Source organism: Miniopterus natalensis, chromosome 2 (assembly GCF_054644295.1).
Source record: "Miniopterus natalensis isolate mMinNat1 chromosome 2, mMinNat1.hap1, whole genome shotgun sequence".
Lineage (NCBI taxonomy): Eukaryota > Metazoa > Chordata > Mammalia > Chiroptera > Miniopteridae > Miniopterus > Miniopterus natalensis.
This window is the reverse complement of record NC_142082.1, coordinates 161,765,127-161,909,305: the sequence shown is the minus strand read 5'-3', so window position 1 is coordinate 161,909,305 and position 144,179 is coordinate 161,765,127. Positions and strand designations below refer to the sequence as shown.

General features: G+C 38.1%; 1 protein-coding gene across 1 annotated transcript; it reads right to left on the bottom strand.

Moving 5' to 3' along the window:
• Positions 1–44,154: 44,154 nt before the first annotated feature.
• On the bottom strand, positions 44,155–118,145 carry SLC15A5 (solute carrier family 15 member 5). The gene is made up of 9 exons (XM_016197496.2): positions 117,785–118,145; positions 113,453–113,675; positions 102,095–102,264; positions 95,907–96,127; positions 88,140–88,326; positions 76,948–77,136; positions 67,604–67,735; positions 49,441–49,549; positions 44,155–44,302 (listed from the first exon to the last, which is right to left on the bottom strand). The coding sequence occupies exons 1-9, from the start codon at positions 118,143–118,145 to the stop codon at positions 44,155–44,157; spliced, it is 1,740 nt and encodes a 579-aa protein (XP_016052982.2).
• Positions 118,146–144,179: the final 26,034 nt, after the last annotated feature.

Here is a 144,179-nt window from a genome sequence, read left to right as displayed (position 1 = left end):
CATGTAGAATCATAAAATATTAGAGGAAATGAGAAGGAATTTAACAAAGCCAAAATTCACTTTTTTATTTATTCATTTATTTATCATTCAACAAGTATTTATTGGGCACACATCACATGACAGGCACTATGCTGCAACTTCAGGAGGCATAAGCAGGAATTAGTCATCAATTAATCATCCTTTTAGAGAAAGTTCAGTCACAGGAATAACACATTTTCCCATGCCTTACAATTTCTTCAAAAATCCCACGATTTTTAATGGTTACATTTTGTATGAATATATCATGATCTGTTCAATTATTCTCTTATCATTGGGCTTTTAAATTCATTATTATAAATAGTAATGCAAGGAACATCTTTACATATAAGGCGATTAATAAATTGTTATTTCTAGTGTAAGTTTCTAGAAATGGAATTACTAGCTCTAAAGTATGGATTCTTTAAAACGGCTTGACTTTAATATTCTTTTTATATTGCTCTCCAGCAAATTTTTATCAATTTGTACACCTAGTAGTTAAGCGTGAATGTGTCTATCTCACGAGACCCCCACTGGCATTGAGTGTTATTGTTGTGGAAATCTTAGTTAATTTAATACAAAAGAGAAAAAAATGTTACTTCAAGCCTAAACTGAGTGCAGCAGTTTCTGCTTTTTAAAGGAGGTGGTATAATTCAAAATAACAAGAAAATAAATATCTAAACCACTCCATTCTTTTCAGAGAAGCTTGTGGGGCCGACAGAAGGGAAAGGCCGGACATCTCCAAGTCTTTGCTAGTTTGGTTTTTCTGTGCTGAAGGTGGGACAGAAAAAAAAAAAAATTTAAGCACAAAATATACATGACTCACAATGCCCAGAGCCAAGGAGGGGGTGAAAACTTCAGGAAAAAGAGAGAGAAGTTGGGTTTTGATGTAGATAGGAGACCCAGAGCAAAGGTGGGGAAGGCTAATGGTGAAGGAGTCGGGGGGGGGGGAGGTTGAGTCCTAGGGTAGGGATTCTGAAAATAGAGGGGGGCAAAGGGACAATCTTTAGAGTAGGGCTTAGAAAAATATTGACTCACAACCTCTCTGTCATCACAAATCTTTGGTAAATTTGTTATTTATACAAAAATTAAGAGAAGGGGCTATGATCCATGTCTCTGGCACATTGTTTGCAAAATGGACAGCTTAATGAAAGGACGAGATGTTGCATCCATGCATTGAACTCATGAGTGAAAGTGGAATAATGTTTAGAAAGAATTGTAAGTAATTCCGAAGAATTCCATGATATTAGGAAGGGTTTAGGCTTTTCCCTGTGAAGAATAAATTGGGTTTTATATCATTGATATTTAAAATTGGATTGTCCAAATTAGTTATGAGGCTGAAAATTTTTTCATATGGTTTTAAATTTTGTTGTTCAATTTTTCATCTGTGAATTGTCTACTCAGATCCTATGCCCTAGGCATTCATGACTTATATGAAAATATTGTCACTGGATCTATAGGAAAAGACAAAGCACACTTCTTGTGTCAAGACCCGATAGGTTTCATAAGTGATAAATAATATTCAGTGAATAATACCACTCTCAATGTTCTGTCTTGAAGGTGAGGCTAGTGGATGCCTGTCCCATTGTGGGTTTCCCAGTTATTTCTCCAATGTGGAAGAAGACTACTTTGATTCTGGGCATGCCTCTTGCTAGGGGAAGGCTAGCAACATCCCACTCATATTCCAGCAGCAACAGTGACACCACTCCCCCGGAAGCATTATCTCTTAATTACAAATTGGTCATGAGGATTCAAAGATAATACGTTTTCTCAGCTGGCTGAGCTGTCACATGCATTGTTCTAGAAAGCAGCAGTGGAGGAAGCACTGCCGGGACACTGAGACCATGCTTGGGTCCTGTGTCTAAAGACACACTGAAGCTGGGCAATCAATAGTAGGGAGACTCCCACCCTCTACCCAGCAACACCCAGTTTTTCAGCGAAATGCCTGACTACCTTGTTGGCCTCTTCTCTCCCCATTAATGAGGTGTTCAGTTTTCAGTGAAGCGCATTTCACAAAAGAGGAAATCCAAAGGTGACTTTGTTTTGCTTCTGATTTGAACACTATCAGAATATCCATGAAAATAAAAAGTCGATCTCAAAAGGGCTTATCATCATAATAGCAATATTTTAAAAGTGATAAACTTCAAAGGCAGGACGGGCTTTTGTTTGTTTTCCTGCTGGGATAGATACTGTCCCACAGGACCTTCCTTTGGGAATCCCTGTCAGAGGATGCAAAGATCAAGGCTCATGTAGGCAGTGCCAGCTCCTATTTCCTTCAAAAATGCAAAAACAAGCAAACAAAAAGTCACCTCTGCCTGTAGTTTGCCATGTGAATATAGTAAAGTCAGTTTACCTGCTCTTCATTGATCTGTGTAAAAAGATAAGAGATTTATTTTAAAAGCCTATTTAATCAGCACACTTAGTTAAGATTCTGCCTAAATGGGAGGAAGTCTGAAGGAGCATAATATTGAGATCAAAATCCCTTTGGCTCCTGATCATTGACAAATTGATTATGACACTAATCAAAGCCCCAAGCTGGAGAGCAGGAAACCTGGGTTTAAGACAAGTTTATTAGGTTTACATAAATAATCCTAGGTCTTGGAATTGTAGTGGCACTGCTCATAACTGTAACTTATTCTATTTATTATTATTATTTTTTTCATCCTTACCCAAAGATATTTTTTCCATTGCTTTTTCAGAGAGTGGAAGGGAGAGAGAGAGAGAGAAACATCGATGTGAGAGAGACACATTGATTGGTTGCCTCCCACAAGTGCCCTGACCTGGGCCAGGACTGAGCCTGCAAACGAGGTACGTGCCCTGGACCAGAATCAAACCCGGGACCCTTCAGTCCGAGGGCTGAAGCTCTAACCACTGTGCAACATGGGCTAGGGCTATAATTTATTCTAAGGAGCAGAACAGAGCTAGACAATCTGATTCAAATTGTTTTACAGTTTCTAAGGAGACCCTGATCTTATAATCCCTGGAATTGTGAGAGCTGGACAAATCTTGCCTTTACTAGGTGGGGGCAGATATAAAAGTGCCAGTTGCATCTGAAAACAATAAAATGAACTTCCTCCATCAATTTGATCCTAAAGAAACTAAGAGCCAGATTTAGAGTTCATGGGTATCCCTCATACAGATGAGGCTGTGGGAATGATGCATGAGTTTTGTCTCTCCACAGATGATTTGCAGATTGTTGTCTGGAATTTTCTTCCTATGTGTAGCATAACTCCAACCGTCTTCTCTGTATTAGATTCTTTGATTTACACGTGACAGAAAACCTGATTCAAATTTGCTTAAGCAGAAAAAAAAAAAAAAGAATGTATTGGCTTGGGAACTGCAAAATGTCAGGCTAGAAGTAACTTTAGATATGACTTGATCCAGGGACTAAAATGATACAGTCGCGACCAGTTCTACTATCGTCTCTTCATTCTGCCTTCTTTATTGGCTTCATTCACAGTTCTGTTTGGAAGCAAGTGGGAAACTTGCAGCTCCAACCCTACACCCTCCCAGGTTCATGTCTCATGGCGAAGTAGAACTCCCTTCACTAAATATGCTAGACACGTCTTGGGACTATATTTAATCAGCCCAGCTATGGTCCTAGGCTCAACCCCAAATAAATCACTGTGGCCAAGAGGATAGAATTGTCTTCTTGTGCATTCTGAGCTACGTGCTCATATCCAGCGCTGCGGGGTGATATCAACTGCACCAGAATTCCATACTGGAAGAACGGGAAGGGAGGCTAAGCAACGGAAATAGGAAAGAGACAGGTACCCCAAGGCGGCAGCGAATGCTGCAGGGCCGAAGAACACGGCGTCCAGGACAGGATTCCGCGTGCTTCCTGAGGAGACACAGAGCCCAGCTCCCTCAAAAGACTAAGGACAGAGATTGAATGGGAATAAGAAATTGCAGACTAAGTTTTTCATTGAAAGACATCATGCCCCGTGCCTCCATGGAAGCAGCAGGAAGACAATCACCTTTCTTTCCAGCCCTTCAGAAAATAGCTCATCTCTGGGAAATGGACTGTTGACCTCAAACATAGTGCAGGTATAAAACGCTAACATTTCATGTGACATGCTTTTCTTTTTTGCTTCTCACCAGCATGAAAACTGAGGGCCTAGTATCAGCTTACTGGGGTGTTGTCCAATGTAGGGCATTATCTAGGTTTTAGAGGCAGAGTTAGATTTAAAATGTGATACCACAATGAAGATATTTTTCACTCACCATTAATCTCGCACCAGTATCAGTAAATAGTTAGAATTTCTTAAGGCATTTTCTTGGACTTCTTTGTGTGGTGCACTTTCTCTGGGGGAGGTCATCCCCTTTCAAGACTTCAAGTAGTTATATGCAGATAGATGCTACTCATATCTTTCTCCAGATGAGATTCATATCCTAGGCCCAATCCTCCTGGCATCTCAAACCAATTATCCTTGATATTGAACCCCTTGTCTCTAGTCCTGTTTCACTTACTGTGTTCTCTATCTTGGTTTACCATATCATCATCATCAATCCAGTCATCTCCCTCCCACTATTGCACAACTGTTTCCCAAGACCCTGGAATGCACTGCGGGACCCAGTGGGACCTAAGAAATGTTGGCAGAAAGTTCTAGGCATGAGCAAACCTGATCTTATTATGCCACTTTTCAAATTCATCGTAAAGCTCTACTAGATCGATCCTGTTGAAGAAAGTAAGGGGATTAACTAATTCCCACTAAGGTACTTCCATTTACTGTAAGGACCAGGGAGAAAGCAAATTTCCACCTAAACTATTTTTACTCAATGTTGCAAAACTCAGGCATCTTTCAGTGCGCTCCTACTTTATTTTCTAAGCTACGAAAGTAAAAACCAAGAGATTTAGTACCAGTAATCACAGAACCAAATGGTGAAGTATTAGATATGTTTTCTAAACATCATGAAAATTCTCATATTCCCCTTCTCCTTGCCTCCGCCTTTCTCTCCCTCCTCCCACCCTCTTGAGAATCATTGACCTAAACATACAAACGTCTGACAGGGGAATTTCACCTAAACTATCTGTCTGCTAGAGGCCGCCCAGGAAGAAGTCTCGGTAGTGAAGCATTTTATCCCACTAAAATCATACTTGCAACTGACAGCCAACTCTGCCTGCCAGTAATTACAGCCTGTCAGAGTTCACAGGCACTTGCATTTCACAAGGATGTGTGAATTGCACGCATCTTACATTTCTTCGTAGAGGCCTGCCCCAGGGCAATATTTTTACAAAATGACACTTTTCAGGAAGGTATAGGATCTTATTTAAGTGAAAAAAATAATAATAACAAATAGTTATTCACCATGGGACTCTAAACGAGGCGGTACTTAATGAATTTGCAGTCAGGATCACAGCTGTGGGCACTAGCTCAAGTTTGGTTTGGAGCTGTTCATTTACATGTTTTTAGGAGACCCCAGACTCATTGATAGGAAGTGTCTTACTTTCTTTATCACCTTTTATTAACCTACTCATCAGATCTCTTAAGGATAAGCTGCTTCTTTTTAACTTACTTATGCAATATAAAATGAAGAGCCAATTATACCCCTGGCAAATACAGGAGGGCTTTTTAAGGAAAACTGGAGAGTGATATACAAGGTGTCCTAATGGCTACACCTAATTGCAAAGAGGAGTAAAGAATTTTTCAAGAGTATCCGAACTATCATTATGTACAATAATCAACAATAAACTTTCCATTATTTTAATGTGTTCTCTGAGGCAACCATACTGTTCCCAGGAGGAAATAGCTTACTGTGTGGTAAATCAAATGTGTACATATAAAAAAAGATCATATAACAAAGTAAGAAGTAAGAAAGATAAGACTCCAAAAAAGTAGCTATAAGAACTCCTGAGCCTGGAAGAGGTAGAGGAACTTTTATAGGCTAAATGGAGCAGAATTAAATGAAAGAAAAACCCACATAAACATGAAACAGGGCTAGGCTGAGAAGCAGAACTAAAAAGGAGGTACAAGGATCGTATCTCTAACCTGCTAGGGGAAGTCCAATGAAAAACAATTGGCTTTCTAGTTTGATATTTGTATACACTTTAGAGGGCTCACCACTAAAAATCTACTTTCCATCCATCCGTACAATTGACCCCCTGTCTTCCCCTCCTCTCACCCCCTACCTCTCTGGTAACCACCAAGCTTTTGTCACACCTATAAGTTTGTTTTTGTTTTGTTTGTTCATTTTTAAAATTCCACATGAGTGGAGTCATATGGTATTTATCTTTGACTTATTTCACTTAGCATAATGCCCTCAAGGTCCATCCATGTACAAATGTCAAGATTTAATCTTTTATATGGCTAAGTAATATTCCGCTGTGTGTATGTATGTATTACATCTTATTTATCCATTCACTATTGATGGACACTTAGGTTGTTTCCAAATCTTGGCTGTTGTAAGTAATGCTGCAATGGTGGTGAGCATATTGTAGTGTATTCAGATGTCAGATGATAATGCTGTACACCTGAAGCTTACATAATATTATCAACCAATGTTACTTCAATTTTTAAAAAAAGACAAAAAATCTATGTAGGCTATTTAAAAAAAGAAGTAATTTCCAACCTGGACTTGATTAGAAAATTCCTTACTTGATGGGGACAAATTCCAATTCCAGTTCTTTTCTGCTCAGCCTCTGACTCCTAGATGAGCAAGGTACATTCAGAGCAGGGTCCTCGCTGCGGTGAGAGCAAAGATTCTACGAGGAAGCCCTTTCATTGGGGGTGAATGTGGAAAATAGAAAAATATTTTTGCCCTACTAAGGTCAGAGGGTTCATTCATTTTTCTTTGATTTCTCACTTCTTTGGCATTTCGCGGGTTCTAGGCAAAAACACCTTTTCACAATTGTGAGTCAGTCCAAGATGTTTCTGGCTTTCGAGGGCCTTACTTTTTGACTAGGGAGAAAGGCAATAAACACACGGGTAATCAAGACAGTATCAGGTAATAACATCTGCTATGAAGAAATTAAAGCAGAATGGTGGAACAGAGGATACATTTTCTTATGTAGAATGAATTATTAGATGCTTGCTGTCCCTTTCTTCCCTCTTGCTGTCCTTTTCTTCCCCCAACCATTCTTTTTTCACACTATTGAGTCCATGTGATGTGTCAGGCATACCTAGTTTATAGGCTCCCCAACCTCTGTCCAAGATTAAAAAGTAGAGTGTTTTGCACCTAATGGACACTTAGTAAGTTGTCTGAAAGATTCAGTTTTCACAAACTTAGATTCTATTAAGTGAAGAACATATATCAAAAGAGAAAAAAGACAAAAATTAAGCATAAGCAACACAGAAACAGGTTAAAATTAGCTGACAGTGAGCCTTATTGGCTCACATAATGACTATATCAATATGGCATTTGAAATAGCAAGACGATATCATTTATCTCACTCTTGTGTCTCATCTGTCTTATGAATTTGGAAAAAGCAAGGCATTTTGCCAAATTTAGAAGCAATTAAAATTTTACGTATTAAGAGTTCTGACTGAAACTTGTGTATGTCTGTATTTGAGCCCCGATTGCTGGCAAGATAAAACTTCCTAGTTAAAAGAAAATCAGTCCTTAAAACTCCGAAAGAGGGAGGGAATGGGAGAAAAGAGAGAGAGAGAAAGAGAGAGAGAAGCCCAGTATACAGAATCAATTGTAAAGAATCAGAAACAGAGAGACTGACATCTTCTTAAGAAGTGGAAGGGAAAAGAGTGATTCGCAGAATGCAATTTGGAGGTGGTTGGCTTTGCCCACAGAGCCTTAGTATGTTGGGTGACTAACAAGCTTAGGCCTATTTCCCCTGGTAAAGAAGCTTTGGATGACATAAGCCAAACATTTTCCCTCTTAATTCTCTTGGTAATAGCAATTTATCATTTTCAAGCAGTGGCGGAAATGGAGGGATGCGCGTGAATGCAGATGCCAGACCTCTCTGCCTACCTCATATGCAAATGCTGTAATAGGATTTACCTGACTTAGCAATAGAGTGTAGTGGAGGCACCCAGAATTCATTTTGGTCCCTACCCTTACTCGCAAAGGTTTCTGGGAAAGATCAACATTAAGCAGAAAAATGCCATATTCACCCTTTTGGAAAGTGTGGGTTTACCATAAAATACAAACCAACCCAAAATCCTAGTAAAGTTATGGGTGTCTTAGGATGGCAATGGCTGATCCACAATTGACTTAGGCAGACGTTGCAACTGGCATTATCTTGCATTTCAGCATTCATGAATAAATTCCCTCAACCTAAGGCATATAAACACACATCCATGAAAGAACCCACACAGCTCTTTATTTTTAGGCAATTACATAAAATATTTATGTCCCACTGTCCTCCTAACCAATTACTTTCACTAAGAATAAAAATAATACATATGAAATGTGATTAAAAATTTACCTTGTAACAAATAACTGGCAATTAACTCATTCATTTCCACATTTCTTCGTTCTCAGTTACAGCTGGCATGTACTGTAAAATAACTATCACTTTTGAACCTTTTAAACTGGAAATACACCATATCAATGGTGGCAGGCAAGTCAAAACACAATGTAGATTTCCTATCAATCAGAATGTCAAATGATCTCATTAGAGTTTTAGGTCTATATGTGGGTGCATTTCAACTACTCTGCTTTTCCTGCATAAAAGTTTAGCAAAGATTAAGTCATTTACCAGCGACAGTTGGCTGAGACAGTGAGTGGAAGCTTTGATGGAATGTGTCAGTCAGTAACTCTGCCTTCGACAGTAGACTATTGGAGTAACCGCTGTCACTGAGCTATTGCCAATATGACTGGAAATCTTTTGACAGAATATTCCTTCTCCAAATTTCCTCTTTAGCCTGTTTGCCAGTCTCTTGCTGCTATTGCATTTGCCATGGAAATGAACTTTCTGAACATCATAGCCTGGGGTTGTTTTTTGGAAATAATTTTGGGGAATAATGAATTGAAAGGATGGGCACTAGAATTTGTATAAAGAATAGTATGTCTGTAGTACATAATTAAATAATGAACGCCACATACTATCCTGTTTATATAATATTTTGTTCCAAGCTGTACTTAAAATCAACTACCTACTCTTGTTTAGTTTAATTGTGAGAGTCATGGGAGGCAAATATTGTTTCTGGTCTTGTCCCTCTCGTAAGCCTGAAGCATATTCAAATGTTCGGTGGTGCTGGTACACAGCATAAACTCTAAACATCTGCTTGTGGCATATTTATGTAGAGCAGAAAAATCTTGGCCTTCCAAGGGTCTCAGTAACGGATCACTCCAAGAACTATTTCAACTACCTCAGATGCTGAGCTTCCAAAATGCTGCTAGTGCTTCTCTTTCTCTGAGAGATTGGTAGTGATCAGATTTGAATAAAATGATAAGTAAATGTAACACATTAGAAAATGAATTTGGAGCAATGACCCTCTGTTATTAAAACAGTGATTTTACCTAATCTTTAAATATTTTCCTTAAATGAAAAGAAGCTACTTTAAATTTGTCTTATATGAAAAAATCAGAACAAGGCCCATGACTTCTGTTCGAAAATGCCTCATTTTCATGCAGTTCTCAAACAAAACACTGTTTTTTAGCTAATAATTTGGTAATAACTGAGTAGACTGACTTTTTATAATGAAATGCATTAACCTGGGCACCATTGCCATCAACTGGAAGCAGATGACCTTCTACTTCAAAACCATCTTCTCCAATAAGCTTATGTGTGTCTCAGAAACTGAATATTCATTTTAGGATTTTACGTATTGATTTAAAGCTTTAATGAAAGTTATATATGTATTAAGGAAACTGAACTAAACAGTGGAAGTGCCGAATATTTTCTAAATATAAAGAAACTTTATTTTGGGTTAATTTTTTCAGGAGAAAATTTTACTTAAGAAATTATGAGTTGTGTTTTGAAATCTTGAAAACTTTTGATAGGTGAAGGATTAAGGGGCATTGCTTTGTGGGGGAAAATGACATGTCAACAGATAATTCAATAAAATGTGATGAGCGTATTATAAGGATTTGTGCCAAGTTCTCTGAGAAAGCTCCTCCCCTTCCATATGGGAATTTTGGCAATGGCAGAATCAGGGTGTGGGTGAATTTGCTGAAGTGATTGCAATCAGGTCAGAGAATTAAAGAACTCTTGAAGAAGGAACTTAAAAAACAGTCATCCTACTGATGGTATGTTGAATATGAAGAAAATAATGTTAAATAGGATAAAAAAAGACATTATTAAGACTGTCTAAGAACTCACTCTGAATTTTAATTTCATTCTAACTGAAATTAAAATTCCACCTAAAATTGAATACAGTTATAATGCTTAAAATTTACATAGCACTTTGTGCTTTCTCAGAGTAATTGCTCATTGTTAGCATTTGCCTTAAAAAGTAATTTAATTTTTAATGTATTCATTCATATACCATTCATTAATTAATTCATTCGGTAAATACGCTCTGTGTCAGATACTGTGTTAGGTGTTGATAATTCCAAGCTAAATAAGACACCGCTCCTGTGTTTACAGGATTGTATTCTTGCTGGAATGTCAATATCTTTGAGGACAAAGGTATTTGTGCGTAAAGTTACTCACTAAATGTTTTTGGAATAAATAAATAAATGCATGTTTTGATCAAGTTGGCAAATAGGGATTATTTGACCAAGTAGAAGTTTAGGAATGATAAACTAGCCAGGGCTAGTATCCCATTTTTTCTTGCTTGTTTCTCCATTCTTCAAACTTAGTATTTCAAAACTAAATGTTCAACTCATTAAAGGAAGGGAAGATATAATAGATGGAAGTAGAATAGATGAAGAAAAACAAATTAAACAAATGTTGGACTTTAAAACATCACTTGCATTCAAAATTAATTTGTGTGTCTCATCTTTGATGACTACACCATAAGCTTATTCATAGAATGGAAGCTTAGGCGCAACCAGAATGTGAGAGCAAAATCCATTTTTCATGTTTATAAAACTGCATCTGGTAACGTAGGACCTGCCTGGCTCTTGGTGTCATGCCAAGCTTGCTCTTTCTGTCCTGGCCTGATCTTTTTAGAAACCAGGTAGCAAGGGCTTCAAATGATGGCTGGCTAAAATTGACCATGCTGAGACTGATGACTGCAAAATAGCCTTACTCAGTAGTTCCCAACCAGCAGCCTGTAACAGAAACACCTTGGGAGCTTTCCAAGCTATCCAGGCCCACTAATCCTCTCTTTAATGAGATATCAGCATGTCTAGGGAGGTGCCATGTAAGATTTGAAAAAGCTTACTAGTAGGTTCAACTCCTTCTATCTTTTTTTTTAACTTTTTTTTTTTTTTAATATGTCTTTATTGATTCAGGGAGAGGAAGGGAGAGGGAGAGAAAGAGAAACATCAATGATGAGAGAATTGTCATTGATGGGCTGCCTCCTGCACGCCCCTGACTGGGGATCGAGCCTGCAACCTGGGCATGTGCCCTGACTGGGAATTGAACCATGATCCCCAGGATCATAGGTTGATGCTCAACTGCTGAGCCATGCCGGCTGGGCCCTCAGTCTATCTTTGTTCTGACAATTGCTGGCTTAGTGGTTAAGAACATGGTTTTTGGATAGTCACTTCTGGATTCAAATCTTGATTCAGCTACTTTCTTGCCCTGTGACCCTTGATGAACTACATAATCTTTCTAATCATCTTGTTCCCTCATTTAAAAAAATCTAGTTAATAATTCTTGAAATACTTAGACAAAATTTGCTGAAATATGTGTAAGACCTGTACAGTGAGAAACAAAAGAACACTAAGAGAAATTAAAGAAGACCTAAGTACAGGGAAGGATATATAATATTCATAGATTAGAAGATTTAATATAGTTAAGAGTAATTCTTCACAAACTGATATATAGACTCAATCTAATGCCAATAAAAAAATCTTGGTGTGAATGTGATTTTTATAGAAAATGATGAGTTGATTTTAAAATTATAAGGAGAGGCAAAGATCTGGAATAGACAAAACAATTTTGAAAAAGAGAAATGAAGACAAAGAACTTATGCCATCTGATTTCAAGACTTACTATAAAACTATTGTAATCTGTGCCGTGTAAAACTGGCATAATGATAGACATATAGATTAATGGAACAGAATAGATTGACATATATTGTCAATTGACTTTCAACAAAGGTGCTAGGGTAATTCAGTGGGGGAAAGGATAGTCTTTTTAATGAATTTTAATAAAAAGGCTAACTGTATGGAAGAAAAATGGCTCTTTATCCCTACTTTACAAAATATACTAAAATAACCTGGAGATGGATCATAGACCTAAACATATGATAAAATTCTAAAACATCTAGAAGGAAACATAGAAAAAAATTTTTTTAACATTGAAATAGACAAAGATTTCTTAAACCATAAAAGAAATATTGGTGTAAGAAATATTGTTTCTTGAAGCAATTTATCAAGAAAATAGTTGATAAATTGGATTATATCAAAATGAAAAGCTTCTGTTCTTCAAGACACCATTGAGTAAGTGAAAAGGAAAGCAACAAACTGAGAAAAAATATTGGCAGTCTCTAACAAAGAAATAGAATTCAGAATAAATAGAAGAATTTTACAACTTTCTAAGAGACAAACCACCCTCCAAAGTGAGCAAAAGATTTGAACAGAAGATGTGTCGTGGTCAGTAAATACAAGAAAAGATGCTGAATATCATTAGTTATTAGGGAAATTCAAATAGGAAACAAAATGAATATGACTTCACACCCACTAGAATAATTAAAATGAAAGAGACTGATAATACCTAGTGTTGGTGAGGATGTGGAACAGTGGGGGGAAAAGGAAATTATTTTATTATGCTGGTGAGAATATAAAAGTAGTGTGATCTCTTTGGAAAACAGTTTGACAGTTTCTTAAACAGTTAAGTATACATCTACCATATGCCCAATGGTTCTTCTCCTAGGTAGATATACAAGAGAAATAAAAACATATGTCCACGAAAAGATATATACAAAAATGCTCATAACAGCCTTTTCTTGTAAAGGCCTCAAACAACTCAAACATCTATCCACAGGTGAATGGAAACAACTCAAACATCTATCCACAGGTGAATGGAAACAACTCAAACATCTATCCACAGGTGAATGGATAAACAAATTGTGTTATAGCCACACAATGGGATAGTATTCAGCAATAAGAAGGGGTGAATTACTGATACAGCAATATTGATTAATTTTAAAATATATTACTGAGAAAAAGAAACTGGATACAAGAGCATATATACTGTATAATTTTATTTAAGTGAAATTCTAGAACAGGGAAAAGCAATACATGTCGCAGAAATTAGATCAGTGGTTGCCTGGATGGGGAAAGTGGGTAGGGTTGACTTAAAAGTGGTCCAAAGGAATATTTTGATATGTCCTGCATTTGTATTTAGATGGTGGTTACATGATGTATTCATTTATCAAAGCTCATCAAACTCTATACTTAAAATGAATGGATACTATTGTTTAGAATTATAGCTCAATATAGTTGACATAAAATATCCTGCCTCCTGCAATTGCTGTGAGAAAAAAATTTATACAGTTATAAAATTTAGATAGTTACTAATAGTTAGCTACTAATTATATATAAATATCACATTATGTGGCAAGTATCTTGCACATACTAACAAAATAAAAATAAATAAATAAAATGTATATAGTCGACCCTGGGACAACTCAGATGTTAGGGGTTCTGACCTCTATGCAGTTGAAAATCTGCATAAAACTTCTGACTTCCCCAAAACTTAACTACAGTTGCCCCTCAGTATTCTGGGGGATTGGTTCCAGGACCTCCCTCACTGCCCCCCCGCCCTGTACCAAAATCTAGTGCACACAGTAGACTCTTTGCCTTCAAGGACTCCCAACCATAGATGTACAATACTCTTCCATTCACAGTTGGTTGAATTTGCAGATATGAAACCCAGGTATACGAGGATCGACTATATATTTATTGGAAAAAATCTGCATATAATCAGACAAGCACAGCTCAAACCCATGTTGTTCAAGAGCCAAGTATATTTAATCTGCTTTTACTGTTGTCATCAGGATTCTTGAATGAAATACAGAAATATAAGCTATGATCTTTATAGAGTAACAGCAGCTTATTGACAAAGACTTTGGTTAAACAAACAAAACCCCACACAATTGAAGAAGCAGATGTTCTGTTAGCATAACAATCATTTAAGCTCTTCAATGAGAGGCAGTTAATATTAGCAAGAGAAAAGTCTGTTGGTCTTCTAGATGCTTCATTTTGAGGAACCTGGAAGACATCCTTCACTGTGCATGGGCGTTGGTACCTTGTCCATACTTGAGAATGGGTATCATGACTTCAGGTACAGATGTATCAGCAAAGCGCAGGTAGAAACTTGGGAGTGGGCCAGCAGTGAGAAGTGAAGCTGGACGCCTCTCTGAGGCAGACTCTGAATAAATTAAAAGGCCACTCATCCAGAAAAATGAAGTAATGAACTTACATCGTCTTCTAGGTTGTGTATGTTTATGATCAACTAACAATTAAATTGTCTTGAATCTGGTAATGGACTTGACTCATGTGCCCTTCCAAGCTCTAACAGGGACCTTACACTTAGGTAAAGAACAAAACTATACAACATTTATAGAATGGCTTGGAAAATGTTTGTAGTTTTAGTAATTTAATATTTGATCTAAGTTTTCAGAGTCAAATTTTCTACTTAAAATGATCTAACCATTTAGCCATACGCCCACAAACCACAACATAAAGGCCAGTTGCTGTATTAGGCTGTAGTGATGCCTCATGTCTGTGCTGAAATAGTGAGGTAGGGAGTGGGAGGGCTGTAAAGATTTCATTAGGAGGCTGCGCAGGTTAGTGAAGAATCTGAAAACTATGTTGGATAAAGATGAGTAATAAGAGAGGGATCAAATATTTGAAAGTCTATCATGTAGAAGAGATTTTTCTCTTCTGCTGCTCTTAAGGCTGGAAACAGAACCAATGGGTAGAAATTACAATGTGGAAGATTTGTGCATGAACCATTGTGTTCTGTGGGTTTTCAGATGTTTTGCCTCTGTTGGAGCATTTCTGGGGGAAGGGAATAACTCACCTCACCACAAGGTAGCTCAGTCTTCTACCAGTGGATCTAGTTGTTAACAATAAAGAACCATGCCCGGCCGGCGTGGCTCAGTGGTTGAGCATTGACCTAGAATCCAGGAGATCATGGGTTGATTCCCAGTCAGGGCATGTACCCGGGTTGTGGGCTCGATCCCCAGTGGGGGGGGGGTGCAGGAGGAAGCCAATCAATGACGACTCTCTCATCACTGATGCTTCTATCTCTCCCTTTCCCTTCCTCTCTCTGAAATCAATAAAGATATATTTTAAAAAACAAAACAAAAACAAAAAAAACAATGAAGAACCATTTCATAGCTAAGAGAGTAGACTCTAGGGTTCGAACCCCATCTCTGCCATGTACTAGCTACATGACTTTGGACACATTGCTTAACCTTTGTGAGCTTATTTTCCCCAACTTTAGAATGGCACGTACAACATTTTTGTGAGGAACTAATAGACAGATGGTACTTAGAACAGGATTAAGTGCTTAATAAGTGCACATTAAATGTTAGCTACTAATGACAATTACTAGCTTTCTGGGAAACTGAGGTAGAGGTTTCTATGTGAAGAGGGAGGCCGGGCAAGGCAATCTCTAAAATTTCTTCCAATTCTGTTTCAGTAAGTTCAGCGTATTGGGAAACACGCTTCTTTTTGGAGGTTTGCAGATCACTGGGAAGTGATATCCATGCTCAAATGTGGAATTATCCTCCATAAAGGTTTTAAAACATCATCAAGGTATGATATCACACGAATTTTCAGGCCAGCTACAGCACTTGCAGGAGAGTCTGGCTTTTCTGTCCAACAAATCCTTTATCCATGTTTTTGAGTCATTTTTTGTGTGCAATAATCTCAGGGAGGAAAAGAGTGGCACACAATGCTTCTTTCTACCCACCCCCCAAGTATTTTACAAAAGTATGAAGGGTATAGTTATATGCTATGAGATTTTATTAGAATATATTGAGCAACAGTCTAAAAGAGATAAATATCCATTCAACTATAAATCAATAATATTTATAGAACATATACTATGACATGAGTATTGCGGTAAATATCAGAACTCTTACTCATCATTTAAAGTCCAAATTAAATATTACCTAAAACATCTGATCTGGGCGCATATTATTGTTACCTATTGCTGTATAACCAAGAACCTCCCAAGTCAATGAATTTTTGTCTTGGACTCAGCGAGGCAGTTCTCTAGTCTTGGTTGTGGTCAGCTTCATTTTGGTTAGGTGTTTCTGCATCTGGGGGTAGGATAGATGTTGGCAATACTTACGCGGTGACTGGGCCAGATACCTCTTCTTTTCCCTCAGGCTAGCCTGGGTTTGTTCTCCTTGCAGAATCAGGGGTTAAAGAGAAAGAGCTGAATGTACAGGGGCCCCAGAGCCTAGACTAAGATCTGGCATATCATTTTTTTCACCAAACCCTATTGACCAAAGCAAATCACAAGCCTAGCTCAAATTTAAGAGATGGGAAATAGATTCTACCTCTTCATGGGAAGATCTGCCAATTTACATTGCAATGAGCACAGATACAGGGAGGCCAATAATTGGGGCCATCAGTGCAATCAATCTACCGTAAGATGTAGTCATTAAATAGATGAGAAATGCTAATATAACCCTGTTATAGAGGGAGACCCTCTGCAAGACATTGTAAGCGATTAACTACATTCATTGTACAGAGTTTCTTGGAAGTAATGGAAAGGTGAGGCCCACTGGGGCTCTGCTAGTCTGACTTTATTTTTACTTAGTGTTCCCAACAGATGTCCAGCTAGCTGATATATAAAAATTTTAAAACAGCAGATGATATCAATTATAAAATTATAGTGTCCAGAGTAATTTCACCAAAGGTATCAGAGTAAATAGCCAGCAATGTGAGTGTTCTAGAGGAATGAAGATTAATTACATAGTGTGAGAACCAGGGACTATTTACAGACAAGGAGCTACATTCTCACAGCAGCTCCAGAGAAGACTTTTGAATTAATGGCTAATTTCAAACAAAGCATTTAATGTCACCACTTGAAATGTTTCAGCAATAATTCAATTGGTTTAATTCTAAGCCACTTATGATTAAATTTCAAATATGCTAAGGTATTAATAGACATTTATGGGAAAAGTCATTTCCCCCCCTGAAAATTAAATGTTCTTCTTTGACAACAATTCAAGTTATGGTGGGGGTTCTTGTTTCCTTTTAATTACAGCCCAAACACTTATATGGATAAAGCGGCAATATGATCACTATTTCATTTTAAAGCCATTATTACGGAAATGCAAAATATCTCAATCTCTAGCCCCCTCCCCCTCCCCCTCGGTTTTCTTTTTAATCCCATAAAAGCATCTGTCTTTGATTTCAAGTGGAGTACCTGCTGTGCAGGATGCAATGCAAATCCGATTTGTGTGTAACAAAACCAAATGGGCTGAAATGAACTCTGCATTTTAAAGATGTTTTTGTTTAATCATCGCCATCACTCGTCTTTAATGAATGCATAATCAAATTAAACTTCAGGCAAGAAATGGAATGGCTCTTCTTCAGGCAGAGAAAGCAAATTCCTGTGATGTCCCTTATTGCTGATCTGCCTCCTACTCCTCTGTTGGCGGGATAGAAATGAGAGAGATCTTCGAGTGCACTTTATGGCAAACTGCTGGGACCATGGCGAGAGCAGGGGCATTGCTCAGTTTTTCCTGCTTTTTGTTTTGTTTTGTTTTTTTCAGAAATCATTATGATCATTGTTTAGAGCAGGGGTGAGCGGACAGGGTACCTGGGTTCTCATTTCATCTTCCCTTTTTCTGCACCTCACAGAAGATAGGAGGTCTAATAAGGTGCTTGGGGAGTTTAGAGGAGGTCACGCTACAAGGCGTTTCTATCATCTAGCTTAATGTTGGTATATAATTTCCTAAGTACAGAGGTTCTTTCTGTTCATGAAACTTCGGTGGTTCTTTCTTTTAGAAGGCGAGAATCTTCTACAAAGACCTCAAGGTATCATCTGATTTTTGTACAGTCGTAATACTAGACAAATAGGTAAATCACAAATAAGGAAATGGGATTGGAGAATGTTTTCTAATGGCAGACCCTTAGAGGTTATCTGATTTACTTATTTTACAGAGGAGAGCACTGAGTTGAAATGTGTGCTGACTAATGCGGAATTGGGTGGTTAATGAGTGGGAGAGTCAGAGCAGGAACCCTGGTCTCTTGATCCTTGGTCTTTCCAAAGCAATCCTCAAATGAAGCATTGTGTTCCCACAAAACAGAGATGGCAGACTCTGTTTTATATTCTAGAAGAATCCATTAAATGAACTGTCTACATGAGCTTTGTATTCAAGGTGGTCTTTCTTCTCTGAAAGATTTGAATTCCCAAATTGCACTATCTGGTCAATGAGACCTCTTGACCCCTCAAACTTTTCCATTTTCCTCTGTTCTGTCAAAAAGAAGACTTCTTTTAATATTGGTTGTACCCTGCACACCCTGAGGCCAGAAGGTCATGCATATAAACAGACTGAGCCAAACAGTTTATTCAGTTTTTTAAAAAAGAAGTTAATGTCATCATGTACTTTGGTTTAATGTGGTAGATCATTTTGAGCAGTGGACCATGACCCAGTTATTCAAAAATGTGATTTTTGAGGGGAAATATACTTGCCAATTGAACTCTAAATACAATTATGTAGCTACCAAAGGATCCTATTTATAAAAATTTTTAAATGATCAAAACAAAAAGTGTTTCAAGACCCTTTGCGGCACAAGAGTTTATATCAAATCATCACATACCATTGTGGTGATATTTCAGTTGTTATCAACCTTCATGGCCACTGGATGTCCCCACTCTTCCTCAAATGCAGCCGAGGCCTCACTTAACTGGCAGTTATAAAAACAATGCATTTTGCAGGGGACCTTTAGAAAGATTCTGTGAGTCCTGGTGTGCTTAGCAGCGCTGCCTGCGCCTGGCGACTGCAGGGTGGACCAGAATGGGTGGCTTAGAGACTGAGTGCAGGGGAAGAAATTCTCCGGGTCGTGCCACTCTGTGTCATTGCTTAGTTCGTTCCATAATGCTCTCCAATTACTAGTTTTTCTGAAAAGCTCTAAAAAGGAAGGGATTCTGAGGATATGGCTGTTTTAATTCCTGCAGGCGAAACATTCGGAAGAATGAGAACATGGGAGCACGCTAACCTTGCAAAATACATGAAAAACTGCTACATGAGAGGGAGGGTATAAAGTATATGGGATTCTTCAGCATGGTAGATGCTCTGAATTTTGATCACTTAGCTATTCTCAGGGGTGGGTAAAAAAACCCACTATGTCCCATTTCAGGTAATAACTATAGGACAGTTGACTGAATATTGAACTTAGAGTTAGAAGGCCACGATTTGAATTTTATTCTCTTACTTAGTTGTTCTGTGACATGGGACAAGCCTGTTTTGCTTTCCAGAACCTCAGGCCCTTGTTTGTAAAAGAGAGATAATAGTGCTGTCCCCAGACTTGTCAGGAAGCTTATGTGATATTTCATATATACGAAAGAGCCTAAGACATGGTGGTTACAGAATATGTGTCAAGTATATTAGGAATTTGGGAGGCAATTAAAAGTTAAAAAGAGATTTTAAACCTTCAAAAATCTTTGGAATAGTTCGAATGGAAAGTAGAAAGATTTAGTTTTACTCATAATATATTTTATTTTATTATCTACCCAGAGTTAATGAAAATTATTTAACTACATCAGCTCTTCCTTTTGTTGGAAGGGAGGGAGGTTTTCTGGGAGGGAGAATTATGCACAGTTACTGAATGCTTCACCTAAACAAGAAAAAAGCCTTGGAAAATGGAACCCTCTTAAAAGTAAAGTGTTACACTTAGTTACTCCTTAGGATTGTGTAGCGAGGGAAGGAGAGTGCAAATGAAATAAGTTTCTTCACTGATGAGAAGCCGAAGCACAGAACATTGTGCAAAGTTGAGATGTGACTTGCACCATCAGTCACAGGGCCGTGCAGAAGTCAAGCTGAGAGGACAACGTGCGGTGCCATTCATGTCATTAGTTCTGGAACCGTGGTCTGAAACAGAGAATATGGGAAACTGAGAAAATTTCCTCCCACAGTTTCGATCAGGCTCCCAAATGAAGTCTTGTTTCTCCAATTCCATTCTACCACCAGACTATTTTATTTTCATTTAGGGAAAACAATAAAACTTGCCTGTAACTAAGGAGCAGTCCCAGCACACGGTTCCTGCTGGGAAAACAGCACTGGAGCCCATCTACTGCGGGGGGCTCTTGCTCACTTCCAAGCACTGACTACCAGGCTACTAATTAGAAGGCCTCAGAGGAGGAAGCTGGCTCTTTTTGTGTGTTATGTATTCTCTATAATAGCACCAATATTTCTATATAGGTTAGCAAAAAAATAAAACAAAATAACAAAATAAAATAGATAGTACTCCTGGCATTGGCAGCTTAAATAAAAGTTAATTCAGATTCAGAGATGCCGTCTGATCTGACTAAGGCCCAAAGACTTTTGTTAGCTTTGGCTTGGTTGAAAATCAATCTAAGCTGTTAAGAGGTTTGGAAGTTCAGGAATTGGGTGGATGAAGAAATCATACTAATCAGGGTCCATGGCTGAAATGATACTAATCAGGGTCCACAACTCTTGCAAATTGGCTTTGGCTAGCCCATGGAGACCTTTTGTTGACCATGTTTTGGAAAAAGACTCCACCCACAATGTAACCATGCAAGACGCTGTGTGCGGTCAATTACGGGCTTTGCTGCCTTTAAGATCTTTGGGTCTAAGACACAGATATAAGTTAACTAAGAACTGGGGCATATTTCACTGATGGTTTCCTTTTTCTGGAAACTAATACTATGTCTTGATTATAAATTATGTATGTTTACTCATTCAAGAATTGGCAATGGAAAACATATTGCCCATTGTGAATAAAAATAATACACTAGAAATTAGTTTTCCAGTTTGGGTAGTAAGCTTGACTTTATCTATGCATATTGTTTCTCCACTTCCCCATGCTGCCTAGCTGCTTGCGGGTTGAGACCAATAAATAATAAATAAGGAAAGGGCAGGACTAGAGCTGCCAAGTAATGGTGACCCTTCTTCTGAGAACTGAACTATAACCTAATTAGCTCTAACTAGCTGAGCTAACCAATCACGAATTGAGCTCAAAGTTTTGTGTGAGTCATGATCACTTGTGGGCTTGTTTAGAGCACAGTCTTGGGCATCACCCTCAGAGGTTTTAACTCAGTGAACTTATGGTGGATCCCAAGAATCCGCATTTTTAATAAGTACTATTGGTGATGCATTCTCAGATGGTTTTTGGCCTGAACTTTGAGAAACAATGGCAAAATGATACCTGAATTATTTGAATTCAATGGAGACTAATGAGGATGCTATGAGGAAACAAAGATTTACCTTGTTCCTGTGGGAAGAGAAGCAATAGGGACAGGGAAACTGAGGGAGGAAAGGGGACACGGAGGAAATGAAGTTGGCTAAACGTCTGTGGACCTGGCTGCTATAACGAGGCGTCCTGGGAAATGTCTGAGAACTTTCTCTCAGTGTGAGAAAATGTTATCCATTGTCTGCTTAGGATTGTGGACCTCACGTAGCCTGGAGGGCAGAGGGGCCAAGAACATGGACTCTGTGACCAGACTGTCTAGGTTTGACTCTTGGTTCTGCCGCTTATTAGCTGTGTGGCTTTGGGAAAGTTACTTAATCTCTAAGTGCCTCTGTTTCCTATCTATAAAATGGAAATAATAGCAGCACTTATCCCATAGAGTAAAAGTGCTCAGAACAGTGTCTGGCCCTCAGTAAGTGCTAGATAAAAGTTGGTTATTACTGCTTTTCCAATTCAATGCTTTTCTGGGAAGGAAAGGGGCTGCAGGTAGAGTTGGAAAATGAAGCAATGGAATGAAGTCAGTCAGAACAACGGTAATGAAAGTAGAGCTTGTGAGCCCTTAAACTGTGCCGAGCCATTCTGTGATTAGACTTCAGTTATTTTAAGATGTCTCTGTCTTGTAAACTTGTCTGTATTTGAAGTTCTACATTTTCAGTATTTGTTTTTGTTTTTTTGTTGTTGTTTTTTTGCTTTGCTTCTTGAGGAAGTCCTGTATGAAAAATGACCACTTTGACATAAAGGAATGAATGCCCTAATTAATTAATTCTTGGGCTTGAGGGGGTCTCTGAAGTAAAATTTTGCTTGAATGTACATAAGTATATTTATATATACCAGGTAAAAAAATTTCCCAGACAAATTCTGTGAGAATACTGAGCCACCATAAAGGTTAACAGTCATCGTCTGAGAGCCAGCTTACCTATGGCCTCTTTCTGACCTCAGTTTCTATGATGTAGATGAGTGGTTCTCAACCAAGGGCAGTTTTGCCCCCTCCTTCACTGGGAGCATTTGGCAATATCTTGAAATGATTTGGTTGTCACAACTAGTGGATGCTATTGGAACTTAGGGGATAGAGGCCAGGGGTGGTGCAAAAAACCTACAATGCACAGGACAGCCACTTAAAACAAAGAATTATCCAGTCTAAAATATCAACAGTGTTGAGGTTGAGAAACCCAGCCTTAGAGGAATGTCAGTAGAAGGCCAGCTGGAGACTAGAGACAGATCTGGTGAAGCTCGCACTTAGTGAGAAGTGGCAGAGCTGGGGACAAGGGAGACACCACTTCTTTCCTTCTGGGCTGTTCCTTTAACCATAGCCTGGGCTTCCTGTGCTGTAGTGCTATGCCAGATGCCAATGGCAGCTAATCTTCCTTTATGCACAGAGATACTCCCACCAACACTCTCTTTGGCTCCTCATGAGTTGGCACTATGGGAGCACACTTCTGTCATGTTGAGTCTTAACATTTACCCTACTCATAGGTCAGACATTAGGCTCACTTACAATTTGGATGTTTGATTCATAAGCACAGGCAAATTTAAATTTCTTTTTCTATAGCACAGACTTTATCAGGGGAGACATTTCCTCACTTGGGTAATGGAGTCCCTATAATAATTAGCACTAATTGAGATCCAAGTAGGCTGTTTTAGTAGAAAGGCTGACAACTAAATCATTCATGGTGGTGACCTAAGGGACTAGTCTTGGGGGTCCTAGAATGAAGAAGAGGGAGGCAGAATTGAATGAGATTATTGAGTTAGTTTTCAGGAAGCATTAGATTTGTTTTAAATAGCAAACTGTTTATTTGGGCTAAATGCTATGATCCAAATACTGGCTCACGCCTGCTCAAGCACACACGTACACAAACACATGCACACCTCTCAGAAAGAACTTGATCTCTACCTAATTATAGACAGAGAGCAGAAGATCAGCAAGATTATTCTTTAAATAATATATAGGTTCTGTTTAGTAGCCTAGGGATAAGATCACGTGTGTCTCAGTCATATCCCTAGGGTGTCTTTGTGTGACTCCTACTTAACTTTGCTTCAGTTTCTCCATTATGAAAATGACTTAAACCTTTACTGTTTTCTGTTCTGTGAAAACTCTTCCATACCTCTGGAGAGCTACATTTGGAGTTGAGGTCAACATCAGAGAGAGCTGTGAAATTTAAAGAGATGTGAGTTCATTAGCTTTCTAGAGTTATATCTTAGTTTTCAGGAAATAGAGTAAGTGTGAGAGAGAAAGTTATTTAGATGAGAACATTTCTTTTAGATGGATCACAGATGAGAAAAAAATTTAATAAAAAAACTGGATTAGCCAGGGTACTTGCTATGGAAAATAAGATGTAAAACTTTGGCTTTGTTATATCAACCTAGGGAGTAGATGCCAATCAAACTTTGCAGGATTTTGACAGTTTCTCTCTAATATTTCTCATGAGAGTACAGAATAAGAAGTGATCTGGATTGTGTGAGGGCAAGTTTTCCATACTCCAGGACAAATATGGCTAATGCCAAAGCTCTGAGAGTATCAGTAATCTCTGCCCTGTTCTTGTGATTTTTCCATGAAGAGAAAAATGAAAGAATAATCTGGATTCTAGTTCCAGGTTTGCCACTCACTAACTGAAAAAATGTTTTTTCTTCATATGCCAAGAAGAAGGGATTATACTAGGCGATGTCTAAGTTCTCATTCAGAGCTAAGTTTCTATAAAACTCGACTTCAGAACTTTTTATGACAGAAGTTTCAATGAGAAATAGAGCAGCATTTCTGTAATTTATATCCCTGTAACTCCCTGTTTGGAACAAGATCTCAAACTCAGACCTTTTCCACCCAAATTCATCACTAGAATTAAATTACTGCTAGTGAGTTCCAACCTTGAATCTAAGCTGTTGTCACTTGAGACAGTTGGACACATCTCCTTTTGGCAAAACCAAGCCAGTGAGATCACTCATCAGGAGCCTATTTGCACAATAGACTTGTCAACTCTATGCATTCTCTGTCCAGGGAAGAAATTCTTGGAGAAAAGAGTTCTAGGCACCCAGGCTTTCTCTAACTACTGGCCTTGGTAGTTGATAGGGTTTTGAATGCGTGATAGTGTCTAGTCTTCTACTTGCCTGTTTCCACTAACATTACCAAAAGACCCACAAGTGCCTGGCTACTCTGCTTTGGTATTTGAGTGGCAAAGAGGAGTGCAAAATGGGCAAACTCTTTGGCAGGGCACAAAAGTGCGGCTTTAGCAATTGAAAGCTTCAGAATAATTCTAACAGAGTAATTATGTCAGGAGCTGTCAAGATACCTAGGCTCCAACAAGGGTGTCTGGTAGTGGTGGTACCTGGGTGGGGTGGTCTTGGGCACATTAGGAAGCAGGACCTTTACAGTTGGTGGCCTCCCTGTGGGTACATACTGCAACTGTGCCAGCGAGATACTCTTGAGTGGCTTAAAAGTATGTGTGGGGAATATGTGTGTGTGTGGGGGAGAGGTGGAACACAATAATTGGTACTTCACATAGGATGGAGAAAGCTCTTCCATAAGAACTTGAGAGGCACCCCGAAGGTAAGACTTTGAGTAGGCCTGTGCTCCAACAATTGCAGGTCCAGGGGTGAGTTGGATAAACATGATATAAACGGGAAATGTGACCTCATTTCACTCTCCCTTCTCTACCTCTAACATCTCAGCCTCCTCTTTCTGGCCACCCCTTTTCTCCAGCTGAAAAAGCACTTGGTGAGAAATGAAATATCATGGGAAGTTTGAACAGAACAAAGCTAAGACAGTTGCAGTGCTGGGTACTGCAATGTTTGAAAGCAATTCTTTCATAAAAGCTAGAAATAAACATGATATTTTGGGGTCCAGGATACTTTGGTGATAAATTTGTGATGATAATGGTAAGAATGCAGGAAAAATGCTAAAAGAATTATTGGACTGGACTATCCTGGGACTTGGAGGTAAGTAGAGACAGAGAACGGGAAAAGAGACATTGAGTTCTGATGCTATGGTGAGCTCTCCATAACGTCATATCAAGGGACCAGGACTTGCTTCATGGATGTAAATCTGTGCACCTCCTCTGCTCAGAAGGACCCTGTATTTGGTTTAATGATCAGCTGTTGCAATCTTAAAAATCTTAATACATTTTATTTTTGAACTTGCATTTTGTAAGTGAAGTTCAAGGGGACAATAGAGCGTGTGCGTGAAGAGAAGTGCATGTAATATGTGTCTGCCATTCCTTTGCCCCCCCATTTGCATATAGCATTTACGATGAACCAGAAGCACAGAATTCTAGTGAGCCCCACGATGTGTAGAGATTCACTGAGACTCTGCACAAGTACAAGGCAAGCTTGTCATGTCTATGACTGAGTAAGCAGGCTGCTGACATTCCTGAGAGGACATGCTTTCCCTCTGAATTGGAATTTACTTTGAATGCAGGAGGAAGGCAGTGGCATTCTAAGAAACACAACCGACCAAAGCACCCTGTCAGATCATCTCTTACCTGTGTGGAACTTCCCTGTATTAGTCAATCACTTACATTGAAAATTATGACATAGAAGAAAAGGGAAAAAAAGGACAACTTTTAGTTCCTTTTCCTTTCAGTTCTTCCATAGTCATTGGTAAATCTAGGGTAGCAAGTGTTGGTGGAATGTGTGTGTATCAAGAAGTGAAATAAAAACAGTTGAGTTAGTTTCTGCAGCGTTTCCATTGTTCTGGTCAGAATGGTGTACATATGCATGTACAGGCTACCGAACACCAATTGTGCAATTTTGGTGATCCTGCATGTGAGTTAAATGTTCTTACATTTGCATTTAAAACTGACATTGCACAATATAGAAATGAATGGTAATATTCAGGCTAATAATTTAACATTTTAATTTTTCTTTTCTTAGAATCACTTAAATAGCAAAAATAAAGCAAAAACACTAAAAAAATCCCCCCTAACAACAAAACTACCATGACAAGTTAGAAGAAGGCTAGAGAAGAAGGGAATAAAAGCCTAATATTTCAATGTCTTTAATGGCAATTTTTTTCCTGCTTCTTGAATCAAGGGCACCACATTTTCATTTTTCACTGGGTTCTGCAAATAATATATTCAGCCCTGCAAGGGACTTGTATTACTTTGCTAGGGCTGCTATAACAAAACACCAGACTGTATGACTTAAGCAACAGAAATTTATTTTCTGGATGCTAAAAGTCCAAGATCAAGGTGCTTTCAGAAAATGTTGGTTTCCTCTGAGGCCTCTCTCCTTGGCTTGCAGATGGTTGCCCCTTGCTGCTCCTTCACATGCTCATCCCTCTGTGGGTGTGCACCCCTGGCGTCTCTTTGTGTTCCAATTTCCTTTTCATATAAGGACACCAGTTAGATTAGGGCATACCCATATGACCTATTTAACCTTAAACATCCCCTTCTCCACAAGCAGTCACATCCTGAGATACTGGGGGTTAAGGCTTGAACACAGGAATTTTGAGGCTCTACAATTCACTTCATAACTAGACTTTTCAATGGCATGAGCCAAGACATCCTCTTTTTTTATTTTGTCAAGTTTATTGGAAGGCCTGTAGCTGGTGTATTAAATTAAGAATATGCAGATTATGAGGAATCACAAGCTGCCCACCCACACGTGGTTGGCAGCAGCTCCTTAGCACCAAAACTCCTGTTTGGGGGAAGTGAAAACCCCTGGGTCACTTTGATTAAAGGTGCAGTTTCAATACACTTTCTCAAAGGAAGGAAAATCATGAGATTTATTAGAGATCTGAGAAATGGCAGAGGGTGGGGTTGGTGGCCCCACCAACTGCCAGGGAAGGGCAGTCCTTTGTCCCAGGTCATGAATGAGTAGGAGATAGCAGGGTAGCAAGAACCTATTACTTATAAGGTGGTTGGAGCAGAAGTCACTAACTTTTATTGGGTCCATTGTAAGTGGTCATTATTATTATTATTATTTTTATCTTTATTGTTGAAAGTATTACAGGTGTCCCATTTTTCCCCCCAATTGACCCCCTCCACCTCGCTCCCACCCCCTCCCTAGGCCTTCAGCCTGTTACTGTGTGTGCCCATGGGTTATGCATATATGCATATAACTTCTTTGCTTAATCTCTTCCCACCCTCCACCCCCTTCCCTCTTCCCTCTGAAATATGATCATCTGTTGCATGCATCAATGTCTCGATCTATTTAGTTCATCAGATTCTTTTGTTCATTAGCTTCTTCTTAAAGAAGACCCTTCAGCATTTCATGTAGTACTGGTCTGGTGGTGATGAACTCCTTTAGCTTATCCTTGTGTGAAAAGCTCTTTATCTGACCTTCAGTTCTAAATAGTAGCTTTGCTGGGTAGCGTAATCTTGGTTGTAGGTTCTTGCTTTTTCATCACTTTGAATATTTCTTGCCACTCCCTTCTGGCCTGCAAGGTTTCTGTTGAGGGATCAGCTGACAGTTGTATGGGTGCTCCCTTGTAGGTAACTAACTGCTTTTCTCTTGCTGCTTTTAAGATTTTCTCTTTGTCTTTAACCTTTGGCATTTTCATTATGATGTGTCTTGGTGTGGGCCTCTTTGGGTTCCTCTTGTTTGGGACTCTCTGTGCTTCCTGGACTTGTAAGTCTATTTCTTTCACCAGGTAGGGGAAGTTTTCTGCCATTATTTTCTCAAATAGGTTTTCAATTTCTTGGTCTCCTTCTTCTGTCGCCCCAATAATATGAATGTTGGGCCTCTTGAAGTTGTCCCAGAGGCTCCTTATACTATCTTCATATTTCTGGATTTTCTTTTTTCTTTTTGCTCTTCTGGTTGGGTGTTCTTTGTTTCCTCATGTTCCAAGCTGTTGATTTGATTCTCAGTGTCCTCTACTGTTGATTCCCTGTAAATTATTCATTTCAGTTCATGTAGCCTTCATTTCTGATTGGTACTTTATTATGTCACTGATGATCTCACTAGTTTCCTTAATAGTCTTACTAAGATCCTTGAGCATCCTTATAACCATTATTCTAAACTCTGTATCTAGTAGCTTGCTTGGCTCTATTTCATTTAGTTCCTTTTCTGGATATTTCTTCTGTTTTTTCCTTTGTGACATGTTTCTTTGCCTCCACATTTTGGCTGCTTTTAGGTGTTTGTATCTATGTATTAGGTAGAGCTGCTATGTCTCCTGGAATTTGTAGAGTGGCTTTGTGTAGTAGGTGTGCTGCAGCGTCCAGTGGCTCAGCCTCCCCAGTCACCTGAGCTGGGCCTTCCAGGTGCTCCCCTGTGTGGGCTGTGTGCACTGTCCTGTTGTAGTTGAGCCTTGGTTGCTGTTGGCGTCACTGGAAGGAATTGGCCTCCAGGCCAACTGGCTGTGAGGACCAGATGCAACTACAGCCAAAGAGCTGCTGTGCTGGAGACACTCCTATGGAGCAGGATTTACCCCAGTGGAGCTTTGGTGTTCACCAAGTGCGCCCCTTGAGTGTGTCACTCGTGGATGTGGTAGGGTTGTAATCCAATGTGGTCGAGTCTGACCACCAGGTGCACTGTCTCTGGGGCCTCCCTGGAGGTGCAAAGTCAGCCTGTGCTAGTGCCTTGCCCAGGGCCGCCCAGCATGAGCTACACAGCAAACTGTAGTTGGCTGCTGCTTGTGCTGGGCTTGGAGGTGCCCAGGAGAGGCCAAGCTATGAACCAATGCAGCTGCCGCTAGTGCCAGGCCTGGGGCCGCTTATCAAGCCGTATGGGGCCTGCTGCTTGTTTGAGAGATTTTAGGAAAGTCCTAAGCATGAGGCTCGAGAGGCCACTTGCACAGAAAAGCCCCTGGAAATGGCCTGGATGAGCTGCAGGTGGGGAGGGGCGGGGCCTCCGGGAATCACGGGGCGGGGCCAAAGGTGAGAGTCAGGTGCTGGCGATTCAAACATGGCGCCTGCCCGCCAGCTGTGTGCGGGGAGGACTCGCCAAAGGAGCCATGGCTTCTGCCAGCTCCTCTGCCTGGGAGGAAGCCACCCCCCCAGCTCTCGCCCGGATCTCAGGCAGGTTAGTTCCTCCCCAGTGTCCCAGGTCCCTTCAGGCTGCTGCCCGGCGCTGGGCTCAGAGGGAGCGTCCGAGCGAGTCCGTGCCGGGCCCTTTGAGAGGAGCCGCTGGGGCTCCCGCAGCCTCCGAGACCCTCAGGGACAGTCCCCGCTGGTTTCAGAGCCTGAAGTTGTGAGGACGTCTCTTCCCAGCCCTGGAGCCCTGGGCTGGGGGCCTGCTGTGGGGCTGGGACCCTTCCCTCCTCCGGGAAACCTCCGCCACCGAGATTCCCTCCTGGGTTTAACCAGGGGCACTGGGTGTGGGCCGGCGGCCGGGTCTCTACGATTCAGCCCCGATCTGCCCGCGTCTCCGCCCCTCCTCCCGGTCTCGATGCTCCTTCAGCTCCCTGGTTGCGGGGCTTCTGTGCAGCCAGATCGCAGGAGGCTCTGAGTGACGGTGGTTCTGATTTTAGTTGTGATGTCGATGTGGTTGCGGGAGGCTGAGGGTGCGGCTGTGACCTACGCGCCATCTTGTTCAAGCTCTCGTAAATGGTTATTTTAAAAGGATAGGAGAGCTGTGGTACATATACAGAACAGAATACTACTTGGCCATAAAAAAGAATGAAATCTTACCTTTTGCAACACCATCACTAGATCTAGAGGGTATTATGCTAAGTGAAATAAATCAGACAGAGAAAGACAAATAGCATATGATTTTATTTATATGTGGAATCTAAAAAACCAAACAAATGAAAAAATAAAATAGAAACAGACTCATAGATAAAGAGAACAGACTGACAGTTGGAAAAGGGGAGGGACGTTGGGGGGTGGTTGCAAACCATGAAGGGATTTGTACTTGATTTAGAAGTACAAATTGGTAGTTGCAAACTACTCACAGAGATGTGGGTTGCAGCTGCAGCATGGGGAATGTGGTCAATTGTGGTGCCTCCATGAGGGGTCAGATAGGTGCTTGAGGTGTCAGCGGGGAAGGGCGGGGACCACACTGTGGAATGCGGGGTTCTCTGGCCGCTCTGCTGTGCATCTGAACCTGATGCAGAATGGTATTGCAAGTGAACTGTAATTGGAAAATTTAAAAATAAAAAAGAACATGAAAATGGAATAACAACAAACAGGTGCCTTGGGAAGACCAAAGCAGGAACTTGTGGTGGAATCATAAACTGAGGTTCTTAAGTAAATGTCCAGACTGTGCTGTGAGCGGTGTTGCCGTGCTGTCAGGTGCCCAGGCAACAACTGAAAATAGCTGTTTTCTCATCACGCCAAGTTAGGTTGTTTGTTTACTTGTTGTTTTTCTTTTGCGGGGTGGGGAGGGTTGTCACTTAGAACTTGAGTCTGATTGGGACTGCTGCCCAAGTGCAGCCTCTCAGTTCCATCCTTAGTACTCTGCTCTCCATGACAAAATATTTTTAATTCTCTTAAGAGACATGGAGCTGGGGGACAGATAAAGTTGCCACGAAGTGTAACACGGTGCTTATGAAAATACACCTTCACAACTTGTGCATGAAGCTTTGAAAATATCAGTGGTGGCGGAGACCAGGTATCAGCCCCCTCATTTTTACAGACGACACAGTGGTATGGTGACTGCCAGAGGGCAGGGTGGGTGTGGGAGGCAGAAGAGGGCAAAGGGCTGATAAATGGTGATGGCAGAAGACTTGACTTGGGGTGGTAAACACACAATACAATTTATAGATTTTTGTATTGTAGAATTATATTCCTGAAACCTATATAATTTTCTTAACCAATTTCACCCCAATATAAATAAATAATAAATAAATAAATAAGAAAGAAAGCTTGGGGTAATAAAATTAAATCCAGATATCTTAGGAAGCAAATACTAGAACCCACATTTCCTGATGCCTAGGATTCTTTCCTTACTACTCTATGGTATTTACCTTAATTATCCATAGTACAGAAATGAAGGGTATAATTTTGATCTCTGAATTAACCTACCTGTTTGATAAAAAACTCACCTCTCAGGTGGTCTTTGATTATGATTATGAATTGTTTTTTAAAAAGGATCATTGGAATGAAATATGCACTGATATACCAAGATTCCTAGCTAAATTCAAACTAGCAAAATGTGTGCTATGGGAAAGTGTTTCCTGATTTATAAACAACTTTTTTTTATATAGAAGTAATGCAAATAAGTGCATTTCTCATTCAGGAAAAATCACAAATGCTACAATCTAAACTGAGATCTTTGTAGATGCGACTTCAATTACAGTATGTGCAGGGTAATCAATAATTATAGACGGCAACTTCTCTAAGGCAATCTTGGACTTCAGAACCAGGATTGAGATTTGAAATTTAGAACACCCTCTACCCATCCCTGGAGTCGATTCCACATGCACGGCATAGACTTTGGTCTCAAGAACGAACAGGGAGCAGAAAAACACTATTTTACTTGCATAATTTTCTAAAGAGGAATCACGTACAGGGTGGATGGATATTTTTTATTTATTGAATGTTCTCAGCATTTCTCATTGGTGTCTCTAAGCAGCAGAACTAAGATCAATAGGAAGGCATAAAGTTGCAAGATGGGAATGAAAAATGAGATTAAGAGTAATGCTTGTAAAAGTGCAAAGATACCTGTATGAGGCTATGTGACCCAGCTTTTCTCAGGCTATCCTCTCTTCTTGCATGACAACTCTTATGCTGTGGCTTCATTGAAAAAGCTCTTTCCAAAGTGTGGAGAAATATAAGGTTTTCTGGAGATCGAGGCAGTGACATGTAATGTCAAGGGAAATAGCCATTAGTCAAAGCTGAGGTGTTTGTCACTGCCCTGAATATCCATGACTATAAAGTAATGTGGCCATTTGTTGGATTGTTTTTCACAAAGATACTAAATGAATGTTTTTGTTCAAAATAGTCACCTTGACAATATATGTATTACAAAACAGTAGTTATTGCTTACAACAACTATAGGATTGCTTTTATTCTTTGAGTATTACCAGAGCTAATAAACATGACATATTTGTTGAACTTTGGAAATGACCTGGGTCACATTTGGTGAATAAATCCGTGATTTAAACAAATCATTTTCTCTCTCTCTCGTGCTCTTTTTTTTTTTTTTTACTTTTTACTTTCTTTATTTTACAATTGGTAATCAAACATGGAGAATCAATAAAAGCTAATGGAATTGATTTTCCTGTGTGGGTTATAAAATGATGCTGAATGCTTAAGAAAGAGTTGAATGATGACAACATCATATAGAACCTCCCAAGGTGGCTATTCTGAAGTGTCCAATCCGATATTCAGGTGCTTTTAATTATGTTTGTAAATACACACGCACACACACACGCACACACACACATACGCAGCTTGTATACAGACTGCAGTATTTTCAAGTGTCCTGGTTGTATAAAAAAGAACTTTATATAATTCAACTAAGTATACGTTCAAAGACACCGTTACTCCCTGCTTATAATCAACAGAATCTAAGTCAATTCTGAGTTGTCTTTATTTGTGGTTTAAACTTCATCAAGTCATAATTTCTCGTTTTGTTCCTGGCACTAATCTAAGTTGTAATGTTTTCAGTCTCCCAGCAACAGTGAAGAGACAGTGTGTACTCCTTGGTCCTTGCGTGGCCTATGCCGGTTCTCCTGAGATATGCAAGTCGCCCATTTGGCCTTCCTTGCTGCTTCCTGCTCCCGCGCCCCTCGTCATGACTGTGGGGCCCACTGGAGCACTTGTTTTCTCTCTCTTACTCCCACTCCTCTCTCTCTTTCAGAGGTAACTTCTGTAATCTGAATAGGTGGGAATGAGGGGAAAGGTCAGTGTCCTCCCACATTGTTTGGAGTGCTCGAGACTTGGAGAAATCTTTGGACCTCTGCCCCAGAAATCCCGTGAAGCTATTTGGCTCCACTGGCTGCCTTGCTCTAGTCCATGAAACAAAAGCCCTATGAAGATATGCCTGGCACACAAGGTCCTTGTGAATATTGTTGATTGCTGACTGCATGGATGCAAATGCTGTCTCCCAGAGTTCCAGAAGGGACACAGGGAGTCTGTTGTCACTTCTTTTGCATTCCCCAAGTTATCCAAGGATTCTATTCTTTTCTCCACTCTCTTTAAAACCAATCCTGGAATGAGAATGTAGAGAAGATAAGGCCCCTTCTAAGAGACCTTGCAAGAATAATTTTAGATCTCCAAGGACTTCCTCCAGCAATGTATTCACCTGAGGAGGCCACCAAATGGCCCACCTTGTTTGGTTAAATTATACCGTTCCTTTAGGATTTAGATGAGGCCTACCCCTTGATTTTTTTCTGGACTGTGTGCCCCATGAGGAGTCTTTTCTCTTTTCATTGCCTTTGTATTATTAGGTATTGACCTTGGTTTATCAGCAGTCAGTATATATCTTTGAAATAATTAATGTGAATGTGAATAATTGAACTATTTGAATCAGGCTATTTCAACATTTCAGGGGGTTACTGGTGTTTTCTAGATTTTTGCCAATTCAGTTATCTCGGAAGATAGGAAGTATTGTTTTAGTCCTGTTTACATCTTTGCAAAGCTGAAGATAGTGGCTTAAGAGGGAAAGATTACTATCCTCTATCCTCCTGTAAATGTCCCTTTTACAGGCCAAACATAGGGAGATGATCTGGTTTTAGGATGTTATTTATTTAACTTTTTAGATACTTGGTCAAAATATTTTTTTTTGCACACACTTAAGGTCCTATTATAGTATTTTGGGACAACCTGAGATCTGAGAAAGTCTGTAATCATGTGTAAGTTTTCAGTTATATAACCAACAATCCATTTCTTAGAATTCAGATTCCTCAGTGACCATAAATGACTTTGAAAGGAAAAGTAATCCTCACCAACTAGTACAGGGAAATCTCCAAAGGACACTTTGCACAGTGAAGATTAGGAATGGCTGGTAAATCTTTAATGGGCAATTGGCTCCACTCTTCATGGGTTTATGAGAACATCTGCACCAAACTTACTAAATTGAAATGTTCTGCATTCTACTCAGGAGGGTCAGCTTTTCCTTCTTTCTTCTTTTCCCCCTTTTCTCTTATTTTCCCTCCCTCCCTTCCCCCTCCCTCCCTTCTTTACTTTCTTTATTTTTATTTTCTCTATTAAATTCCTAGCCCCCATGTCTTTAACCTACTTAACTAGATTTGCACATTTAAAGTAATTCTACTTGTGATTGCATGTGGGGGTAAGAAGAATACTTATTTCCATTTGTTAAACTTCATCCATATCCAAGTCAGCTGTACATAGGATCTAAATCTTTTTAGGGGTGAAGAATAAAATCCAAGGAATATACCAGTTGACTGGAATTTCCTCTGGGCATATGCCTGCCTTTTATCAGATACCAAAGACAGAGAGTTATTACATATCCTCAGAGTCAAGATAAAAATTCCTCATGTGCACTGCAATATATGTCCTTTATTAACTTGGGTTCATCACAACAAGGCAGCACAGCCAATAGGAAGGATGGGAATTTGAAGATGTTAGTCTTTTATTTTAGATTGGGGGCAGATTATTTAACTATAGTTTTGAAATCTGGAACTTCTTTCACTGGGGAAAACAAATACATTTAATATGGTTTTTGTTTCCTATTTCCTTTCCCTTAGTTTTTTGTTTTTAACAATTTTTTTTTCTTTATTGTGGAAAGTATTACAGATGTACCCCTTTCCCCCCATTGAAACACTCCACCAGGCATCCACCCTCGCACCCCCAACCCAGGTCTTCTCCACACTGTTGTCTGTATCTGTAGGTCATGTATATATGCATCTAAGTTCTTTGATTAATTTCCCCTCCACTCCCCAGTGGATCTTCCAAACATTAGATTAAAATAAAAAAACAAACAAAAAAAGCTGGATTACTGATAGCCTTTATAACAAGCACACTTTAAACAAAAGTTTTTGGTATAGGATATTCCAAACATACACAAAAATAGTGAGGAGGGATCAACAAACTTCTGTGCACCTAATCCCAATGTCAGTATTTAGCTACTCATAGCTAAATTTGATTGATCTAAACTCTCACCACTTTCCCTCAACCTAAATTATTTTGAAACAAATACTAGACATTATGGCATACATCAGTATTTCTATGTGAATACCCAAAAGGTAAGAATTATTTATTTATTTATTTATTTAAACATGTCTTTATTGCTTTCAGAGAGAGGAAAGGAGGGGGAGAGAGAGAGTAGAAACATCAATGATGAAAGAGTCATTGATTGGCTGCCTAGCCTGCAACCCGGGCATGTGCCCTGACCGGGAGCCGAACCCTGATCTCCTGGATCCTAGGTCGATGCTCAACCGCTGAGCCACGCCCGGCTGGGCAAGAATTCTTTTAAAACAACATAACTACTATGCCATTATTATATCTCAAAGTTAACAATATCTTAATATTATCAAATAATGTCAGTGTTCAAATTTACTCCAGTGTTTTATAGTTTTAAGTATACAAGTCTTTCATCTCCTTAGTCAAGTTGATTTTTATTTTATTCTTTTTGTGGCTATTGTAAATGGGATTATTTATCTAATTTCATTTTCAGAAAGCTCATTTTTAGTATATAGAAATGCAACTAATTTTTACTTGTTAGTTTTGTAACCTGCAAATTTACTAAATTTGTTTTTAGTTATAATAGTTTTTTATAGCGTTTTTGGGATTTTCCATATATAAAATCTTATCATCTGCAAACAAGGACAGTTTTATCTCCTCCTTTCTCATTTGGATGCCTTTTATTTCTTTATCTTGTTTACGGGTTGTGGGTAGGATTTCCAAGACTGTATTGACTAGAAGTGGCAAAGTGGCAAAAGTGACGTCCTTGCCTTGTTCTTGATCTTAGAGGAAAAGCTTTCAGCTTTCCACCACCGAGTTAATGTTAACTCTGGGCCTCTCATACATTGTCTTTATTGTGTTGAGGTTATTTCTTTATATTCCTAATTTGTTGAGAATTTTATTATAAAAGGATGTTAAGTTTTGTCAAATGCCTTTTCTGCACTGTTGAGATAATCATGTGACTTTTATCCTTTATTCTGTTATGTGGTATATCAAATTAATTCATTTTTGTATGTTGGGCTATCCTTGCATTCCAGGGATAAATCCCACTTGGTTTTAGTGATTCTTTTAATGTGCTGTTGGATTCGGTTTGCTAGCACTTTATTGAGGATTTTTGCATCTATATTCATGTGGCCATACAATCCTACCAACATTTCCAATGTATACAAAGAAGACCAATGATAAGAAGTGTTCTCTGAGTAAAGGATTGTATGGCCACATGAATTTAGAAAACTATGAATAGCAAATACATTTTTCAGTGATTCTCAAAGTATGTAATAAAGTTTCTGAGGAGTCCTGAACTAATCATACTAAATTATTTGTTAAATCCAGCATTTGACTGTGGACACTTTTCTTCTTCCCTGATAATTCTTTGGAGAATTCACACTCTACTAAGCTAAACACAGAATCAGAAGTACTGGAAGCTTCACCAGTTAAATTGGTGTTTATCTACGGACAAGTTGCCTCACCTCTGCAGGCCTAGATTTCCTCATTTATAAAATAAAAATTTGGCTAGATGTTCCTTAACACCTGTTTTAAGTATAAATGCTTTATGACTCTGAAGATAATAATAATTCTAAGATCATAGAGTTAGTGAAAATTGTATGAGATGATAAAATGTACAGTGGAAATTCAATAAATGGTTTCTTGCTATTATCCTGCCTTTGAATCTCTTATGTTCTTCCCTTTCTCCCCATCCATAGTCCTATCATCCTCACCTCAGTCTTCATGACCTCCTACCAATATTCACTTCCAGATTGTCACCAACCTGGGACAACTCTTACCTAGCCCCTACCAATTTATCCTCTACTTTCTAGAGTGAGTATTGTGTTTGAAACACAAATCTGTCATATTATTCTGCCCTTGAATTATGTGCTCCAGTCAAACAACTGCTCCCGTCAGAGGTCCAAATGACTTGCAGTTCTCAGAATAAGCTGTGCTGTCTCACACTTTGCTTTACTTATGTTACCATGAGGCACTTGAAGTGCTCTTGCCACTGCTGTCTGTCTAACATATATCTGTTCCTCTTTAAACTTAAAATGCCACAGCAACATTTCTGGCCTCAGCTGAATCTCTAGCATCTTGCGCCTTCTCATGAAGAGATGGAGTGTATTTCCCCTCTCTTTAAATATAGATAGGACTTTCTGATTGCCTCAACAAATAGAATGCAGAAGTGATGCGGTGCAGCCCGAGGCTAGGTTAATAAAGGCAATAGGGTTTCTGCCTGGATTTATTTCGTTTTTGGAGGAGACTTGCCCTGGGATACCAGCCACCAAGCTCCAAAGAAGCCCAAAGTAGCCCATGTAGAGAGTCGGCATGAAGAAGTCCATATGGAGAGGCACAGAGGTTCTTAGCCAGTAGCCAGCATCAACAATTGTCTGGAATTCTCTCTCGCACCATATATGTATATATATATGTACATGTATATGTATATGTATAATGTATGTATGTGGAGACATACAGATCCACAAAAATCACTGCCTTTGTGGACCACAAATCCTCTATAACCCTGTGGTCACGTGTAGGAAATAAGGGTGTTGTAGTAAAAGAGATGTCTGCAATGAGGCAAGAAGAGAGGAAAGTATTCTTTTAGCTTGACTTACTCATTAATGTGAAAAATCATTTATAATTTAGCATAAATTAGAAGAGATAGCTGGAAAGAGAGAAGCCCTTGGATTTTTCCCACCTGCTCATCTAGCCGGTGAACTTCATGGACAGTTGTGCATTCTAGCTTCTTTGTAATGTGAGCTCTCTCTCTGTGCTGCGTATGGCAGTCCAAGCTGGTCGTCTGGGAAGTGACTCCTGCTTCAAGAGTAATGATAAAGTTTCTAGCACTCACTGTGGTTGTGGGAAGCAGGCTGTTGTTGAAGTGTTATTATTAATGAGAATTACTGCTGGACAGCTTGAACTAGAGGATAATTTATTCTCTGTGAACTTCTAATTGAAATAAAATGGTTCATTCACCGCCACACTTGTCCATCTTGTTTGTTCCCGTCGTTCAGGCATGGTTGGCTGCAATGAAATAAGGCAGAGCTGCAGAAGCTGCGCAAAAAACAGAAGTCTATGTTTCTGGAGACACCGTGGAAACTGGTCAGAAAGGTTTAACTCATGAGAGAGAGGCTTAGGGAAATGGGAAAAAGCATTATGGCATGCACAAGGGGTCATAATCAATTCATATGAATTGAGGCACCTACTGTGTGCAATGCATTACCTCAAAATGGGAAGTCAGCATTTCCAGATGGCCTCTCAAGGCTCTTGCTTTTAGAGTGCACACTTTCTCTCCAGCATTTCTGATAGAGAGCTCTTTCTCTTATTTTTAAAATTTAGCATATCTTCTCCACTCTTATCATTTTGCTTCAAGAGGTTGCTTTGGGAAAATGAAAATTATCTATGATGATAGCATGTATGTTTTCTTAGCAATATCTTTGATATTATAGTGTCTTCCCCCCAATTTTTGCCAAATTTCATCCTCACATTGATTCCATTTTCCTCCATCTTTTATGCTTGGCAGAGTTGTTCCTTGCCGTTTGCATAAATGTCATTAAAAGTGCTCCTGACTTGCTGCTACCATGGTAATAGACACTTGTCATAGGCTATTGACTCATTACTGTATTTATATGAGATTTGGTCACTTGTGGTTTAGCAGGCTTAAGAAACAACCTGATTCCCAGCCAGTAAATGGATTCGAACCTGTCTAAGATGGATGATAGATTAGGATTTGGGTGTTTTCATTATTTAATAGTTAGTATGGTCTCTGAGTGGACTAGTGACAGTGCATCACCTTGGGATGTGATCTTGGCTGTCAAATAGTATCCAATTCTAGACATCCTTAGTGGGACACACAGCCAGAAAGAGAGAGGGACAATGAGAGAGAGAGAGAGAGATAGAGACAGAGACAGAGACAGAGAGAGACAGAGAGACTGAATCTTGTCATTACTCTCCTTTACTATCTTTGATAATTTTGCACTCACTGGAGAACAGGTTTGGAGGAATTCCAGGGGACGTCTCTGTAGATGCTAAGGAAGGGGAAAGCCTAGATGATCAAGGTTCCCATCTTGATCCAATGGTGACTGTTTTGAGGAAAAGATGGCTTACATTATGACTGAAAGAGCACTGGTACAGTACCCACACAACAATTCTTAGATAGATGTACTCACTCCCATAGAACCTGAAATTCTGCTTTTAGAGTCATACCTTTGAGTTTTAGCAGAAAACAGTAATTATTCATGAAAGGGGAGGGAGGGGGCACAACCTAAGTGTGTTAAAATTCCCTATTGTTTCAACCCAGCAATTACTGCATGGAAGGAGTCGTATTCTTGTTTATTCGGACAGAAAAAGCCCGAAATCTATTGGGCTAAGGCATTGTCTTCCTTGGAATCCCTCTGAGAATATGTACAAACCTGTTGTAGACAATAGCTGTAGTAGAGGCAGTTATATAGAAAGGGCTAGCACCCAGACTTGGTAGCCAGACTCTCTGGGTCCAAATTTTTACTTTGTTCATAGTGCCTGTATAACCTTTGGAAAGTTATTAACTCCTCTCTGCTTCATGTTTCTTATCTGCAAAATGGGGTTAACAAATGTACTTAGCTCATAGGGTTATTATGATGATTAAATGAGCTAATATACTAAACACACTTAGAACAGTGCCTTGCTTTTAGCAAGTGCTACAGGAGTCTTCACAATTATTAATAATATTTTTGGGGGGAAATTTGTTTTTCTCAAATTGTTCTTTTTAAAGGCACTTGGGAATTAACTGTAGCACATCCAGGGCAAATTTTGCTGAAAAGGATCTATTTGAACCCAAGGTGTCTTCCCTACCCTCTGAATGTGGTCAGCATGAGTGCGTCTTTTCAGTAGGGTGCTCTGACAGCCTAAGGTCCACCTGAGGACAGTGCATAGCCTCTCAGAGGAAGCTGAGTGAGGGGGAAGAGATATTAGAAAGACCCTTGTTTTTATTAACAATTTTGTCAGGGTCTCTAACCCCTAGTGGTCGTTCCTCTTATTATTGTTCCTTTGTGGGTGATGTAGACAGTGTTTTACCTAAGTGGTTGGGGATGATCCAGTGTTGGTGACATTTTGATTGCTGTTTGTAGGAGCTGGAACTTTAGAGAAAGCCCAAGGTTCAAGTCCCATCTGTGACATCTATCTCTGTGCCTCTTTATGACTATTATTATTTTTTATTTATTTATTTATTGAAAATTTATCTTTATTATTGAAAGGATTACAGAGGTCCCCCCTTTGATCCCCTCTATTATTATTATTATTATTATTATTATTTTTATTTTTTTCACCTGCGTACTATCAAAGATTTATTTGAATATGTTCCAGATAGTTAATGTATGAATAAGTTTATGACATAATATGAATTCAATACATTTGTACAGGCTCATAGCAAAGACTGTGTAGAAGAGTGTAGTTTTAGTGTTTCAATTTGCCTTGAATTGTTTAAAACTGGAGTGAAGTTTCTGAACACACCTAGGAAGATGGACACAATACAGAGGTCAAACTCTGTTTTTAGCACAACTATGGTTAATACTTTTTAAAAACAAACTTTTATCGATTTTAGAGAGAGAGGAAAGGAGAGGGAGAAAAAGAAACATCAGTTGGCTGCCTCCCCTAGGCACCCCGACTGGGGATCGAACCCATAACCTGTGTATGTGCCCTGACCAGGAACTGAACCCCCAACCTTTTGGTGCATGGGACGACACTCAACCAACTGAGCGACACGTGCCAGGGCATACCTTTGCGACTCTTGATAAATCATATAATGTCTTGGAGCTACAATTTTTTGCTTACAAAATGGGCCTATCTCCCAGAGAGTGGTGTTAATCAAATGTGATGATGTGTGTGATAGCATCCTGTAAGCTGTAACGGGGGGGTAGATCTGAGCGGTTATTATTAGCGGTCCCTTTCATTTCCCTGTTCTCAACAAGCGACCGGAATTTTAGCAGCACCTGTGTGCTGTCATCACCTGGCCGTTGTTGCTCTTCAGAGGCTTTACCCAGAAGCCCGTGACGGGCCACTGTGCTCCAGCTTCTCTCGCGGTGGAGATGGTGTACGCACATCGCAGGACGGGGCCAGGGGACTAACGCTGAAGCTCGGTTCTCATAAAACAAGGAAACTTCACAGTGCTCAGAAGGAGTGTCTCTCCCTCCTTCAGTTTGTAAATCACACAATATTAACAGGAAACTTTTGGGAATCATGAGCTTTTTTTGGTGTACCATTAATCTGATAGTCAATAAAAACACTTTCAGAAACGGAGAGAATTAGAGGTTGGTCAGGGCGGAATGAATGCTATAAATCAAGATTACCTGAAGGGGATATGAGAGATAAGGGATTAAGCCAAGTGAAGAGATAACAAGGGGAAATATCCAAGAGCCTGGACAAATTTACCAACAGCTAGGAGCGGATTTCTGAATGCTATTTAAAAAATCACTCTGATGGAAACATTTTCATATAATAATCATGAAATTTTGCATACAGGCACACTGTAGTGACTTTTGGTTTCATTGGATTCCAGTGTTGCAAGAAAAAAAAAGGAAAGAGTTGTCCCTGTCAGTTGTGGACAGAATAAGATGGGGTCAGACCTGTGCTCTCTGGGTCACAGAAAACAATCGCAAATCCCTTGCCTTTCAGGTCTCCATCATGGACAGAAATAGAGCACAGAAGGTGCTTATTAGGAAAGGCTTCATTTTCCCAATCTTTCACAACTGAAAAATGGAGCAAATGAGTGGCTGAGTACAGACCCTTGGCACCAAGTGACTGGGGTAAATGGAACACAGCAGGGACACAGAACCTTGCCCACCACTGAGCATATTCCCTGGTAAATACAGTAGAGACTCAGCAGGCTTCTGCAAACAACGCATCCCTTTAAGTTAATTGGTGTTATATAGAAGCTGAAATGCTCCGCTTATTTACAAAGCTACAGATTTATGTAAAGCAAAACCAATTACACTTAATGCCTAAACTATTCCAGGTGCTCAATGATAATGTTGCTAGGCACTAGAGGAGAAACTGCTGTGTGAATGCATCCCGTTCGGAGCGGAAGCATGTCTAGTTACTGCAATTTAGCTAATCACGAGTGTCAAGCCCAACGCGAGAATGCTAAGCTCTTTCAGTGTTTGCTTTGGGTCCACTTTATAATTCTGTAGATCTCTTTTTATCTCTAAAGACGAGTGAAAGCATAATGAGCACCTTTTTCTATTATGATGTAGAAACTAAGAGAGGAAGGCACATTTTTTTGGAGGGAAAAACAACACAATAAGACAGATCCTTTTTCTAATGGTGGGAGAGACTGTTAGAGCTTCTCCCTTGTCCTGAAGTGAGGTGTTTAAAGTTTTCTTGATCTTTCGGGTGTTCGTTAAACTCAAATTGCAAACTTGGCATTTAACCTTTTGCAGCAAAGAAAGCGTCTAAGGCATATCAGGGGTTTCCCTCACTGTTTTGTCAGAGAACAAATGCTACAAAGAGAAGGATTCGAAGAAGTTACAGGGCAAGAACTGATGTCTGTAAGAGCTAATTTTTTTTTTTTTTTCACTTGTCCTCAAAAAAAGCCAATGAACAAATTAGAGTTTGAGTAAGAGAAACACCTGGTGCTTTACAGCTGCTCTTTTGCAATTAAAAATGCATATCATACCTAATCAAGATGAATAAATCTCTTATACTACAGATCTAAAATAATTTAGGCATACACAAGGGAGGGTGTTTAATTGCAGAATCATTTGCAATCAGCTGACAAACCCACCTATCCTATCTAACATGAACTGTCCTGGAAAGCAGTGGTGCTCAAACTTTAGGGAGCTTACGAATAATTTGGGTGTGTTTGTTCAAACTACTGACTCCTGGAAAAAGATTGGGGTTAAGGCAATCTGTGGTAGGGGCCAAAATGTTCACCTGAAGCAGGTGGCCTTCCATCAAACTTTGACAAAGATATGGCATGTTAGTTTTACTTACTTTTTTAGAAAATAACTTTCCACATTTTTTGCTCATACAGGAAAAATCTTGTTTGGAAGACAGTTTTCTGAATGTGTTTGAATTGGTAACAGTGGTGACCCAAAGATGTCATTTGGGTTAGGGGATCACTTAAGCATCTCTATTTCATTTGACTACTCTGCTCTCATTTAACCTTCTTTAATTCCCTTCTTTCCTTTAGTATCAGTAATTCCATCATTTACACTTATTTTACAACTTCTTCAGCATGTGGATATTTGCTCTTCGTTAAGGTCCTCTATTTTAGTAACATTGCTTTTCAATTCTGAGAAAATTTCCTTAGTTCATTTCTTGATAGTGTAACATCAAGATCAAATATAGTAAAATCATAAAAAGATTTACTATTTGTTCAGACATTGATAAGATCACAATGCCCAGCATATAATAAGTGCTCAATAAATATATTAAAAGGAAGGCTATAACATACTGTTATTTTGATTCTAATGGCACATTAAAACTCCAAAAAATACCACATGTTGCTTTTAATGGCCTAACCATTGTAAACAGTTGTAAAATATTGTGATGTATAGAAAACTGTCATTTTGTTGTAATCACCTAGATTTTGAAATTACTTTATTAATTCTAATGCATAGCATATAAGTGCAAAAGCATACTAGTTTATTAGTGTCATAATTAGTTTTTGTAAATATAGCACACAAATAGTATTCATAAAGCCACTCCCATACACATCAGTGCAAACTAAAATGCATAAAGCGTTCAGATGAAGAAAACAATGAATACTTTGCTCATAAGACGGGTGAAGTCAAATATAGTTTCATAGGGCTGTCTCCCAAAGATCAATACTTGAAGAAAATTCCTGCGTACTGCCATAAAATTTCAGAGACTTTTCATGGAGGAGAAGTGTTTCTTCAAGATGACTTCCACTGATGTTCTGGACATTAAAATGATTTAGATTACAATATCTGAAAAAGAAAGAAAGCAAGCCTCTTTTAGGACCAGATGTAGATGACTTGATAAATCATTTGCTTTCCTCCTGCGCTTGTCTACCTTTTATTACGGGCCCATAGATACTGGCACAACAGTGATGATTATTTAAGAGCCCTGCTCACCCAAACACCAGGAGGTTTAGTGCATATGAAGGTGTCTCATGAGTACCTTTAGATGGTGCTGTTTCACAGCATGCAGTGAGAAAGTGAAGTCTCAAATTCTGTCAACTTCACAGATTTCATGGTGGCCAGGACTCAGGAAAGGTGCACCAGACGCAGTGGGGATTTGTAAAGTTGGTGCTGAGACTATGTGGAGAACATCATTGTCGAAGAAGAAATCCATGAATATATTTCTAGAATGTGTACCCTCTACCTTGACCCAAGAAAAACCTGGTTTTCCTGAGTGTCTTCTAAGTGCCAAGTATCATGCTAGGGCACTATGTACTACACCCACCCCGACTTATTGAATTCTACAGCCCTGGAAAGATGGAATCATCCCATTTCACAGGTAGGGAAACTGAAGTTCTATGAGGTGAGATAACTTGCTTAAGGTTCATGTGAATAGTAGTTGGCAGAAGATGGGTTTGGAATCAGAGCTCACTTACTACTTGGAATCCTGGCCTTTTCCCTCTATGGAATGCTGCCTCTAAAGACAAACTATTTTCTTAAACACTTTTGAGTAAGCCTCAGGACAATAGGAATCTCAGACTGCTTTAGTCACTGCTTATTCCTAGTGCCTTGGCCAGTTCCTGGTACACAGTAGATATCCAATATACATTTGTCGAATGAACAAATAAATATGGCTTTTAAGTTCAATTTTATCAAGAACATATTAGTTTCTGGGCTCAGGCATCTATTTTTGACCTGTGGAGGTTTCCAAACCTCCTTTTCCTTCTCAATATATTGCTAAAAATAACTGTAAAAGAAGAACATGCATGAATAACTGGTCATTTGTATCTGACTTGTGTCGCTTTCAATTACTGTTACAGGTTATGCACAAAAGAGTACTGGGATCATTGACAAAATAAGTGCAATGATAGATATCAACTTGATAAGATGTGTTTTACAACATTGAAGAGCAAGAAGGATTGTTATAAAGCTAACACCCTTTTGCCACCTCCCCCCAGAAACATCCACAATTTTTATTTATTTATTTATTTATTTATTTATTTATTTATTTATTTATTTATTTATTTATTTATTTATTTATTTATTTGTTTATTTATAAGTATGTTTTTATTGATTTCAGAGAGAGGAAGGGAGAGGGAGAGAAAGAGAGAAACATCAGTGATGAGAGAGGGTCATTGATTGGCTGCCTCCTGCACACTCCCTACTGGGGATCGAGCTCACAACCTGGGCATGTGCCCTGACCAGGAATCAAACTGTGATCTTGTGGAAGCTTAGCAGGGAGCCACGCAGGCCGGGCTATAATACCTTTTAATATTGGCATCCAGTGAGGGATATGTATTTATATTAAGTACTAGGGAGATGGTTATCTAATACTTTTTGTCAAGAAAAATACATTTTTTTCCTGCCTATTTATTTTACTTACAACCTGGAGAGCCTTAGGTATGACATGTCACTATTGCCCTATTTCAGATTTGATTGAGGAGGACTCTATACAAAGTCAGGGAGCTCTTGTGTTTTTGTTTGTTGTTTTTTTGTACAAATAAAAAGTAAGCCTGGCCTGACATTCATGGCTAATTCCTAATTGTACTCAGGTGATCTGTCACTCCCTGACAAGATTAGGATGGTTTTAGAATTTATGCCAGGATTGCATCACACTAATATAAACTTGGTGGGGGTTGGGGGTGCCTTCTAGTGCTAACACAGACCTAATGACACCTGTATATTGAGGAGGATGCTATTTCATAATTAATCCACTATCATCAAGATCCTGGGGACAAGAATAGCTTGGGACTGTCCTGTTCTTGATAGATGTGCCACTGTTATCTGGCTCTGAACACCTTTGGGTTTGGTAAAAATTGGATTGTGATTGGATGTGTACTTTGAACAAACACTATCTGACTCATAAATAATATGTTTCAATAATGCTGTCCCTGTGACACCTGTGTTCTCTCCTGTTTCTTTGTATACTTGCTGTTTGTTAGTATTTGACAATAACAATCAGTATAGAAATAAATCAGAATCATGCACTCCTCCCTGAGGTCACTGATTTTCCCACCTTAAATTCCATACGGTTTCTTGTCTAACTCTTCTGAGTTAGCCCATTTGATCCCAATGGGCAAGAGATTCCCAAGGCAATGTGTGCCTTTGCTCTAGTAGTTGGTTCTAGCTACTTAATCTCTGTAGGCAAATTTTCCAGACTCTCCTTTCTACTATATGAGAAGAAATTCTTTTCCTGGGGAGTGGCTGATTAGCATATGATGGTGGTTGTAGTTACTTTAACTGAAGGGACTGGTTTCTGGTTTCTTGCCTACCTAACATGGTTAAGGAGTTGTGTATGTGTGTGTGTGTGTGTGTGTGAGAGAGAGAGAGAGAGAGAGAGAGAGAGAGAGAGAGAGAGAGAGAGCAGGTAGAGGGCTCTTCTATGGAATTTAGAAGCAGCTGAATATAGGAGAAAGTGTATGGGCTTTAGAGACAAACTTGGGTCTAAACTTACTCAATTTACTTATCTAATTCTTACTTTAGCTTTAAAAAATTATTGATTTTAGAGAGAGAGAGAGACAGAGACATTGATTTGTTGTTCCACTATTTATGCATTCATTTTTTGACTCTTGTGTGTGCCCCAACCAGAGATCAACCCTTAAACCTTGGTGTATCAAGACAGTGCTCTAGCCAGCTGAGCTACGGGGCCAGGGCTCTGACTTTGGTTTGTTAAATACAGTGGAGCAGGAAGGTGGTAAAGATTACACGAGGCTACTTGTGTGTACCTAGCGTGCTAAGACACAGCAGTGCTCAGCATATGTAAAATGAATTTTTTCCCTTCTTGCTTGTCTTATCCCCTATTTTCCCCCTTCCCCTAAAAAGCAGGCAGAAAAAGAGAAAAGAGAGTATACAGGAGATAAATAAGATTTAGTAAGAATCAGATTCATTTCTAAATAAACACTGTATTATCACTTAGTCCCTTCTCATCTTTGGTTTCTCCAATTCTGGTGCTTTGTGCATTTTTATTCTTGCCTCCTCTACATCCCACTCCACCATCTCTCACTTCTTTATACTAACAACTCATCTGCTTGACAACCACAGAGGAAGAGTCACACATATTTTAATTTGAGCACTAGATGTTAGCTTCATGCAGACTAGTGTTTTTCTTTTATCAATTCTTTTTTTCTAGTTCCTCGGACAAGGCTTAGTATGTTGGTTGAATGAATAAATGACTGAGTAAGTCCCTGAGCTAATAGCTTCTGCTTTTTCTGGTTGCAGTGCTAGTTCTACCTGAACTCAGCTCCTAACCATGGTCGTCTTGGTAACACCTCAGCACAAGTCTAGAAGAATAAAAAGTAGGAAGGAGGGAGCATAAGGCAAAGTGTGAGGCCATTATTATTAATACTGCCAGCTCTCTGAGTACTTACTCATGCTCACAACTTTATGCCACAATTGCTATTCTTATTGTTTCCATTTTACGAATGAAAAAACTGAGGGTTAGCAGGGCCGAACAGCTGGCTGAACTTAGTACAGCTAAGTGGTGGGACTGAATTCAGCTGGGCTGGCTCTAGAGATTGCCTTTTAAACTACTGCAAAAAAAGACAAGGGTCAAATCTTACAGTGGGAGAAAAAGCGAAAATTGAGAAATAGTACAGGCTTGTGAGAACTGGCAGATGGGCATCAGCTCTGTGTTTGGAGGCAATGGATGGAGGGGAAAGAGCCCGTGCTTCAGCTTCAGTTTTTGTTGCTGACTCTATTTTTACTACAAAGCTGAGGACATTCTTGCTGGATCCTTCTGCAAGACTCTGATTTTCTAATTTTATTTTCAACCTAAGAATGAAATAGACATTTTAGGGAAATTATACATTGTGGAGGGTCAATTTGATAACATACATTTTGGATGGTAAGAAGCGATAAAACTCACGTAGCCATTAAGACTTTTTTCATTTGATTTCTGCCTCTTTATTTATTTTAATTAAATTTATTGCGGTTTCATTTATTGGAGTTAATAAAATTACATATGTCCAAATGTAAAATTCTGTGGTACATCCTCTGTATGATTTTGTCATTCATCTTGCCTCTCTCGTATGCTGGAACATAAGCGTAGGTAGCACTCTGCATTACTGACTTACTGACATTTTATCCTTTTAGTTGACTATAGTACCTATCACATGACTGATGTTCCAAAAGAAACTTATTAGGTGAGTAAAAGAATGATGTAGGCAAGGGAGAAGTGGCAATGGATGGGATAAACACAACTAAAGAGGAAGCGAATGGAGGGAACTGAGAAAAATGAAGATCTGTTTTGTTCCCACTATGTGGCAGATATTATGCTTGACCCTTTATTAAAATTTATCTCCCCAAAGCCCATAAGCGGTTGGTATTATTGTCTTTATTTTACATGTGTGAAAACAGAGGCTCAGAGAGGTTAGGCAGGTTGCTCAAAAGCACACAGCCATCCAAGAATATGTCAGAGAGAAAGAGAGACAGAGAGACAGAGAGACAGAGAGAGGGGAAGAGGTGCACTGGCAATGGCTGGATGGTAGACAAAACATATTAAGCCATTAAATGGTCTCAGGTGACTGGCTAAATGATTTTGCCCAGTTTGTTATTGACCTTGAAATGGTCACTGCTGATTTAAAGGCCAGAATGGAATAGAAATCTTAAGCATCATTAGATTTCTAGCTATTTATTTAATGATATTTGCTTTTAATGATAATGATTCATTCATTTTATTACCAATATGGTTATTTCTAATTCTAAACTGGTACTACGTAACGGAGAAAAAAAGCTTGCTTTAGAAGCAAGTAAAGCACTGTTTTTACTATAAGGATCGGTGAAAAAAGTGAAGTCTAAATGGAAATTTCTGGCTCTGAATAATCTGTTAAATTTCTCTAATATGCTAACTTGTCATGGCATGCAGGGTTCCTGTTGGCTCAGTGATGGTTCCCAGGTCAATATTTCATGAACTCAGAAATTGTTCATCTTACCACACACACACTTGCCTTTGTGAAATACTCCAGAATCCCAGGGCGTTCAACAACGTTAATGATGCCAAGAAGAAGAAGAAGCTCTCTAAATCGCCTTTGTTTAATGTGTTTGGAAACCAATTGCCTGTTTGGAATAAGTGTAATTGTTATTCAACAGCAGAATTGTACGTTTCTGTGAATATTTTATCATTCCCCGATTCATAGAGCTTGGCTTGCTTCAATAATATCTACAAAGCAAAAAAGCCTCATCTGAAACTCATTGTCAAAATTTATTTAATTCTGTAAATAACAGTAAAATGACAAGCAGGGCACCCAAGGTCAGAAAAACTTAATTTGCATAACACAGTGTAGGTGTCAGAAGAACTGGGCTGTAAGAGTAACCCTGATTACCCTATTAATTTGCAGGAACCGTGTTTGTCTTATTAATTTCTAGTATGTAGAACAGTGGCCGGCTCATAGGGATTGTTTAGTAAATACACATTAAATGAATGACAAATATTTGCCTTGACCAGGTAGTCTGTGTTGCATATGCTCATTGTGAGCTTAGTGAGCTAATACGTATAGATGCCAGATGTTACATTATTTTGACAACTTAGATAAATCTAACATTACCTTAATTATAATATTTGTCAAATTACTTGCAGTCTGGTTGACAGGAAGATGTTTTGTTGAACTGATGAGTAATTCCTTCCATTTAATACTTCTAAATACTTCCTTCTGGTGTTGAACAGGCATATATGAAACTATTATATAAGTATAGATGAAAGTATTTAGGATTCAAGGTAACTATTTTTACTTTGCTCCTAAATTTTGACTTTTGCTTTGGATCTTTGCTATAACTCTCTCTCTCATTCTATGTCCAAATCTCTATCTCTATCCCTGTATCTCTACCTATCTACCTATCTCTGTCATCTCTCTCTCTAGCTATACTCATATCTGTATCGTTTATTTATATCTCTATGTCTATCATTATCTATATCTGTGTATCATCTCTATCTCTAGCTATACCCATATCTGTATCATCTATTTATATCTATCTCTATCATTATCTATATCTGTATATCATCTCTCTCTAGCTATACCCATATCTGTATCATCTATTTGTATCTATCTCTATCATTATCTATATCTGTATATCATCTCTGTCTCTGAACACACTCAATTTCTCTTCAGTGAGTTTTGAGATATTATTCAACACCTCATCAACACATTAATTAACAATGTATTATATTATATATTCAACAGTTATTTTTATGTGATGCTTTTAAAACAGCAATGGGATCTTAGTATTAACAAATATATTACAAATGTGTAGTATTTCAGAATGTTTAAAAGGGTGTTTAAAAGGCAAAATCTCTCTTCAGAGAGAGAACTTCAATTGAGTTCTGCACGTGCAGAGTATTTCCAAATAATGTTATGCATTATGAGAACAGAAATAGATCATCTTTGAAAAGTCAGATGCCGAGATTTCTGGCTTTTTTTTTTTTTTTTTTTAATAGGAGCAGCTCCTGCAATGGGTTGTGAAGAGGGTGTAGGATCAGAGCAATCAGTCTATATGCCAATAGACTTGATTTTCAGTGCCATCTTTGGCACATGGACTGTGGGTTGCTTCCTGAACTAGAAAATGGTTCTTGGCCTCTCCCTTGACAGTGCATACTTTTAAATGGGATTTGAATTAAATGCTCTGTTCAAGGTTGATAGTCAGCAAGTGCATAAGTATGACAGTTGTGATTAATTGTGCCACTTCCCATTTAAAGCTGTTTCTCCTCTGTCATTTAACTTCTCAATGACTATTATTATGGATCAACCATGAACGTTAGCTTTTGTCCATTATAATCTTGGACCTATAAATGAAATGCGGTATTGAGTTTAAAGCTATTTTGTAAGTCCTACTTTCCCATTTTATTAATTTGTGTTCCATTACAATAAAAATTTATGGTTTTATTGCTATATTGACATGATGCCTTCATCTGATATTCAGGAGCAGTTTCAATGAATGTTTCCCTCTGTGTCTGGCTATTGAATATTTTGTAGCCCTCTAAATGTGTGTGTGTGTGTGTGTGTGTGTGTGTGTGTGTGCGTGTGTCTCTGTGTGTGTAGAAACTAAACATTTTATTGCACTTAAATGGGGAGAGTTGGGGGTGGAAGTCAAGATAAGCTGAGATAACACCACACATATTTTCAGAAAGAACTAATCCATCCTGCTAAGCCCATTTAAACAGTCCTATTTTCTTATTTCTCTTGAATTAATATCCCAATCATATTTCTGCCCTTCCCATTTCACATCAGCACTTTGCATGTCATATGATTATATCATTTTATCACTGTGTTTCTCTGGCTAGAGTAAGAGGAGTTTTCACAGAGTATGCGATGCCTCAGAATTAACATGACATTAATTCTTCCTGGAGCATGAATTTTGGTCTATGGTAAGTAATTGAAAAGACTGTCTTTATAACAAAGTAAGATGAGAGAAAAGAATATAAATTCTGTAAGATCTTTAAAGGTAAAACGTAATATTTCTAAGAAATTGTGCAATTACAGCAAATACTAGCCTATTGGGAGGCAGCACCAGATTTCCCTGGGCATGCCAGTGTGCTTGTGTCTGTCATTGGGGGTACTGTGGTGGGCACAGACGAGAAGCACTGTGACTTGGTATTATGGGCATGTGGGGTGACAGAAGGATGACTAATTAGAAAGGTTAGAGAAAAGACAATGGAAATTTGTGAGTAACGCAAAATATTCTATGAATGGAGTTATTTAAAAATAAGAAGAAAGATTGCCATATCACCTATTCAAATGCCTGAAAACACTCTTATATTCCTCCTTAAGTATCATTTTTAGAGTTTAGCTTTCTTCCTAATGCTAATCTTCATGCTAGCACTATATTTTTTGCCTTATTTAGCTATAATTTAACAGTCTCTGTGTAGCTAATTTACATGGTAAGCTTCATGGTAAAGAGCACCCTCACCTGAATTGATAGTGAGGAACAAACATTAGCATCAAGTTGGAAAGAAAGATTCTTTATAAAACCTAAAATTTGCTCTATTTATATAGAGATCTAGCTACACAAAGCGATAGCATTGGGTATAAAAAGCTATAGAAAGAGCATGGGCTTTGGCGTCAGAGAGACTTTTGATGTCAAACATTGTCTCTATTATGTAACAATTTTGTTGTTGGGCATTTGTCTAACTCTACCACGTTAGCCTCGATTTCTGTTCTCTAAAATGACAGCAATAGCCCTCTCACCAGCTGGTATGAGAAGTAAAAGAGATAATAGATGTCAACAGTTGGACACAGAAGAAACACTCCATAAACATTACATTACCTCCTCCCCATCCTGACTTTTAAGGTAGCTCATCCAAAGTCATGTAGCCTGAGCTTGATCTTGGCCCATTTCCTGTCAGATATTTCTTCATGTTCTGTGTGCTACTTTTTTTCTTTTTATCATTATCCCAGGACGGGTTGTAAAATGTTCCATTTAACATTGTCAGTTGACTCAGCTCTTAGGTACTATAATTTTATTTTAGTAGCTTATAAACTTTTATTGTCATAATTCACATTTGTGCCATTTTTCACCTGACATTTCTAGTAGCTGATTGAAATCATGAGTATCCTTGCAAAGGAGATAGAGAGAACACTTTAGGTCTAGAATGGAACTAACTAAACTTCTCCAAATCTTAGGTTGGGTGGATAGGAAGGTTAACAACATGAGAAAGAATGTGCCACATAAAGAGTCTGGGGAACAGTAAGTGACATTTGTTAATACTCACAATGAACCCTAAACACTTTAATGCTATAACCAGCTAGTTAATAATGAGTTTAGATCATTGAGGTAATGTAACACACAAAATATTTGAACTTATTCAGAAGTTCCCCAAATATTTCTTGTTCAGCTAGAGTTATTTGTTCATTTTAAAAGAAACCCAAAACTAATTCAAAAGAATATATACACCCTGTGTTCACTGCAGTGTTATTTACAATAGCCAAGATTTGGAAGCAGCCCAAGTGCCCATCAGTAGATGAGTGGATAAAAAATTGTGGTACATTTATACATATAACTTTTATGACTTCCCCCAAATTTAACTACAGTTGGCCCTTGGAATCCATAGTGACTGCTTCATGACCCCTGCAGACACCAAAATCAGTGGATGCTCAAATCCTTTATATAAAATGACATACAATTACACATACAGTAAGCCCACTGCATTCTTGGATTCCTAACTGTGGGTCAAAAGTACTATTTTTAATCCACAGTTAGTAGAATCTGCTGATGCAAAACCAACAAATAGAAAGGGCCAACTGTGTTTATTGAAAAAAATCATGTATTAGTGGACCAGTGCAGTTCACACCTGTGACTTTCAAGGATCAACTGTAGTTGGTCAAAGCGGAAATAAAACCCACAATTACACAGTATTTAGAAAATGAGGAAATTGCATTTACAAATTGAGGAGTACAGATATAAATTCTATTCAGAGGCACATATGTTTGTAATTTTAAAGTATGGATTTAAACACACACACACACACACACACACACACACACACACACACACACACACACACCCCCCCAAGAGTCCGAAAATGGAGTCACTTGCCTCAGGACAGCAAACCAAGACCTAATTGTGGTTTTAAACTCTCCTAGGAATTTGACCTTTAACCAGTCCATCAGCAGTTTCCTGACCAGCACTAGGTAATCTGCATGGTACATTCCTGCTCTTCCCCCAAAGGAAGGTGACTTTGTCTGAAATAATCCTTTCTTTTCTTTTGCTAATAACTTGCTTGTCACACCCTTTTCTGCCTGTGAAAGTCTTCTGTTTTGAACACCTCCTCAGAGTTCCTTTTTTCCCCTGCTAGATGGGATGCTGCTTGATTCATGAATCATTGAGTAAAGCCAATTAGATCTTCAAATTTACTCAGTTGAGGTTTGTTTTTTAACAGATTGAAAATAAATGAACTAGATATTAAACATTAAAAAAAGTAGAAAACAAAACAAGTCTAAGGGAAGTAAAATGAAAGGAAATAAAGAGTAGAGAATACACATATTAAAGTATATTAGATTTAATAGTGTTATCTGTGGAAGTGGGGGATCTCCTTCCCCTCTGGGTGCTGGGGGTCGGGTTCTTACAATATCTTGAGGAAAAGAACTTCTTAAGACTCACACGGGAGAATGAGTGATTTTTATTTGCGTGGAGTTACATCCCTGGGTTTCAAAAGTCCCATTTCCCTAAACTAGTCCTGGAAAAGGTGCTGCTGGGGATTCGGCAGAGTTAAAAGCAAAGCCAGTGGCCAGAGTTTCTATTCCGTGGTGGAGTTAAGTCTGGCATACCATCGGGCAAGTCACAGTCCATTAGTTCCTTGTGTGAGGGGTCCCCATGGCGGTGAAGCCAGGGGAGCACACGCCTGCCACAGGAGAGCCAGGAGCACAAGCAAGCAAGAGAGCAAGCAGGAGCTAGAGCGCCTTTGTTCGGGAGCTTAAACATCAAATCTTCCCACCCCTGCAGTGGCCACGCCCATTCTGGCCAGTGACCTGCTCCCAGGCGTGACTGACAGATGCTCGCCTTTCCTGCCTCATCCAGACCTCCCTGGGCACGGGCCTGTTCTTTCTTTGCCCAGTCCCTTCCCCCAGGATCTGCAGGGAACAGACCTTTCTAGCACAAATGGCATGCCTATATCATCCAGCCTTCCCTTTGCTCTTTTCCTGTTAATTAGTTAATAACTGGGTTCATTACGATGGCATCATTAGTTTTAAGAGCCAATTCATTACAGGAAAAAATACAACAAAAAACCTTGACAGTCTGGTCAGAGTACATAAAAAAATCAGAGAAGATAACCATGTTTAGTTATGAATATTCTATATTAGTGCAAAAAATCTTATATAGAAATGGGATAATTACCAAGGCAAAGATTAATTGCCAAAATTGAACTAAGAAGAAATGAAAAATCTTAATGGCAAGAAATAGTGGGGGAAAATTACAAAGAATTATCTTCAAAATAGACATTAAGTCCTAAATGCATCTTTCAGTTTTCATGGAAGAAATGCAGCTTTCCAGAGTGTAGTATTGATGCTATCAAGTATTATTTATTTCTTGTAATTTAATAATTAAAAATCTATTAATTAAATATACTATATAATGTCAGGAGCAGTAAGAAAATCAAAAGGTTATCTCAAGAGCTGTTTAATAAACATTCAATAAAATTTAACCTGATTTGTTTAAATCTCAGAAAACAAGAAATATAAATTTTCTTATGCTAAAGAACATCCTTTAAAATTATCTTTCTAAATCTACAAATATGCTTAATAGAAAAATAAGAGAGATTCATATTAAGATCATGAGCAAGATAACATGTGCTTGTCTTCTGGTGTTAACATAGCTCTGGAAGTCCTGTGTCCTGATAGATACAAAACATAGGAGTTAATATTGGAAATATGGATAAAAAAATTACATTAAAGCTCTGGCTGGGTGGGTCATTTGGTTAGAGCATTGTCCTGATACACTAAGGTTGTGGATCAATCCCCAGTCAGGGCACTTACAAGAATCAACTAATGAATGCCTAAATAAGTGGAAAAACAAATACATGTTTCCCTCTCTCTCTTTCTCTCAAGACAATCAATTAATAAAAATTTTAGAAGATTAGATAATTTTGCCATAAACATAAAAGATCAACTAAAATACTCTCATAAATTTGCAAAGGAAGTTAAAGAAGTTCAATGCAAGCTGAAGATAATCATTAATAATCTTCTTATATAATAGTGGTTATCTCAGAGAGTTGTAATGAAGAGAAATAATTCAGTTCATAACAACAAAAAGAAAATGAGCATAAAATTCCTGTAATAACTCTGACAAGAAATTTTCAGGATACATATAAAGAGAAGAAAATCTTACTAAACTGAATTTTTAAACATTGAGTAAATAAAAAGTTATGTTGTAGATGAAACACTAAATATTATAAAAGCTTTATTATTTTCTAAAATTAACAAGTTTCCCTTATTAAAAATAGGATTTGGAGAAAACTGATAAAATGGTTCTAAAATTCATTTGTAACTTGGAAGTTATATGCTATTTATGAAGCTGTCCGAAGACATTATTTCGGAAATCCTATTACCCTAAGTAACAATAACAGTTGAATGTGAATCCTAAGAGTCACTCACTCCAGTAAACTCAGTATGCTCACCTCAGGCAGAGGTGGTGTTATTTTCAGTGCTCCAGCATATTGCTTTTGATTCAAGGCAGATTTCTGCCATCAATTTTCAGAGGAAAAAACAATTTTCCTCTTTTTTACTAATTACTGTCTTATTTTGAATGTAAAGGAAGTCTGAAGATCTGAAAATGTGCCTTTTGGAATCTTTTAAATAACAGTTGGGTACAGCAAGCAATTATTTCCCTCAGACTTTGCTGGTTTTCTTTTTTTAAAGTTACTTTTTGTAATGCTGATATCTATCAATAATCCAAAATTGTTGAGACAAGACTGAAATAGATTTTATACCTTACTTTATTTTAGACACATCTGTGCTTTTTGCTTGGGACTGAAAAACTATGCAATTAAAAAGATGTATCAGTTCTTCTCCGGGGTGGATGTGCTGTGTGCCGTGGGAAATAAACCCTGTGCAGCAGAAAGAGCTCCGGTACCAGGAGTCCACCACTGCGCTGTGATTTAGGCAACTTATATAACTCTCTGAGCTCATTTTCCTCTTATATATGATGGGGCTACAAATATCCACCTCCAAAGAATTGTAAAGATTTAATGAAATAATATCTTTGTGAAATGCATATAGCAAGGTCTGCATGTAACTGACACTTAATAAATGTTAATTTCTTTCCTTCCTCCTTTCAGTAACCTGATTTAAATGCTTCATTTGAGATTCATAGCTCTCCTACCTGAGTTAATTTTTAAAACACATTAATTTTCATGATACCTGAAGGAAATAATACCTAACAACTATATTCTACTTTGGCTTTTCTATCATTTTTCCATATTCATCTAATAAGTACTCAGGTGATCACCTTCATTTTACAGACGAGGAAACAGAGGCACAGAGAGGAGGAGCTGTCTTTCGAAAGTCCTGTAAAGGACATAGAAGAAATGTGTTGAATAAAATGGGTGCGCCGAGATTGGGTCCCAAAGCTGCAGGAGCTCAATACCTTGCTCTCATAACATTGTCTGCATGGACACTTTAATTTGCATTCCCACTTCTTGGGAATTGTGGATTAAAATGAAGTCAAGTTGCTGTTTCCGAGAAGGGACACCGTGTCTTTCAAAATTGTAGAGAAACAGCAGTGCATTGTTCACCTGAACTGCACAGAGAACGGGCATGGGTGATATTTGGGATAACAAGCTTTCTTTTACAGTACTGTGAGTTTCTCCTCTTGAAGAGCACTGGGAGGTAAAAACCCATCAAGATAGTGTGTTCTCATGATGATTTCAATGAATTATCATGGAAATGAGTTTTAGAAGAGAGGTAATGCTCTGAGATAATAGCCCGATAATGTCATTAGCCATGAACTGTAATTGTAATAGCATTAGTCAAATGAATATATCTGATATTAATTTGAGTGTCAACTATTTCTATAAGGTTCTTCTTGTTAATTAAATATCAGACTTGGTATTATTAATTCAGTACTTACACATAGTAGGAACCCAGTATGTATTTGTGGACTGAATTAATAAGTCAGTCTCTAAGTGGAGCTACTTAAAATAGTAAAATATTTAATTTAAATCATATTATGGATATAGCAGGAACTGATTTTGCCTGATATCTCTTGTTTGTACAGTCTGTTCTCTTATTTGCAACTCCATTTAGCTAATGGTGTAGACTTATTCATTTCAGAATATGAGAAGAAAACTTTTCTCTCTTTTTTTTTAATATTTGGAAAAAAGTAGCCTATAAGATTTACTCCAAATTACTTTAATTCAAGAGTAGAGTTAGTGCCTTTATTCCTGTGTTTTGTAGTCTTTAGACCATTTAAAAATCTACCAGGCAACTTCATACCTGCTTTGAGCACCTGAATGTCATTGGGCAAAATCATGCTTCAGGTAGTTTGATATCACTCTTCATGATCACCAGTGTTAACTGGGCCTTCAACACTGCCAATACTACCATTGTGATTAACCTAGTTATTAATGATGGGATGGGATGGGAGCAAAGGGAAGGCCAGATATTATAGGTATGTCACTTGGACAGCTTAACTTTACACTCCCCAGGGGTCCAGCAAAAGGAAGATAGATTCAAGCCCAGTAAAGTTGGGGGGACTAGTAAAGGTGCTTACTGTCAGTCACCCCTGGGAATAGAGATGGTTGGCCAGAATGGGTGTGGCCACTGCAAGCACCTGGAAATTTGGGATATTTAATCCCCTGCTCTTGTATTTTCGGGACCCTTGGAACTCTTGCTGCTTGGGGCATGTTCTCCTGCACTCACCCAGGTGGCCACAGCCATGTGGACCCGCCCCACACAATGAACGAATGGACCGCAACTAGCCCAAAGCTGAACTAGACCCAGCTCCAACATGCAAAGGAAACGCAGGACACTCGCTTTGCTTCTAGCTTTGCTGAAACTCCAGCTACACTTCTTCTATGACTGGACTAAGAGAGATGGGACTTTGGAAACCCAGGGATGTAATTCCATGCAAATAAAAACCACTCGTTCTCCCAGGCGGGTAGCAGAAAATTATTTTTCTTGAGATATTGTAAAGACTCCACCCCCAGCACCCACGGGGAAAAGGGCCACTCGTTTCGTCTGATATCACAAGCAGTCTTAACACTTCTAAATCAGTTTGCTTGCTCCTGCAATGAGTTCATATTCCCTGTTCTTCCTATTCTCATCCTGCTCCCCCTTTGCCCTCATTATTGACCTGCTGCTTTATAAAGGAAATTGGGAGCCTTGAAAGAAAGGCTCCAGCACCTTTCCAAAACCAGAACTACACATCTGCTTGCACCAGCACCATCCTCTCCTTTCCCTCAGTTTCAGTGCAGGGAGGAAGTATCCATTCTTTGATAAGCCAGTCTCCCTTCTTTCACTTGCATTTTTAACTTCTCCAGATATTTTTATCTGTTACATATGCTCAAGGTTTCTCAAATAAGAAAGTATCTTGAGCCCACATCGAACCTTCTCAGATAAAATACAGAACTCACAGTTAAATTTGAATTTTAGAACAACAATAAATTATTTTATAGGATAAGCATGCCCTGAATATTGCACAAATAATTTTTTGTTTGTAGTGTGCCCACAATGCTTCATGGGACATACTAAAAAAATTATTCGCTGTGTACCTGAAATTCAATGTGACTGGGTCTCCTGTATTTTTACTTGCTAAATCTGGCAAATCCTTTTATATTCTCATCCAGCCACCATTTAAATCTTTATTTAAATCTTCATTGCCAAGTTCTTCAAAAGAGATGTTTAAATGCAATACCTTTATTTCTTTCCTTACTAGGTATTTCTTCGCCCTACTCCAATCTGGTTTTCATTCCCCTCTCACCACTGAAGTGACTCTTACTGAAGTTATTAGTGATTGTAATGTTGCTAAATCTATGAATACTTTAAAAAAAATGTCTTTATTGATTTCAGAGAGAGGACGGGAGAGGGAGAGAGAGAGACAGAAACATCAATGATGAGAGAGAGTCATTGATCCGCTGCCTCCTGCAAGCCCCACACTGGGGATCAAGCCTGAAACCCAGGCATGTGCCCCGACTGGGAATCGAACCTCGATCTCCTGGATCCTAGGTGGATGCTCAACCCCTGTGCCACACCGGCCGGCTATAAATGCTTTTTATTCTTCATTCTACTTGATCTTACAGCAGCATTTAACACAATTTACCAATCCCTTCTTGAAATAACCCTCTCTCTTATTGGCAGTGAAATATACATGTTGCATACACACATATGTATGTATATGAATATACACTCACAAACGTGTATAGTTGTACCCCCCTCCCTCCCCCCCCAAATCTCTGGCTGCTAATTTTCTTTCTCCAGCGGGCTGGGCCATTTCTCCTCTGTGTAACCTCTAATACTGAGGCTTTTCAGGTCTAGGTCCCAGGCTCCTTTTTCTCCTCATTTTTCTCCTAATATTCACACTAGGTAATTTCATTCACTTCTATGGGTTCAAATGCTATTTTTGTGCCATAGATTCTCATATTTATATATCTGACCCAGATCTTTTTTCTGAGCTCCAGATATTTCTATATGGATGTCAAACAAGTATGTCAAACTTAATATGTTAAAAAATGAATGGGTGACAAGTTTTTAAACCCACTCGTCTTCGGGTGTTCTCCACTTAGAAAATGGAGAACATTTTCTTTGCCCACCCAGTTGCTCTTGGCAGAATCTGGGATGCCTTCTTGACACCTCTCCTTTTTCTTGTACCCTGCTTCCCCTGACTATCAAAACCATAGCAGAGGACTATCGATTCCATCTTTCAAATGCAGCTTATATCCATGCATTTGTCTCCATCTGCTTCTTTTCTTCCTTGTTAATCACTATCCAGACTTGCCTGGCTGACTTCAGCTGTACCCTTCTTGGTTTTCCCCAACCATTTTCTCCCCCTTCCAAATTATACTGCATCCACATGATCTTAAAACCAAATAGATTGTGTCACTTGCCTGATGCCTTAAAGATTTCTTATTACCTTCAAATTAGATAAATCCCTGTAAACCAAGGGTCCTGCATGATTTTGCTTCTAACTCCTCAACCTGATTTCATGCAATTCTCCCCTCATATTCTCTCTTCAGAAAATATTTACTGAATATTTTTAGGTCACTGATCTTCTTTGAGTTCCCCTGATATACCTCGTGATTCTCTACTCCCAAGCTTTGGTATATATACTCTCTCTCAGAAATACTTGACTCCTATGCTCACCACGCCAAGTACAACCCATCCTTCTAGTGTCAACTTCAAATGCATTTCCAGGTACTCTTACTGTGGACATGGGTGTGATTCTAACTATCTAGACTTCTAAGTTTGCCGTGCAAAGGAAGCTCCATTAATGACAGGGGTCCACGAGACCAAGAAGAATCTAAGAGCACTGCTTTATTTCATCTCGTCCCAATCTAGACTTGGAATTGAAGTTGAATGGGACAACTGAGCTCTGTATTTATGGAGCACACTCTTTTCTGCAGAATTATTAAATTATTATGCCAGAATATCATATGCATGATAATCCTAGCTCACTTGGAAAATGTTGAGGTCTCACTCAAATTACAACAACAACAACAAAAGTATATATACATTTTTGCTTTTATTTATCTGGTGCTTTATATTTATTTCCTCTTGTCCTCATAGAATTCTTGGAAGTTGCTAGTGACACCATTTTAGAGAAGGAGAAACTGAGACTCAGAAAAGTTAACATGCTCAAGATCTCATAGCTCTTTAAGAGCTGAGTTGAGCTTAAACTCAAGTTTATCTGACTCAAAGCTGTCCCTTTCTACCTCTTGTGAGCCAATAGCAATGGACGGTTGCTTTCCATAGTCTAAAGGGTAGTTTGGGCCCTGCTTTGATACTGTTAAGAACCCTAAGGCCTGTGAGCAGCTCAAGGGTTTCTGTGGAGCCAAAGGTTGTAGAATAAATTGTTTCTGAAATACATAACCCCGCTGTACAGGAGGTCTCTGCATCTAATTCTGACTGAGGACCATAAGCAGGATTTGCCTATGGGAGCTGTTGGGGGCCTGCCTAGTTAGCCACAGAAACTCTGGCATTAAGCCAGCTGACAGACAGTAAAGCATGGCTAACTAAAGACAGATTATGGGGTAGCAGGCCACTTCTTTTCCCCTTTGGATTAAAAAATTGGTCATCTCAAAATGCATGTGAAGTTGGACCCGAGGCTTTGATTTGAATTTGAAGAAACACATCTCTTGAAAAATAAGAACGGGCTTGTGAAACCAGATGAACACCTTTCCAGATGCATAAATATTTTCTTCTCTCAAGTTGACTGCAACTGCAGACTCCTGCTTCAAGAGCGACTAGGTGATTCATGCTGACATGGCTGTCAGTGGCTTCAATAATCATAGATATTTAAATGAGGATTTTAAAAGATCACATTTTTTAATTCCAAATGATCTTGATAGGAATTAAACAGCTAAATTCTTTGTTCCTTTCATGAACTCTGAGAAGGAAGGACTAGCGGGGACAAAAACATGTATACCTTGACCTCTTGATTCTGTCCAATTATCCTTTGTCTCTCAGGCATTTTGCTTTGGATCTTTCGATCACTTGCACGTCCATAACGAAGATGTCATTTTTCACTGAATGCTATTTTGTTATTTTTGTCAAAAGGTAAGCTTGAACTCATGTGTGAGAAAATTGATCTGGTTGCTAATGGGATAGAGTTGAAATAAGCAGTTTGACTGACTTCTTCACTCCTTTATATTAGCATTGCTACTTTTAGATAAACTATTCCTGAAATGATTAGCGTAGGAGGATGGGTTTAGTCTTGTATCTTCTCCTTTAAAGCACTCGGAGTTAGAGATCCCAGAAGGATCAGTTTTCTCACTTGTACTGAAAATGTCACTCCAGCAGCTCTCTGTCTGCACAGTCAAGTTTTAAGAAATCTTTTGCATTTCCACATTCACACCATTCTCCACCACGGTGCTAAAAATGACTAATGCAGCTTGGAGACGGGGGGGCCTGTGAGAGCTGATTACCCTTTCCAATCATGCACTAACACTCACACTCTCGTATACACACACGCTCAGCTGACATGAATGCGTAAGGTTTAAAATATCCTATGTGCTAAATGGGATGTGGAGGCATGTGGGGTGTCTGAGCACATAGCAGTAGTCTTGGTTTCATTATGGTCAGCTCTGTCAAAAAATTGATCTGGTGGTTTGACTAATGAACTGATTTTGTTTTAACCAAAGGGGCCACTATAATATATGACTTAATTTTATATTTAAAATAATCTCTGACATTAAATTTTAAAATGCCTTATTTAATTTGATCTTAACATCTCTGAGAAAAGCAAAGCAAAGCATTTCCTTTTTTAAATAAAAGGAAGCAGTCTTAGAGAGATGATGATTTAACCCAAAGTCAGGCATAGGGTAAAAGGATCCCTCTCTTTTAAGGGCTCTAGTTAGTCACTACACATCAGTGTAAGGTCACTAGAACCAAATCATGTAAAGGAACTTCATTTCCTTTCTTGATAAGTGCAATTCTGATGGCTAAAGGGACTGTCGTAAACAAAGCCATATCCTATTCTGAGAGAAATATGTAACAATGAGTCCTGTGATGTCACTCAGGGAAGATGGAGAAGTGCGTGGGCTGAATATAGTAATTAAGTGAAGTGGGAGCTGATTAAATCCCAAAGGGAAGGATTAGTTGATTGTCATTAACTTGCAGTGAGGTGTTTAGGAATTTTCCATAGGCTCTATTTTTGGTTCTGTCCAATTCAACATTTTATCAATTACCTGGAAGAAGTCTAGTTACTTGCTTACTACATTGGCAGATGACACAAAGCTAGTAAAGAAGTGAAGATTAGTAATTTAATGGATGACAGAATCAAGTTTTTAAAATGTGTTATTTAGGATGATGGGCTGACATTTATTAAGGATAAAGATAAATTCTTGCATTTAATTAGAAAAAAAAATTGTGATAAGATGAGTGGAACTGAATGGAGAAAGGCTGCTAAAAATAAAAAAAAACCTTCGGGTTTTAATTGACCATAAGCATGATGCAGCTACTGAAAAAGTCAACATAATCCCTGTTGGCATTCAGAGAGAGAGAGAGAGAATGTTAATCAAAGTGACATATCAATCATCTTGAGCATTGTGTTTGATTCTGGAAACCGTATTTTAAGAAAGATACTGACAAATTGTTGCTTGTTTAATGATGGAGGGGTTTTTATAGTGAAAAATCAGGTAATCATGCAATGGGAGAAAACTGGGGTGGTTTGTATATAAAATAGAAGACTAACATAATAGCTATCTTATCACATGTATTAATTCCTTAATCCTCAGAACAACATGATGAATTATTTATTGTTATTGTTGGCATGGAAACTGAGGACACATAGATAGACTACCTGGATTCAACTCCAGAACCTACATTTTTAACCCTGTGCCACATTCTTTCTTTGAATATTTGTCAAATGTCTGAAGAGTTGCTATGTGGATAGAACATTAGACTTATTCTGTGGAACATAGTTCTCAACAGATGGGCAGACTCAGGTTGTATCTCAAAGTAGAGAATTTTCCGAGGTACTAGCAGATGCTAGTATATCTAATAGTTTTTGGTACAGTGTTAGACTAGATGACCTTTAAGGTAATATCCAATTGTAGCATTCTAACTTACTGGGATATGATTTGATATAACAGTATTATCAGGAACAGGAAAACTCTTAAAATAAGAAGTAAAATTAATTAGTGGTAATTTATATGGTATTCTGAATACAGGTTTAGAGTGCCCCACTGCACATCTTATTTTGCTAAGATGTCTTCACCATATGTCCTTAGCAAACCTTTCATGGGCACCAAACTCTGCCAGAATTATATAAACTTTTGTTTATCTACCTTTTACTTTATCTAGAATATTATCAATAACATCTTATATGTAGACCCTCATCCAAGGTGGTTGTATTAGGGTGACTCCTAATAGATCTTTGGTGTGTTGTAATCAATATTGACATTGGTTTCAGAACCCTGAGAGGCTCAGATCTCTGTCAGGTAATAGTTGTGATGACTGGAGTACTTCACTGTCTTTTTTCTGCTTAAATTGTTACATTTTAAAACATAGGTTGTAATACCACCTTTATAAGATTGTTGTAATAAATGCAGTAATGTTTCCTGTGCTACCATGCTATGTAAATTCGCAATAGATATTTAGGTTTTGAGTGAAATAGTGGAGTGTAGAATTTGCTTGGTCTTGCCCCTGATCCCTAGAAGGTAAATTCGAAACCCTTTGAATTTCCTGAGTGATTGGAGTATCTTTGTTATTCGTGGTGAGCCCTCAAACCCCACCCGATGGCTTGTGCTAACAGATGACTCAAATGGGGGCTGGCCAGCCAGGAAGACCAGCCATGTGATTAGAGGACTGGGGCTTTGGGTCACATATCAGCTCAACCTCTGGGGTTGGAAAAGATGCTGGAAATTAAGTTCAACTACATAGCCAGTGATTCAACCAATCGTGACCACATAATAAAACCTCAGTAAAAACTCTGAAGCTCAAGTAAGTTTCCCTGGTTGGTAATACTGCATCCCTGAGGATAAGGGAAGTTTTACTTTTGGAACTTTCCCAGACTTTGTTCTAGGTGTCTCTTCCTTTGGCTCAATCTGAATTGTATTATTTTGCTTTCATAAAGATGTAATCTAAGTGCTGTGCTTTCCTGAGTTCTGCAAGTCATTCTGGCAAATTATAAAACCCGAGGAAGTCTGTGGGGACCTCCAAATTTATAGCCAGCTTATCAGAAGTGATGGCAGTTCTGGGGACCCCTCAACTTGTGGCTCATGTCTGAAGTGAGGACAGTTTAGTGGGGAACTTAACCAGTGAGGTTTGGCCTAACTCTGGGTAAGTTGCTCAAGAACGCATATGAAAAATTTAGATTTATGTAAGAGATTAACTGGTAGTAATATTTGACTTTGTAGTACTTCTAGAGTATATGAAATGTGATTTGATAATAGAAATTTACACGTTTAGCAAATTTTCAGAAACATCTTCATTGCGTAATGTGAAGGAAAGAACCATATGTTCAACGCCTAAGATGTTTTAGGTGGCGATATAGGTAAGCCTTTCCAGGCTGTCATAAATTCTAATACCAATGCTTAATTACCTGTTTACATATAAAGAATCTAATCACCAGAGAAGTCAACAACCTGCCACAGTTTACACAGTTAGTTATGACAGTTTGGGTTTGAGCTCTTTGAGAATTGGAACTACATCTCACATAATTGAATGTAGTTCAGGGCCTGGTACATAGTAAGTATTCAATACATGTTTTTACTTAGTTAACTAAAACAAGGGCAGGGTTTAATCTTGTTCATCAATCATGGATTGTACATTTGTTCCCTAAAACTCTGCTACACTTACCATTGAATTTATCACTCTTAATTTTATTGTTTCCCTATGACCCTGGAAATTTTATGAGGGTTTGGAAATGTTTATTTTGTTTGTCATGGTATTGTCAGTGCCCAGTATTGTGCCTGAAACAAAGGAGGTCCTTGATAAATAGAGGGTATCCCCCCAAAATCTATATACTTTAACAGCTGATTCTATTACATTTTAAAGATGAAATATATTTTAATAAACACTGCCTTTATAATTATTCAGTGTGTATACTGTTTTTGGGACACCCTCTATTTTTTGAATAGAGACTTAGTGTTAAAAGGGGTTTCTCATTCATAGCAGTTATTTTTTCTGTAGTTTGAAAGTAAGTAAATTAAGTGTGTTGGCTACAAGAGCACACAAACCAACACTTTTTTTACAGTATTTTAAGTGCACAACTTAAGTATTTTTGAAAGTAGAAAAGAATAAAACTTGTAGTATTTTCTATATAATAAGCAAAAGTAAATAAAAAAATTAAACTATATTAATATCTTAGAACAAATCAAGGGAAAAGTCTGTAGATTTAAAATACAGCCAAAGACATTCACTGTGACCGCTAATCATTATTGTCATCATGTCTGATTTTTTTACCAGGACATGTAAGAGTAGTACTTCTTATGGTTGCACATGAACTTTTCAGTTTGGTTGCTTCTTCTGACCAAAGTCTCTATGGGGAAAATTTTTCCAAGATCACTTGTTATTCAATGCACAATTTCTCTTTGGTTGCATAGACAAGATTTCTAGTGAATTATAAGGAAAAAAGATCATCCAGATACCCCTATTTACACAGGACTTACCTTTTCTGAGGATTACCTATGCCAACTATGAGGCATTATTAAATATGGCCTCACTGAAAGACCTGATAAGGATATAATGACCAGTTTGTTTTAAAATACACTAAGGAAAGACAGTGGATGGGGTCTTATGAGAAGTTACATTCTATAATTACCTCTTCCTATCAAAAGAAAAACAGTTCTCAGAAACTAATGAATACAGCAAGAGTCTTTTTTCTATTTTAATTCTATTTTAATTGCAAAAGTGGAGCAATTAAAAAAAAGAATACACTGGCAAAACCCCTCTTCTTAAGGTTTTGTCTCCCAATTGTCTAGTCATCAAATCAATATATATAAACATACCATAAACCTATTTTTACCTTGTGAGATGAGATATACCAACTCCACCAGCAGTGCCCCCGTGAAACAAGCCAATCCATTGAACAGGGTCAAAAAATTCGTCAGGGTTCCTCTGATGGTACTTGGAACAAATCTGTATGATATTATAAAGACTGAGAAAAAAGGAGGTCAGAATTTAGAACATTCTCTGTAATATACTTTCATAGATGCTGTTCAAATTAGTGCTGATTATATTTCAAAGAAAGTTTACTGATAGAATTAAAATTTGAGTTGGAGTTTGTTAAAACTACTACAGTAAGATATACTATGATCTTAAAATTTATAAGTGTCTACAAGGAATCAAATATGACAAAATATATCCTTGTACAGCTACAGGAATCAGTGGTTGGATGTCCCAATATACTACTCAGCCATAAAAAAGAACGAAAATTTGCCATGTGTTACAACCTGCATGACCTTGAGGGTATTACACTAAGTGAAATAAGTGAGATGGAGAAAGGCAAATACCCTATGAGTTCACTTATATATGAACAAACATTTAAAACAAAACTCATAGATACAGAGAACAGGATGGTGGTTGCCAGAGGAGAGGGGTGTCAGGGGGTAGGTAGAATTGGTGAAGGATATCAAGAGGCACAAACTTTTGTTTATAAAATAAATTACTAATGTGGATGTAATGTACAGCACAATGACTATAGTCAGTAATTTTGTAGTGCATGTTTGAAAGTTGCCAAGAGAGCAAATCTTTTAAGTTCTCATCACACACGTGCATACACACACGCACACACACACACACACACACACACACACACACACACACACACACACACACACAGAAACCCCACCAAAATTCATAATTTTTTATGGTGACCTATGGTAACTAGATTTGTGGTGATCATTTTGCAGTGTACACAAATATATAATCATTAGGTCATACATCTGAAACTATGAAACTAATATAATGTTATATGTCAATTATACCTCCATCAAAAAGAAAAATTTAATTAAAAATAATTTTGATATCAGAAATAGATGAAAATAAGTATGTATAATTTTGTACATACCATATTAACATAACTATTAAGTATGCATGGCAATCTTAGGCATATATGTTCAACTATTTACTATATATTATAATATGGTATCTGGGATGTGCTTCAACATTATACAAGGAGGAACTGAGAATGCAAATGAGGGTAGATATAAAACAAGTTCGGCTGTGAGTTGAAAATTGTTGAGGCTGGAACATGGGTACACAGGAATTTATTACACTAATCTCTCTCTTTGTATATGTGTAACAAACAATTATAAGAAAAAATGTTGAATAACGGGAACATTTTTAGCTTTAAATGGTTGAATTATTGGGTTTTTAATTTTTCTTCTCCTTGCTCTTTTGTACTTGGCAAGTTTTTCTACAATGACAGATCATAAACAAACATTAAAGCCCATTCTAAAAAGAAAAGTGGTGATAGAAAATCAATATATCGTGAACATGAAACCTTCAGTTTCCTTCTCTGTAAGAAGAAAGAGAACTTATCTCCTCCCTTCCCTCTCTGGCAGATTTCACCCCTGGTTTACCAGCTGTACTTTACCCCAGTAAATGTACTCGCGACGCACTTTTAAACCAACTTACTAATACATAATGTAAATGTACGAATGTTCCCTCCTGCCTTCATTTAATGTTTCTGTTTTGCCCTCTGAGTGTCCTCCCATGTTTTTATTTAACGTCCCATAAACACTGAAAGGCGTCCCTGCCTGTGCCCTAGGAAATGTGCCGAGTGCTGGCGCCCAGGGTGCGAAAGGCCTGGGTGCGCCTTTCCTGGGCTTTCAACTCTGGGAGGGTGGAGAGCGAAGGTACCAAGGGCAGTGCGAAACAGGCACTCGATACCACAAATACTTCTTGGAGATGAAGGTAATGATGGTGATCGATAGAAAACTGGAGAGGGCTTCAAATACTGGCGGCAAGGGGCCCGGGGCGCCCCAGCTTTCGGGCGCAGTGCAAATCACCAGCAGGAGCCTGAGGCCAGGCCGCAAGTTTTTTCAGGAAGATCCAAAGGAGATAACAAGAGAAATGTTGAAGAGGCTTTGGGAAGAAATTATTCACAGTTACAAGAAGGATTTGGCTCATGAACTTTCCTCTCTATAAATATGAGGAGACAAACAATGGGCAGAAAGACTAAGCCGATTTTCTTTCACGGAGAAAACACAGAACGTACAAGCCCATTATTGCTCGGCTAGTTAATTATTAATCCTATGTTTTTCTCTTGCTAGAACTTCTGGTGCGGTATATAATTCATGAGCACACTTTGCCAGCCTCTGCCTGCTGGTTAATCTCTCTTTGGTGTCATTTTCATCGTTTTGAAAGCCTTAAATTCCCTTTTATGGGACTTAGCTTTTCAAGTCCTCGGATCTCTAGATTCAGGCATCTTCTTGCTTGTTCTGATCTTTTTCGACTTTAGTAATCATCAACTTGATTTTTTGGGCTCCACGACACTTCTTGTAAGCACACTATGCTGTAGATATTATCAACAGGTCTGCCACTACTCTCAAATTCTCATTTTACTATGAAGACCCAGTAAAAACTATTCAAAATGTATGTAAAAGCTGGTCTTCTTGCCAGGGAGAGCTGAAATGTGCCTCCAGGTGGAGGCTGGTTAATGTTTGCAAAGATGTCCCATCACAGCGTATACAGAATCTACAAATTATGGAGCGATAACCTCCTTCTTGAGGCACCTGGTACTGGGGACTCCTTGTTAGAAATTACTTTTACTCCTATTGTTTTTAAATAGTGAAATGTGTTTATTGTGTTTGGTAAGAAGTTATTTTGACCAAGTGGAGAAGTACTGCAGTCCAGAAAATGGAACTTTATCCAGTTACCACTTTCCTTTCTCATGTCTAAAAAGCTTAAGATTTGATTCTCATATAATCTGATTATATGACCTAATACTTCTCTTTCATGCTGTCATCTGCCAACTTTTAGACCATTTTTCTCTATTTCTCAGTTATCAGCTCCTTTCTCATCATCAGTCCCTCCAGTACAGCTCCTGTCTTAATTCTTGGCAGTTTTACTATACATACAGGTCATCCTTCCAGCCTTCCCTTCTGCCAAATCTTGGTTTCTCATTCCTTGACCTCTTTCCTCTTAACTGTCCTTGTCCCCTACTCTATCCATTCATAACCATGGTCACACTCTGAATCTTGTTCCCCAGACCAGGGGTTGGTGAACTATAGTCACATAAGGTCCAGCTTGACACCTATTTATAAATAACATTTTATAGGAACACAGCCACATCCATTCTACGACTGCTTGTGTATGACTGAATTGAGCAGTTGTGACAGACTGGTGTGAAAAACCTGACTATTTACTATCTGACACTTTTCAGTAAAAGTTTGAGAACCCATCTTATTCCAATAACTGTAACCACTCCGTAATCTCAACTTTGGCACTCCCCTTTGACTGTCGCCTTCTACCCTCCCAGCTCGTTGTCTACCGCTCAACCATACAAATGGTTGTACTCCTCCAGGACCTCTGCTGCATTGCTCCTTTTATTATTGTCACTTCCTTCATGCCCTCAAGTCCTCACTAATCTTCTTACGCACGTTAAGTTTCATGGTCAATCGTTATAATCATATTCCTTCTCAGACTCTCATTCCCTTGCCTGTCTCTTGCTTTCTAGAACCTGATTGGCAAAAGAATTCACTGTCTGCCATCTCTGATCCTATATCCATGCAGCCTAATGTGGCAGAAGAAAAATCCATAACCATGTTGTCCAACTCATTTTAAATTCCTGCCCATAAACCTCAAGCAGCCTACTAATGCTTCCTGACAACATTCTGTATCCTCTAGTTCGTTCACTCTCCCATTGTCCTGGACAACAATTTCATTCTTCTGCATCCTACTTCACTGAAAAAATGGAATCAGCCAGAAGAGGATGTCCACAGAATCTTCACACCATACTTACACACCCATGAGCTTCTGCACCTACACACTCTGTCTTCCAAACTGTTACCATTGATGAAATAGCCTTGCTACTCTCTAAAACCAAATTCTCCACTTGTAAATTAGATCTCGGCCTCTCTCCCTTCAGTATTTTCCCTCTCCCTGACGCCATAAATTCACCTCCCTATTGAATTATTCCCACCAACGTACTGTGTGATGCCATTATTTTTCCTTCCTTGAAAACAAAAATAAACAACCCTTTCCTTAGCCTCCTTTGTCAGCTGCTGTTCCATTTCTTTGTTCTCCTTTGTAGCAAAATCCTTTGAATGAATTGTCTCCAGTTCTTCTCAAATTTATTCCAATTATGCTTAGGTGCATCCACATAGCCCACTTAAACAGGCTCTTGCCAGAATCACCAATAACCCACAGATCACTTAATGGTCAATTCTCAGTTCTCATCTTGTTAGATCTAACCACAGTGCTTGACACAGCTGATCCCTCCCTCCTCCTTAACACCTTTTCTTCATTTGACTTCTAAGAGGTTACTCTCTTGGTTTTCTTCTTTTCTCACCCGTCACTTCTCCCTGGCACCCCCAGCTGATAGCATTTTTTATTGTTCTCTCAGAAGAACACATTTCAAATATTATTTATTGTGAAGTTGTGATGTACAAAACTGTTTCGTAGCTATGGTTTGACTTGGGAAAATTGCTCAGCCTCCCTGAGATAAAGATTCTTTAAAAAAACCCAACTTTTTAAGTTTATTGAGGTGACATTGGTTAATAAAATTATATAGGTTTCAAGCAGAGAATTTTATAAGACATCATCTGTTTATTGCATTGTGTGTTTACCACCCAAAGTCAAATCTCCTTCCGCCACCATATATTTGACTCCTTTTACCCTTTGCTACCTCCCTCCCAGCACTCTTTCCTTCTGGTAACCACCACACTGTGTCTGTGTCTATGAGTTTTGATCTGAGACAAGTGGATAATTTGTCTTGTTTGTTCATTTGTTGCTTTCAGTTTTATATCCTACATATGAGTGAAATCATATGCTTCTTGACTTTTTAAACCTGATTTATTTCACTTAACATGATATTCTCAAGACCATGTTGCAAATGGCATTGTTTCATCTTTTCTTATGGCTGAGTAGTATTCCATTGTATATATGTACCACATCTTCTTTAAGTCACTTCTTTCCTATCTCCTTTGCAAATTTCTCATCTTTTCTAGAATGTCTTAATGATGGAATGCCTCAGGGCTCAGTTCTTTAATTTGCATCTCTGGCTCCTCAGACTTTCTATGTACCCTAACTCCCTTGATAATCTCAACTAGTCTTGTTACTTTAAATACTACCAATATGCTTATCACTCTCAAATTTGCATCTATCCCTTATCTCAGTACCAAATTAAAGACCTGGATATCCAATCCCTATTTGACATCTTGTTCTCAAAATGTCCAAAACTAAACTCATGACCTTCTCCCCAAAGCTTGTCCTACCTGTAGCCTTTTATGGCTCTGTAGATGGCAACTCCATCCTTCTGGTTGCTCAGGTCATAAGCTGTGATGTCATTATTAAATCCTCTCTTTCTCATACCCTATTGGTTTTGTCTTCAAAATATAAATAAATTGACGATAGCTCACCACCTATCCCGCTATTTCTCTGGCCTAGACACTTGTTTGTCTTATCTAGACTACAGTCTCAGTTTTATTCTTTCCCTCCCTGTAGTGTATTCTCCACACACAGAGAGGTATTCTTTAAAAGTGTAATTAATATCATGTCACTCCTTTTCCCATTTCACTCAGGGCCCAACTCAGTCTTTACAATGGTTACTCTAACTCTTATCTTACCAGTTTCTTTCTTTCTCACTTTCCTCCAACTGCACCAAACTCCTTGCACTTTCTTGCCAGACACACTCCTCTCTTTGCATTTACTGACTACTCTGCCAGCAATGATGTTCTTTACAGATGTCTGTGTGGCTGACTTCCTCAACTCTCTCAAGTCTCAGCTCAAATATTACCTTTCATTGAGGTTTATCCTGATCATCAATTAATGCTACAACTTGCTCCCTTTTATGCATGACATTCCTAATCTCCCTTATCCTGCCCTACATTTTCTCTATCTATAGTACTCATCACCTTCTAACATGTTGTATAATTTATGTTTTACATTTATTGTTTATTATCTTTTGCCCTTTGGTAGAATGTAAGTTCACAATGGCAGATTTTTTAAAAATTGGTGTGTCTTAAGCATCTAGAGCAGTGTCAGGCATATTGTAGATACCCACGCAGTATTTTTTGGAATAAATAAATGAACACAGGTTATGAGATAATTGGGGTATGGGCTGCTATAATGAAGACATAATCTGAAAAGTTTTCTGTTTTGTTCCCCCCCCCCCCCTCGTAGATCATATCCAATATATAGCATGGCTTAGTAGAGAAGGAAATAGCCACTGAAATTTGGGGAATGATCCATTGTGCTTTCTGCTTCATGCTATCAATGTAGGATATTGTCAGTGATTTGAATAATGTATTTCTATTATAGTCAAATAGAGATAGCTATAGATATTATTCACTCATTTGTTTATTCAGCTAAGTATATTTATTGGTCACCTACCTTGTATGTGCACTTTTTAGGAAGGAAGAACACAAAAGAGTAAAAGGATGAACAGAAGGATAAGACTCTTGACTCCAAGACTATACATTCTCCTGGTGAGAGGCAGGCAACATAACACACATATAAGTAAGACAACTTCAGATTCTGACAAGCACTCTAAAAATATGGGCTGGAAAGTGACAGGATGACCAGGGGAGCCTGTTTGAAGAGATGATCTTTGAGAAAACTCGATTAGCAGAAGCCAACCATTTGAACATAGAGGAAAGGGGATTCTAGGTAGAGAGAAGAGCAGAAACAAAGGCCTTGGAACAAAAATAAGTTTGACATCTTAGAAACATAGAATAAAGATCATCACATTTCTAGTAAAGTGGGCAAGGGGAGGAATGATATAAAATGTAGTTGGAGTAGTACAGAGGCTAAATCATGTGAAGCCTTATTCACCAATTAAGAAATTTATCTCTGTAGTCTTAGAAACTTTTAAGCAGGAAAATGATAGGACTTATGTATTAGAAAGAACGTGATAGCTCTCTTGAAGAGAATGGACTCATGGAGCAGGAGAAGGCACAGGAGGACAAGTTAGGAGGCTCTGATAGAATTGAGGCTAGAGCTAGGCAGATAGCAAAAGGGACAGTGAGACATAGTCAAATTTGGAGTATATTTTAGAGTAAAGACTAAGACTTGCTGTTGGATTAGAGGTAGAAATAAGAGGAAAAAAAGAATCTAGAATGACTAATTTGAGAAAGACACAATTCTGCTCACCTTACTGGGTCTCCTGATGTTTGAGTTGTAATAATGTGGTAGAAAGAGCTATGAGCTGTGCTTGATCCTTGAGTCTGAGTCTCGCACTATTAACTTATGTGAAATATAATGATAAAAATAACAATAATAACAGCACACATTATAGCTGCTAATTATTGAATGCCATCTATAAACCAGGTACACCGCTTTTTCCTTTACATAAAATATTTCACCTGGTCCTTACAACAACCTTCCACATTTTACAGATGATGAAAAAGGCTCAGAAATGCAGAACAATTTTTCCAAGGTCACACAACTCGGCAGTGGCAGAGCTGGGGTTTAATTCAGATCTGTCTTACTTTAAGATCATAGATATTAACCATTATGTTGTACTGCAAGAGTAATTCTTGATTTTACAGTTCAAAATACCTTTTCACATTTTATGTCATCTAATTCTCAAGGAGTAGTCCACATTCCCATTGATTCTTACACTGATACTGTGATATAAAGAAGAATTGTAATTATTTCCCTTTTAAAGATCAGAAAGGTGAAACTTAAAGGTTAAATTAATTCTCAAGGTCACACTTGTAGTAAGTGCAAAGCTAAAAATCCAAACAAAGTCTTATGGTCCCTACCCATGACCTCTGTAGTCAATTGACATAGTGGGACCTCAATTTCCTAATAGGTAAATCAGGGAGGGTGAGCTAAGAGATTTATATTACATGATCTGCCCATCATATATTGAACTGGTATTGCTAAGTTGTAGGGAAATTTCCTGACTATATTCACTCATCACCTTTATTCATTATCTTTCTTCCTATCTAGACCACAAAATTTTGGCTAGTTCCAATAGTTTTCTTGAAACAGCATCAGAGAAGTTACAAACATTTGTATAGTGGCATTCTTTTATACCTTTTTTTTATTCCTCATAGTGTCAAATGATATCCACACCTTAGAATCTCATAAAATAATTTATTCGTACATGCAATGAGATGATTTAAAATTTTAAAAAAGAAGTTTCTAACACATATATGGCTATAATTGTACAAGCTTAATTTTATTTTGACTTTTTGCAATGAATTGCTTTGATATATATATGTACGTGTATAGTTAAATTTCTTAACTATATATATTAAGCATATATATAGTTAAGAAATTTAAAAATAACTCTGAGTATAATAGAGTAATTGAAGTTTTTAGACACAAGTGAAATGATTAGAATTGTCATTTAGGATGATTACTCTAAAGGTTGTATAGATAGAATGTGAGAGATATTAAAAGTAGAAAGATAGGAAGTTATAAAATAGTCTTGGTAAACTATAATTGGGCTTGAGTTACAATCAGAGCTCCTACTTCAGGGAAATATAAAGAAGGTAGAAATATAAGACAATAGGTTACACTGATAAATATACACATACACACACATTACTCTATTTCAAGAAGTCACTGAAATATTCTGATGAATTTTAAAGTGACTAACTTAGTTAATATTAGCAATCTAGACAATCCAGAAAGCCTTTGATATTTAATGAAGGTATTTTATACCTGTCTTATGAAACACTAGTGGTCACACTTAATTTAGTGTAATTTAATTTAAAGACATAAAGTTATCTGGAAAACTTTCACACTTTCATTTCATTTGCATGTTCATAGACTCTCAAACTACATTATAAATGTCATTTTTGGAGGGAGTGACTTTATCTATGAGTGAGAGGGAGGGAGGTGAGAAGAGGGAAGGTAGAAGAGAAGAGACTTCATGAGGATATTGGAGTTTTCGCCTAGGTTTTAGCAAAGTTTTCCCTCCTCTCATGTATCTGACCAAATGGTTGCCGCTTTTAATGAGGTTAGTAAATCTTTCATTTCATTTACATTCACATAGAATTAATAATTGCTCTGTATGTGATAGAGGAACCACGAAAAACTAAACATAAAAAAAAAAAAGTGTGATAAATAGGCTTGTTCTGACACATAGGAAATTTCCAGGCAGTGAATAGGCTGCCAGCCGCATGAGGTGATGTGTTCTGTGCTGAAGCTCAGTATGTTCTAACACGAGGTGATGAAGTCGCTACTCACAGGCTGGGTTGACCAGGGCTTCAGCCACTCCAAGTAAAAGGTACTGAAGGACCAGGTGGGAGCAGGGCATGGAGGAAACGGTGAGCACTTTGCCTGCAAGAGGCTGCTCCACTGGAGGGAAGTGTTTTCTGTGCATTTCAAAGAAGCCAGCTGCTGCCACGGACAACGCAGCAGAAAGATGTCCAGCGACTGCAGGAAAAGAAGGCAAGAGGACAAAAATTAAAGAAAGCCCCAATCAGTGTAAGTGGCTGTAGCTTTTCTTACGCATTAACTCTATGCCCTGAAGTTATTCAGGTGCCAGCTAATGTGCTGTAGGACCACCCTTTGCCCAGGCTCTGGTAGGCTGTTGGCTGCATTGCCTCCTTATTGGTTATATGACCTCAGGCAAGTCCTATAATCTCATTGTCACTTTCCCCAGCTCTCAGATAGGGTTAATGATGCTTACTTCAGAGGGTGCCTATGAGATTTAAATAAGAATATATACTGCTATTATTATGAAGATTCCTGGTAGCAATTAGTAGCAATTACTATTAAAAATAAAGCAATCATTTTGAACTTTTATCCTGAGATAAGATTATATGTCATTTTTGATAACTTTTTCAGCTATATAGAAATAAAAAATGATTTGGGGGGCATTTAAAATAAAATGATCTCTTCACAAGTTTTTAAGAGTTATTTTTAAAATGATTTTGAAATAATCTGTAAGCATTATCAGTCTTCAGTTGTCTGACATTTCTCTAATCTTTGCAGAAAAAGTAAAGCAGCTATTAGAGAATTAAAGACTAGAAACTTCTGTTTAGGGAAAAAAAATTAAAGGTGAATTAACTAGGCACAGTGTATAAATGGAAGCAGCTTTCTCTTTTACTTTTAAGGACTTATCTAGAAAATTTTGATTGAAAATGAATAGGGATTTTGTTATAGTTCTGCTTCAGGTTATATCTACTGCAGCCATCCCATTTCTCAATTTCTCATTCATTTTACTGGACTTACTACCATCGTTAAAGCATAGGCAAAATTTAGCTTGATGGAATTTAGCTGAAATTTAGAGATAGTCACATCTTGCTAACTTGCATAAAATTTCAGATAAGACAAAGTTTTCAATTCAGAAAAATCAATCTAATGTTTAAATAGCTTAGTGTTTATTTTGGTTGATAGAGAAACTGGTAGGTAAATTTTTTGATTATATCGCAGCATTTAAATGTATCAATAGTCCATTCTTTATTGAGTTCCCAAGAAACAGAAGGTGTAAAAAATGGAGGAAATCTGAATAACAGAAAATTTGAGGGATTATTTATTTATTATTATTTTAAATTGTCTCATAAAGGACCATTCATAGTGAAGTAGAGATTTTGGTTTTATAAACAGCTCATATAAAAAACATGAATTTCAATATTATCTACCTTTAAGCTCAAATTCATCACATAATTGCATTTGTCTAGATTACTTGGCACATCGCAGCCTCATCAGAGAGTTAATATGTCAATTCAATTGAATATTTACTCTGTTCTTGCTACATGCAAGGCATTGTACTAGGTGCACTTGAGGATTAGAAGATGAACAATATCTCTTTTCAGTCATTGGAGACTTGTATTCTATTGGGGGATATAAGAAGAAGAACTTATTTCTAGTTGGAGACATGAGAGGAATTATTTTATACTTTAAAGGAAAAAGGGTTTCAATATGAAGAGGTGAAGGCAGCACACATCGCATGAGTTAGATCACAGGGTTGTGAATGTCAGACAAATTTTCAGAATAGTGAGAAACTCAAGTTATTGGGAATCAGGGGAGAAAATAGATTGGGGTCAGATTATAAGAGGCATTTAATATATTTTTAAGGAATTTTGAAATTCCTCTGAAGATAATGGAATCATTGAAGATATTAGAAGTGAAAGGATTAGAATTACCATTTAAAATTATTACTCTAAAGGCCATGTGCTGGTTCATAGAATGGGAGAGATATTGGAGGTTGGAAGATAGCTAGGAAGTTAAAAAATAATCTTGGTGAAATATAAGGGGGGCTTGAATTACAACCAGGCACCCACTTCCAGAAAAGACAGAGGGCACAAACACAAGATATAATAGGTCCCACTGATGATACCATAACATCTGAAGGAAAGGGCAACGAGGCAGCAGATGTGCATGTTGACCATGGGTCTAGGCCGTCGGCACAAACACAAGATATAATAGGTCCCACTGATGATACCATAACATCTGAAGGAAGGGGCAACGAGGCAGCAGATGTCCATGTTGACCATGGGTCTCGGCCGTCGGGAAGATGGCAGTGACAACAATACAGATAAGACCCACAGTAGACATGGAGAAAATGAATTTGATTTTGAGTTGAGTTAGAGGTACAAAAGGGTAATCTAAAGAGCAATGCTCAGAAAACAACTGAAAATGTGAACCATAGGTCAGAAGATTGGTTGAGTCAAGAGAGAGAGATTAATGAATCATCTACATAAAGTTGAAATTTAGGGTCAGGTGAAATTGAAAAATGATTGAGGAAGGAAAGAAGAGAACATTTAAGGAACACGTTCAAACATATTTGCATTTGGGGGCAGGAAAAAAAAATGAAACCCCTGAAAGAAAGGTCAGAAAGATAAATAATGTCTCTAAAGGAAGGTTTCAAAGAGAAGGATACATGAAATAGAACTTTTGATCTTTCCCCCAATTCTTCTTCACTCTTCTAAATCACCTCCTCCAGTACCTTTATGCACTCAAGGCAGAAATCTAGGGTCCCCTCTCCTTCCCCCTATTTTATATCAAATATGTCATTAAATTCTCTAGATTTTATCTCCAAAATATGTTGTAAATTAACTTGCTTCTCTCCATGGCCACTGCCATCATTCTAATCCAAATCATAATTTTTAACCCACACTATCTGCATCAGCATATTCAATTCTGATCTTCCTGTTTCCACTCTTGCCCCCTATAACCTGTTACACACACCTCATAGTCAGGGTGATCTTACGTAAATGCAAATTCAGTATCACTCTTCTGCTTAAATTCCTCCTATGGGTTTCTGTACAGTTACGATGAAATCCAAAATCCTTAACATGAACTGTATGATCTTGTCTGTTCTCTTTACCTCACTCTAATTGCTTGCTACTTTCTCTTCTCTGCTACAGTTCCTGGTAGCAATTAGTAGCAATTATTATTATGACTGAAAAGCCCTTCACCATGGCACAAAAACATGACATTTAGAGTATTATAGAGAGAACAGAGCTCCGGTTGGGAAAGGAGGTCGTAAACACAAGGATGAGCATTGGAAGGGCATTGGGCTTCTCAATAGTCATTCAAGTCCCTGGATGACATTAGAGCAATAGCTTTAAAATTCTGAAGAAAATGAGTTTCAACCTAGAATTCTATATACACCAATTCATTAAGCGCAAGGATGAAAAGAAGACTTTTCAATTATCTAAGTTCTTGGAAAATATACTTCCTGTGTACCTTTTCTTAGGAAGTTGCTAGAAGACAAATGATAGTAGAAGACATAAACCAAGAAAGAGGAAGAGAGGTAAGCTAGAGATCTGACGGAGGAGAGCGCCATACAGCTTGGCCACAGTCAAGAAAGGGAACAAGGACGTGGGAATCTGCAAGGACGCAAAGTCTGCAAGATCTCCAGAGGAAAAGGAGCCTTTGGCACATTACCCTATTTGTTTTAGCACTGGGGAAAATCTAGTGATGATATGGTAAACTGGTAGAGCAGTTCGAAAATTTAAAGAAAACATTTTAAAAATAAGTAATTGTGAAAAATCAGATACTTTTTAAATACAGAAAATAAAATGTTATATGAGAAAGTGGAATAAAATCCCACTGAGTTATACGTTGCTGAGTTATACGTATATAACTGATTACTGACTTAAATAAAAATATACTTATAATCATATTACTTATTAACTTAGACAAACAACACCCAAAGATTTAAAAATGGTTTGCCTCCAGGAACTAAGACTGGGTAGTGGAGAAAGCTGGGCCTGGAGACTTACTTCTGTTAAAAGCCTTTCAGCATTATTTGCCTTCTAAGCTACCATGTTTCCCTCAATCTAAGATGCATTCGAGTATCAGAATAAACATGTTTTTATATATCACTGAGGGAGGAAAATGCTGCCAATCCATTATAATATGTAACCTGATTTTACAGATGACTTTATACATATATAACATATGTGTCTCTTTGGACTGAATCCTATTCCCTCAAAATTCATATGTTGAAGTCCCTACCTGCAGAGATGGGGCCTTCAAAGAGATAATTAAGGTTAAATGAGGACATGAGGGTGGGGCCCAGTTTCAGTACGACTGGTGCCTTAGAAAAAGAAGGAAAGACACAAGGTCTGTGCATGCACAGAGGAAAGGCCACGTGAGGAACACGAGAAGGTGGCCACCTGCAAGTCAAAGAAGAGAGGCTCTGGAAAAAGCAAACCCGCCTGTACCTCGATCTGGGACTTTCACCATCCAGACTTGTGAGAAATACATTTCTGTTGTTTAAGCCACCTAATCTATGATATCTCGCTGTGGCTGCCCTAGAAGGCTAACACAGGTATGTTTAGGTTTTACATAAAAATTTAGTTGCTCAAATTACACAAATCATATTGTCCATGATAATCATATGAACTTTAAAAAAGTTCTGAGCTGGTTAGGAATAAGTTTTCAAACTTTCTTTGCTTTCTTATTTTAGAATTTGAATTCTATGACCATCTTCTATATTACCCTTCATTCTAACTAATTTAGGGTCATCTAAATAAGAAACATCGAGTCCGCTCACCCCCCCCCCTCCAAAACACACACTTTTTTTTGGTTATCACATGTGCTATGTAAAAAGGCTTATGTTTTATCCAAGAAAGTTTATAGCATTAGAAGCAATAGTGTAGACAAAACATCAGCAAATATTTTTTCCATAAAAAGCCAATAATAAACATTTTAGTTTCTGTGGGACAAAGGCTAATTCTGAAGATATGAAGATACTTATGTAACAAGGATAGAATAAATTTCTACCTGTTTTTGGATGGAATTCAAAATAATTCTTTTTGGGGAGTGATTCACTTTCATTTAACTGGTGTTCAAAGTTATTTTTTCTTATCGTGAGGTCAGTTGCAATCGTTCATCTGTTAAAACAATTCTTGGCTTTCAGGCAGTACAAAAGCAAGTGGCAAGCCAGAGCCAGCCATGAGTGCAGTGGTTAAGTCATCAGCTTTCACTGCCCACTCCTGAATTTTAGCTCTGACCTGATGAGAAGTTGTGGCATTTGCCTCTGGGTCATGGATGCCTGTACACAGATATGAAATGTGAGAGAACAGTCTTTTGGCCTCTTTCTCTGTCCTTGATTCAAAGTAATCCCTGACCAGTATCGTAAGTATCACCTCAGAGCTTGTTAGCTATACAGATTCTCAGGCTCCACTCTAGGAGAACTGAATCAGATGGGCATTGAAACAAGATCCTAGGAGATTCCTACTATACACATGAAACTCTGAGAAGCACTGCTCCAGCATAAAGCACCCTGAGAACTGATCTAGCAAAATCCAATGAAAGAGTTCTCCAGACAATTTCAAGCAAAGCACAAATATTTAACTTATTTATCCAGTCGTTCCCAGGCAAAGCATATTTTACCTGAAGGATCTAGATAACTGCATTTGCTTTTTATTTGCTACTGCACTCTGGTGCCAGTGAAAAATGACTTTTTTGAAATTCAAAACAAAGTTTGATTCCAGCCTAAATTTAATCTGTTCCATTTTTATTCTTAACGTCTATGAGATCATAACTCGTCCAAAGCAGAGTGCAGTTTATCAGAATGTACACATTTTAAACCTCTAGTGGACCTGTATTTACAAGATAAAGCACATGGCTCCAAAGGAGATATTATACTCAGATAAATAATGTATGTTTTAATATTGGCTGTGTGGTTGTAGACAAGTCCATAGGAGTATTGAAGCTCTTATGGTTTATTCTATTATCCTACCATGTAATAATTTTTCAAATTAGACCACAATGAAATAAAAGAAAGTCAGAATTTATTCAAACATTAAGACTGCATTTGCTATTTTGTACTGAAGCAAACTCTCATACTAAAAAATAGAAATGTTAGGATTCTTCAGTTATTGGCTAAATTTACTCACTGAGAAAACTATGGGTTTTTATGGGTAGTCTGATGTATGAGTCTCTGATATGTAACACAACCACAAGTATGAAACTCTATTGAGTTCTTGAGAAATTGTCCTTGGATCCATGATTTTGGCAAATTCCCAGAATAGGAAATTTGCTCATGTGAGAACATACTGGTATCCATAAACCACTCTTGTAGAGACAGCTATAATGTTATTGTCCTTTGTATCTGCTGCCTTTCTGGAAGATATTTCTAACCCACTATTAGAATGTCATATGCTTTTTACTTTTATTGTTTCTCCGATTAATGATGTATTTCTCTGTTTGAACCGACCTACCCATATTCTGTCTTTTGTTTCTCTTTAGACTACTAGAACTTGTTTCAGGAGATTCAACTTTAGTTTGTGTTTTTTTTGTTTTTTTTTTTTTTATATATGTCTATTGATTTCAGAGAGAGGAAGGGAGAGGGAGAGAGACAGGAACATCAATGATGAGAGTCATTGATGGGCTGCCTCCTACATGACCCCCACTGGGGATCGAGCTCGCAACCCGGGCGTGTGCCCTGACTGGGAATCGAACCATGATCTCCTGGATCCTAGGTCAATGCTCAACTGCTGAGCCATGCAGGCCAGGCTAGTTTGTGTTTTAATTCCTGAGAAGGGAACAGGTTCTTCATCAGATACATAAGTGTATCTGTAAGCCATCAATTTTTGCTTCAGATGGTATACTAGATTGTCTGCTTCACCTCAAATACAATTACAAAATTGATGTCAACTTGAAAAACAAGAACACTAATATGTTTTTATTAACTGAACAATTCAACAAATGAGTTTTTCAGACTAGATATTTACGTGTTTCTTTTTTTAGTGTTCACAAAGTTCCTTCTATCAGGTATTTACAATGGGTATATGCTGTGATATTTCTTGGAAAAAAATGATTAGTTCTGAAACTATAATATAGGTAAAGTAGTTTTCCCAAAGCAATCCTATTCTTGGTGAAGGTGATTGGATCCCTGACTTGACTTTTAATTTATCAAGCACCTTGGTTCCAACGAAAAAAAGAAACTTTGTATCACTGCTAATTCTTAGAACTAGTAGAAGTTACTGGTTATGTAAAAAACGACCAACACCTTGGCGGTACCTACAACATACAGGACTTTGAGTTAGAATTTGAATATTAAAGTTTTTATTTTAAAGAGGAAGGTCTGGCAGATATTTGAATGTACTTCATCCACATTTCAATTTAAATGTCATTTAAAAGCCAAGATAATTGCTACCCACTGTGTTGTACACTTCTGCTTTGTGTAAGGCTTAATAACAATCTTAATTAGGCTAATTTTAGTCAGATTAATACTTGTGAGTGTCAGCACTAACTACTAAATGCCACATACTGCAGGATTTTAATTAATGCTAAACAAAGGAAATACTCATGGTGCAAACATTTTTCAACTGAAAAAGGCTAAAATGAAGTATGTCCAATTATGGCAGTCAGATAAATCACAGTGATATCACTGATTCTGAATTTTCGGTGAATCAAGGTTGACTTTTAAATAGACAAATCCCCTCATAGGTAATGTTAGGAAAAACACAGTCTTGATAAAACCCTGAGAATATCAAGCCTTTGTCTTTCATAATTCTGGAAGTTTTTTGTTTTGTTATCTTCCTCCCCCCCTCCCTCCCTCCCTCCCTCCCTCCTTCCCTCCCTCCCTCCCTCCCTCTCTCTCTCTTTTTCTTTTTAAAATATATCTTTATTGATTTCAGAGAGAGGAAGGGAGAGGGACAGAGAGGTAGAAACACCAATGATGAGAGAGTCATTGATCAAGCCCACAACCTGGGCATGTGCCCTGACCGGGACTCGAACCCCGATCACCTGGATCCTAGGTCGATGCTCAACCGCTGAGCCACGCCCAGCTGGGCTACTTCTGGAAGTTTTGAAGATTTTTTAGAATAGTTGGTCCTGTAATATACTTCTTGATTTATTTGGAGGTTACACTCATGAATGTCATATCTTGAATCAGAAACCCCTCTTTTGTTGCATTGTTGATAAAATCCATTAAAAAAAATAAGTTTATTTTTTCCTAATTAAATTTTTAGTTTGACCCACTGAATGAGATGTCCCTGTTGCTCACTCTTGGCCTGGGCTGTGATTGTCCACATCACACACTACGCAGAGGCACCTGCACCATCTGCCTCCTTAAACTTGACAGTCCCTGGGAGGAGAGTGATTGAGCGCGGAAGGGAGTGAGTGGGGATCTGAGGAGTAACTGCCTATTCTGGTGACAAAATAATTTTTTCATTCACTTAAGAGCCTTATTTGGAAATAACAGTAAGGATGCCAAATTGTATAGCTGGTATTTGGAATAATTAATAATAATAATAAAATGGTGGTGATTCAGTGGCCTTAGAATTAGAATACCTGAGTTCAAATGATCTTTGAATTATTAGCTTTGAGACCCTTGACCTATCAAATGCTGTTTGATTATGAGTTTAAATGGGGTATGTATATGAAGGTACCTAGGTTCAAATTAAGAACTCATAAATATTTGTTTGTTCATACTTTATATACACATATCACTTACATTTTTAAGGTACTTGAGTTCAAAGTGACAGGAAATGTTAATATTAGACTAATTCAGTTATGTAAATTATGATCAAAAAGTACCCTAGGTTTGTGTTTATTTGTCCTGATGGAACATCAGCTTTTATAATCATAAACAGAATATGGAAAATTTAAACAAACATCTAGTTAAAAAGATGCACATCATCTTACTTTTATATATTTCCATAGCAAAATAATAAGCCAAGAAATGAACAAGTACGTGGGTGAACAAATGAATGAAGCCTGGTCCAGGAACAACTGAATTCAGTATTCTGTACTCAAAGGAAATTAGCTCAGTGTTTTCAAATGAGTCTAGTTTTTTCTTTTTGCTGCCCAACAACTCTGTTACCAGTCTTGAAGGGAAATATTTTATTCATTAACATCAAACAATATATCAGATGACTCTGTCTAACTTTCATCTATCCAGGAAAAAATATCTTTCCTTAAGAACAGACGTGATTTCAAATATGCAAGATTGGAGGATTGTTCAAGAGAAAGTTGCTTATATTTAAAATGAATTTCAGGTTTCTATTCTCAGGAAGGATTTCTAATATAGTTCTTCCAGCCATGTTGTATAGCATGTTTTTCCTAAAGTAGCCTAATTAAAGAATTATTTTTTGTAATTACCCAAAATTGGAAGTTCAGACTGAATTTTCACGGTACTCTAGAAGACCGCAAAAGTTTTGCCATATTGCAATATAAATTTACCTCCATTTTTTCCTGCATTCATCCTGTTTTAATAGTGTCCTTGCTGAGGGTATGTACAATGTCTTACTTTTCTTTTATATCTTCAAATAATATTGGACATTCACTAAATACTTTTGAGATTTGGGATTTCTACACTGGCACACCAAAAAAAACTTTAAGAGTTAAGGATTGCCAAAACCTATTACTATTTGTAGTTTGACTAAACCTGTTACAATAAATAATGTTGGGGTTTGGCTTATGAAATAAATCAGAAAAGGTTATACACTAAAGGCCTCTGTAACAGGAGACAAGAAGATAAGACAGACTAAGGTGAGGTTAGTCACTTTGAGTTCTTTCCAAAAACAAATCTACCCTGTGATGTGATCTTGATTAATCTTGTTGATGGCGTTGTTAAGTAACAGGAAGCACACACACTAAAATGTAACTTCTATAAACAGAGAGAGAGAGCAAAAAATATAATAATGGGTTACCAGAAGACTGCAGTTTCCACAGATCTCTAAGAAGGAGGAATTAAGAATCAGAAGAGGTTAACAACGAGAAGACAACCTTTGAAATGCTTGGCCTTACTTCAATGGAATTCTTTCTCAAGTAGACACTAAGACATCAAGTTACCATTATATATTATTAAGAATTTTGCAACTCCCTTTGCTTTCTATTTATACTTACCAAACACTTGCAAATAATGACTCATTATGAGCTAACATTTATAGAGCTTTTGCAATGTGTCAGGACTGTGCTCCCAGCACTGATGTTATCCCGAGTGATTTCAAAAGTCTTACAGAACGGAGGCGCCCCAAATTTATCTAGGGTATGCCCCAAAATGACAATAGTAAGTGAACTAGAAGATAAGAAAGGTTACGTGGCTCTTCAAAGTCACCCAGCAGCGCCTCAGTAGCAGAGCAAGGGCTGAGATCCAGATCTCAGAGTCTTAGACTGATCCTGGTTTTACAGTACCAGCACCTGTCCTCTTGTCCCTGTCGGTGACCAAGGGACCACAGCTAGGTAGAGGAGAGTGTGATCAGAATGGGCTTCAGTTCTTTCTCTCCCTTTTCAGTCAGAGAAAATTTATCTTATGATGCATTGTGTTCTAAGTAAGACGTCCTAATTTTTCTTTTTTACTAAAAAAATGAGAGTAGAGCTTTAATGTTCTTAACTATCACAACAATAACAACAAAATGGTAATGAGGTAAAGGATGTGTTAACTAACCTATTGTGGTAAACATTTTGCAGTATGTATACCAAATCATCACATTGTATACCTTAAACTTACATAATATTATATGTTAATTATGTCTCCGTAAAGCTGGAAAAAATGTTGGAAAGTCATTGCTATATACATTACTATTTGGAAAAGTACTATATTAAAGCTATTAATCAAAGTACTAATTTTAAATGAAATTTGCTACTGGTTCAGAAATTGATGCCTCCCAAGTATGGCCTCACATTATTCTTTGGGTTCATTACCTGTGTTAATTTTTAAGAACACACTCAACTTTGACTTAGGAGTGAGGACCACCTTACTTGAAGAAGGATAAGCCATTTGGTGATAGTGGAAGTTCCACTATGTCTGTCTGTTAGATGTGTCTGCTAAGGAAGCATAAAAGTATGAGAAGAAAATGGGACACTGATGTCTGCATTACCTGTTGTCACTCTCAAATTCACCTTCTACCTGATTTGTCAAAATCAGACTTTTCTGTAGAGCATATTGCTAGCTTAGAGCTTAGTAGAGTGTATTTTTATTTTGAAAAGTTGCAAAGAATTCACTCGTGATGGTAAATTGTACTTACGAATGCATGCCAACAGAAATGGTCCATCTCTCTTAGAGGGAAATAGCCAGGTGCTGAAATATTCCATACAAGGAGCCAGAATTAATAGTGGTAGCATGCTGATGACATTCATTACTGCAATTGGCAGAAGAAATCCATCCAAATTCAGGTTGGAATTCATGGTCTGCAGATAATATCCTGAAGGAATCTATATTTGATAGAGCAAAGGAGTCATGCATTAAGACTGGTTTAACTTTGGAGAAAATCCTTCAGTGGATGCCTTGTTCTCTGTGACAGATGATTGGAATGTTCCCCAGGTCTTCAAGGTACCAATTATGAGCTGTCAAAGGGCAGTAGGAGCTCTATTTAATCTACTGACAATACTGCTGATTTTTTTTTCTGTTTTTTTCTTTAATGTTGAAAACATTACAGATGTTGCCTTTTTACTCCCATTGATCCTGTACACTCTGCATCCATCCCACCCCCAGGCCTTCCCCATACCAATGTCTGTGTCCATGGGTTATGCTTATAAACATATGAGTTCTTTGATTAATCTCTCCCCACCCACTCCCCCCTCCCCACCTTCCCTCTGAGATCCCTCAGTCTGTTCCATGCTTCTATGTCTCTGGGTCTATTTTGTTTATCACTTTATTTTGTTTATTACATTCCACATATAAGTGAGATCATGTGGTACTTGTCTTTCTCTGACTGGCTTATTTCACTTAGCATACAACTGTCTAGTTCCCTCCATGCTGTGCCAAAGGATAACAGATCCTTCTTTTTTACAGCTGCATAGTATTCCACAGTATAAATGTGCCGCAGCTTTTTTATCCACTCATCTGTTGATGGGCACTTGGGCTGTTTCCAGATCTTAGCTATTGTAAATTGCACTGCTATGAACATAGAGGTGCATAAGTTCTTTGTGATTGTTTTTTTGGGTATCTTAGGATATATCCCTAGAGGTGGGATCACTGGATCAAATGGCAGTTCCATTTTTAATTTTTTGAGGAAACTCCATGTTGCTTTCCATAGTGGCTGCACCAGTCTGCATTCCCACCAGCAGTGTACTAGGGTGCCCTTTTCTCCATACCCTTGCCAGCACTTACAATTCGTTGATTTGTTGATGGCAGCCATTCTGACAGGTGTGAAGTGATACCTCATTGTGGTTTTAATTTGCATCTCTTTGATGATTAATGACTTTGAGCATTTTTTCATATGTCTCTTGGCCAAATGTATGTCCTCTTTGGAGAAGTGTCTATGTAGGTCCTTTGCCCATTTTTTAATTGGATTGTTTGTCTTCCTTTTGTCAAGTTGTATGAGTTCCATATATATTTTGGAAATTAACCCTTGATCAGATGTGTCCTTGGCAAATATATTCTCCCATACAGTGGGCTTCCTTTTCATTTTGTTGATGGTTTCTTTTGCAATGCAGAAGCTTTTTATTTTGATGTAGCCCTATTTGTTTATTTTCTCCTTTGTTTCTCTTGCCCTAGGAGATGTATCGGCAAACATTGCTATGAGAGATGTCTGAGATTTGGCTGCCTATGTTTTTGTCTAGAATTTTTATGGTTTCATGTCTTACATTTAAGTCTTTTAGCCATTTTGAGTTTATTTTTGTGGATGGTGTAAGTTGGTTGTCTAGTTTTATTTTTTTGCATGTACCTGTCCAATTTTCCCAGCACCATTTATTGAAGAGACTATCTTTACTCCATTGTATGTTTTTGCCTCCTTTATCAAATATTAATTGAACATAATGATGTGGTTAAATTTCTGGGTTCTCTGTTCTGTTCCACTGATTTGTATGTCTGTTCTTGTGCCAGTACCATGCTGTTTTGATTACAGTGGCTTTGTAGTATAACTTGATATCTGGTATTGTGATTCCTCCAACTTTGTTTTTCTTTCTCAAGATTGCCGTGGCTATTTAGGATCTTTTTTGGTTCCATATAAATTTGCAAATTGTTTGTTCTAGATCTGTGAAAATGCTATTGGTATCTTAATAGGGACTGCATTGAATTTATAGATTGCTTTGGATAGTATGGACATTTTAATGATGTTAATTCTTCTAATCCATGAACATGGTATATTTTTCCATTTGTTTATATCTTCCTCTATTTCTTTTTCAGTGTCCTGTAGTGTTCTGAGTAAAGGTCTTTTACATTTTTGATTAAGTTTATTCCTAGGTACTTTTTTTTTTTAGTTGCATTGGTAAATGGGATTGTTTTTTTAGTTTCTCTTTCTGAGAGTGCATTATTGGTGTATAAAAATGCCATCGATTTCTGGGTGTTAATTTTGTATCCTGCTACCTTGCTGAATTAATTTATTAAATCTAGTAATTTTTTGGTGGAATCTTTAGGATTTTCTATGTACAATATCATCCATGTTGTCTGCAAATAATGACAGTTTTACTTCCTCTCTTCCAATTTGGATGCCTTTTATGTTTTCTTCCTGTTTGATCTCTGTGGCTGGAACTTCCAGTACTGTGTTGAATAAGAGTGGTGAAAATGGACACCCATGTCTTGTTCCTGTTCTTAGGGGAAATGGTTTTAGTTTTTGCCCATTGAGTATGATGTTGGCTGTAGGTTTATCATATATGGCCTTTGTTATGTTGAGGTATGTTCCCTCTATTCCCATTTTGCTGAGAGTTTTTATCAAAAATGAGTGTTGGATTTTATTGAATGCTTTTTCTGCATCTATTGATATGATCATGTGATTTTTGTCTTTCAGTTTGTTTATGTGATGTATCATGTTGATTGATTTGCGAATGTTGTGCCAGCCTTGCATCCCTGGAATAAATCCAACTTGGTCATGGTGAATGATCTTTTTAATATATTGCTGGATCCAATTTGCTAATATTTTGTTGCAGATTTTAGTATCTATGTTCATCAGAGATACTGGCCTTTAATTCTCATTCTTTGTAGTGTCTTTATCTGGTTTTGGAATTAGGCTAATGCTGGCCTCGTAAAAAGAGTTTGGAAGTGCTTCTTCCTCTTGGATTTTTTGAAATAGTTTGAGGAGGATAGGTGTTAGTTCTTCTTTGGATGTTTGGTAAAACTCCCCTGTGAAGCAATCCGGGCAAAGGCTTTTGTGTGCTGGGAGCCCTTTGATTACTGCTTCATCAGCAGTTATCACCTATTCAGGTTTTCTAACTCTTCCTGATTGAGTTTTGGAAGGTTGTATTTTTCTAGGAATTCGTCGATTTCATCCAGGTTGTCCAGCTTGGTGGCATATAGTTGTTCACAGTATTTTCTTACAATCTTTTGTATTTCTTTTGGGTCAGTTGTTATTTCACCTCTTTGGTTTCTGATTTTGTTTATTTGGGTCCTCTCTCTTTGTTTCTTGATGAGTCTGGCTAAAGATTCATCAATCTTGTTTATCTTGTCAAAGAACCAGCTCTTGGTTTTATTGATCTTTAGTATTTTTTTTTAGTCTCTATGTCATTTAGTTCTGCTCTGATCTTTATTATTTCCTTCCTTCTACTTACTCTGGACTTCTCTTGTTGTTTTCTTTCTAAGTTTTTAAGTTGTAGGGTTAGAAAGTCTATTAGAAGGTTTTCTCATTTTGGGGGGGTAGGCTTGTAGTGCTGTGAACTTCCCTCTCAGGAATGCTTTCACTGTGTCCCATAGATTTAGAGTTGTTGTAAGTACTGATTCTTTATGGAGAAATCTTTTGTAATCTAGTCTATCTTCTTAATTTTCCTATGAAAAGTAAAAATGGCCCTAATTTTGTGCTTAAGTTTTACATATAGCATTTTTTTAAAACAATAAAGCAAAAACCAGTAGATAGCATTAAGGATGTTTGTTTTCATCCTGATTGAAAAGTTTGGGGTTAGAATAGACCCTTTAAATAGCATCAGTTTAGTGGCACAATTTTTTCTTAAGAAGAGGGGTCCATGGTGGGAACACATAACTTGTTGGAGGCTGTGTTTGTGGGCTCCCTGGATTGGCCTCAATTCTAACATGAGCCAAGTAACAGGAGAAAAAAAAAGACTTGCTTATGTCCCTACTCTCCTTTCAAATAAATTGTGTGGCACTAGAGGACCAAACAGGGAACTACATGGAAAAAGTTTGTACAATATAGTAGCAGGTAAAAAAAGAAAGAAAGAAAAAAAGAAACCCTGTGCCCCATCCCAAGCCTTCAAAGTCATGTTAGAATTTCTCCATTTTAAAAATAACCTGAATATTAACTAAAACTCTACTCCTAACTTGGAGCCTCTTTATATATTCCAAACCTGTTGTTAGGTTATAACATCAGAACTAAAGCACATTGTCATGGAAAAGGGACCCTCTCCACACTATTGTAGTTTATGAGCTTTGTTGGAATAATCACATCTTTATGATTGTCATTGGCAGTAAAATATTTCTTTAATTTCCAGTGGCACACAAGGCTATTAAATGTCTTGGAGAAAAAGTCAACCCAAGTCTTGTCCTCGAGAAGTGGATTCTCCAATTTTTCTTAACAGTGCGTGAACCACCATAAGATTCCTGCCTTCCTACCATCCTGGGAGAGCAGCCTTGCTCAAATATCAAGGTGATAACTTCTTCTTCTTCTTTTTTTTTTTTAATATATCTTTATTGTCAAAAGTACCACAGATGTCCCCTATTTCCCCATTAACCCCTTCCACCCCACACCTACTCCCCACCCAAGGCCTGTGTGAAACCTTCACTAACCCCTTCTCTGTCATCAATTGTGCAACTTGAGCAGGGGTAGGAGAGTCAGTCATAAGTCACTACAGCTGTTAACGAGCCCACCAATTATACAGTGAGCCTATCACTATGTTCATTGCTTAAACCCAGGAAGGGACCACATTTTCAATGATATATTTTTTTCCTATTTATATGAAATATGTCCCGGTAATAATTTATCTCCCAATCTTTAATTTGACCCATGGCATTGTAAGCAAGGATTGTTCTGGTTGGGTACAGATGGCAAGAGTGAAGGGAATGTGAGCTAGTTCTGCCCTAGTTCAATAAAATTATTAGGCACGCATCACCTAATCAGAGGAAAATGAATGATGTTTTCTTAAAAAAAGTGCTGGCAGCAGAACCACTGTAAGATGGAAAGGCTCCCAGCACAACCTGGAAGTTTCTGTTACTGATTTCAAATGAGAATTATTGTTAATAGGAATAAAGTTATTATCGGCATGAATCACAGACACAGAAACCTGTTAACTTAATAATGTGGCAAATGTACTATTAATCTTTAGTGAAGCAATATTAATATATTGCCTAATCTAAGAAAAGGCTCGAGTGTCTTGAAAGCTTGAAATCATTTCTGCTTCTACCTAAAGTTCTGAAATCATCCCTTTTTAAAGTTTTAAATACTTTCATTTCAGACAAGCCTCCAAGTTTTCAGAAATAACTGCTGTCAATAGAGATTCGTTTTCACCTTTGAATGAATGATAATGTCACAGGGCAACATCATCAACCTTAATATCAACATATTTTAAATGTATGTCTTGGAAATGGAGGTCAATAATGGCCACTAAATTTAAAATATGAAATTCTGTGATGTTTTATTCTTGGTTCTTTGATGATCTTTATACTGGTGATTATTTCTCCTGGAGGCAAAAGTCTAATTCCAGCCTATCCCAATGGAAGTTTTCTTTGCTTCTCTTGAGAAGTACATTCTAACCATTTTCTTTGAAGTTTCTGACAAACATGACTATATATCATTTGAAACCTATATAGTCTGTATCAGAGATTTTTAACCCAGGTGCAAGAGAGGCATTGTGGGTAATAGCAAAGTGTGAGTGTTGATACCAGCCCTGAATTAGGATGACCAATCTGCTGCATACTAGTAGGGTGACCTTGAACAAGTTGCAAGTTACTTAATGTCTTTGAGCCTCAGATTTAGGATGATAGTCTGAGCTCTGCAAGCCTGTTGTGGGGATTAAATGAGATACTGTGAAGTCATCTTTCAGAAGCTATGACACATATAGCTTATCAATAAGTGTTAGTTTTTGTTCTTTGCAATAAATCAGGTGCCTGGATTTAGCGAGATGCTTACGAATTATGTTATCAGAATTTATTGCAATTTGTGTCAAATTAAAAATATATGACATTTTTCAGAGAAGGCTCAGTCAAAAGAAATATCAGGTGTCACTACATTATGAAGATTAAAGAATCAGTAATTTGTGTTATTTGCACAGAAAATTCAAGGCTAGCTATGAATCACTTAGTAATTTTGTATTCATTAATTTCTTCATTCTAAAACATTTTTATGATATTAATGATCATATATATGGGTAATATTTGGGGTTTTTTGTGCCAGCTACTATTGTGGAGTCAGGAGGGAGTTTGAATCTGCTCGGTCAGCCTAGCTTTCTTGCCTTGTTTAGAGCACGGGTCACCAAACTTTTCTGTGAAGGACCAGATAGAAAATATTTCCACATACAGATTCTATTGCAACTACTCAATTCTGCTGTTTTTTATGCATAAGTAGAATACAGTATGACAAACAAACAAGAATGGCTATGCTCCAATAAAACTTATTTGTGGACACTGAAGTTTGAATTTCATATAATTTTCATGTGCCACAAAATATTGTTTTATTTTTTATTTTTTTTCAACTATATAAAAATGTAAAAACCATCATACTTTACAGGACATACAAAAAAAGACAGCAGGCTGGATTTGTCCTGCAGGCTGTAATTTGCTAGCCCCGGGTTTAGAGAAACAAGCATTATACTAAGAGTTAGAACTTATATTCTGTTTTTCCTTTAATGCTGTTAACTGTGCAAACTACTCATCCCCTCCAAAATCACTTAATTTTTCTTAAAAAAAAATAATTATTGACTTTTAGAGAGGAAGGAAGAGGGATAGAGAGATAGAAACATCAATGAGAAACATCATCGATTGGCTGCTTCTTACACACCCCCTACTGGGGATTGAGCCACAACCTGGGCAAGTCACCTCTTGGTTCATGGGCCGATGCTCAACTACTGAGCCACACCAACCAGGCTCACTTGATTTTTCTGAGCCTCAGTTTCCTTTACAACAAATGAAGTAGTTGGGTAAGTTAATCTCTAAGTTTCTTTTCAGCTCTGTTGGTCTCTGACATATCAGTACAACTACTCATTAGCCATTTAAATTCCAAGTTGGGGGATAGTCCGAAATTCCTTCAAGGAGTTTCATAATCATGTGGTATATGAGAATATATTAAGAAATCATAATATTTCTTCATAAGTATGTTAGTCTTTGAGCATTACTACATCAAAAATTGTTTAAATAGCATATATTTATAAAGGATACTTTGAACTTACTGTTTTTCCTCAGATTTCTCCACAGCATAGGGACTGATTCACCAAGGAACTAAGAGTGGGTAGGGAGAGAATCACTTGCTCATTAGTACTTATACTTAAGAGTACAGTGGGGGTGGTACTCGAATCAGCCAATTTAGCTACTTGTTAGTAGCAGTTTTTAAAGGCTTAATGAGGGAGGAAGGCAAAACCTTTGGCTAAAGGGAAGTTGGGTAATTGCTCATAGAGCTCATATTTTCGTTTGCTGCTTTTATGCCTTATAACTATGCTCTCTGAAGTATTGTCTGTTTCTACTGACAGACATTTATATTTCTACAGGAGAAACAACATAGCAAGGTTCTCTGCAGGTAGGCCTCTACCTGCCCCCGCCTAGCTTTCAAAATTAGAGCCTATAATGATTAGAAGCATTTACAGTTGAGCTGCCCGGCAAAATGTATGGGGAGCACCTGTTGGGGTGAAAATAGGTGTTTCTTTATTAATATGCAATTATTTTATTGTTCTTGGGGGTGGTACTAATTACCCTTCCTTACCTGCATAATGCACATTTTGTAAAGAAGCTGCCAAATGAAGAGAGGGAGAAGGGTGCAGAAGCATTTTGTGTCTTCCACATGGAGCTCACTGTAGCAGCCACCATTTTTTTCCTTGGCATGGTCTAACCGGCTCGTCAGATCTCCACGAAGGTGGCAGTGTCGCAGACAGCATGCTCTCAGTGCGTTAGCAAACACCCCAAAGATGGTCAGGAGGGAGCAACCTGCAAATAATTGGAGATAGCATGTATTAGTGAAGGAATTGTTCTTTCGTTTTCCAAGATGTCAATCAGAAAGATGACAGTTGTATGGATGAAGGACAGCAAAGGGACTGAGAAGGCTTTAGCACCCAAGGGGTTGAATTCAAAGGAGCAAGCTCTGACAAGGGTTCTGACATTCTGGTGACCAGTCCAAGGTGGTGCTTGACAGCTGATGTAAAACATGAAAAAGGTAAGATCAATGGGAACATATTGAAAAGGGAAGAAAGGAGAGAAAAAAACACACACCAAAGTAAAAATTTTAGAATCTGTCAGATGTCTCTAACTTTAACTCATTAATGGATAAGACAACCTGAACTTTCTTTTACAGCCCTAACACAAAGAACTGGGACAATTTTTAAAATATAAAGTGTTATATAAATAATCTTCACTTTACTTGTCATGTAGAAGGTGGTTTCATATTTTGACATGGAGATGAAGGGAAATGTGTTCTCTGCTTTGACTTTATCCTTGAATTTCAGACATAAGGTTAAACTTCGAACTCTTCAGATGACTTTATCCATGTTGATAGTGTCACTAAAAGTTCAGATTGGATTAGTTGGTTTTTGACTTTTCCAGGAGTTTCCTCTGGGTTTATGTGGCTGTTGCTTTAATATCAGAAGCATTTTAATGCTTTAGATGTTTGCAGTCCCTTACTGCTAATGGTTTGCAACAGCATTGTTGCTTCTTTTACGATTCAGATTCACCTTTTCTTTGACTCCATTAGGACTTCCTGATACGAGGACAGATAAAAGACCCCTGTTTAGTTAACAGTTCAGTTGTGCTATCATGATTGTTACAGTTTTTTATAGAACCCCTTTGACCAGATAAATCCTTCCACAGATTACGTAGACACCAAACCATAGTTTCAGGATAAATGGGAAAGGAAATGTGAAAACGTCTGAGTTTCTCCAAAGAAGGCTGCTATAAATACTCAAAGTATAGTTTGGTTGTCATTTTGATTATGTCCAAGTTTCCTATAATAAAATTCTAGATGAAATGCATTCTAACCAAGTTCATTTAAATGCCACAGAGTTTTGAATTTTATATTTAAATAAAGAATATTAATATTTCTTTTTATGGTTAGAATGATTATATTGATTTGACCTGGTCTTTTCTTTAAGAGTTGTAATAGACCTATTATGTCAGTCTTTGATTAATTAAGGAAGCTGGGGGCCTGGTAATTGGATATGGAGCCTTTTACCTCCAAGTCACTGAATCAAATCCAGCTCAAATTGTTAGTGACCAAGAATGATTACAGTAGTCGCTCTTTGGTGGCCTCGGTGAAGTGTGTTAAGGTCAAGTGGAAGTATGTTTGGTAACTGCTGACACAAGATGGGCTCATATCAATAGTCACTATTGCCTCTTTTTAGTCGCTAATTCCAGACACAAATAAAAGGCCCAGGGGACTGAGAAGGCCATAGGGACAGAAGCACCTGTAAGTGGCCAAGGTTTATATCTCTTAGGAAAAAAGTAGTAGGGATATCTCATTATTGCAGGAAGAATTGCTCTATTTTGAGACTTTCCTAGCTATTTCAATTAGTTTACTTAAGGTTTTAGTAAGATGAGAACTGAGAATGTCTTGATGAACAGTCAGAGAGAATTTGAATAGGTCTGGGATAGGAGGCTTAACTTCCTGACATTTCCTTATGATCTTGTCTCTATTTCTTAAAAACCTGTTCTCTGTTCAACTCTTGTAAAATAGTGCTGTGTAGATAGTCATTACTGGCATTGATTCAACTTACTCTCTGCTTTCAAACAGGCTTTATTGCTAAATGATAACTATTTGCAGAATGAATGACTATTTCCAAAGATAATTCCTCAATATTTCTCCATATATTTCAAATTCAAGGACTTTATTGAATATTTGTTTTAAACTCACTACTTATTTTTTTAATATAAACAATTCACTATTTGTTGCAAGGTAAATTTGGATTTGTTCTCATGCATGATAAATCGATACCTGTAATTTTATTAAACAGCCAAATGCCGCTATCATATTATTTCTAAAGAGAGATAGCTTAGATTAGTGCATCTTCAACTAGCTGTGTTAAAAGATCAGTTTTTAAAAACACATTCATAACTATCATGGCCAGTACGTTTGTGAAATACAATAAAAATGAAATACCAAAAGAATAAAATAAGAAGCAAAGACATACAAAATATAAGTCCTTATATTTTATTGTTAGATTCAACAGACATAAAACGCAACTTTCCATAAATACTTCTCCATGTTTTCTCTCAGTGTCTATTTATTTTGTTGCATACCAGTAACAAACAGTTTATTGATCAGCTCTGCTCCATGGATCAGGCTTTGAGTACCACTGGATTCAACTGAATACATACTTTGAAAAACAAGTTTATTGAAACAAAAAGTTGTATCTGATGTGGTGATACGAAGCAACAAAAATAAAATGGCTAAGAAGAAGGAATGATTAAGCACAAATGAGGTCTAAAATTTGAGCCAGCACTGCAAGTGCTTATAATTGGTGCCAAACAAATGTGAACATAATTATTTATTCATTTAACATATTTATTAAGTACCTACTGTGTACCAGGGACTTTTTTAGGCTTTCAGAATATAGCAGTAAAAAAGACCTACAATTCTCTGAGTTTTCTTTCTGGTGGGGATGACAGCAAATAAGCAAGAAAATAATTAGGCAAATTCAATAATAAAAACAAAATAGACAAATAAGATAGAGACCTACTGTGGGGTTTGGTGCAGAGGAGAATTTAAAAGTGGAAATTTGAACTGAGGATTGAATAGACTGGAAGTAAGCAAAGAGCCTTGGAGGAAGCATATGCCAGACATGTCATGAGAGGTTCAGGGACAGTAAAGGCCAATGAGGTAGTAGCTCAGTTAGAAGATTGGGAAGAGATGAAGTCCAAGAGTTGGTCAGGGGTCAGACATCAGGTCAAAGTAAGGAGCTTAGATATTATCCTCAGTGATATGGGACACCATTGAGATGTTTTATGCAGAATAAATATAACATAGGGTGTATACTTTTTAAAAGTTTATGCTGAAACTTTGGTAGCTGCATGGATAATGGGTTTTAGGGAATAGAGAGGAAGCTGGGAGACAGGCAAGAGGTAGTGTTGACTTAGACATACCAGTCACAACAAAGAAAAGTGAACAGGATGGGATGTGTTTGTGAACAATCAATAGGATTTTCTGATGTGGAGAGAGGTTGAAGAAATGAGAGCATTAAGAATGACTACTTTTCCCTCCTTAAATAACTGGGTGTTGGTGATTTATATTGAGATGGAAAAGGCAAGAAGGGAGTCAGTTTGAAGTTGGAAGGATCAAGAGTTGAGTTTTGATGAGGTTAAGTTTGAGACTATTAGATAACCAAGACAAAATGTTGAGGAGGAAGTCAGATTTATGAGTTTCAAGGTGTCAGAAGAGAGGTCAATATGAAACTGAGTGCTTGGTATATGGTTGGCATTAAAAACTATGGGACTACAGGTTACTTAAGGAAAGGGGGTGGGAAGCGAAGAGCCAGGGTCCCTTGGTTGAATCCTAGGGCTCTGCATCAATTAGGAAGAGAAAACTTAGCCAAGGAGGCGGAAAGAGAGTAAGCAATGTGCGTTATAAGTCAGGGGATGGAGAAGTAATAAACCCAAATTGATCAGCTGGACTGAGAGAGAGCCAATAAGCTAGATAGAGAGGGCAAAGCAAAGTACTGTATAGTAATCTGCCTGTCTTATCAAACCACAGAGTTATCACTGAATGTTAGGAGTTGAAAACATCTACATCTACACATCACACTGCCGCCTTGGATTAATCCATTAGACTTAATAGAAAACTCATGCCTCAGTACAAATAATTTTGGGTGTCATGTAGACTCAGTCTTAAAAAAAATCCATTGTCATTATAATTCTCAAATTGCTTTTCTGCACCAGGAGCAGAAATGGGAACTGAAAAAAAACTGGAATAAAAATGCAACTGAGACTTCAAGCTCCAGTTTAAATGTGCAAGCACGCCAGGCGTGCACATTTTAAAATAAAACAGATGAGCTATTTAAAATGTTTTATTGCAAAACTTAAAGATTGTCGCCATTACTATTAAAAAAACTTCCGAAAGCAATTTTTCTATTCTTTGTACCTTTAAGTCCTTGGCTCTGATGTTCTGCTCCTCTGACCTTGATCTAATCATGAATATCTATGCTACTTAATTATAATAAAAAGCCTACATTGCACTCTAGATGGTAGATGCACATTTTTTTCTTCTTTGGTCACCTGCCAGTTCTCAAAATTATAGCAGTGGGAAGAAATGCAAATGAAGGCTGTGCTTGACAGCTAAACATAATGGAATGCATGGTCCACATTTGAAAAGTTACCTTAAAATAAAAGGTAGCATATAAAAAATCATTTCTTTAAGGTCACCTATGGCTTTGAATTACAGCTTTGAGGAATTTCCAATTTAGTCATCAGAGAGGAAGAAGCCAAAATAAAGATTATATACTTTGCTAGAGGGAAGACAGAGTTTTACTTCACCAGAGTTGGGTGATCTTATAACTTGGAAACAAAGCAAAACAAAAGAAAAAAATCCAAAATATTTATTTTATAGATTATTGTGTAAAGCAAACCACTGAGCAACATTTTCTATTATAATTTTACTAGCAGTTAATAAATTTTTTTTGTAAATGTCCAAATAATGCTTACCTTATCACATGTTAAAAAATGTAACATGTGGGCTACAATAGGCTGGCAGTTAATGTCATAGACCTGGGTTATGTCATTAACCGAGAAAAATAAGGCCTGGGTTATGGTTCCATTTTAGCCATTTTTGTGAGGTCTTGGGTAAGTCATTTAATAAATTTTGTCTTAGTTTCTACACTTAGTTATAACAAGCCTTGACTGAGCATTTACCATATTCCAAGTGTGCAAGACACAGGAATTTCTAACTGTATTCATAAATTGATTATTTCAATATAACACGGCAGATGAAATGGTAAAGATATGCTCAGGGTGCTACAGGAGCAAAGGTAAAGTATATAAAGTCTCATCTGTAAAAAGATATACGTGCCCTTTCTACCTACCTCACAGGAATGTAAGGAAAATGAAGTAACACTGAATACACCTAATTTTTAAAAATACAACTCATTGCATTGTCATTAGTAGTAGTTGTCTAGATAAATAGTAGGGACAGTCGCAGTAGTCAAAGTACTATAAAATAAATCTATAAAATAAAAAGTAAAATATGTTAGAAATTAAGGTCACAATTAAGCAAGACAGAGAAATAGATAGGTCCATCAAGGGAACAGAATAGAAACTCCAGAAATATAAATGGCAGTATACAGTGAAGATGACATCTCAAATTAATGGGGGAAAATACAGACTTTTTAGTAAAAATTTTAGTATTTTTGTCTCATTAAAAAGGACTGACTATTCTTGAAAAATATGTAAACTGATCCCTAAAAGAATAGGGGAGAATATAAGAGTATATAGATCTTGTTTTGGACATAAATTTTACATAATTTGAAACAATTAAAATTTAAAGATACCTCAAAGTATAAAGAAAATTGGAACAAATGCACTTACTTGTATGTGAAGTTAGTGGTTTAACCAGATAGAGAGGAATTATACTAAGCGATTTTACTTAGGTTTTGCCTCAAAATTGCCAGGAGGGGTGATGAAAAGTGAGTAAGGACAAGTTGGCTGAGAGATAGATAGATGGGTTCATATGTGATTTTTTACTACTTTTGTTTATGTTTAAAACATTCCATTATTAAAACTGTTTAACAAGGGACAGCTAAAAGAAGATCGAGATTATTGATATTCTTGCAGGCTCTGTTGCTCCCACATGTAATAACTGGCAGGATCTACAAATTCTGTGAGTTGAAAGAGAAGTCATAGAGAATCAAGGAGGGAAGAGATATGTCAAGAAAACCATAAAACCCAAAAAGTTAATATAAAATGTGACTGACTTACATTTTTCTGGCTGATAAATCACATTACAATGCATCATATGAAGAGTTATCAGAGCCATAAGTGCAGACATAAAAGGGATAAGTAAAACCAGGACCCACGCTCCTGAGTGCTGAATGTAAGATATTCCTAGAAAGACTGCAGTAGCATTTAGGTTCATGAGCCAGTAAAACCTGAGGTGCACAGACAGACAAAAAGAAAAATGCCAGTGAGTCACTTCAGATAACAATTGCTAATTTTAATGCTTTTTCATAAATGTAAGCTATAAAAATTATGGCATGTTAGCTCAACTACATTTTACAAATATTATTAGATTTCTAAATAAGTTTATACTTATCAGCTGTCCTATCAGTTTAATTAGCTTTGTTTCCTTTCTATTTAGAAGAGATGTAGAAACAGTGTCCTCTTTTATCTAAAGCAGAAGTTGACAAATGTTTTTTGTAAAGGGCCTGACATATAAAGCTTAGGCTCTGCAGGTCATATGGTCTCTGCAGCAACTATTCAACTCTGCTGTGGAGCTAAAGGAGCCATAGACAATGAAATACACCCAATGAACCTGGAAAGTTACATGGCTAAAGAGTTGAATCTTTTTATTTATTCCTGGGAAAATTTAGGAGAACTCAGGTTATATAAAGACCATGCAATAAATCAAAGAGATGAGGTCATTTGAATAAAACTTTCAGTGTCTCCTTGTCAGTAGTATTACAAATAAGTACCTATCTCTTGCCTGGCCTGGTGTGGCTCAGCAGTTGAGTGTCAGCCTAGGATCCAAGAGATTGCGGTTTGATTCCCAGCCAGGACACATGCCCAGGTTGCGGGCTTGATCCGCAGTTGGGGGCGTGCAGAAGGCAGCCGATCAATGATGACTCTCTCATCATTGATGTTTCTATCTCTCTCTCCCTCTCCCTTCTCTCTGAAATCAATAAAGATATATGTAAAAACCAAAATACAACAACACCCCAAATAGGTACCTACTCAGTTGTCAGATTTGCTATTTGTGGGGAAATCATCTCTATCTCTCAACCTTCCATTGGGCCCAAATCCTGCCATAGAATCCCATCGCAGAGGAGGGGTCCTTAATATTAACTTAAAAAATTATGGAGGTAAAATTAAGTATAACAAAATCTACCCACTTAAATATATAGTTTTATGAGTTTTGATAAATGTTTTATTTTGCAAACACTAATAAACCTAAGTTTTAGGGCACTTAACATTATCACTAGAACTTAAAGGACTTACCTGATTAGATCAGGCCCCCCCAGGATACCAGGATTATCTCCCCTTCGATTACCTCCAAAGTAACTAATTAGGCCTTAATTATATTGCAAAATCCCTTCGCCTTTGCCATATAACATTCCATAATCATCGGGGTGTACAGTCATCTTTGCCATAATTTATTGGGTGAAGTCAGATTACAGGTTATTCCCACATTCAGGGGGATGGGTCTGTCAAGAGTGTGACCCACTGGGAGTCATACTCTGGCATTTCCTGTACATCTTCTAATTGAAGGAGAGAGGAAATGATGCAGAATTAGACTGTTAATTAATTAAAGACCAGCCTCCTTACTGTACCTCATTCCACTAGCCCACGGAGGATGGAGGCTTAGCTCCCTGCTGTGCCCAGCTGGCACTGCCCCCAGGGTGAACTGGAGCACTGCCAGGTTCTGCTGGGCAGGGGATGGAAGACCAGCTCCTCTCTAAGGCTCACTAACACGCCCCTCAAGTGTGTGTGTGTGTGTGTGTGTGTGTGTGTGTGTGTGTGTGTGTGTGTGTGTGTGTAAAATATCAGATTCCTTTTTCGGCTGAAACTATGTGGCTAGAGCAGGGCAGTTTCCATAGTGTTCAGCTGAAGTAGTGAAGTAGGGCAGGTATTGTCAACAAGATGTTCTTTTCTTTCTTTATTTAGCAGTTTTACGGTTTTAGATCTTATATAAGGTCAATGATACATTTTGAATAAAATTTTCAGTAGGTTGTCATGGGTAATTTTTTTCTATATGCTATGTAATTATTCCAACACAATTTATTGAAAAGGTGATCTTTTCCTGTTGAATTTTTTTGGCACCTTTGTTGAAAGTCAATGGACCACATAAATGTGATTCTTTATTCTGATTCTCACTTCTGTTCCACTAATCTATTCTTATGCCAATACCATATTGTTTTTATTATTGTTTTGTTTTCACTTTGTTTTAAAACAGCTTTATTGATATAACTGACATACAGTAAACTGCAAGTGTTTAAAGTGTACAATTGGATAAGTGTTGAAAATATATGCACCCATGAAATGATCACCACACTCAAGAGAATGAGCATGTCCATCACTCCCAAAAATTTCCTTATGTTCTTCTGTAATCCCTCCCTGCTGCCACCTCCTCCCTATCTCCAGGAACTGCTCATCTTTTTTTGTCTGTCACTACAGATTAGTTTTCAATTGATAGATTTTTTTTTGGTAAGTGGAATTTTCCAGTAGGGACCCTTTATCTGAATCCTTGCACTTAGCATAATTATTTTGAGATTCTTCTGTGTTGTTGTGTTCGTCACTAGCAGATTCCTTTTTATTCCCAAGGAGTATTCCTTTATATAAATATACCCCATTTCATCTATCCATGTATCTGTTGATGGGCACTTTCCTCAGATTACAGCTAATTACAAATGATGGTGTTTTGAATATTCATGTACAGGTCTTTGAATAGACAGACTTTCATTTCCCTTTGGTAAAACACAGGAGTGGTATACCAGTTAGAAGTATATTTAACATTTTTAAAATTTTCCAAATGGTTTTCAAGTAGTGGTAACATATTTCTATTACCACCACCTCTGTATAAGAGTTCTAGTACCTCCATATCTTGGACAACACTTGGTATGGTCAGTCTTTACTTTAGTCGTTATAATAGATGTGTGGTTTTATTGTGCATTCCCCTAATGACTAGTGATATTGAGCATCTTTGCATGTGCTTATTGGCCATCTGTATATCTTCTTTGGTAAAGTTTCTGTTCAAATCATTTCTCCATTGTAAAAAATTGTGTTATTTTCTTATTACTGAGTTTTGAAGAGTTCTTTATATATCCTGAACCTGTCCTTTATTAAATAAGTGATTTACAAATGTTTTCTTCCAGCCTATATTTTGTCTTTTGATTCCCTTTGGAGTGTCTTTGAAGAGGACACATTCTTAATTGTAATGAAGTCCAATTATCATTTTTTCTCTTATGGAGCATACTTTTTGTGTTGTATTTAGAACATCTTTGCTTAATCCAAGGTCCCTGTTCTTCAGGGAAGAAATTCGAGCATTGGAAACAGACTCTTCCAAATTCTAACAGCTGTATTGTTGCAGAGCTGTGAGTAGAAGCCACCTGTTCTGGTGCAGCCTCTAAGGAAAGGCTACCTGGCTCAGTGTCTTTTTTATACTTCTTTCCAGGTATTTCCAGTTATAGATTTCATGACACCACCATTTCCTCATTAATCCAGGGTTTAACATTTGAATTACCTTTCACTCATGCCTCTTAACATGTTTTATATACCATTAATTATAAATATTGTCCTTTCTCTTTAGAATGGTTGTCAGAGACTTGAGTTTGAATTACAGCTCTGATAATCACACGATCTGTGATCTGCGGTTCTCTGAAATTTTGGGTCTTTATATTTAAAATAGGGATTATACCCTCTGCACAGAATTTTTGTAAAGATTGAATGAAGAACACAGACAGTAGCTGTATAGTGCCAAGCAAATGTAGTTGCTGTTCACTTTTTCAAGAACAAAAATAACAGTGACATTAGGGCATAGTGACAAGAAACAGAGCGTTAGTAAAGGATATGAAGCAGTTATCTGTGGTCCAGATCTTTTAGGTCCTTGAAGTTCAGAGTAAGGAGTTTAGATTTTATTTCTAGTGCATTGGGAAGCCATTTGAAGGTAATTAAGCAGGGGGCTGAAACGATCTGATTTTAAATGGGAAAAAAGATTAATGTGTCAGCCTATGAACTGCAGATAGCGCATGGCAAGTAGACCAGTCCTAGCTGTTGTAATAGTCTGGGGGAGCACTAAGCTTGAACTGGACCAGATGGTAACGAAGGAAAGGAGAGAGGTCGCTAGATATGTGATGTCTATTTGGAAAGATGTGTACAGTTAGGCTAGTCTCCTTCCTGTCTTATAAACATGCGTGCTCGTTTCCATCCCTGTGCTCATTCTTTGGCTTGACCTGTCTCACTTTCAAAGTCCCATAACTTCATTCATTTATATTTTTATTTTTTTAATCCTCACCCAAGGATATTTTTTCCATTGCTTTTCAAAGAGAGTGGGAGGGAGGGAGGGAGGGAGGGAGGGAGGGAGGGAGGGAGGGAGGGAGGGAGGGAGGGAGGAACATTGATGTGAGAGAGAGAGAGAGAGAGAGAGAGAAACATTGATGTGAGAGAGACATGCCTATTGGTTGCCTCTGGGCTGACACTCTAACCACTGAGCCAAACCAGCTAGAACTCTTCATTCCTTTTTCTCTTGAATATTCTACTTCTTTTCTCTAAACTTCTAAAGCAAATATTCACTGCCTGATTTTCACTTTTGTCAGTTTTGTCTTCTCATTTATAGATCATCAAGCTACCTGACAACAGCTTTCTTTATCTCCATGCCTCCATGGAACCTAGCACAGCTCTAGTTCCACAATAAATAGGTAATAGCTAACTAACTGATGAGCAACATGGCATCTCTTATAAAAATTCAAACAATCAAAGAAACAACATTAAAAAAATCCAAATTTTTAATAATTGATCTAGGAAAGTAATTCCATATCAAACATAGTCATGTCAAGGAAACTGATTTACTGTAATTCACTAATAGAAACATCACAATGTAGGTGAGGTACAAAGTGAGAATTTTCTAGGGCCACTGGATAGAGTCCCTAGGCTCAGCCTCGGGTCATCCTTTCACGCTGTTGCAAGCTGCACATTTGTGTTGTGGCTGTGGCAACTGAGAGAAGCTGGAGCTGAAAGCAATGCTCTATTTCATTCAGTCTTTAAGAAATTCTTTTTTTGAATGTTAAGTATTGCTGAGAAAATCCAAGAGGGCACTGTGTGACTCTTCAGTACACCACATGGTGATGTAAACTGAATTCTCTAGAGAGGGTCAAGGAAAATTATAATTATTGCAGGACTTAAATCTTGTGAAAGGTAGTTAGAAACCAAAGAATTATAGGCTGAATATCTATGCATAGAAAGAGATTTCACATAAAGTACTAAATGTATTTGAACAAATGCCACCCAACCTATTTGATTGTGTAATTTTCTGAAAGAATTGCCTAGTACAGGCATGTTTTATATACGTCTTTGTTGATCCATGAACAGGACAAGCTATAGATAATTAAGGGTGAAATTGTATATATATCAATTGCAAAAAAAGAAAAGAAATAAAAATCCACAGTCTTCAAACTCACCATTAAGACTCCTTTCATCTCATAGCTCACTAGCAAATTGAATATATAAAGCACCTTTCACACAGAAAGTCAGAGAGCAAAGCACTAAAGGAAAACAAATACCAGTGATTAAGGAAAATTGAAAGCAGTGGTAAAAATATGTTTCTTTAGTCTACTTTTAAATACAGACCGGGAACTGCAAGTAACTCGGAGTATATATAAGTGGTAATTTTTTTTTTGCCTTCATGATTTTATTGTGTTGAACACAAATAAGGAAAAAACCTTGTTTCCGCAAAAGTCAGCATTGTTTTAGAGAGTATTTATTTTAAATATTTACTTGAATTTATTTAGTAATAATTTAAAAACTCTCTCACATATTTTGCCATTTCTTAGACTGAACAATTTTGCCAAGCTTTAGACTGATTTTAGGAGAAATGGTTTAAAATGGTCTTTTCTAATCTGAGAAAGTATCATACTTTCAGGCCTTTAGAGCATTAGTGGACAATTTAAAGTGTTCAGAGTGAATATTTTATTCTGTATTGAACAATATTTAGATAATTCATAGGGCATTTAGAGCTCTTCAAAGCGATAAAGTTGAGCTATTTAGAAGAGTCTATTGTCAATCGTAGCTTCTTTTAGCGTAACCATCGGCCCGTTGACATACTTCGAAGAACACTCTGGCAGCCGTAAATTTGGAGAGAGAAGGAGCGAATGGAAATTATACAGTTCTTACTTTTTATCTATACTTTTTTCAACAATGCTGTTAAAGAAATGGCAGTCTAATACAGGAAGATCATTGATTTTGGTGAATATACAGTGAGATTAAAGTAAAAGGTATTTTTAATCAAGAAATTTGGGGGAACGTTTCACTCTCTTCCTCTTGCTCTCACTGCCTCTCTTTTAACTGCTCTCATTCTCTTTCTCTCTTTTTTAAATTCTTGAATTAGTACTTGTTAATTATTGTATTATTTTCTTAAAAAATTTTAATTGAATTTATTGGGGTGACATTGGTTCACAAAACCAACAGGTTTCAAGTGTACAACTCAACAGGACAGCATCTGCACGCTGCGGCATTCCCCCATCGCCCCAAGCAGAGTCTCTCTCTGTCCCCACCCCGCCCCCTTTGCCCACCTCCACCCGCCCCACCCCTCTCCCTCTGGCTGGCAGCGCCCTGCTGTCTGTGTCCTTGGGCTATGCATGTAGGATTTTTTGCTTAATCCCTTCACCTTCTTTCATCCAGCACCCCCCCCCCCCCCCCCCCCCGCCTCTCCTCTCTGACAGCTGTCAGTCTGTTCCATGCATCCATGCCTCTGCTTCTATTTTGTTTGTCAGCTTATTTTTTCATTAGATTCCACATATAAGTAAGATCATATGGTCTTTGTTTTTCATTGTTTTCTCTGACTGGCTTTTTTCACTTAGTACAATAATCTCCAGTCCATCCATGCTGTTGCAAAAGGTATGTGTGTATATATATATATATATATATATATATATATATATATATATATATATATAGCCAAGTAGTATTTCTCTGTGTAAATGTCCCACAGCTTTTTTGTCCACTCATCTACTGATGGGCACCCGGGCTGTTTCCAGATCCTGGCTATTGTAAGTAATGTTGCAATGAATATAGGGGTGCCAACACACCCATTTTAACAGTTATTTATGTATCTCATTTTCTGAGTTTAAGACCTTTGAACCATCTCATGTTTACTGATGAACATAAGTCCCTCCTCATGTACCTACCAAACTTAAAAACTACCAAGCAGAGCTTAAGAAAAGGCGGGAGGCAGCAGGACCAGTAAGAAATATAAGGAATTTGTCTTTTTTTCCCCCCTCAATGTTCTTTGGTTTCCACAGTTATATGTTGGAGAAGACTTCTCAGTGAATTTCCTGAGAGCTTACAATTTTGGCAGAGCTAAAGGAGGGGATGCCTGTTGTTATTAGGGTAAGTGAGAAGCATTTGTTAAACTTGGTCAGAGCCCATGCAATTTTGGAAGGTTTAGTGATTTTTTTTTTTAAAGCAATTTATAGGCTATTCTTCATTATGCAACTCAGAGGATATTTTGAGTAACCATGAGTATTACGACTATTCCATGAACTGCTTTGATTTTTGTTGGCTGAAGTGTACCTTATAAATTATGACTTTACTATTGCAGAATGTTTGCACATTCATATTTTGTTGCTTTTCTCAAGGATTATGTAGGATTTCTCAATCGGGTAGATTTTAAAATGTGAAAAGTTACTATGAATCATCAAAATTTCCAAAGCAGTCTGGTTGTACATTAGGGGCATTCACTCAATGTTTAGTTCTATTTCTTTTCAAAGCTATCTCTAGCCTACATTTGGAATCCCCATTCCTTATGTCTCTGGAACTGTTTTCAAAATCCTGAAGCACTTGCTAAAAATGTACATTTCTTAACAATGTTGCCAGAAAATTCTGATTTAAGGGGTTGGGGGTGAGGCTCTCAAACAACACTCAGTGAATATTAAAACTGCTTCTGGAAAAATGCTGTGAGATAATAAAATTTTCCCTCTCGTGTTTCCCTAAGATAAAAGATATTACATTTTAGTAAGTAAGTATTAAAATCAGAACATTTTAATATGAGACAAACATCCAATAGGGTCCATTTGAGTATTAGATATTCAACATTTGTGGAATGGAGTAAGTCTCTAGACTTTTTCAAGACCTTTACCAATGTTATATTTGGCTTTTTAAATCATGTATGATTCACTCTGATAACTGGTTAGCAACAGACTGATACCCAAATGTGATGTAAATTATCAGGTCAAGTAAGTCGAGAAATATGGAAGCAAGGTTTGAAGGTGTGGTAGAATTTTAAATGATGGTCATGAACAGGTTTAATTATCCACCTTCTTTTTTGCTTCCAGAGAAGATTCTGCCAAACAAAATAAAAACTCATAGACACAGAGAACAGACTGACAGCTGTCAGGAGGGAGAGGGTAAGGGGGCTGGGTAAAAAAAAGTGAAAAGAATAAGAAAAACTAAACAAAGCAAAACAAAAAACAACCCTCACAGACAGACAACAGGATGGTGATTACTAGAGGAAAAGGGGGCTTGGGGGAGGTATGAGAGGGTAATGGGGAAATAAATGGTGATGGAAGGAAACTTGGCTTAGGGTGGTGAACACACAATACGATATACAGATGACATATTATAGAATTGTACCCTTGAAACTTATATAATTTTATTAACCAATGTCACCCTAATAAATTCAATTGAGAGGAAAAAAAGATTCTGCACAAGTGTATTTACCTAGATGATCTCCAGTGTGGTGACTCTTAATTGTACACCTCAGATTTTGGAAAATGCTGAAAGAGCCCGGTTCTGATCTGGGTCATGGTGCAAGGATGTTGGCAGATTATTATGCCACTTGATTTTTATGGAGATTCGCTTCATTCTTTCAATGAGGTACAATGCTGAGGAAGATCCAGTACCAGATGGTGATGTTGGCTGGGAGTGGCTTTACTCACCTACATTTGGCAGCTCTCCTAGGAAGTGGTGCTTTCAGTGCCTGAAACTTGCAGTCTACACCATTTAACATGATCACTGGGAAGTTTTAGGTGGTGTAGATACAATGACACATCTCATTAAAGGTCTTGTAACTATGAACATCTGACATCTGTGCTGAAAACAGAACTGGATGAGGCCTTCTAGGGGTTATAGATTCCAGGGGTGTGTTGTTTTTTAAAGATGCTACTGACATTCATTATATTAATCAGGCTTGTAATTTCTAGAGGCTTTTTTCACTCAGAGAAATAGATTACAAGTGAATGGGCTGCCCATTTGAAGGATAGCCCCCTCTTAAATGGGTTTCTCTTTTCTGGAATTTAGACAATGATTTCAGCTGATGGTTTATTTGTCATTTAATAATAATAGTAATCACTATTTTGATTTGAATACCTATAATGTGCTAGGATACTTTATATATAAGCTGTGCAATAGCCCTCCAAGGTATTCCCATTTTGTGGATGAGAGACCTGGGTCTCTGAGAGGTTAAGGAACTTGCTGAAAACCATGAAACTCCTAAGTGACAGAGCCAGGATCTTGCCAGCTGCCTGGCTGCCCAATGGGGTCTCTGTCAGTCTTGCCACCAACCCCTGCTGTATTTACAGGAATAGTTATCATTCATTTCTATAAACTGCAACACACAGCTGTTCTTAAAAAATTACCCTGTAGTTTAGTGTTTAAACTAAACAAATTTTTTTGAGAAGCAGAAACAACCAGATTCGGCCTTTAAGGAGCTTTATACACATTTCAAGGTGCTTTAACTTGAGGTTTTAAAAATGCTGAATGGTTCTTGTTAGAGATTTTAATGAAATTAGGAAAAATAGGTAACCAAATCAAAGTGTATTCATCCTCAATTTGGTCTGGCTCCACACAGCTGCAGAAATTCATTTTTACCCCATTCCCACCCCCCTTTGCAAAGTTCTAAAGCACAAACCCATTGGGAGTCCCCTCCATTTCCCCAGGGAAATATTTCATTCATATAATGTCTCCTTTGTAATCAACACTGAGAAATGTCACTTTGATTAAACACAACTCAATGACTGAGACCACGGTACAATAAATTCTCCAGAGCTATCTTTCAGAACAACTGATTGCTCTCCAGTCTTAATCCTCCAGAGTCTTATTTAATCAAAATGATGTTGCTAATTAAGGATTAAAACTTCCGAATAGAATTTTTTTAAAAAAGGATTTTTCTTTCTCCTTTGGGCAGGTTGAGGAGGCAGAATTTGCTATAAAGAAGTGAAGTGTTCCTTCCACCTTTGGTGAAACTGCATGATTCTCTGACATTTGGACCTAATCCAAAATAGGCCTGAGTGCTTTGTAATATTAATATAATGGGGGGGGGAGAGAGACAGAAAGAGAGAGAGAGAGAGAGAGAGAGGGAGAGAGAGGCTAACTGCCTTGGATAGCTGTATTTACCTAGCTAACGTTTTTTTTCATTTAATTGCTTTATCTTTTGCTAACATTATCCATTGTTAACTTTGGAAAGACAGACTATTTTAGAAAAATGTTGACAACCCATTTCACAGAAAAATGTGAATAAAAGACTTAATGTATCTCAGATCTGTTTGACACCCACTGATGACTAAGGATAAAAACAACAAAATTCTCTATTAAATGCTGACATGCTTTACCTTAAGATCAAAATTTCAGTTTTTAAAATTTTTTTATTTGATAATAAAAATTGGTTCCTTAAAACCACATAAAACTGTACAAGAACTCATTGGAAGAGGCAGAGACCCATAGAGAGGCGGTTTGGTTTTCAGGGAGTACAAACTCTTTTAGATGACGGGGGCACAGTGGATGCAAACAGAGGTACTGGTTGATGGTTTAAAAAACTCTACCATACTTCTGTCCTTATCATTTTCTCTCTTCTTTGCCCTCTGAATGTATAATCCCTGTCAAATTAGTCTAATCCAATAGAATAATAATAATAGCTACCGCTTATTGATCACCTACTGTGTGCCAGGTTCTCTTGGCAATATACCCATTATTACCTCTAATAAAACCCAAGAAGAAGTATTATTATAACCCTTCTGAAATGATTACACTGAAGCTTATAAAGAATAAATGGCTTGACCGAGGTCAGGCAGTTGTGTTAAATGGAGGTGAGACATCCCCCCAGGCCTGCTTGATTCCAAAGCCACATTGTATTCAAGATGTGAAGCCAATTTACACTTGTGTACTTATTAGAGGATTCGTTTATCAGTGTTTCCAGAAAGTGCTGGTAAGTTGAGTTGCTCTTAACCGGGCTCAGGTTCCTGCTGTTAGTGACTGAGTCACTGTCACCGGCATGGTCACACTGTGAACTCCCTACCCCAACCGATGGGAAGACTGAGCTCCCGTCAGAATGGCACCACAGAGCAAACAATGAGGAACCCCCAGAGGGAGAGGAATGCCCTCAACCTTGTTTCTGTCCCAACCTGTGCTACTCACCAGTTCAAACAAGACATTGGTTTCTGTGGGCCATGCTCCTGGAGGCTGCAAGCGCCCAGAGGGCAGGCGATGGCCCTGACTCCTCCCGCGCCCAGGCCCAGGGCCAGCAGCGCTGCGTGAAACAGCCCGGCCCGCGCCTCCGCTGGCATGCTGTGGGGCCCGTGGCCGCGGGCTGTGTAGAAATCTCCCAAGGGGAAAGCAACGGCAGATAACAAGGCAGTGTCTGTAGACAGGGGTGGGGGGAAGAACAGCTACAGCATAAACCAATCGAATCACCAAGTCGCGTCATAAGTAAGGTTTTACCTCCAAAAGCACCAGCATTATGTGATTGTCTTATTAGAATATCTCTTAACCATTGTCATTCTGGAGATAGCATGATTTTTCTACATGAGAAAATTTCCTTCAATGTGTATTTTAACTAATCCAGAGTCCTTGTTTTTCCCCCCTTAAGCTTGAACTATCTTTTTTCTCAGAATGTATAAGCAAATCATGCCCATTTTAACAAAATTAAAACAATTTAGAAATACATAACGTGAGAAACTAAAGATGCCTGTAATCTTACCCTCAGAGAAACCACTGTTAATAACGGTTATTTGTTCTTAATCAATAGAGTGATAAAAATGTGATGATCTCAGACATCTCAGAAGCCTGTTAAGCAAAACGTTTTAAGAATAATATTATTATAGTTAGAGAACATAGCCTCTCTTTTCCTTTTCTACTTCTGTTGTTACTTTTAATGGCCTTCTTTCTGTCATTTCTCTCACAGTGGGCTGGAGCCTTCTTTGCTGCACACGGAGGGGGGTGAGGTGGGCGATGCAGTTAAGCAGGAAGGGAGGGGAGGAAAGAGTGACCGTGGAGGGCTGAGGATTGCTCGCAGGGGCCACACCTGAAGACTTTCCTTGTCTAATAGAAATTACGATTCACTTCCATATTTTGCTAAACTTTTTATAGCTTGCAAAAACATTTTTGTGTACTATATTGCTTCCTCTTGGAAAAACTTCGTGATGTCAGAGGATAGATTTTCTTATTCTAATTTTTCAGAAAGAAAGAAAGAAGAAAGAAAGAGAGAGAGAGAAAGAAGGAAGGAAGGAAGGAAGGGAGGGAGGGAGGGAGGGAGGGAGGGAGGGAGGGAGGAAGGAAGGTTCAGTGAGGTTAAGTGACTTACTCAGTGCTACTAAGTAAACTCAGGTGTAGTCTCCCTTTTCTTGGAATTCCTGTCTTCAAGTGGTCAAATCATTAAAAATTAAAAAAAATCAATTTGATTAGCAAAAAATGGCATCTGCATGTTAGCTTTTGTCCCCCATTTGATTAATTTGGCATTCATATTTTTGGTATAAATTTTGTATGGTTAGTTTTCTCAATTAGGCTACAAGCTCCTTTAATGCAAAAAGTGGTTCTAACGATTCGGTGGCTTTCACCATGTGAAGGATATATTCATGCAATAGTTGTTTGGTAACAGGTTGATTTATCATGAGGGTAGGCCCTTTTAACTACTGAGCTTGAAATATTTCCTATCAAGGTTAGCCTACATCAAACCAACTGCTCTCTCTCCCTGCCACTCAGTGCTCGTCTCTGGAAGGCTGAAGTGAGGCCTGGCCAGGCTAAGTTTCTCCAAAGAGAATGGGTGGAGGAATTGCTTCCTGCAGCAACCATTTATGTCAAGACAAAGAACTGTTAGTTGTTCCTTTGTGTGAGAAAGGCACTTCCATCTTTTAAGATTATGTCATCATATACTGATTTCATTAGATCAAAATTTTATTTCTATATGCTACAAAATTGATGTAACTAAAAGCCTATGGTGCAGGCTACTGTGCACTGCATACTCCGCACGCCGGGACTTGGTGGTTTTGTGTAAAGCAGCAGGATGTGTCATATCCCCTGTGAGGTGGGGACTGAGAGACTGGCTCTTCTCTTGAGAAGCTGAGTCCAAGACAGGGCAGACATGCAGGTGGGCAGTTATATCGTGAGGTGGTAAATGCGATCATATAGGTATGATCAGAGTGTGGTTGAGCGCAGAGAAGTGAGCAATAAACAGTACATGGGACATGAAGGAAGAGCAGTTTTCAAGTCTTGAATATGGGATGGAAAGATAAAGGAAGGCTGACAATTTTGGGCATAGGAAAGAGCATGTGTAAGATTAGAAAAGCAGGAAGTAGGCAAGGGGGAGTTTAGGGTGGTTGTGATATAGAGGTAAATTCAAGACAGACTGTAAGGGTTCTTATGTACAAAATTGGATTTTAGTTTTTAGATAATAGAGCCAATATATAGTGAATGTTACCGGTGGAAAGGTATATGGACTAGAGTCACAGTGATAGCTGAGCCCAGTAAATAAGCCATTGTGATGGTCAATGAAAGAAAACTGCCTCTCTGAGCTATGGTTTTAGCAATTCAGACAGAAGATACATTTTTGATAGAACCTCTGATACTTAGTGACTGGTTGGAAATTGTTGGCAGCTGTGAGTGATAGACACAGGAAATAACTTTTAGTAAAAATAAATAAATAAATGAATGGACATGGAGTTTGATTTAGGTGTTTTGATTGCTAAATTGCAAAGTTTGAGGCTCAGTCCTACTCTGATGATTTGCATAGGAATTTAGACTAATAGAAATGACCATGTTTTGTTTTTTTTTTTAAACATATCGTTATTGATTTCAAAGAGAGGGAAGGAAGAGGGAGAGAGAGAAACATCAATGGTAAGAGAGTCATTGATCGGCTCCCCAGCCCACAACCCGGGCATGTGCCCTGACCGGGAATCGAACCCCGATCTCCTGGATCCTAGGTCAATGCTCAACGGCTGAGCCACGCCCGGCCAGGCAGAAATGACCATCTTAAGAAGTTACCAAATGCTACTGATATGGCCTATTACCAAGTTAAGAGTAAATCATTCAGGCCCTTGCTTAAATGTCTTCTTATCAGAAAGCATTCCCTGATACAGAATAGCATCCTGTGACTATCTAGTCTCTCCTGTGCCCTTACCCAGCGTATTTTTCATCGTGACACTCGTTAACACCTGGCATAGTATCTATTTACATATTTCTCTCTCCCTGCACCAGAAAGTCTACTTGGGCAGAGAAGAGACTGCTTTCTTCTCTGTTGCATTTCCAGATTCTAGAACAATGCCTGGGTTGGAGTAGTCAATGAGAAGTATTTGTTGAACGGTGAATGAATATTTGCCATGCAGTGACTTAGATTTTATTTCACAGACTGAAGCAGCGAAGAAGCTTATGAGTTTGTGTCACACTCTAATCCACTCAGCGAGTGGTACTTTGCCACCTGCCTGAGACCGGGAGATGTTGCATATCTGACACCCATCCCTTCCTCATTCGCCTCTCCCACTGTGCCCCAAACCTGCATTTCTGCCGCACTTCTCTATATCGCTGAATAGCATACGCGCCACCTTCCTAAGCTCCTCAACTCAGGAGCTTGGAGCTGATTTTTGTTCCTCCGTCGTATTTATGTCCTAATTTAGTTGCCTAGTTTTTGTTTTTTTCACGGCCTCTCCTGGGTTGACACTTCTCTGTTGGCTAGACCACCCTCCTGAGATTTTCTGGTTTCTCTCTATTTAACCTCTCACTGTGCTGGACCATCCTATTTATTGAAGAAAAGCATTCCCCAGATGCTTTCCTCAGATCGTCAGTGAGTCCTTGTTGTCTAGAACAATTCGAACCTTTCAGTCTAAAATTCCAGACTGTTTATCAACTTGTTCACTTTACCTCAAACAATCCTGGTACTTCCCCAACATTTCTTGTTACTTCCAAAAGTTTAGATACATTTATTTTTTTCTATGTAAAGAGGTACAGTGTAGGGTTTGAATTCATTCAATTTTTTTTAGCATACAGCCGTATTTCATGATATAGAAAACACATCTTTGTGTGCAATCTTAATTATTACCTGACTAATTAAAAGACCACCATTTGATGGAAATATTTCTCAATTACTCTACATGAACTTCAAAGACTTTCTTAGCATATTTCATCTCAGTTATGAAGTAAATGAACTTCAAGTTTCATACAGCATTTGTCATGAATTTGGACCTGGGATAGGAGCAGGTGAAGGAGGTGTTCTAAGGACTACGAAAGACAGAAATGTAAAGAGGTAATTATTATAAAACATAGTCAGTGCAACGACATAGGTATCAAAGCACCCTCCAACACACACGCTTCCCAGCATCGCTCAAATAATACAGGAGAGGAAATAAATCGAAACAGCATTCTTCCTTCATTAATCACACTTTACCCTAAGAGCAAGGTAGAAATAATATAAACTAAAAATTCCAACGACAAGCCATTCAATTAAGTTGCAAAACAATCCAGTCAGGAGAGGACACTCACCTAGAAAATGCAGAAATAAGCAAGAATATACCAGTTTGCTTCTTCCTAGACAGACATCAGCAAACCATCCCGCAAACACAGGGCTGAGTATCGAGGTTCCGATAAAGCACAAGTTCAGAATGGCTGCCTGGTGGCTGTGGTGGCCAAGCTGGGCAGTGCAAAAGGGGATCACGTTGCAGACGACTTCGAAGAAAGTGAACCTCTCACACAGCTCCACCAGAAGCCAGCAGACCCCAACACGAATTTTTTTCACAGAGTTTGATGAAGAGAAGCAACCAAGACATCTTATATTTTCCCCCTTCTCAATACCGTGATTTAAGGGGGATTTCTCCTCCGTTATGTTAAAGTCTACAACAGACATGACTACCCTCCTTGACTATGACTTATGTCAGTGGTTTGAACTTGGTGATTTTTTTTACCTCTACCTCGCTAATGAAAAAAATGAATGAGATCTTTGCTTTGAATTTCACAACTCCACGCTGAAGTTTCATAGGTTTTTTGCACACTGATGTTGTTCGTTTTGATGACCCAGGCACACAGGAGAGGAGACATGAGTGTTTAATGTTCATGGTGGCCCCGGGTAGCCAGATCTGATTTGTTTGTCTAATTACTCAGAGGCTAAATTAGGCTCTCCCTCCAAAGTTATATCGAATTCCCTGAATCCAGTTGCATACATGTGGAAACTCATCTGCCTCGCGCTGATAAAGGTTTAAATACTGAGGCAGAAGCAGCAGCTTTTCTGGAGAATTTGAGCACTAGATCAAGAAATAATTTGAATCTAATAATTTCTGATACTTTAATTAAACAAGCCAGAACAGAGCCAGGAGATAAAGCGCGAAAGGAAATCTGCTTTGAGGGGGCAGGATACCTTATCATTATTACATTTCTTGTTATTTTTGGTTGGATTTCCGATAAGAAAGCTAATTAGGTAACAAAAGTGCTAGTACATTTAGGTAACAAGCAGAGTTTGCAAGAAAGTAATTTAAGTGCACTAATGAAAGGAGAAAATATTAAACAAAAATCCCTCTTCCTTTAAGTTGACCCCATGCTTGTAGAGCAGCCTCTCGGAGGAAATCAGAATCAAAAGGCGCTATTTGACTCCTTATTACTAGTCAGCAGCAGGGGTGCAGCAACCATCCTACACACGCTTTGGGGAATATTGGATCTGGTATCACCCTGACCCTCCAGCTGGGTGAATGGATGCTAGCATTCTATTTTGGAAAGCAGGAGGGCACCAATTAAGCTAAAAAAGCAGCAGTAAAAGAGAACACTTTAACATTCAGGGGTTTAGCTGCAAGGACATACAAAGACAAGGCAATGGAACCATTGGGTCAAAGTCATAATAATTCAACACATAGGGAGTGAGGATAGAAATGTTATTTTCATGTTGGAGTCAAAAGCAAAAGACTGATAAGGGCTTTGGCTCTGATTCTTATCTTTTGACCTGAAAGATTGGGAGCAAAACACTTTGTTTTGACCCCTGCTAATAGTCTCATTGTAATGGTAGCTATTTTCATCTGCTCAGCATCACTTCCCCCTCTTTGGTAACAATGCCCTATTTTTCCTTTGTGTAGAGTGATAATGCAATTTATTATCCAAACTTCGACACTTTTGTGAGTAAAAGTGATGCTATTTATAGTTATTCCTGAAAAACAGTTATAAATTGGGTCTGTCTAGGGCAAACGCCAACATGTGGTCATCCTACCTTTGGGGAATGAATTGCATCTATGACATGAGATCCTGGTGGGGCTATTAATCAGGGTATCTCTTTTCTTCTGGCCAAGGAGATTAGCACATGGTCAAAGACAGTCCTTTCACTTTTTCTCCCCAGGAACTTTAATTCCGAGTGGAGGACTCAAGACGGTCATGGTGGAAACTGAGTCATTAGATGGCAGTGCCCAGAAAGGAATTGCCCAGGAGGCTCTGATGGGGAATTCAGTGCCTCCTTGGTTCTTGTCTTCCAGGAGGCAGGATTAGTTTTTCCTTCTGTAAAGGCCTCAATTTCCAATCAACTTTGATTTGATTAAGTTAGCCACATTTGGTTTCTGTGGCTTACAAAGAACCTAAATGACACTTTATGTTTGCCCCAGATGCCAGAGAGAGTTTTTCTGTAGCTGACAAAGAACTCTCGGAATGTTGTTTCACAGCCTGAGCTGCCCCTCCCAGGGCCTGGTGATGGTTATGTGAGAATTCTTGGCTCCTCTGTGTTTCCTTGCTCACAAACAGGCCACACAGGTGGTGGGAACCTGTGGTTTGGGGGTGGTTGAGTTAGGGAGAGAAGCAGCATTTGCTGAATAGAGTTAAAGCAAGAGGGAAAACACCTCTTTCTTACTGGTATTTCTCAATACCAAGCTCAGAATGAGCTTAAAAGACAAATACCAACTCCACTTGAGAGCACTTGGCAGGGAATATTGAATGTCATCATCTTGATCAGCAAGTTTGAGCCGTTGGGTGGGGCCTTACGCATACTTTAGTTTTATGCAACTCTCCCCACCTCCAGGCTTATTTTCTCTTCCTCTCCTTCCACCTCGTGACCCCCCTGAATAAAGTGATGTTTTTCCTTAATTTTAGAGGCAATGTATGTACATTAGATACAATTTGGAAAATATCTAAAGATAGATATAAAAGAGAAAAAACAAACAGTGAAAGTTTTTGGAGCATTCGTTTCGATGTTTTTCCTTCCATGATTATTTTTTTTAGTAGGTTTTAAGTATCTAAATTATATAATTATGTACAATTACTGTACAATACATTTTCTACTCCTTTTGCAGGTAATGTTATAAGCACTTTAACATACCATTATGCGCTCTCTGTAAACATACATTTTTATGGTTGTATTAATAGACACATCATTCACTTAACTATTTCTCCACTGTTGGTAACATTTGTGTCAGATTAGTTATAAGTAATTTTTCTTTAACTTTTGACCATGAAGCCACATTGAAAAGAAAACACACCTTTATCAACAATGCTGGAATGAATATTTGCACACAAAGCTTTGCCCACGCCCACATTATATTTTTAGGCTAGTTGTTCAGAAACAATTTTACTGAGTTAAAGTGTGGGAAAGGTTTTAGGTGTGTTAATACATAATGTCAAATTACACTACAAACTTCAGACTTTCTTTTTTAATTGAGAAGTCCATATTGTTTTTGAAAGCAGAGATACACTTAACAGAGAGCATGCTCTCTAAAATACAGAACATGTTACTCTCAAAGGACCTAAAGAGGTTGTTTTTACTGGTTCAGAGCAGGAGCAGATTCAGAAGGCCTGGCTCAGGGAGCTGCAGGCATGTGGAAAAGAAATGAGTGATGACGCTGAAAAGAAAAGAAAAAGCCAGATCACAAATGGCTCCATAAGACAGAATTTGGATTGGTTCTGGAAGTTATTCCTCTTTTATATGCTGGACCTGTCCAAATAAATTGAATTTCTACAATAAAGCAGGGTGTAAAGGACTCAAGTCTTTCATAACAAATCATTTTTTTTGACTCAAGATCAGAAGTGTGAGCACTAGTTAAGAGGTATTGACAAGACAATAGTCCTTAGCTACTTGTTTTACTACCACCGTCACCTCGAGTACTCGCGTAGCAATCTACACAAAAATGAATAATAACAAGAAGCACCAGGATTTGGAAGAAAATTGGAGGCAGGATTTTTAGGACTCATTGGAAGAAGGACATCAAAGATGATGTCCAGGTTTCCAGTACAGACATCACGGTGGACAGTGGTGATATTCAGAACAAAGGCACCGATCTGGGGTAAAGTAAGAGGATTTTGCTGTTTGACATCCTGAGTTTGAGACACCTCTGGCATATGCAATAGATGATAAAAGGGGAATCAAATTCCCTTCCTTTGTGTGTGGGAAGAGTTACTTCTTGTTTGAGTGCAGGTGAAGCATAACCTTCAATGACACTTTGTGTGACAATGTTAAACATTTTCAAGGCAGAGGCAGCTTAGAAGATTACTATTTAATCACTCCTACTGAATGGCATTAGAATTTCATAAGAAATTATGGGGACACTGTGCCGATCCTGTGCAAAGCACCTAGAGAAGGCTGTAGGAAACTATAGTCAAGGCTAACCCTAAACTGTAGAACAACAATAAACTTTTTTGAGAAAAAGTTTTTATTAAAATAAGACAATTTAGTTGTTTTGAAAATAATCACAAAATGCGGATCTGATTCAATTTTAATTTGAACATCTTAGAGTCACTTTCTTCTTTATTTCTTAAACTAAACACTTTAGCTGTGACTTTAACAATAGATTACATTTTCAGAAAAGAAAAGCAAGTATTTGGATCACATGCTATGTTAATGTGAAGGTAAAATTATTTCCTTGTCACTCATTTAAGATTTGGGTTTTGCCTGCACCAATTTTAGGGAAGATATATAGGAGGAAATAACTAACCTCTATAGTACTGGCCTTAAAATGTTGATGACTACGAAGCTTCCACTTTTAAACCAACCGTTTCTTTCTACTCTGATCTTGACCATTGTAGAGACATGTTTTGAAGGAATGGTGTCTTCCTTAAGAAAGGTCTCTTACCATAGGGTTGGAGATGGTAGATATAGAGGTAGAATGATGGCACCTGATTTAAAAAACTCATAATTTTAGACCAACCATCCCTTAATTTCAAAATGATACAATCTTAGATATGAAAGAAGGCATTTTGGACAAATCCCTTGTTTTATGGTGTTTTACAACTGAAGGTCTGAGAACTGAGATGATTGGTCTAAGCTAACTTAGCTAATTAATAGCTTGTTTTGCAATAAAATGTATGCCCCTTTGTTGCCAGTCCAATTTTGTTTCTAAAACACTGTAGTTGGGTAAAAATCTGTCTTAGAGCTTTTAAGTTTGCGTATCTTGAAACTTAGAAATTAACCCAGATGAAGAGAGCTTATGCTTAATCAAATCCATAATATTGTAGAAGTGTTTTTAGACTCAGTTCTTCCCTTATCTCCACAAATTTGTACACTGAACTTAACTCATTAGGACCTCAGCTATCTTATATAGTGAATAAGGACTTTAGATTGGATGATATTTATGGCCCTTTCTAGCTTTCTGATTCTAGTGTTCCTTCCTAAAGACCCTGAAAATTTACAAGAAATATATCCTCTTCATAGTAGTAATAGAATTGTCTTCTTATAAATTTTGTTTTTTTGTCTATGTAAACTGCACGGAGGGCGTAAGATTTAAGTGTTTTAAAAGTTGCAATTACCGTGGTTAGGGCTAGATTTCTATCTATGCATTACTATCCTTGCAGATCCAATAGGAGAGGTAGGGAAGGAAGGAAACAGAGCAAGAGCTCCTGTATTATTCTCCCTCCCTGGACCCCAGAGTTAAAAAATTATTCCTGGCCTTTCAAAATGTATACAGGGGGAAAAACACAAAATTTAAAAAATATATATGGTTATAAATAGCACTTTGGTTCTGATTTCATTGTTTCTTCAAACTCTGCAAATTTTATTCTGGGGACGTTATTCAAACACATGTAATTACCTAAGCTAAGCAGTTTTTCATATTTTCAAGGCTCTTGCATTATTGCACCTGTACTATGGTTTTATAATTCAGTAGTAATGGAACAGCAATTATTTTTCATGATGCATGTACATTTTTATATCAGATTGTTGGCAGATATTCTTTATGATGATGTCGTTTTCACTAATGAGGAAATTGGAGTGAGTTATCTCAGGATGAGATGTCTTTTTCTGACTCATTTCTTAGCTCCTGACTTGTATTTTAGAAAAGTTTTTGTATTGTAAAACAGCATAATCAAATGTGGACAAGGTTATCTCTGAATCCATGGCAGGCCGGGGGAGTGGTGAACTATTTTATAGGCCTAGTAAGACCCTGTCTGTCTCATTCATGTGATGGATTCTGATATTAAACATATATATGCATCTATGTATAAATTTAGATTGTAAAATTCCGAGAGAATAAAGACCAGACTTTTAAGTTTTTCGTACTGCTCTGCCCAGTATAAGTCCTCAAATGACAGACTATTACTCTAAGGTTTGGCATAGGACAAGAGAACAGAGGGTTGGCATGATTTTCCAATGAACTCCGGCATCAAATCAACTCAATCCAATTTAGGACTATTAAAAATTCAACATTTATTGAGCACCTTTTGTCTGTCAGGCACTCTGCTTGGTGCTAAGGATTCAGTGGTGAATGAGGTCTGATCTTTAACTTTCAATTTCCTCCAATAAATATATTATGTATTTTAGATATGCCATATACATCTAACTGTGATAAGATTACTTCATTCATTCAAGAAATATTTATTTGTTCTGTGCTAGAAAACTATAATAAGAAGGACCCAGGTTTGGATTTCAAGGAATTCATAGTCTGATGGTAAGACTGAAATAAAAATACAATTAGAAACAGTGACAATTGTTCTCGTAGAAGTACCCACAGGGCACTCTGGGATAACAGCTGAAGTGCACCTTAATGAGACTGTACAGAAAAGATTTTCTGGAGGAGGTAATGCCTGAGTGAAATCTCGAGGAGCAAAGGGTTTTCCAGGCCAAGAAGGAAGGGAGGTGCATTCTGGGAAGAGGGAGAAGTGGGCCACAGGCAATGATGTGTGAAACCAAAAAGAGAGCTTGAGAACTGCAGGTATTTTGTTATACTAGAGCACACTGTAAAGAGGGGTGGTGAGAGAAAAGCTAGACGGGGCAAAAGTATGGAGAGTCTTGTGTTGGGATAGAGTTTAGATTTTATTCTGAACTCAGTAGAAAGTTATCAGAAGTGTTCCACTGTGAATTGATGGAGTACCAACTATATTCTAAGAGCAATGAGAAGCATTTTTCTAGAAGCAATGGGAGGAATGGCTGGAAGGCCAATGGAACTGGCTAGTATAGAAGTAATATGCTGATTGGTTGGAATGGGGCAGGTATACTGGCCAGAGGGGGATGTATAAAACGTGACTTAATCCCTCCTCCCCCACGTCCCTTCTACACACATTTGGGTGAATGGCCTTTAATCAGGATGGAGTCAGATATTTAGCTTGAATTTAAGCATATGGTTAAAGTTACCAGGAAACATTCAAATATTGATAGAAATATGGGTCTGGGGCACAAGAATATGAGTCATAATGATGTTGATTTGGGAATCATTGTATAATCACTAGAGCCAATAGAATAAATGAGGTTATCCAAGAAAAGTGTATATGATAAGAAAAGTGTGTACACAAACTTTTAGGTGACTCAAAAATTCTGGATTGGATATTTGTAATGTCTGTTTTCATCAATCATCCTTCTAGATTCTGAAGTTGTCTCTAAGGGGTATCCATGGTAATTAGGTAAGTGAGATGGAAAATTGAGGTTATTCTAATATTGCTAAGAATTCTATTATTTCATTTGAAAAAGGACTGCTACTGAGAGAAAGTAAAGTTTGGATTGTTTAATTTTTATTTTCTTGTATTTTTATTCTTTTTAACAAAATAATCACACCAATAATTTGGGTTTGTTATTGGCGGAAGTGGAGTTCTTGGGGTGCCTCGAGGAAAAGAATTTCCTGAGGCCCCCACAGGGGGGTGGAGTTTCATGGAAAACTTTATTAGTAATAAAAAAATATAGAGGTTTCCCTCCAAGGTCCCATCTTCTAACGTCCCGGCATGGAAAATGTCCAACCATGTCTTCAGCAGGGCCAGAATTAAGGCCAATGCCCAGGATTTCTGTTCCATATTAAAGTACAGTCCAGTCCAGCATCTGGCTAGCTTAGCTTGTGTTCCCAGCTGCAGTCCATTGCACGTGGGGTCCGCACAGCCATGGGCCATGTGGCTGCTTAAGGCCATAGAGCTATGAAGAGGGAACATGCGAACACATGCGTGGCTGTGGGTCACAGAGCAGGAGAGAGCAAATGAGCAAGGGCAAGCAAGAGAGAGGGAGCTCTTTGGGGATTTTAACTCTCCAAGATTTTGTGGCCTTGCACTGGGGTTCACTCCCTAGCCAACCTATTGTTCCCCAAGCTAGACTGACAGACAAGCACCTTCCCTACACCACCCTGACTTCACTGCACCTGTGCCCATCTCCCGCTTGGTTTGATCCCTTCTCCCAGTGATCTGCAGGGAATGGACTGGTGGTTCCCTGGGGACCGTGAAGCTGTAGCTTCTGGTGAAGCTGCCCAAACGACCATGCTTATAATTTCACCACAAAGGGAGAGCAAAGAGCCTCCCCTTTGCTCTCCTTCTATTATTAATATTAATAAACTAGCTAATTATGATGACACAGGTTGACTCACTTCACTTCATCATCTAATATCCAAACATCTTCTTTTATTTTGACTTTTGTCCTTACAGTCATACCCAGTTAATCTGCTTTAAAAAAAATGTACTTTGGGCCTTCCTTCGGCCACCTCTGCTGAGAGAAATCAATGACGATTTCCTGAATCTTTTTGTGCTATGCTGACAGTCTCCATTTAACACCCAGAGAGCACAGAGCATTTAGTTGTTGCATTCCCTTACATTTGCAATTCATTTTCTGTGTCAATTCATGTGGTTGATATTATAAAAATCATTTTAAACCTAGTTTAACTTTTCTTTTTTAACGTTTGGCTTATTCATAATTTTATGAGCTATAAATTTTATTGCATTGTGAATTGCCTTTCCCATCTGCAGATAACTCTGAGAAAGTCCTTGGAGGAATTGCTTAGGATGTGGTAAAAATGAAAAGAAAGGGACTTCTGTTGTGATTTGGTACATGTTAGGCCAAAATATATCCTTGAGTAGAAAATGACCAGGGAGGAAAGATTTGGAGCTCTGTAAATCTGGTTTTATTTAAACTGTTCACTCTAGCTGAACAAGTAAAAACTTTTCACAACATGCAAAATGAATATGAAATTTAATTGTATAGTTTGCTATACAATTAAACAATAATTCTAGCTAATTCATATAAAATCCTTCTCAGCTAGATTCTTTTCACTGAATTATCTAGATAAGCTGTTAAGAAGTAAAATAATAAGAAAATGGAAGTTTCTGGGTTTTTTTGTGTATGTGCGAAATGTTTACTTAGTCTTGGTACAGATAAAGGTTGAGGTTATTATGGTCATACCAAATATTTATTGAATATTTTAGGATTCCTACACTCTTATTGTATTGTTAAAGTAAAAGGCAGAAATATGTACAAGAAAAATTATATTGATTGGTTTCATGTTTTTTATGTTGACAAAGTCCAAATCACTCAAAGGATATTAAAGAACAGCTACAATGGATTTGGGTCCAAGTTCTTTTGGTTTGTTGATTCAGCACAAATATAATTTTATCCATTCACTATTTAAATCTACTGTTTTTATATTTCTAATAATGTATAATTATTTCCCTAGAGAGTTTGGGGAGGTCCAATATCAAAATATTAAGAAGTAGAAGATGCTGGATTTAAATACTGCTCTTCTGACTCAAACCTTTTTAAATTTTGCTGCCTTGTAGGCATAGTCTGTCTGTATATGTATTTTCACTATGTCCATACACCCCAAACTAGCCCCTATTATAGAGCTGTTTCCTAAGCTCTTTCCTCTATCTAGAATGCTTTCCCCCCAGATATACTCATGTCCAACTTCTTCACCTTTAAGATTTTACTCAGATACCATCTTCTCAATTAGGCCTTCACTGAGAGTCCTCTTTACAGTTGTTTACTGTGTCCCTGCTTCACACTCTAGAGCGACCAACTTGTTCTGGTTTTCATGAGACTTTCCTGGTTTTAACACTCTAAGTCCCACATCCCAAGAAACATCTCAGTCCTATATCCCTAACTCTGACCAAGTTCATTATTGTCTATCTATCATCTATCTATATCTATCTATCTATCTATCTATCTATCTATCTATCTATCTATCTATCTATCTATCTATCTATCTATCTATCATCTATCATCATCTATCTATCTATCATCTATGTATCATCTATGTATCTATGTATCTATGTATCTATGTATCTATGTATCTATCTATCTATCTATCTATCTATCTATCTATCTATCTATCTATCATCATCTATCTGTCATCTATCTATCATCTATCTATCTATCATCTATCTATATCATCTATCAATCATTTATCTATCTACATCTATCATTATCAATCATCTATCTATATAATCTATTATCTATCTATCATCTATCTATCTATATCTATCATCTATCATCTATCTAATCTATCATCTCTCTATCTACTTTTTACACATACATTCCCCCTTTTCCACACACACACATTTAATTGAATGTTTCCCTGTAGATGAATTAAATTTCATAATGGCAGAAATTTTTGCTGTTTTTTTCTTCCCACAGAAACATTTAAGGGCCTCAAAATAGTGTGTCCAATGAATACTTGTTAAGTGAATAAAAAAATTTATATGTCATGGCAGATTAGTAAAAATCAGAATAGAAAGGGCATGTTGATGTTCCATCTGTCCAAATAGCTACCAAAATTATGTTTTGATTTTTATCATTTCCTAACCCATACTTATAGGTCAACTCTGAATGAGTCAGAAATTCTAAATGGCAGGCAATATAATGCCTTATATACTGGTGTCCTGAGCTGAAAATAGAGATTTATGTAATAAAAGTGCTGATTCATATCAAAATTATGCTGCAGAAAGATCAGGTTGGATAGGAACTTTCAGTTGTGCCTCAGTCCATTGGAGACGCTGATAGAAAAATAAAGAAAAGAGAAAGAAATGATGGGCCTAAAAGACCATTATAAAACTAGCTTGGCATCTGACTTAAGCAGGTATGCCACAGTAAATACGAGCGGAGTTAGATTCAAACCCAGTCAACCAAAATGTACTTAGGCACTTTTATATGTAGCATATAGATATATACTATGCAGTAAAAAACAACAACAAAAATCCCAGAAAACAAATATAATAGACTTGGATATGTTATTAGATGGCCTCAAACCAAGTACTCCGAGTAAAAATGAGGACATATGTTCAGGAAATGCTGTGACCAGGATTTCTCAGATAGTCTCTCTCTACATGTCTTCAACATGGTTTCTTTTAGCCGATTTCCTGGACCCATGGCTAAGTGTTGTTACCTTTCATATCTGCCTTCCCCTTTCTCACTTAAACTTCTGAGGTTTTGCATATGTCTTCTTTCACTTTCCCCCACACCCAGTCATTGATCAGGCTGTGCCCATTTTTATCCTCAGGTATTTTTCAGATTGTCTTCTCTTCTCTGTCCTTAGTTTCCTTCCTCAGGCCCACATTACCCTTTGCCATAATTATTGTAAGAATATTCCTGCTGATGACCCTGTCTCCGCTTTGGTGATGTTCCAATCCCGTCTCTCTTCATCTGCCATAGTCCCCTCTTCACCCTGCCACTCTCCAGAATGAAGGTCTTGCCCCTGGAGAAGACTCCCATTGCTCCCATGGTCTGGCCTCTATTCATCCTGCAGCAAACTCTCTGCTTTTGCACTGAACTACTTGTTATTCCCAACACAAGTCTGGCCTCACTTTCCTTCAGCCCATTCTGTCTCCTATTTCATGAAGACTATTGTCCCTAGCTGGTTAAGTTTTATTCGTATTTCAAGATATATTTCAGGTTTCCTGTCCTCTAGGAAGATGTCTCCATGCTTTAGTCCATGGCAGGCGATGTGTTCTTTGCCCATGCTTCTGTAACACCGCGCTTTGAGGAATTACATTATAACTGTCTGTTTGCATCTTCCCCCCAGCTTGTCCTTTCATCCTGCAGACATGGGTGAAGTCTTATTCTTCTTCCTGTTGACATCTGGCAAAGTACTTGGCTGTAGGACATCTGTTTGTTTGATGATGGAATAAATAAATGAACGTTTATATGACTTCTGTGTTATCAGTATTACATTGATGGGCACATTCAAGTCATTCACTGGTCAGCAGAGGACTTCCTTTAACTCTCTTTTCAAGAGTTTCTCTTTTGTTTCTCTTACAGAGAACCCTCTTTTACTCCACACCTGACAAATGAGCCACACCTCAACTGCAATGAAATTTCCCTCCTTATGGCCATTTCTCTGTTCCCGATAGAAGGATCCATGTTAAAACTTTTTAGTTTATTCCCTTCAGGCTATTGTCATGGTCTTTTGGCTGATGGCCCAGCACACATAATTAACAGACTTCAGTTGGTATGAAATGCTGCTTCTAGAATCCAATCCAACGTTAGAGCAAATAAGCACATAACTGGTTTTCGTGTCATCAAAATTAGAGATGGAAAATTATTATTAGTTCCACATACACCCTGTTCCTCTGGGGAGTTAAGCAAAATTGTTCCCCTCTGGTGTTTTGTCCACTGAGTTTAAGTGAATCAAGCAACAGGTCCTCTACTATTTCCCTTGGGAGAGTCTTTCACTGCCAAATAGAAGTGATTAAAACAAAAGAAGAAACAGGAAAAGGAGAAAAAATACACCCTTCAATTTATATCAAGTTTTTCTTACTTTTTTTCCCCCTCTGGCAATAAGTTCATCATCTATCTGTATTTTCTTAGCTGTTTTCTTCATAGCCTCTGCTCTGTTGAATTCTGAAGCGTCTACACATCACGGAACATATCCTTTGGCCTTTGGTTTATTTTCCTTTGTGATGCTCCTTGAAGGCATTGCCTTTATAATGACCTATTTAATCCCAGTCACTTGGAAATGAGTTAAATACTACCTCCTTCACACGATCTAAATTGGTCCAACATCTTTCATTGCAAGTTATTTGTGTTAATTCCCTGCACACGCTAATGTATACACCTCAATCTGACTACATAGACATCAGGTTCAAACAAATGATTTCAGGGGCCCAGCAGCGAATTACTGTATTGATCTATTAAATAGACCTAAAACGCTTGTTTGGGTTTGGAAGTCACTTGCAATCAGCAGCATTTTACTGAAAGGCTTAGGCTGTGCATGACCTAGTAGGAGGAGGCAAAGCCATGTTGCCAAACTAACTAAAGGGATTGGTATTCCAAGATTTCCCAAAAGACTTTCACTACTAGCAGGTTTTGCTATGAGGCTTGATGCTCATTTTTTCCATTAAGATAATCCTGGAAATTAGATTATGGACATACAGGAAATTTTTCCCCTGCTAACTCTTCACAGCTACATACTACATTCATTAGGGAGGAATTTAACACAGGGGAAAGAAAGCTTGCTGGGATTTGAAGCCAGATGGACTTCTATTCAAATACTAATTCTTCCACCTTCTACCTATGAAACATTAAAAAAGTTATTTGCTTTTCTAAATCTCTGATTTCAATTTATAAGTTTTGATTAATAATATAATACTTATATGATTGTTATGGGGATTAAATGAAATAATGTATTTAATGTGCTTTGGAACATGGTAGGCACTCAATAAAATTTTGATTTCTTTCTCCTGTCCCTTTTGCTAAGAATACTATTCTACTACACCCATCAGGGAGGGTGTGTTGGAAAATGTAGATGAAATGTGGGATGAATTTAATGCCCATTTTATAGAGATAGGAAATCAAGGCACACTTTATATTTAATTATTAATAAGTCATTACAACTGACATTAAGTAGAAAGTTTTATATAAATTCAAGATACTCCTGCTACTGCTAATATATTATCCACTTAGTGATCAGTTGCATCCCCTTAATAACTCCCTCTTGACCTATAAAGTCCTTTCAACTTTTTCCCATTGTATCTTTCTATCCTCAAATATTATTTGGGGCACCTCAGTCTTGCTTGTTTGTGCCAAAAGCATGTAAATGTTTCACAAAAAGTTTTTTCATACATTCTGGAAGAGTTTTTTCCTCTCACTTACAATTAATTGATCAATTATATTAAGTAAGTTATCAGAGCAAGCAAAGTGTGTGTGTGTGCACGCGTGTTGGGGGTAGGAAGGAATGTTGAGAGCAAGTGAAAGAAGTATTATGCCCTTTGACTTGATCCAGTCTCCCAGGCTTCCATGGCCCTCCAGGCTGTTTTTAGGTCCTCAAAGCTTTCCTATTTGTTTTGTATTACTGTATATCCTATTTGTTGCCTAAATAATAAGAGCAATGGAATCTTTGCACTTAGGATGTGGGTGTGGTTTGAGGGTCACGCAGGAGGGTTCCAGCCTCACACCACGGGATGGATTCTTGCTCGCCCTACCTAAGCCTGCAGGAAGCCAGTTCAATCAAGGTCCTGTAGGAAACCCAGGAGAGGGTGAACTGCTGCGTGGATTGTAGTCTTGAGAAGATTAGGTGTAAAAAACCTAGTGGTGACAAAATTTCTAGGTTGTTTCAAGCTAAGTTATGATTTAGGAAAAAGAATCCAACCTTTCTTTGTTCTCTAATTTGTTTTTCCCAAAGTTTTACTTTTGCCTTAGCATTTAAATTGCATATATTTTATTTTATTTTTTCCATCACTGTTTATGCCCTCTTTCACCTCCACCCACCCCTCTCTACCCCCACAGTCACCACACTGTTGTTCATGTCTATGAGTTCTCTCTCTTTTTTTCTTTTTTGCATATTTTATTTTAAGAGGTTTTCTGATTTTTAAAAAATAAGTCTCTGTGAGACACATCAAAATCATCCCTGGTTGAAGAAAAATAGTTTCCAAGGGTGGATGTTTATTGTAACATTTCTTTCTGGAACTAGGCTCCAGTTCCATTCCAGAAGTGCCAGAGCTATATTAACTTGGTGCCTTTTACATAAATCTGCATTAATATCCTAGAGACCCTACTCCGGGTATGCAAATAAAGTAGTATTAATTAATTTGAGCTACTTTGGTCAACTATACTCAAGCCCAAGATTCAAATCATGGAAAGTGGCTGAAACACACAAAGGTATCTAAATCAATCAGTGCCAATTCACGCTTAGAGGAGACACACAAAAGAAGTTTTCAGACATTCACACACAAAGGAGGATACCACATACTGATACCCCGGTATTTGTAACTGGAAACATTACCATTCCCTTTCAATTGCCCACTCCCCCAAAAAAACCCTCCTGCCCCAAGTAACAATGAACACACGTGGGCTGGAGGGACAGAAGTCCTTCGTCAAGAACCTAATCAAATCTCCATACATAGTTTTTCAAATTTTATTATTATTTTAGTTTTTAGATATTCCCACTCTCAAAAAATAAGGTACAGAATTAGATGTGGCAATTGGAGTTGGAGAGAGCTCAACTATTTTCCATTAGTAACTTGGGGGTGGGGGTCTAGGGGAGCTGCAGACAAGGGAAGAAGGTGGGAAAGAGGGACAAACAGGGAGTCTGAGCAGTGAAGGAAGACTGAAAACTTGACTGCTGCAGTGGCTAACTCTATACTTTGATTAATTGGAGCAGATAATATTGCACATGGAGAGCTTATAGAACCAGGAAAAAAGCAAGACTGGGGAAAACTAAAATTTATGAAGAAGAGGAAGACGTGCCAATGAAGATTTAAAACAAGTTTTTCTTCCCCCAATCTGCTCCATCTCCTTAATTTTTATAGTGCAGACATAGCATGTAGCTCAGGGCACACTTATCTTCACCTTGGACTAGAGCACTAACACATTTTTTCTGCGCTCTGGACTTTGGGGTACAATTGGAAGCAACCTATGGTTACCAACAGGAGAATTAATAAGTAGTTTGTATTCCACTCACATGTGAATACTATAGAGCAGGTTCTCGGAGTGAGCTAGAGCTACATGTATTAACAAGGAAAAACTCGAAACTGTAAGGATGAATGGGAAAAGCGTGCAAAATAAAGCATGATGCCACGCATATAAAGGTTACAAATCTACAAAATCAATAATTGTCATGGATGCACACGTCTGAATGGGAGTGATAGACAGCCGATTCAGGGCAGAGGTTATCTTCAGAGGGAGCCTGGAAGGGAACGGAACTGAGCAGATGCTGTCGTAGGGGCTACGGCTCTGCTGCAATATCACATCAGCCCCTTTCTTTGCCACAGGAGTAGAACGTTTCACCTGCATTTCAGAGACACGGCTGCCTGGCTAGAGATGGTGTTTTTCAGTCTTCCTTGCAGCTGTGGTGTGCTTGTGTGACTAAGTTTTTGCCAAGATAGTATGATTAGAAGTGATGTGTGTGGCTTGCCAGTCACCTCCTTGGAGGCGATTGACTGTCCTCGCATCTTCCTATTCTTCCCCACATGCTGGCATATGCATGTGCTACCAGGAACCCAGCCTCAATCTTCAGGAATGGACAGTTCTCCAGGGGTCTTGTTTGATGCATATAATAGGAATTCATTAGCCTCCACCCTTAGGCCTTATTTATTGGGTGAATACATCACGGTTTATCCACTGTCATGTTGATAGACATTTAGATCATTTCCTTTTGGGGACTATTAAAAATATTCTTATACAAGCCTCCTTCCCTCATAGATTAGAGTTTATCTATGGTAGTTTCTGACTTTGTTTGGGCTACTATAACAAAAGTATCATAAACTGTGTGGCTTATACGCAGACATTTCTTTCTCATAGTTCTGGAGACTGGGAAGTCCAAGATCAAGGCACCAGCAGATTCTGTGTCTGATGAGGACCTAGCTCCTAGATGGCCACCTTTTCTCTGTGTCCTCACATGGCAGAAGGGGTAAAGGAGCTGTTTTAGGCTACCTTTTTTCTTTTAAAAACGTTTTTTATTAAAGTATAGTTCGCATACAATATTATATAAGTTTCTAGTGTCCAGCATAGTGATTTGACATTTATATATGTCATGATGGGTCACCATGATCCCAGTACCCATCTGTCTCCATACAGTCATTAAAACTTTGCCCATATTTCCTGTGCTGTACATGACATCCCATGGCTTATCTGTTTCATACCTGGAAGTTTGTACCTCTCATTCCCCTTGGCCCTTATCACACATTCTCTCCTCCCCTCCCCTCTGACAACCATTCGTTCGTTCTCTGTATCTATGAGTCTGTTTCTGTTTTGTTTTGTTTGTTTAGTGTTTATATTTTTAGATTCCATTTTTAAATAAATATTTATTTTTAAAAGATTCTGCTTTTAAATAAAAGACCCTACTCACCGAGGGCTCTACCCTCATGACCTAATCACCTCCCAAAGGCCTCATTTCCTAATATCATGGGGTTTAGTTTTCAACATATAAATTTTGGGGGATATTGTACAAACATTTCAACTACAGCATGTGTGTTTAGGAATGGAAATGCTGAATCATAGGATGTGTTCTTATTTAATTTTCCTCAGCATTGTCAGGATAAACTTTTTCCCAAGCGGCTGTAACAATTTAAATCATCACCAGCAGTGTGTTAGAGGCTCTTACCTTTCATTTGATTATTGAAAATTAAAATGATGATAAGAATATCAAAATTCAATCAATTTTGATTTTTTATCATCATTTTAATTTTCAAAAATCAACTATTTATTTCTCACTGTGGTTTTAATGTACATTTTCCTGATTACCAGTAAAGGTAGGCATCTTTTCACATGCTTACGGCTATTTGTGTTTTTTTTGCTGTGAAATGCCCATTCATATTTTTGCTCATTTTTCCATTGTGTTGTCTTTTTCTTATTGATTCTACAGATAAAAATATGTATAACAAAACCTCCCACCCTGTGATTTGTCTCTTTAACCCCTTACATCTTTTGATGAATGTAAGATCTTAGTTTCAATGTAGTGATATACCTATCTTTTACTTCATAGTGTGCAGATTTTATCATTGTTTAAGAAATTCTCTGCTCTCTGAGGCTGCAAAGATATTCTATATTTTATTCTATAATTTCTATAGTTTTACCTTTCATATTTGTCTTAAATCTACAGATAGTAACTAATTTTTGATATGCTATGGGTTAAGAATAAAATTTAATTAATTACCTTATAGATAACCAATTCTCCTGGCCCCTCTGATTGAATAACTATCATCTTGCCCCCCCTCACTTCGCTGATCTCTAATTCCTGTTCTATATTATTAGTGTGTGATTATTTTAGAACTCTATCTTTTCCATTATTCTGTTTCTCTAACCCTGTGCGAATGCCACATTGTCCTATTATAGCTTTAACAAAAATGTTGGTGTCTGATAAGACTAATGTCCCACCCCTCCTTGCTCTTCTTATGGAAGATTATCTTGGATAGTCTTCTTTGCTGTTCTATCCACCTTCAGAATGAGACTGTCATTTGTAGATTCCATTGTCTTTATGGACGAATCTAGGGGACATTTTTGGGTCTAGTTCATTTGTTTTTGTTTTTGTTTTGTTTTGTTTTTACATTTACTTAAACATATCTCTTTTGCATAAGTTTATCATAAGCCTGACTTTTATACTTTGTTTTATATGGGTTATAATTTCAGTTCAAAATTAAAGAGAAAATAAAGAGGTAACTGGTAAAGAACTATCTTTAAAAAGAAGAAAAAAAGAGTTTTGTTGTTGCTTAAAGAATAAACTTATACATCCAGAGAAAAACCAAAAACCCCTTGGAAATAAGGAAAGTACAAGCCATGAAAGGTAAACGTGAGGAGCAGGGCGAGAGCCTGATCTTGAAGAGCGAGGCAAGGAGTCCATGGCCATGTGGCTCCCAGCTGGCCGGGCGAGGCTTAGGATGGCTCCCCGAATTCTGGAGCACCCCCAAGGGCAGGAGCAGAGGACTCAGGGAAACACTGAGGGTGGGAAGGATGAGCTCCCTGTGTAAGAATAGTTGCAAGCCAGATGTTCACAGCTCGGGTATCCCTTCCTTGCCCAAGGCAGTTGTGCAATGCATTTTGAGTGAATTTTTATATCCTCAGGGGCCTTGCTATCACATCCCAAAATTACTTTCTCTCCTAGACAACTTTCCTCACAATTGCTGAAAAAAGAAACTGTTAGGAAGGTCTCACATTGAGGATGTTTTGGTAAAGTGTCTTACACGCAGGCAGGAAGATAGCGGGAATTAAGCAATTCAGATAATTACTGTCATGAATGCTGGACCATGTGAGAAAGAGAAAAGATTTTTTCTCTTTAATGTTTACACTGAAGTACATAAAATGAAAAAAGAATGCCATAGAGCTAATTTTTAAAAAACTAAGCTGGGTTTTAGCTGCTCAGATCTCATAAAAATCAAAAGGACAAATGTGACTTAAACTTGCTTTAGTGAGGCAAATTTTCACAACCCAGCATTTAAATTAAGCTTTGGGGCACTCAAGTAATCCCACAGGCACGTAAAAGCTGATGATACTATATCTGCATCTAAGTGTTCTGTTCTGGGATTTGGAATCCCAGTTGGCAACCTGGGAAAACCATATTACTTACACTCGCTCAAATAGTCTCTAATTAGTTCTTCTGACCCTCTTGTATACTAATAAATGGCCCATTACAAAACATTAAAACTGAATTCTTTCTATTAAAAATGATTTCCTTGCTAATGAACATGATCTAGGTTTAATGTACAATGTTGATTAACATTAGATTGTTCTAAGTACAGTGAATGCTTTTCAGTATAAAGTGATTGTAGCGCTGATTAGACTTTCTGGTTCAGTCAGTTAGCTGAGAGGGGGATGAGTCTTCCAACAGTGGTCTAAATATGGCTTATATTCTTAGTTTGTTTTTGGTCTATTACTTTTTGACCTAAAGAGCTGAAAACTCTAATGTGAAATTGTATAATGAGCCTTGGAAAATTATGAGCCTAAAGAGACTTTTAGATCACCTCATCAGGTCAATTTTCGAGTTTTATTTGGCTAGTGGTATGAATAGGCTGATGCAACTGGAACTTCTTTGGGGATTCTGGCACACTCTGCAGACATCCTCAAGTCTCCCTTGGTACCTGATATGGTGCCACACATAGGAGGTGTCAATGACTACATGTTAGATTAATATTGTACAATGCTCCTGAGTGACTGGTAATTACTATTTCTGAAATGCTTATCTAACAAATCAATAAACACATGTTTACTGAGCACCTCTACGTGACCAGAGTTGTGCATGACAAGCCCCAAGGAAAATGTAAAAAAATGCATTAAATATGGCTCTATGAAATAGTATCATAGGATTGGATTTTTAAATTTGTTTTACATAAGTATAAGCTATTTTAGATTGGGGATTTCCCAGAAAACCTGGGCCATGGGCTCAGTGACTGCATGCTCTTCTGAATGTGGAATAGGAGGTCAGGGAAAGTTTTTACATAACCATCAAGTTTTTGTTTTTGTTGTTGTTGTTGCTCCCCCCCCCCCCCCAGTTGATATGGTGAAAATTTTTCTCACCGAACTAATATTTATCAAGCACCTGGGGAGTGCCAGGCATCCTGCTGGGCCCGAGGCACGTAGACAAAGCATGATGACTGCTTTCAGAAGAGCACGGTCAGGTAGGAGTGAGGGAGACACGCAAGCAAATATTACAGTAACATGGAGAAAGCATCCCAAGAGCCGTTATTACAAGTGTAGACTGACCCCATCTCCCTGCTGAGCTGCGCTTTGCCTATCCAGACGTAGAGGAAAGAATCCTTTGACCAGACAGGGGTACCAGGTGAGTTCAAAAGAATTGGTCAAGGATGTTGAATAAATAGAAACGTGCCGGGTGTAGGAAGTAGGACAGCGGAGATATTGAATGGCATATAAGTCTGGTGGAGCTTTGGGAATTGGGTTGACACCCAGTTTTGCAAGAGCTTCCCAGCAGCTATTTCTATTTTCAGCCTGAACTCATGATTATCAAGTAAATCTTCAAAATATGTCATATTTGTGCCCTCTCAAGGTCTCCAAATATTTAAAGAAAACAAGCCCAGATGCCTTTATTTTTGTGCTATTCTTTTAAAATTTTTCATTCCATTGTAGTTGACATCCGATATAATTTTGTATTAGTTTCTGGTGCACAGCGTAGTGGTTATACAATCATGTATTTTACAAGGTGATACCCCTGATATTTCCAGTGCCCACCTGGCGCCATAATAGTTATTACAGCATCACTGGCTGTATTCCCAAAGCTGTATTTTTACATCCCGGGACTATTTTGTAACTACCTATTCGTGCTTCTCAATTCCTTCACCTCTTTTACCCAGCCCCCAGCCCTCTCCCTTCTGGCAACCACCAGCCTGTTCTCTGTATCTATGCAAATTCCTTATTTTGACATTGGAGATCTTCTATGGTTTGGCCCCAACATACAATTTTAACCTACAAAAATAGCATTTTGGTATGTTTCAGCCACATAACTTTGTCTCTCTGCTCCACAAATACAATCAAGTTTGGTCAAGCTTGATTCCTTTATTGTTCCTGTCTCTTTTTAAAAAATGTTGCTCCTTCCTAAAAGTCCTTTTTTAATGCTTCTCCTCTGAAAAACTCTTCCTGGTCCTGTTTCACCCCCATCCACGGTAGGATTTCTTTCTCACCTCAATATACACAACTTACTTCTTTATGTAGTGTCTTCTGTCTCATAATTATTTATGTACACATATGCTTTTAACCTCCTTGATTATAAGAGATTCTTATTGTACTCAACTTTTGGTCTTTTTTCTCACTACTCTTCTAGCAACTAGCATAATGCAAGACCATAAATAACAGTTATGATGGAGTTGATAGTGAGAAACTTGAAAATCCAAGGCCGAGGTGAAGCGTAAGGAGAGATGTTGAGCTTTGATCTGCTGGAGGACCGATTGAAGAAGCTTCCTCTCCACCCCTCAGGCAACATAGTGAATCAGAAGCAATATTACATCCCAGGAGGGATGTCACAGATGAGTCTTTTCATTAAATGGTTGAAGGATAGAGGGATAATGGTTCCCATTATATCCCTGCTGAATTCATCTTCCTGGCTTCTGCAATAACCTGGTAGACGATGACAGGTTCACCATAAGCGTGTACCCCCGACTGCAGTGTCATATGTAGATTCTTTACGGCAGTAATCAATATAACCTTTAGGACACTGCATGCGGCTATTGATTTGATACCTGGAGGCCCCAACTTCTCCAATGGCTATCCAGAGAGAGCCGGTAACCAAAAAGGAAGTACTGGGAAGTTAAAACCCCGGAGCTGTACTTTGTGCAGTAAGAGATGGAAGACAGGACCATCAGATAATCTGCTCGCCCTTCCTCTCCCGTAGATTCTTCCCAGTGCTGCTTTCCTTCTGCCTTGTGGACGTGAGGAGTTAGCTGGATTTCTCTGAGAAGCTGTGCTAATTCAGGAATAGGTTATCTCATATTTGCTTTTGCTTTTTCTCTGCCTCACTTTTCCTTCCCTCCCATTCTTGCCCTCACGCAAATGTTAGCACTCAGGCTTTCCTTAAGCTCTGATTTTTTGAAAACCTGGGCTAAGGTATTGCACTTGAGCCATGTTGAAAACTTGAACTGCATGAGTCACATTGCAGATGGTAAAGAGGGGTAGATGTGTGATAGAATTAAGGGAAGGAGTTTCTGTATTTGCCATTGCCTTGGATTAGAATTGGAGAGCCAAGTGAGGGTAAGGGAGGCAATTATGAAAACTTGGAAGTTTATAGCATTGGCAACTGTTGAAATGCTGCATTAACTGAGATTTCAAATATTAAATGTTTAGAAAGTAGTGAGCTGAATCTTGAATACATTCTGCTTGAGGGAGCTGTGGGACATCCAGGTGTTGAAGTCTCAGAGGAAGTTGGAAATGTGTTCTTGGCACTAAGATGGTGGCTTTAGTAAATAAAAGGTTGAGGTCAGCTTGCTACAGTGTAAATTTTTTATATACATAGATTTTTTTTACAGCCACATTTCTGGCAGACATGTAGGTGTGTTTCAGCAGTGAATATAACACCTTTTGGAAAATAAATCACCCAATAGCATTTATTTGAATGTCCCTTGCCCTAAAACATTTTTACACTCCTGTCATTTACTTCTTCCAAATCATCTATCATTCACCCTTTCCTGGATAAGGCCGCATTTCTCCACAGGGCTGGGTCTGACGTGCTCTCAGGGGTGCCAGTAAGGCAGCCCTGTCTCAGGGAGTATCTCTTCTACTGCCTCGCTCAAGCTTGGTTTTCACAATTAGTGGTTCTCCTATTTAAATGAAAGATGTAATTCATCAAAACTACATAGGCCGTTAGTGGGTTTAGAGAGACTGAGAGTAATAAATTCTCCTTGAGGGAAGATTTTTATTGTAAAGAGGTGTGTGTGTGTGTGAGAGAGAGAGAGAGAGAGAGACAGAGGGGGGTGAGAGGGGGAGAGAGAGAGAGTTGGGAGGTGCCATCAGTGGTGGAATATGGTGGTTTTATTTAATAGTTAAGGGCTCAGGCTCTTGGTCAGGCATCTTTGTTCTATCCTAGCTGTGTGTTCCCTAGTTCTATCACTGTGGGAAAGTTACTCCACCGAAATTCAATTTCACTGCATCTGTAAAAATGAGCATAATCCTAGTAAATGCTGATAGGGCTGTTGTTTGAATTAAATGAGAAAATGAATGAAGGACCCTTAGTTTATGTAAGCACTCAAAAATTATCTATAATATTTTTTTAAAGTGTGGATTGTGACACCAAAGACAAACATTACCTACCTTATAATTCTGTCTGGAAAGGATGTTTTTGATCATGTATAGTCATTTGCAAGTACATTTAGATTCAGGATGTTTTTTTTTCTTCTCTTTATTTACTTTATAATTTAAATTAACAGATTGGTTCCAAGTGTGCTCCTCCTTCACTTCTGTGGAAATCTCATCAGCCTGACTCACTTCTTGGCTCACTGAGAAACAGCTTTTCAGAGCTACGGTACTCACCCTTGGAAGGTGCACTGTCTGCCTTACCTCTAAAACATACTTGAAATTATCCACCTCTCAACACCTATGTGGCCTTGACAATGTCAGTGACTTCCTGATGGGACACCAACTTTTGTTTTTCCCCCCTAAAATGTTCTCCTTTCAACACAGAGACCATACTTAGAACCCTTCATTAAAAAAAAAAAAAATTATATATCTTTATTGATTTCAGACAGAGGAAGGGAGAGGGAGAGAAACATCAGTGATGAGAGAGAGTCATTGATCGGCTGCCTCCTGCATGCCCCCTACTGGGGATCAAGCCCACAACCCTGGGCATGTGCCCTGACCAGGAATCGAACCACAATCTCCTGGATCCTAGGTCGATGCTCAACCGCTGAGCCACACCTGGCCCAGCATAGTACCCTTCATTTGATTCCCAATTTGATTAGAGTAAAATTTAGACATCTAACCATGGCCTCGAAGGCCTCCCATTAGTAGATTCTTGCCAATCTCCAACCTCATTTTATAACAGCCACAGGACTTCATTCTCTTTCTCAAAACATCAAGCCTTTTGCTTCTATTGTGGTTGCTTTCTTTTGGGGGCCTTTTCATTAGTCTCATTGGCCTGGAATGCTCTCTCCCAGCTCATGATGTGTCAGAAATTTGTGTTCATAAGTCATCTCCCTACTGTAATTTGCAATCACAACACATATTTCATTTTCTTCATACCTCTTATATCACAATTTTTTGTAATTGCCTTGTTTCTTTATTATTTCATTTGTAAAAGCCTCTCTCTCCTCTAAGAACATTATGAGGCCAGACACCTTATTTCTAACTTGTTGTCTTTGTATCTGCAGTGTTAAAAGAGCCTGGCATAGAGTAGGTGCTCAATAAATACTTTTTTAGTGAATGCACATAAGGAGGTATTACTGCCATTCCATGTCTCTGTGACATCAGAAAATGAGGTAACAAAGAAGGCCACCTATATGACAACAATATAATATGTGTTTGTGTGCCTATAGGTAGTTGAGTAAATATGAAGTATTTCATTGTTGAGAAAGCACAAGACATAATAAGCACATAGTTTTTATTTGTTTACTAGCCAGAGATTGCTCCAAGAAACAGAACCATATTAACTCTGTAACTCTCACTATAACCCCATAAAGTAGAAGCTGTTATTAACATTCTTATTTCATAGATGAGGAAAGGTGATGCTCAAGATCACACAGGTAGGAACTGTCAGGGGCAGGGTACGAATCCAAGTAGTCCAGTGCCCGAGCACATACACATGACTGCCCCATTCTGTGGCTGGAAAGCAGCCTGCCAGGCTCATCAGCGTGACCTTGATACTAGAGGAGATCAAGAACCGTATCTTATCCATGCTTGTGTTCACTCAGCATTTTACCCATTGCTTTACCTGTGATGATCATGTATCAAGTTGAATCAGATATTGAAGTTCCTGGAAATATCAGCAGGGTAGGTGAGAAAGAAAGGTACTAAAGTAGATGTTAAAGATCAACAAGTTAGTTGGGACAATGCCCCAAATATTGACAGGAAGAAATGATCATTAAATAAAAATGGGGAGCATGGTGATAATAGATACACACAATAGGGTTCTTATGGAACCCAGAAAAAAAAGTACGGTAAGAATGAATGTGTTTCCAGGGAAAAATGCATTCAAAAGAAAGAGGGTAACTTGAGTAGGGAACACAAATATGTGATTAAGTTGGCAAATACAACCCTTCAGTGGAGAGGAATGACTCATTGGTTTTATAGCTTGATGAAACTATCATCTTTTGAGGCCATGCAATTTTCATTTCTCTGATTCCATATTTACCAAGCATCCTTCGAATTTAAATTCAATTTCTCAGTGTTTCCTGACCTGGATAGGAAAGCGCTAAGAAACAAAAACCCAAAACCACGAACAACCTGTCTGCTTTACAACAGAATTTTCATGGAGAACTATTAAATTTCCTCTCTGTTATCAATGCAAACAATGCTGCTTGAGCACTTCCAGGCTGTGGGGGTGGGGCTGGGGGTACAAAGCTGACTGGAACATCACCCCTGTTCTCAGCTTACTCACAACGTTGGGGGGGCCAGCTTGTGTTTGTTTTGGGTATAAATGTGAGATTTATTATCATCCAGAGGAGCTGACCACGAATATTGGACCCGCGGTGCCTTGGATTAATGTCTCCACCTGAAGTGCTCCTGTCTGCAGCACATGAACATTGCCTTTCAGATCATTTGCTCACTTAGCTCTGTTCAACCCTGACTCCTGCTCCTCCTCTGTCCTGTGAACTAGTATTGACCTGGGGAGCCAGCAGCAAACATTTCCCCAACTGAAAGCTAAGATAATACATGGCCTCCCGTGATAGTGGCACCATAATATTGGTGTCATTACCCCCTTTTTGGTTGTGGCCTTGGGAAAACTTAAGAGAGAAAGGTTGTGTGGTCACCACAATGCCTTAAACATTTTTTTTTTTATTTACTTGCATCGGGAAACCACAGAAGAATAAAGCATTTAAGCCCATTTTAAGAGTGTTCATTTTCAATCAAGAACTATGAAGGTTGATAACTTTCTATACTCACGCGCTCGTGAATGTACACACACATACACACACACACAGCCTTCTCCCAGCATAACATTATATAATCTTCCAATTTGATTATACTCCTAACACAGACTAGAACCACACAAATGGAGGTGATGATTTGGTCAAAGACCATGGAGAGCCTGGCCAGCATGGCTCAGAGGTTGAGCATCGACCTAGGATCCAGGAGATCGGGGATCAATTCCCCGTCAGGGCCCATGCCCGGGTTGCGGGCTCGATCTCCAGTTGGGGGCGTGCAGGAGGCAGCCGATCAATGACT

What these genes read in the sequence shown, in the direction of transcription:
- SLC15A5 (XM_016197496.2), bottom strand. Translation starts at nt 118,145, where the DNA reads ATGTCTGTTGTAGACTTTAACATAACGGAGGAGAAATCCCCCTTAAAT. An exon ending in GATTTATCAGCCAGAAAAAT is followed by an intron (nt 96,128 to 102,094) that starts GTAAGTCAGTCA and finishes AATTATTTGCAG; the next exon opens with GTTGCTCCCTCCTGACCATC. An exon ending in GGTATATCTCATCTCACAAG is followed by an intron (nt 49,550 to 67,603) that starts GTAAAAATAGGT and finishes TATTCCAAACAG; the next exon opens with GCAATTGGTTTCCAAACACA.